The sequence below is a fragment of the Rhipicephalus sanguineus genome, chromosome 2 (assembly GCF_013339695.2).
Source record: "Rhipicephalus sanguineus isolate Rsan-2018 chromosome 2, BIME_Rsan_1.4, whole genome shotgun sequence".
Lineage (NCBI taxonomy): Eukaryota > Metazoa > Arthropoda > Arachnida > Ixodida > Ixodidae > Rhipicephalus > Rhipicephalus sanguineus.
In genome coordinates, this window is record NC_051177.1 from 151,957,544 (window position 1) to 152,101,722 (window position 144,179).

Below are 144,179 nucleotides of genomic sequence, written 5' to 3' on the forward strand. Positions count from 1 at the left end.
ATATTATAGTACATACCGCATCGCTCTTCATCAGCTCCATTGGAACAATCGCTTTTGAAGTCGCACAGTTGAGCCTGTGGAATGCAATGGGTGGTAGCGCCGCACTGGAATTCTTTATCGCCACAGGCAGACGGCCGTGGTGTTGTTGCTGGTGGCGCTGGGAGTTCTGTGGTGGACGGTGAAGCAAAATCAGCAGCGGCCGAGCAATCATCTCTTAAATCTTCGATACCATTTAAGTGAAAGTAACAGTTTACTGTTTTATAACAGGTAGTATTTGCGTTCTTTTTTTTTTTTTTTTTGCAGCGTTGAATGATCGTATTAGCAGGGGAATCCCCATCATCATTGTTATGTGCTTCCGCTTACCTCGCAAGCGCCATTCGAGTACGAACAGTTGGTTAGAGGGTGCATAAACATGCAGAGTGCATTTGGCTATGGCTATTAAGAAGCCGAGCGGACGCACCATCAGCACTACGCCCAACCATTTCAGTGGTAGAGAATAGGCAGTGCTTTTGATACACTGCTTTCCTCGCGTGCGTATTTCGCCAACCTTGCCAAGAATTGCAAGTTTCTCGTAGATGAGGAAGGGATTTTAATTTTGACTTTCGTTTATTCCCATGTGCAGCCTTTCTTGTAATATCTTCACGGTCACTTGTGCACATTCTTACTCTGTGAATGCAACTGCTTAGAACGAGAGAAAGATGAGCGAGTTGGTAGGGATTCATCATGTCAGAAGGTAAGGCCTGGAAACGCAAGCGAAGAAGGCAACATAAGCGTCGACTATCAGCTGTGAGAGCGCGCAATGTGGCGGAGAAGACAGTAGTGAACAACACTGAATTATCTGCACATATTCAGGTATGATATTGTTACCCGACAATCAGGCACACGTGTGGGCCTACGCGAGAGATAATGATTTGGGCCAACTGAAAGGAGAAACTGTAGCGAAAAGAAAAAGAAAGTAGATATAAGAACTTGTCTGCACAAGCTCAGATATAGTGTCACCGCCTGATAATCGGGCACAGGTAGAGGCCTACGCGAGAGATAGCTGTTAAGGCAGCTTCCGGTGCTTGTGACCCATTACGGCGTTTGTGTTGCCGTCTTATCTTCTATTCAGGCCGTGTTTGCACGCACTATATTATTTTCACAATCAAAGTAACTGAGTACCTGTTCACACGATTGCGAGGTCATTATTACTGTTTCTGTTAAAACCGCCTCATGTAATGCCTCTAAGGTAAGCAAATAAAATTAATGGACGTCACCACGAGTTAAGCTATATCCTAGGAATGAACGGAGGTGCAAAAAAAAAAAAATCGCTCACCTTTATCGTATGCCTTGCAGCTTTCTGAAAATGTAACATCATCGATGGCAATGTAGCCATGATGCCCCGGCACAAGATGTTCTCCGGTGAAAGAAACCTAAAAATAAAACAAATTAACAGCGAAATAATGGACACTTTGATGCAGTTAATTTTGTTGACGTTATTGAGAACATAGTGGATTTCTACAAAAACTGCAGTGTGCCCTAAAGAAGTAGAATTGAGCACGATAAACGTCGATAAAATTCAGATGCGAGTAGAGCAAATTGTTAGTAGAAAAATACAGGATGTACAGTACAACATTTTTGTACGATAAGATACCAAGGGAATCTCATTTAAAGGGGCCATGACATGTTCATCCCGCAATTCGTGCTTCTCAGCGAAAAATAGTAGTAGAGGGTCTATTATGCCTATACATACAAGAAAAGTGGACTGTAAGAGAATATTTCAGCGCAAAATAATCTCTAGAAGTCGCCGGCTATAAACCCCGCCCACAGCAGGCGACCGCCATTATGCCATGGCGTGTGTGACGTCATGTGCTGCATGGAGCGGACCTGTCGTCTTCTGCCAAAGTTTCAGCCGCTGCAAATCGTTCACTTTCACTTCCAAGCCGATGAAAGCTAAAATATCTCGATTTCACGCGCAGTTGACCACGGAACAATACTCTTTGCCGTAATACAGACGCTCGCAGAGCAAGCAGCTAGTAACGTAACGACTCGCGAGTGCACCAGTGTTTCCTGACTCTCAGGGCGCTTGCGTGTATAAAAATATTTAATTGTAAATTAGGTGCTCGACCAAATGCGCTAAAATTTCGCCAGCTTATCTGTGAACGCGTAAGGATTAACCCTCGTAACGGAAACTATTATAGAAAACTGTTTGTCCTGGCCCTTTTAGTGAACGACACTCTCAAGAATACAATTAAGGCAAACGCGAGAGATATAGAAATAAACTGTGCTTTTGCGTGCTATCGATCGTTTGTTGCGGTGCTCCTTTCGATCATAGTTTTCTGAATCGTTATCTTTAACAAAGGCAACCCTATGTCGTTATTTTTAAGGCAAATAGTGTCGTACTTCTGAATAGTTGAAGGAAGTTTAATGCATATCTCACAAAATTGTTTTGTATGAAGGAAAGAAGATGACTCTTAAGGGCTCGTTTTCTTTGTTAGACACAATATTTTAATGAGAACTAACAGACAATAACGCCAAGGAAAGTATAGGGGGTGTTATCTGTAGTATTTAGAATATAAATGTGAAGAAAGTAAAGTGGACGAAAAGATAACTTGCCGCCGGCAGGGACCGAACCTGCGACCTTCGAATAACGCGTCCGATGCTCTACCACTGAGCTACGGCGGTGGTCATCCTCCCGTCCACTTTATGGGGTATATATGTGCATTTCAACCTTGGAGTGTTAGTCAGCGCCAATCGCAGCCATGGCGGCGATTATTCGAAGGTCGCAGGTTCGGTCCCTGCCGGCGGCAAGTTATCTTTTCGTCCACTTTACTTTCTTCACATTTACATTCTAAATACTACAGATAACACCCCCTATACTTTCCTTGGCGTTATTGTCTGTTAGTTCTCATTAAAAAATTGTTTCTGTGACACTCTACAATAAGATCAAATTGAAATAACATCGCTCTTTACCGCAAGTATTTACTGGTGTGTTATTCCGCAACTGCGCCGCCGTAAATGTGCTTCCAGGCTACTTACACAGTCACTTTTGGTAAAACTGCCGCTTTCTTACCTGATATGGAGTGATCTCACTGAAGAGCACGCTAGCTGCTGTAAAGTGTGAGAAGTGTGATTGTCCAGTTGCTTGCCAAACAGGTTTCCACGGCCCCTCCTTAGATGCCCGGACATTCAATGTCAACTGCGGCGTACTCGATCCGCGCAACAGGTAAAAGAACCTTATCTGGAAGGAGCGTAGAAGGAAAAAAATTGGTCCGTGTTGCGATAAATAAAAAAAAAAACAAATGCCAACCAGCTCTGACACTTACAAGAATGAGTTCTTGTGGTAGTTCATATTTCGAGTACGGTTAAAACTGGAAAAGACAAGCTAAGAACCAACTACAGCACGAAAGAACGCCTTTATAAAGTGCATTTATGCTAACTTGTTTGCATCGAAATGTTGTTCCAAGCCAAATAATCACAACAAATTAGGCAACGCAAGACGTCAGTGTCCATTCTGCTGTGTTCATCATTTCATCATTCTCAGCCTATCTAGATCCACTGCCGGACAGAGGCGTCTCCCGATGATTTTCACTTCACCCTACCTTGGCCCACATGCCGACTGCATAGGGTTATTTTCCAAAGCCGCATCAAGAACTGACATGTCCATGTGGCAGAAAAATTGACTGTCCCGCAGAATGCCTAAGTTCAATTCCAGCTCGAACCGTGATATTTATTAACATGAAACTTACTAAAGTCATGTCAGTTTTTGTACCACATGCCTTAAGTTCTTTCGTCTTAAAATCATAATTAACACCTCTATACCGTAATTTCAATTGCCGCAACGGATTATGACAGTTGAATTGTGTTGATTGCATCAGAAAACCAACACTGTGTTTGTAGCAAAGGTCCCAAAGGTAAGTTATTCGGCTTTCTTGGGAATGTTTTTCTAAATTCTTTACTATACCCTTAATGCAGCGGAGACAATAAATGGGAGAAAACGCAAGGCACGGTGGACATTACCAAGCTTCTCTTTTCCACTCTTCTTGCCTACTTCATGCCAACTGCTTAATTCCGAATCTAACATCTTAATAACAAGATTTCACATTTTAGGTCGAATATTAAACATGCAACATAGAAAGCCATCATAATAACTCATGATTTTATTCTTCTTGCGTGGGCTCTAAAGATTATTTTCATTCAACACGGCATTGCGCGCTCATGAGCCTCTTATAAAGAAATCTGCTGTGGGTAATGCAAAAACACAAAGCTATTATGCATCATATGAACAAGGGCCTACATCAGAAGGAGAGAGACAAGGAGGGAGCCAGAAAGGAAACTAAATCTTATTTTAGACGCAGGTACACGTTGTCTTCGCCCAGAGATGGGTGACATCTTTATTTCATGTAGCCATAACTTAAGGAAGACATTAGTTTAAAAATCCGGCAGATCCCACTCTATGTCTATGTCGTGCGAAGCAGTAGGCGATTAGTGGCCTATATCGAATTTTTCTTAGTGCTTTGAGCCAAGCATTGCGAGTTGGACCGACTTGTTTGTGCATTTTGAGTAGTTATGGGTGTATCGTGGGCAGGCCCGTAGCGAATAACTTTTTCGCGGCGGTGAGCGGTAGGAGAGGAGCATGTGCCGCAGGCCTTGACAATTTGACTAAAGCACCTATCTTGAAAAAGAGAGCCCATTTGATGAATCAACAATTTGAGGGGAAAGGGTGGAGGGCTCCTCGGGCCCTTCCACCCCGGCTACGGGATTGATACACTGACGCCGAAAGGGTATCCTATTGTCCGGCGTGACGTCAGTACTCAGCTTAGAGCACAGATGTCAGTTTTATTGAAATGAATTGTACGCTATGGGGCCATGATGTGCGCATCATAAGAAGCGGCTTATGCCCTATTTCACCTGGATGAGCAATGGCTGACGATAGCTTGGAGAGTCATAGGAGTTAATATGTAATGTTTATGCATTGTTACAAATGCCGATAGCGAACACTGCAACCATAGTTGGCGTTGGCACGATTTGACGCCATTATATGTTCTTTTTCGTAAGCAGTTTCAGACACTGTCGTATCTCTGTGGGTGAATACTTGACTGCCACGTAGAATGTCTGGGCTTGTTTGCGGCACTAACCATGATTTTCGACCTTTGCACCTCTCTGATATTTCCGTCACCGACAACGCTACCGGCGCCTGTCCCGCATTTTCTGCGACACGAGCTCTATAACGCGAACGCGTAAACATTTTTGAAAGACTGTTATTATTACCGTTCCTGGGTTGATACAAAGTGTGAATCACTTGTGGTTCATAGCCGGCTTCCATGGGCCGTAGTATACGGGTAATGTGCCATTCGTGACTGAGCGAAAGCGCTTGATAAAGTACGCGACAATTATCTCATGCTATTCACCTAAGGACATGTTCATCGTGTTCGTCATACACTAATGCCCTACCATGCAATTTTGGTATGTGTCAAGTTAAGGAGACGACCACGAGAGCGACAGACGAAGGCGGCTAGATAGATAGATAGATAGATAGATAGATAGATAGATAGATAGATAGATAGATAGATAGATAGATAGATAGATAGATAGATAGATAGATAGATAGATAGATAGATAGATAGATAGATAGATAGATAGATAGATAGATAGATAGATAGACAGACAGACAGACAGACAGATAGATAGATAGATAGATAGATAGATAGATAGATAGATAGATAGATAGATAGATAGATAGATAGATAGATAGATAGATAGATAGATAGATAGATAGATAGATAGATAGATAGATGTATTGTAGGTGTATTGTATTATTATTTTAATGGATGATCTTTTCAAGATGTCTGGACTGTCCTTATCAGGAGCCTCGAACAAGATTGTAAAACATTTGACGCAATAGTAGCATATTTTCCTAGCAGTCATAGATGCGTACTTGCCATGAATTTTTGGGGTGCGTTGGCTAAGTACAGTGGATTGACATGCCATACATGAACATCCTAACTGACTTTGAGAATAAGTGACCTTACCGAACATTGCTTAGTAGCGTCCAGTGTTGGTCCCACGATGCCAGCTTTTGTCTTCTTTAAGTCAGATTGGAGCATAATGAATTTCCCTGGGGATCAATTTAAAAGAAACTCAAATTTATTTGTTATATTGACAATTATCATTTATGGAGCAGGGTGTATTTCGCAATATAAGGAATATTTTTTTAATCATTTCATGCTGGGGAAACTTCGCTGGCATCGCTTGAGGTACACTAATAGGAAAGGCAAAGTGTACAAAACACGGTTAGGCAATGTCTAAGTTGGTGTGAAGAACAAGGAGCGGAGTTTGATTTACCATGTAAATACTAGACGAAAAAATGCGGTAATCTTACGTTTCAATTCAATTAGTCAACGAAGAGAGAAGGGAAGGGAAGCTGTCACACCGAAATATTCTTTAGATACGACATATTGCTCCCCAAGTTAGTATATATACAAGAGTCATTGCCTTATTTGTTTATGAGATACGGGGACATTTACGACTAGAAATTGATCAAAGTACATTGAGTTTCCTGATACTTGGTTTCGTGCAAGTAGCTTTCGAGTTCGGTTCTCCAGCCCACATTGAGATATTGTCGTTTGAACGTTCTACCTTAAAACACCAAATGAAACATCTTATATTATAAATTTCTATTTAAGGGCTGGGAACAGAGAAGCTAGAAGCCGTGTGTGTTCTTTTGCAACGACACTCTGTTCCCAAGCTGCGTATTTCTTTAACTTTGTCCTGTTTATTGATAGCGTGGCGCGGTGTGCATAGTTGGCCTTACGCGATGTGAACAATGAATCATGGCGCTACAGCGAATGCTGTCAAGGCACCAGCGCAATGCATTCCTCATTCCAAAATTTCCAAGCCACAGTTAATTGCATCAGTTATGAAACCACATTATGCAAAAACCAGCGCTACGTCCTCCAGAAACGCGAGAAATGTATTCAACACAATCACAACTCTTTCTATTACATTGAACTACATGACAAAGCACTTCAGTGCACAAATACTGATGAACGGTACGAGTGTGCTTATCCACATTCAAACGCAAACTTTTCAGAAAGGAGGATGGCGGCAAAACATAATAAGAGAAACCTAGTGTCCAGAACAAATATTCTCAAGAAGGCAGTAAAGCTACATTTATATTAGTTGGCATGGACCAACAACGAAAACAGTGCTTCGAGAAGAAGCGTAAACAATGCCGAACATTTAAAAAAAAAGCAATCCTGCTGCACGTCGGATGGGCATATACTCGATTTCATTTGCTGTATTCCGGTTAAAAAAAAGAACATGGTTCATCCGTGTGACATAGCAGTCTGTACCACAGGAAAATGAACCGTGTCAGAACTAGTTGATTATTTATTGTACATTGATATACGAGAGCTTGCACAATATATATATCGGTGTTTGGCAGCTATGGCATCATTTGACATGGATGCGCCCACGTTGTCGCCTAGCGGCACTTCTCGAGCCCGAAGACTAACGTCCTTGATTATGGTTAATCTTTTGCGGCAGCAGAAGTACTTAACGTATACGCCTGGGCACTGCATACGGTGATTCCCGCGCAAAGATGGCATCGACCAGCATATAATAAACACCGGAAGACGATTTGCGCTCATTCAAAGCGTCGTCATTTGAGGCGAGAAAGGCCAAGGTGTGTGCTCCCCAGTAATAGGGTAACCTATTCCTGTGCTCATGCATATACCACACAACGCTTCAGGAAAGCGGGAAGGCGTTCCGCTTCCTGCTGGCGTGTCGCTCCCTTCACCAAACCAACCAATGCGCAACATTCGCAAATCAACGTCGCTGGCTTTCTGTGGCATTTATTGCAGCAGTTTTGTTAGTCGGTGCTATCACACCCGAAGCAGTCAGCGGCGGAGAAACGCCGTTACGAAACACCATTAGTGCATCTGGAAGCTGCACTACTATGGCAACGAGCCGTCACTCGCTAATACGACGCGAAAGGCAAGGCACCTAACTGCGTCGTCCCCGAACCGAATCACCGCATACGCTTCATTGCACCGACCGCAGAGTTTCCTGCAATGTTGCACCGAAAGCCTCCGTTGTGCTCCAACTACCCAAGCGCTCTTTGTCTGCGCTCGTTATTGTCATGATGCAGTACCTCACCAGCTCCCAGACGGCGACACCGCCTCCCCCACGTCCCCCGCCAAGCAAGATCACCGTGAGATGGAGGTGTGTAAGCTATATAAGTCGCGTTCGTGAAATGTCGTGCATGTGCGCCGTAGAAGGCAGATCGCCCGGCCCCTACCTTCGCGGACCGAGAGATCGTGGGTTCGACATCCGGGTCGTTCGAATCCACCAAACCTTTTCTTCTGGGTTTTCTTAGTCTTCTTTTCATGTGCGGTTTACCGACGTCACTTTCGTGATGGAAATGATATCAGTGAGCTATTGGTAGAGCCCGGCATAAAACACTTGCTTGTTAACTAGAAAGTCTATAGTCAGGTACAGCTGTAGAAGTGTACGGCATTTCCATCGTACTTCCTACAAGTTTAGAAGCACGGAGGCTTGGGCGAATTTGTAAGACATCATGACACAACTTCAAAGCGCTAAAAAACATGGACAGACGAAAAAGAGTGGACACGATAGCGCTCGTCGTGTCCACTCTTTTTCGTCCGTCCCTGTTTTTTAGCGCTTTGAAGTTGTGTCATGGTTCCTACAAGTCTGCACCAATGGGCGCGCTCTCCAAACTGACGTCATAACCGGACGGCCAAAGACACCGCCTTCGGAAAACATAGCTGAGTGCATGAGCGGGAGTATTTCGTTAGTCGCGAAAATGTGGGCTCCCGCACTTCGGTCATCTGGGCAGAGCCTCTCCGGACTTCTTATGTTTACCCAATTATAGTCAACCAGGCCGCAACGTAATTACTTTGGACGTGATTTTCACAGTGAACAATGTCTCCTTTGACGCAAGTGAATTTTATTATTTTGAACTTGTTAACTTTAGTTAGATGGCTCGTAAAGCGGACTTTTTTACGTTTCTTACCCTTCCTGATGTTCAGAGGCATTGTTTTGTTGCAGGTAGAGTATTAGTGTTTCGTTTGTGAGAGCTTACCATCACGAGTGCCTGTTGTGTGATCTCGTGTCGGAGACAGTGCCAATGACGGCATTGCTTTCTTCAAAGCCCAAGTCCTGTGCGTTTTATCCAATGGAGCATCTGGCATCCAATCACAGAACGAAGTGTCGAAGTTGCAGCGGAGTCCATAGTCATCTGCGATCGGAAATGCAAAAAACGCGAATAAGCATTATCGGTGTAATACGGAAGGCTGTTTCATCAGTATGACTGTATTTATTGACAGCACAAGTTGTTTGAGAAACGAATTTCGCTAGAAACTGTTGTTTTGCCTTCAGTGGCTTTTAATATAATCGGTGACAAATTAGCTTTAAAAGTGTACTGACACAAAATTTCGAAGTTGGCTATACTTCGCCATACAAACCTCTCGTATACAAGGCGGCTTTGAGCAAGTGTTAAACTAAAAAAAAAATTGATGTTTTATTATCGCAATAAATCAATTTTTGCACGGTGCACCTATGGACACTAGTGTGATGTCAGTCTACATTGTCAATCCTGGTGACCTCACGTGCCAGTATAGCTAATTGTGGTGACTTCAAGTACTAAAGCAAACAAAATGACCACATTTGCGTCACGAACGGAGCCATGGAGTGGGGAAGCCTTGTAAACGTCACGATATCCTGTGGGAGCATATCACGAGAAGCCTATATCTTGTCGTGACGTCAATGTACAGTAGGAACCAAAACTAAATTTTAAAAACATGAATGAATTAATTTTTCAGAGTGCGCTCACGATTACCGGTGAATTTTCGACACTACCGAGGGCTTGGTTTTTGAGTTGACACAACCAACAAAACAAAAATGAAAATTTTCGTGTCAGTCCCCCTTTTATACCGATATGTTGTACCATGTTCTACGAGCGCAACGGCTTGATTAAACTTTGTTCGTTCATATATTATCTATTGAAAATAAATGGAACAGACTGACAATAATACTAGCACAAAACTACTACACTCACTGCACTTCGATTCATCGCTGTTGTCTCCGCAGTCATCGACGTAGTTGCAGATGTCTTGTTTGGCTATACAAGCCCCATTGGAACAACGGAATTGCAAGTCGGTGCAATTGTTCGACTTCGCTGAGAAAAGAATGACGCCTTATGAAACATACACACACATAATAAAAACGACATCGCATGGTATTATCCGCAAAAAACACATCCACAACACAATGATTTACCAAGGAGCGATACATTACACAGTATGAACACATGTGAGAAATTGCTTATCCTATATACCCCGTGCCCTGTTAGGTTTACACTGAATGTTTGGAATGCCCTTGGAGCTATGTCCGCGCACACAAACCACAGACACACAAGGACAGCTAGAGAATGTTTTATGAAACGTTTATGTCTTCTTGATTCTCCTGGTTTCTGATCACAAATCGCAGTGATTATAATGAAGGTCTGGTATTCCTCCAGCCAATGACGATGTGGAAGAAAAACGGATGTTGAAAGAAGTCGTGACATGAAGTAAAAGGCTCCTGGTGTCTCTATGTGACCAGTCCTGCGGTTATAGATTTTTCTTTACTATATTTCGCGCTCTGAATAGTGGTAATCAACTATCACTTATTGAATGATGAGCTGCTTCTCGTCTTACCTGGTAATGCACACCCGTAAAAACTTATGGCGTCGACAGCAAACATCGCATCTTCCCGCCCCTGTCGCCAGCTTTCGAAGAAAAACTGAAAAGTCAACACACTCGTCACTACAACGAGAAAAGCAAAGAATATTTTTTTTCCGTTAAACAACGCGCATTTATCAAGCTGTTCTACTTGTCGCAGCCTATAAATGTTGGAACGAAAAAAAAATTATGGCGGCTACGCACTAGTGCTGCCAGGCCTGAAGTAAGTGCGGAGCTGGGCAGCGTTCTTTCTTTCTGTTTGGTTTTCTCTTTCTTTTCCCATCGTTTCATTTCTTCCGTCTTTTTTGCACTCTTTGTTTCTATTTATTTATTTCTCTCTCCTCTGTCTTTCTCTTTTTACATTTGTTTCTCTCTATTTCTCTCTTGCTCATTCTGCCTATGCTATGCTTTACTCTCTCGCGTCCTCCTCTTCCTCCTCCTCATCCTGAAATCTCTGCTTTTCACCCTTACTTTCCTTTCTCACTCTCTTCGTTGTTTGTCACCCTCTCTTTCTCTCTCTCTTGCTTTCTTACTCATTCTATCTTTCTTTTCTGAATTTCTTTCACTCTACTTCTCTATTGCTCATTATTTCTATGCTATGCTTTACCCTCTTTATTGCTCTTTTCCTTCCTCTTCACCCTCACATCTCTCCTCCTAGGCCTTGCTTCCCTTTCCAACCCCATTGCTGTACTATACTATACAAGGCTATGCTATGCTCAGCCAGCGTGGCTGGAAACCGTGTGGTTACGATGCTCGCCTTCGGATCGTGGGAACGCGGGTTCGCATCCCGCCTCACCAAGAAGTTTTTTCGCCTAGAATGTTTCTGTTTCTTTTTCTTGCTGTCTTTCTTTCTATGTATCTATCTTTCCTTCTTTTTTTCCTCTCTCTCGCTCTTTCTTTCTTTCTCTCTGTACTCGTTCTCTTGCCCATCAGGCTATTGTATCTCGCGCCTATCCCTGTTATTCGTGGTCACCATCATTCAAGAGCTTGGCATCGTCGGTAGCAACTCTTTACATAATAACAACCTGTCTTCCTACTGACGACACAATGGAAATTTTAATTTCTTGACGAATGCACACGCTGAAGCCAAACTTGGGCTTGCCTGCACAAAGTGTGTTTAAATTCTCCGTGTATTACATCTGCCCGCTGAGAAAGCTGGACCCCTCGATACGGCAACAAGTGACGTTACATCGACCGACGATTCTGTACACCTTGAAGCTGGGGTCGGCTTTAAAGATCCCAGGTCTAAGCTCATTGTTCAATCCTATTGTGATGATCCACAAACCCAGCTCATCCATTTACTCTCTCTTACTCCAGACTTACACTCCCCAAGTATACAGAAGCAAATTGGAGGTCTAATTAACCACCCTGCGTTTGCTTCACTAGTGGTGTCTCCGACGCGCTGCGCTTTCGTTTCAGGAAACTTTACACCGGCACGATTTACAGCTGGAATACGGCGGTTACTGCGCTTAAAGTAGCATCAATGGTCGGAACAAAAAGTTAGCTGCGCAAGTGTAAGAAAGCAGCAGTAAAAGCGCAGTGGCCCGAGCACTCAGTGATCGTTTGCAGCTTTCATGTGGATGTTGAAGACTTTCCCCCTCCCCCCCCCCCCTCCCGTTCTCTCTCCTTGTGCACACAGCGTTCAACTTTTTGGTAGCTTCGTCTTTTTACTTCCCCAATTTCCGTACCACACAAGACATGTACTAGACCGGACATTTACCTGGTTCAAGGTGTCTTTCTCTCCGCACGTTTTTTCTTTCTGTCTTCTTGGAGGTATACTAGTATTGCAATTGAAGAAGTGATGCTTCTTCATTCCATTGGAAAGGATTCTGAGGCTGTTTGACATGTCTATTACAAGAGACCCGCGAAAGGCCGCCATTTTTTAAATGTTTTCTCATGCAGATGAACAATTTTATACAAAGAGCATTCACGGAGGAGTGGCAGAATTCAAGCCTATTTCTTTCAGTATCTCCTGTGAAAAAGTATGGGTGGGTCCACACAAAATATTAAAAGTAAACAAACGTGAGCGGTCCCGTGTGTATGCGCTAGTGGGCATGTGACGGTGTTCGATATACGAGAGAGGTTCTTTTAAGGTAGATGCGTTTGTGTTCACTCCATTTTTTTTAAAACCCTGCGTGGTAGCTTAGCGGCTAAAGTGTTACGTCGTTCAGCTCGAGTACGCGTGTTCGATTCCCTGCCACGGCGGCCACTTTTTGATGGAGGTGAAAACGCCAGTGTACTTAGATGTAGGTCGCACAGTAATGAACCCCGGTGGGTTGAAACTAACTCGGAATCCTACCCCCCCACCCCCCCAAAACACACAATACACGACACATACTTCCTGCCTCATAATTGTCATTTTGGCAAGTAAACCCTACAATGCACTTTTTTGCCATGTTTGTAACAAGCAATTTTTGCGATGGCCCTGCCTGGCTATCATTAATGTCTAATAAATCAGATAAGCTTTCTCGATCCTAGCTAGACCATGTGAATACGGTATGTAACGATATATGTATGTACCACAGAGATAAAATTGGTAACGTCACTATCTTTACAACGATTGGACATGTGACTGTATGGGAACGCTACGCTCAGCTTTTGCGCTAAATAGGCAGGCACTCACTTGTTTGTGTACTTACACTAATGGCTGTCCTGTAGCGCCCGACTGACACAAAAGCGCTGTGCCACACACCGGCACGTTTTGATACGCCATACACGCGGAGGGACCACACAGGCATTGCGTAGCCGCCAGCATTCAGGATAAGGGCAACATCTGCGTGCTTTCCGAGATTACCTAGAAAGCAAGAGGGTAACTGTAAATGTAAAAATTCTGTCTTTTGCGGTGCGTAATAGCAGCCACCCAATTACCACGTCCTCTCGTGTACGCGGGGAAACATCTATATATGTCGCCATGAAATCTTGTAGACGTTCTTTTATAAATACGAAGCTCCATCTCATACTTATGAGCCTGGAACGTGATGAGAAAGAAGGCTTGTTAATGTAAAGAAATAGATGAAGTTAGGTCAAAGTGAAGTAAAAATTTTGATAAGTGAAATAATTTTACTTCCAGAGAAGAGAAAGAAAGATAATAAGAGTTGAAAATAAAATTACAAAATAAAATTAACTTGACTTAAGCTCTAGATATGTACATATCACCTATTAATATGAAGCACATTTTACACTTTTACTTGATCCGGGGATTGGCGCGCGCTTACGCCGGAAAGAGTTATCTGAGAACGCGGCAGCGATTGTGCACCAACAGAGGTCGGAAACAGGTTTACGAGCCCGCACGAAGATATTAATGTTTCTTTTTAAAATCATACTTGAGTTCATGCTATGCCTTAATGGTTCAGTTGTTCTGCAATATTAGGAGCGTGCTTTCACGTCTTCGACTGATTTGGTCATACATAACTCAAAAGAAGATCTTTCTAACCCAGCGATGAAATGTTTTCGCGACACGAGTTTTTACCGTGACGTGCTACAACAACCAGGCACGGACGCGTGATTCCAGAAGCAAGTGGTCTTTTGAAAACTGATAAACCTGTTGCGAAGAATTGGCTCACGTATACCTTTGACAACGTTGATCCATACGAAATGGCACGCGAAATATTGTAACAGGGACCTCAGTTCAGCGGAGGCCAAGAATATTGGGGAAGGGCTATAAAAGGAGAAAAATAGTGATCCGCATGTTTGCATACAAATTTTCTCAGGAAGAAAGCTTCATCCTCAGTAAAACGTTCCGCATGATATTCCGATAATTCCATAATATGGCGAAAGCCTTAGAACCCTCACCAAACGCGAATATTTACCGTCGTTGGCAGAGTGAACACGAGTCTTGCAAAAAATCATAATCACGTGATAGCGTTACCATATGACGCCACCAGGACGGCAAAAATAACGAAAATTTGTGACGTCACCATGACGTCAAGGTGACATGACTATGACGTCATTTTGACTTCGTATAACGTGACGCCATCACATGACATCGTCGCTTGGTCAAAGGTGGGCCGATCACGAAGGCAGTGCAAAACCAGGTGACGTACAGTAAGCTTGCAATGCTTCTGATCCTGGAGGCAGTGCAAAACCACGTTAGGCCCAGAAAGCTCTCGGAGGAGAGCAAGGGAGGATCGATACTTCGACTGAGAATAAAAAGTCGCCTTCAAGTCGTCTTAGGCGAATGCATAAGCGACCCTGTGAGTTTTTGTTCCCTTGCGCAATCCGTATGTTCTCCATATGTCTTCCATATGTTTGCCATAGAATTCCATAAGAATTATACGGAGACATACGGAATCATTGGAATAGCATACCGAACATTTCAGCATGGTCTGATGCCATAAAATTTGTCCGCGTCAGGAATTCGAACCAGAGAGCAACAGCGCTGTGGAACAGTGATTTTACCATCTAAGCCAACCCAGTAGCTAGCAGATCGCATCCGGACGGCCAGGTGACCGAGAGCTAAAGGCACAAAGACGCTGAACTTGACAAATAACATCGCGTGATTCTGCAAGATGGTAATCCCCCCGCTTGCAATGCAATTGTCTCGTCTTTAATTGTTCCGTCCGCATTGTCATTGGCCCAGCAGAACGTGCGATAGTCGCGCTGAGTCACTGATAAGCGATCCTGATGGTGATCCTGATTTCCTAGAGCGCGTCATTATTGGTGAATATTTTTTTTTTTTCATATAGTAAATAAAAAAGGTAACAGTTTCGCCTCAAGCGCGAAGCAGTGAATGCGACGACAACCAGTTGGAGTGTTATACAAAGTAAAATTAGCAGCTAACTTCCTTCCATCCGATCTGGCGTAACTCAACAAAACGCCGGCGTAAGGAAACACCCCCTCTGCTGCAAGCGAAGCGACCTTTGTGCTGTCGATCGTTACAACGCAAACAAGAAGTACAAATGTATGAGTCGTCTCCTGATACCTGTCAGGACAAGGCGCGTGCGGCCTTGACGAGGTTATGCACACTTCCTGCCGTGCCCCCCCCCCCTGCCGGCCCCCATGGGTCCTTGCGCGACGGAGGACGGCCGGTGCGTTTCATCTCCGTTTCAGCTGTGATCGTCGGCTGCCCCTGCGCGCTTTCACTAGCAGGTGGAACATACGACGTGCGGTGCGATGTTATCACCGTGGGACTTTAGACCGAACCTCACGGTGGTGTCAAGAGCCACGACGAAAATGCGGCTCGAGTGTCATTATAATCACTCTGGCAATAAAACTTCTGGTTAGCTCAGTCGGAGGACGAGCGACTGACTTGGAAGGGCGTCTCTGACGGGTTTGAATCGTGGGCAAGGACAAATATTTCTCAACAGGTAGCTTTCTCCCCCCCCCCCCCTGAAAAAGAAAACTGTATTTGTAGAGTTCTGTTGCAAGCATGTGGATGACATTTCTGTCTCTTTAAAGAATTGCGCATGATATGCGCCACCACGCATAAATTAAGCGAAAACGTGAAAATAGACGAGCTATGGTTTTGCCGTTCCCTATTTTCGGCACGAAGGCAACACCGCTTGGAAGCCGGAAGAGTATTTAGAACGTAGTACACGTAGAAAAGCGCCAGAAATACCTTTAAAATACAAAGAATATAATTTTACCTTATGTGCATGGTGCGCATGTTCAAAGGGAGATTCTGTACCGTAATCTGTGGTCACGTGGTAGGTCTTCGTGGCTAGTGCCAAGCTGTCAGTGTATAGCGTTACGAATTGACGTTTTTGCTGGCTTTTCGTACCATCTTAAAATTACGCAGCACGTCGTAGAAGAAGAAAAATGTTTAAATCTGTGTGCGCAGCGTTACCCAAAAGTAGCGCTTTCAATATCATCTTTCTATGGTGAATCGCGGCGTGAGTAATCAGCCACGTAGTCGGTTCACTATTTCCGAGATCACTAAAGTACAGAAATGATTACTACGGAAAATATAACCTGTAAACGATTACAAATGCGGTGCCTGAAATTTTCGGTTTTGTTCTGGTAGCGAGTATCTTTTTGTTACTCAAGAGTGTTTAAATACGTTTCTTTTCGTCTTAAACTTCCCAGTAATCTAGCGAGAGGTAACTCTAAAAAGTTTGATACTACTACATAAATAACTTTTTCGGGGTGACTTTGGACAAAAAGAGTTGTATGCTAAAAAAAGAGCTACACAACCTCGGATGAGTGAATTTAAGGTGCAGTTTTTAAAAAAAACTTCATCAGAAAATTACTAGTGATTGCGTCATCTTTTTCCAAAAGGAGCTTCCAGAAACAAACTTTGCAAGTTTGTTTCGAGCTGTTAAAACGCTTAGATGCCTCAAATGAATGTAATCGAATTTTTTTCTAAAAAACAGAAACAAACCAAGCTTTCAATGACTTACCGTCTCCGGCGTAATTGTACCAAAACTCTATTGTACACAACTTGTCAGTGTTCCTTATGCTGGGGGAATGAATACCGGCATGCGCCGGGACTCGAGTAGTTATATTCGAGTACAAGAGCAGGTAGTTCCCTGCAACATCAAGAAACACAGGATAAGCTGATAATACCCAAGATTACAAGGACTTTAGCTCAACTTCAACTAAATTTCGTCTCCTTAGGGAGCGATCTTAAAAGCTGTTTGTTAATTAACTCAATGATAACTGTACACGTCTGCGACAAAAATCAAGAACTTTTGAGAAATGTTTCCCACCATTGGGTCAACACAGTGTACAATTGGCTGGGATATACGGCAGAGGTGAAAACAACCTCCAGGGAACCGCTGAGTATAGGAATTACAGAAAATTTTAGTGCGTACATTGTGAATATGCTCTGAAATCTGGCACATTCAAGTAGCGAAGCTTTTCGACAGTAGGTTCGATAGTGTAGTTAAGCATTAAAGCAACATCAAACAGACTCGGCAGATGGCCACTGGCTGAGAGCTGTTAGGCAATTGCTAGAAAGGAAAGTTACAGCGCCAACTTCGCAGAATAAGGCGACGAGAGGCAAAAACCTGGGGTTGGCCTTCTTTTGAAACAGGCAGAAACTCCAGTCATCATGGCGTTTCCTTCAGTATTAACATCGAAGCCATCGGGTAGAAATATTAGTACACGATGTAAAATTACATAGATGCGTAAACGATAGCAAGAAAGTAAATGCCTAAAAGACATGTGAATATAAGAGTTAAAACACGGCGCTCACTCCTCTGACGCTCAATCCCCTGCCTTTCTACAGTATTGCGTGGCTGCGACCGGCCTTACCTATGAAACCTTTCCTTAAGACTTCGGGATGCTTGTACATTTTCTCAGCAATATGGTCACGGTAACAAGATTTCATGAATGTGTGGGTGGTTGCCAGCTGCATTCTATCGCTGTGGTGGCCTTTGCTGTATAGGCTGTGTTCCCCTTGCTTTGCGACTTTGCTTTTTCGCTGAGGTTTCTTACGGTATTGACGGTCAAATGACCGTTGCATTGAGGTTAAGCTGCGTTATCTTCCAGTTGCGCCAGGGTTGATGATATTAGTGGCAGTGGTCACTGCTACCTGAAGCCTAGCAGAACGGGCCTCTTACCTAAAGCCTAGCAGAACACGCCATCAAGGCGTGTTCCAGACCTTGTAGGAACAGCTTTTAACCCCTTCAAAGTTGCCGCTTCTGACTTTAGGAAAATTATTATTTATCGTGTGAGAAATCGTAAGATGTAATACGGCTAACTATTTTTCCAAACGTTCACTGCGGTCAGCTGCTAAGGGGGATATATTACATGCTAATTTCGCCCATCTTAAACGTACGACTATCCGGCTGCTCGCTAGTTCAGTTGTGTTAACTGGCGCTGGGACCTTTTTACACTTCTGATGTAAGTAGTAACGCTACTTCGGCCAGCACATGATGAACTATATCAAATATGAGACTCATTTGGAGATGTTTCGTTCATATAGTGAGACATGCTGTGTACAATTCCACGACTGTATCTCGAAATTTAGCAAAATATTTCGTAACACTTTCGCTATGGTTATCGTATTCCTTCCCTTTTACTTTCGAGCGTCTACGGCGGGTATACGAAATATTGGAGTGGCTCACCGCTACGCCTTTCGTCTGATCCTGTTGGTGGCGATCCTGGTACTCGTCCAATGGGTGCGTGATGCCAGGCCATCAAGCCACGGTTGGCGAAGCCCCTCGTGTCCCAGCCGCACGTGCTTTCGGAGAAGTCACACTGGCCACAGCGTTGCTCATCGGCGGCGTTTTTGCAGTCGGGCACAAAGTCGCACACTTTGTGCCCTGGCACCGTCTGGTTGTTCCCGCAGTTGAACATGCGCGTCGACCGACCTTCAACGGCGCAAATGAATGACATCGTCAGTTCACAGCAACTGATATATAGGAATACTGATATCTGCGCCGCTTTCGTCAATCATTTTCAGGGATGTTTATTTATTAATGACGTTTTCATAGTCCTGCTGCTACTTTGATTTTCTCAATCATCTATTGCTTGAGCGCATATATGAAATCAGTTGAGACTCTTATTTCATTTTTGTTGCTTTTCTATTTCCTTTTATAATAAATGATGTACCCCTGACACTGTGCAGCCAGGCATACTAATTTAATAAAGCACTTTAGATATTATTGTTATCGGTAAAAACACTCAATTGACATGCGTTGCCATAAGAGGTATCAGTAACCTCAAATACCCTTGATGTCTCCCAATACTACATAAGTGCAATTACTTTATTACAATGTCTGTCATAAATAACCTTAACGCGGCAATGGGTTCATTGTATCCTGACATCATAATCATGCTTCAATCATTTCAGTAAAGCGTCGAAAACAGCAGGGCTGAGTGAGGTCAATACGAATGATTACCGCGATTATTTGCCTGTAAGGGGAGAACAGCCTTACGGTGACTACACACGAAGAATATGAGATGTCAATATTAACAAAAGACAAGCGGGAAGGATAGGTGTACGTGTCCTTCAGTACGAGAACCAAATAAATCGACAAAGATAGAACACAAAGAAAGCCAGAGTCAGCCAATGCTTATGAAACTATACTCTTATATAACATGCAAGAAATTATCATCTACTTTAACTACCTCTTAGATGTATCACTAAAACAGTGGGCACAGCTGTTTTCGTGGTTTATTCACATTGGTTTAGTTTTATTACGGCTGTCCATTGGTCTTTCACCTGCCCATTCTCAGTTTTTATGGGCTAGCATTTTGCGCTAAAAGCTACTCAAGTACTTTCTCTCGTTATCACGAGAAACGCTGCTACCGTTATCGGTAGCAGTGTTCCGGGATATATGTCCCGGGGGTTAACCTCGTGCACGATGCCTAATTTTACTCTCTCATATATTTGATTAAGTCTTGTGCAAGCGGGATGCAGAGTACTGTGCGAATAATTCGTTTATATATTCAGTAAATTCACCCATTTCGTCGCATGGCGTCTCACTGAGCAGAAGATCATCAATGGCCACGAATCCTTTGTCGCTGCTCCCGGAGAGCGCGGTAATGGTCTGGAAAAAAAGAGAAAGGCGTGAAAGCATCTCCGATTACCCTAATATTATTTTGCTCCCTTACTGCTCACGACAAACACATAGATTAGAACGGTAGAACGAATATTACAGAGGAGATAGGTCATTGTGCTCAGCAGTAGGCCACGAATATTTTTCGACATTCGTTGGTTTTTCTAATAACAACTCAAATTGGCTTGCATATGAGCTGTTGAAAAGCAGATGAAAGTACATAATAACGTGTTCTATGGGGGCCTGTTTTGAATAATCATTCCAAGGCACGCATACAAATGATTGGCAAGAGCTGTTATTCCATAACGGACATAGCCCTTCAAAAGGAGTCCACGCAAGAGCAGAGTGCTTAAGTGAAACCGATGGCGATAAGTATTAACCAATATCGTGAATTTTCAACCTTCTATTAGGAGCCTGCTTTCTCCAAGTAGTTTTATTCTTGGAGAAATATTCTCGTAATACTGTGCTTTGTTGTGCTGAAAATGTCACTGTATACACAAAACTTGTTATTTTTAAACGATACTGTATCAGGAAAACAAACTTGTAAACATTGCGTGGATTGAACAAGCCGCAAACATACAAAACTGCCCCTTTTATACTACCCTTTCAACGCCCATGGCTAATATGTGCGTGATTTGTTCGCCCCGACAGCAGCCTCCACTGACAAAAAATAGCAAATTTGTAAAGAAAAAATGATTTTTAAATACTTGAATAAGAATAAAGAGAGAAGACATGATAAAAATGGTGGCCGTGTGGTTGATCCAGCAATTATCCATGAAAATTACCCGTGAGCAGTCTGGTGTTTTGAAACGCTTAACGTGTTTTCATTTTGCCGTATACCGTAATATCCCGAGTCATCGCTCGCGCTTCCTTTATAAAATATATACACTACCCTCTCTACTCCCTCTCCTCCCCCCTCGCCCAACCCTATAAACGCCGTATCTGAGTGTCGGGCTGCAACAGTTCGTGGAATGAATTACAAGTTACTTCAGCAATTAAGAGCCCGTAATGCACATCACTCTAAAATAAAGAAAATTCATCCATTTGGAAACAGAGATCTACGCTGTGGGGACATTCATAGGCGAATTATATTATAGCGAAATTTCTCGCAGAATGCGGAAAGGTACTCATACAGCAGCTATCCGCCACTCTTTTACGACAGCATGATTCCCGCGGTTGGGTGCACATTTATTTATTTTACTCATTTATTTTTTCGACAATACATGGCATTGCCCGCGGTCAGGGCACAAGGAGGCCTCCTGACGTGGTCCTGCTCGCGCCACCGAATCAATTATATGACGAATCATTTAGAGGGATACGTGTTATCTGTGGCTGCCAGTTATTATTGAAACAACGGAGGTCTTACCAAACTGCGGAGGCCTTACCAAGCTTCTCGTGAACTGCAACTGCCGGCGCTTCCAGACATCATCCACCGCTTTAATCTCATCGCCATCCAGGAAGAGCCGCACACCTCTCCTCAATACGGGCTGATAGTACCAGAAGGAGACGCAATTGTAGCGGGAGGGTTCGCGAAGCACCAGGGATGACTGGTTGCCGACTTTACCGGGACTCTTGTAGAGTAAGAAGTAGCCTATAAAAACACAAGGTGTGAGTGTAGGTAAGAATATGCACGTACTGTGTCCTCCCAGTAATGCGTAGACGCTAGTTCATGTAGGCTTTTCTTTTTAAATGCGAAGCATTTCTTAGCGAACCTCTGGCACTTTGAGCGTTTCTATCTACGTATTTATCTATCTATCTATCTATCTAGCCGCCTACGTCTGGGTGCTCTCATGATCGCCTCCTTAACTTGGCGTAGACCAAAATTGGCATGGGAGGGTAAGAGGATCTGACGAATATGACTCTCGGGTCGTGACATGAAGAACGTGAAAATCCTGTCGCGTACGTCGTCAAACCCTTTCCACTAGACACGTGTGGCACATACCCGTTTACCACGGGCTAAGGGGTACGGGTATGCGCCACAAGTGACTGACAGTTTATATCTACGAAGGAACGGCGAGAACAGACAATGGTAACTTAAATGCCAGAGCGTTAAGGAAAACCGACATCGACAGCGTTGACTCGACGATTGGAAAGAATGAAAATTAGGATCCCAGCAGGAATCGAACCCGAGCATACTTCGTGGCAATCAGGTATTCTACCACTGAGCCACGCCACGTCTATAAACTGGTTTGGAAAAACAGCCTACGCAGGCGTAATATCGGTGCAACGTCAATTGTGGTTGTGGTGCTTGCTATCTAATTTTACAAGAAAGCAAGAAACACTACATGATACTCCTACGATGTGTAGTCCTACGATACAGGCGTGATATCAGATTAACGTCTGCAGTTCCAGTGTTGGCTCCACTTTTATAGCAGTCTAATAAACATTGTTTGTATTGCTGATTCAGCAAGCTATATTGAAGCATTGCTCGACCCCGGAGGAATATATTAACGATAGTTGCATACGATATCCACATCACCGCACAGTGCATTTCGTCCGCCAGAACGACGCAGTGTCCTCTTCATTTCTTACGAGGCTGGGCGATGGCCTCATGCTGACCGAGGACGATGCCACATTGATTGACAGCCGCTTTGTAGACTAGGCTACGTAGGCCACATACGCCCAGGTATAGTCTACGAATACGACAAGCTCCATCCACTGATGTTGGTCTACGTAGCACTCTCCAGGCCTACCAGCCTCGACGGATTATACCTCACCAACGCGAAGGGTGACTTCAGATTCCGACATGTCGCCTGCTCTATCGACAGACAATTTGTCGACGAAATGACCGAGGCATGCACGATTTCCAACAGCTGTACTATACCGCATACTTCACTACACATGGACCCCTCGTCACCGCGATCACGACCTGATCCGATAACAAGTCAGGACCAGCTGCTGGTGCTCACTGATCACGGGGATGATGACCTTGTTCAAGAACTGTCAAGAACTTCTTCCACACATGCACACGGGTTCGTGAAACGTGCGTGCGTTTTCCATCATAAGAGACAAGTATAAGCACTACATATCAGCTTACCGCTTCGGGTGTTGGTATAATACCCACGTTGCCGTTGGCAGCGTTACCCAACTGTAAACAACTGGTTATACAACACATGCGGCTCTTCAACATATATGTGTGCGCATAAAATTTATACAGATCTTTAGCGTCATTTTGTAACGTTTCGCTCAGTAAAAAAAAAAAAAATAAATACGCCACAGTCACCTTCCCGCCGCACGCTTCGCATATCATCGACTCCCATGGTACGTGGGATCTGCCGAATTTTTTTTTTGAAAATACAGAACTTTAGAAAATGGCCTATGGCAGATAACATAATCGTATTCCTTTAGCTCAGTTACTCTAACTCTAGAAAATTACTCCCAAAAGATATAAATTAACAATCGACTATTTACGGGGATTTGGTAATCAACTGTTTTACTACTTACCTGACAGTGTCCATATTGTAAGCCGCCGATAGTAACCGCTGAAATGAGCTTTTTGTGACACCTGTTTGTTATTTTACTCTTCTGCCACGCCACATTACGTATTTTCACGCAATTCCTTGCGTGACATCACGCCTGCATAGGGTCTTTTTGCAGAGGAGTTTCAAGCACCGGCGTGGATTTGAGGTGGAATACTCGACTGCCACACAGAGGGCCCCGGTTCAAATCTCATCCGATCCTGGATTTTATTTCTATATTCATTTTTTCTTACTTCGCACAATAGCGGTTACGGGCACCAGTGGCGGCGGCGACTCTCGCTGTAAAAGCTCTCGCTGTACTTTTACAGCTCTCGCTGTTAAAGTAGTTGCACATGCGGGTACCAGTTACAGTAACGTAAATAATAATAACTAAAGCAGATCGTGGCCAAGTATAGAGATAAGGCGCTCTTGCATCTCTCAAGCTTAACCACTAGTGAATTTAGAAGCACTCACCATCTTCACTCTGTGTCGTATGGTCTTGGGAAAGCAAGTCGAAAGATCCTGCTCTCTCTACTTCGAATTTTGCCTCTTCATCTGAAAAGGGATCAACTTTTTAAAATACGAGTACAGAAAGCGATGTCATAGTAACGCGCATATGTAATCGTACATATGTAATGTAACCTATGTCCCCTAATTCAGTGGCCCGCATGTCATGTACGAGGGTTGTACCAAAAGTAAGGTTCCCATATTTTTTACAAATAGAAAAACATTGTGTTGTCATTAGTTTATACATCGTTGAAAAGCTTACACTTTTGTCTATTTTTCAACATAGTCTCAATTTTTTCCGGCACACTTTTGTAGACTGTGCCCAACTTTTGCATTCCTAAGTTTAAGACGTCTCCCGCCAACCCGTTGAGGAAGCGCGTGGCCTCTTCTCGCACTTCATCCTCGCTCTTGAAGTGTTTGCCACTTAAGTGTTCCTTCACCTTGGGGAAGAGGTGATAATCGCTGGGGGCCAAGTCCAGGCTGTACGGAGGATGAGGCATAAGAGTCCACCCAAATTTCTTCAAAAACTCCTGCGTTTGACGAGCGACGTGGGGTCGAGCGTTGTCGTGAAGAAGCGCTACTGCCTCCGTCAGTCGTCCTCTCCGGTGCTTCTGGATTGCTGACCGGAGTTTGGTCAGCGTTTCACTGACGAGATTGTCGGCGGTGTAATGGAACACCCATGTTTCATCTGCCGTGACTATAGAGTCCAACAATTTCTTGTTGCCTCCCCCCTCACATTGTTGAAGCAACTTGCGAGAACAGTGAAGGCGTGGCTCCTTGTGTCCGTCAGTCAGCACCCGGGGGACCCAGCGAGCACACACCTTGCGAAAACTCAACGTTTCTGTTAAAGTTCTTTCAGTTGTACCGTGGGAAGCTTTAGGAATTCGTTCAACAAGTTCACGGACGGTCACCCTCCGATCTTTGAGCAGCTCACTGTTGATCTTCTGGACAATCGCATCCGAAACCGGCGGTCTTCCACTCCGTTCTTCAACGTGAACTTCCGTTCGACCCTCAGCAAAAGCCTTGGATCATTTGCGGACGTGCTGAAGGGACATGCTATCTTCACCACAAACCTCAGTCAGTTGCCGATGAATCTCCACGGGCGGTAACTTGCTTGCGTGAAGAAAACGGATTACTGCTCGAACCTCACACTTGGCGGGAGCGGCGATCAACACTTCCATCTTTGACGGCTGCCAAGCGAACGCTGAGCGAGGTAGCGAATTGCGGACGGGGGGGGCTCGAAAGAGGGGGAACCACTGCGCACGGAACTGTTGTCGGATTTAGCTTAGCGCCTTCCTTCGAGGCTGTAGCTCAGTGGGAACCTTACTTTTTGGTACAACCCTCGTAAACATGGTCATGTAGGTTCGCCTAGCCAATGAGAGAACACGACGGCTTAGGGTGCATTATTTGCCTGATCGCCTTGAAACGTTTATTTCGTTAGCAGCTCCGCTGTTATTGAACATTTTGCTACATAAAATCACTGGTGTCTTAGCGTTTCTCTGTCTTTGTGAAGCTTGCGCCTATAACCATCAATTTACAATAAAATTTGAATACCGACATGCAGCGCTACATGTGGACGAGTTGTCATCATTGAAAAATGTTTTGCTTGGGGTGTATGATCTACCGTCTTGGTGATGATGTCCTGAAGAAGAACGTTACCATGAACAAGGAAAAACAGAAAATAGAATTACTTGTTTGGGTAACATGAGTATCACTTAAGGGATTTTTAAAACTTTTTTCTTGTTAATTTGTTAATTTGTGAGTCTATTGTTAATTTATTCTTTTCTATTAATATGTGTAACTTATCGGAATTTGCAAAAGCTTTCCCCAGGAGCTCGAAGGAGCTGTCAGGGTGCAGATCTTAACTGTAAAAATCAGGTCAACAACTTGCCTGTTTTGACTACATGCAATGGCAGACATTCCTGTTCGAAAGTGCAGTAACCTGAAAAAAAAAGAAAAACAACAGGGACGGTAAATGCTATACTAATGAGTAATTCTCATTGTCAGTGATACACAGAGATCCTCGGAAGCAAAGTTTAAAAAACCTGTATAGAGCACGAATTTAAGAATCGTTACGGTCATTGGAAGTAAATCATTCCTATGCAAATAGTATTGCACTAAGCTATATCGATGCACTTAGAAGGGCAGGAAAGAGCACTCGAGCTTCTTGAATGTCTGAACACTGTGTTGCCACCGTTGCAAAAATTTCTCGCTTGTTGTTCTTTTCAAGTGTAGCGGAAGTTACGTGCCCATTCGATTTAAAAACTTTTTATTTGATATTCAAGTTTTTTCATTGGACCTCACGTCCTTCAGGCAATGGGATTACCTGTACTGGCCGGGTGTTAGAGGTTAAGTAAAAAAACGATTATATTCAAATGAAAAGAATCGCTAGTAGGAGTACAAATCAAATAATGCGTTGTGATGCTCTGCAAGCACCTTGCGCTATGAGCAGAAAGACACACCCAGAGGGAGCGTTTACCTGGCATTAAGTGGATCTTGTGTTAACATTCTCGTGGAATCCGTACTCTCGTTAAAACAAGCAGGAAAAACTCCCCGGATTAGTTAGGCGTTAAAACAAGGCACATCGCAATTTCTCACTCCGCTTATAAGCATATAATGCCTATGAGCGATGTTTCCTGATGAGCGATGTTTATAGTGATGTTTCATTCCATGGCTTCTAAAATGTCTAAATAAGTTAAATGAACGATCTCTTAAGACTCGCTCATATATGGGAACATATTTCTTTCTGGGCGAAATAGATGGTGTAAAAATACACATTGCAATTCCCGAAATGAAAAAAAAATATTTTACAGCAATGTCGAATTAATTCTGAAATTCATATAAAATTATTCATTGCTCCTTACTGTAAGGTGCGCATTCTCCAGCGGTGAAATCGACGTCGTCAAGCATGACGCCCGAGTCGTGCTCCACTCCCGAAGCGGCCACAACTTCAAATACGAGCTATAATGGGATATGTTTTGGTTAATATGCACGTCACAAGTACAAGTGTGGGTTAAACAGGATGTCTCGCTACTTCAGAAAAGTATCTAGCTCTATAAGCTGTCCAAGTTGAATGCCAACCAATCTTTTTAAAGAATTGTATTGCTACCATGCATGAATGAAGATTTGGCATGTATATATATATATATATATATATATATATATATCCATCGAACCGTAAGCGTACCCGCTCCTTCGTCCATGGCATCCGCCAACGTACGGCCGCAGTAAGCGCGGGTTGAGGACGGCGTCCAAGCCTCCTCGGCACCTGCTCACCTGCCGCCAGTGCCACCACCGTTCTGGGACGGCGTCTAGGCCTCGGCTCCGCTTCGTTTTACCGACGCCGTGATACCTTTTCACGAGCAGGGACGCCGTCCACACGTCCTTGACGATGCATTTATCCGCTGTGAGGACCGGGACCGCCGCGTACACCGTGGACACCGCCCATGGCTCGTCAGGCGCCTCAACCGACAACGGTGCGGAACTCTTACGCGTCCTGACGGAACTCTGTCGTGAACACCACCGCGTGATGTCGTTGAACTCCGGGTTCTTGCCTGCCGCTTCACCATCGTCGGCCGTTTGGGCAGTGCCGGTGTTCCGGGGCTTCCAGGACGACGTCTTCCGGTGGGTTGAGACTATCAACTCGCTCGGCACCCACCACGCCTGGTCGGACCATCAAAAATGGCTGATTGCCGTTGACCGCCTTCGCGATGCCGCCAAGGCATGGCATGCCTACGAAGGCGTCCGGCAGCGATCCTGGTCGGAGTGGTGTGCGAAGTTGACAAGTCTCTTTCGCCCACTTTTTGATGTCTGCGACCCCCTGCCTACCGACACACTGTCTACCGCGGATGGGAGCTGTGAGACGCAGAATCCCGACGGTGCAGCTCGGGGCCCCACCCCCCTGCCCTCACACGGTGACCGAGATCGTGAAGGGCACGGCGCAGCTGTGTCCGCTAGCTGCTCCACGGACAGCTTCGCGGAGTGCCCTGCGGCAGTCGTCGACACTAGCCGAGAGGTTTACTTCTCCTTACAGATGTCCGACTTCGTGTCGGTACCCACCACAGGACCATCCTTGACAAAGACTAAGACCGTCTGCGAGCCACAGCAGCCGACGAGCCGGCCTCCAAGCTGTCCAGCGCTAGAGTGCCAGGAGGCATCGGGCGACGTCAGCCGTGTGTCGACGTCAGCTCCATCGCAACCAGCCAGTGACGAAACACTAACCACCACTCCCGGTTGGGCCCACAGTCAGGAGCAACATCATTGCCGACCATCACCGCAGTCATTGGCCGAGTGTGCGGACGCTCGCCCCCATCCAAGCACCGATTCCCTAAAGCAAGCTGAGGTGCTTATCCCAGCTGGGTTCGTTGACGCCAAAGACTTGCCAGTTCAGGACATGTCTCAAGCTAATGACACGGCTTCTGACCAGTACGGCTCAAATGTTTGCGACCCTTTGGCAAGGACAGTCACCTTGAGCACCTTGGGGAACATGACGGCAATACTACCACAAGAGCATGAGCTGCATCAAGAATCAGCTCGGAAACTCGCTCGCACTTCGTCCCACATGGGTAGGAGAGCACAACGACCCAGCTCGACCCACCGCGAACAGCGCGACCAACTCCACACGATCCGACATTCAAGAGTTGCGAATACGCATTGTCTTGCCCGGTTCATAGATATGCGGCGCGACCAGCGTCAAGTGGACCTGTGGCAATCCGGAAACAGTCGGGTCCGCCCACCAGAGACGTCGCCGACAAGTTTTCAGAAGACGTCGCACTATCGACAAGACCGACCACAGAGACAGAGCCAATTCCGCCCGCCAGAGAACACACTGGCGGATCCCCAAACCAAGTCAGAGCGTGGCCGGGACCGACCACCAAGATGCAGCCAGTGCCGCTCACCAGAGACACAGTCGGCAGCTGCGGCCGCTCGCAGTCATGGCCGAGTGTAATGACGAAGAACGGCACCATGGTTTGGGCGCTCGCACGCGCTGAATCGGGTAGCGCGAAGAGAGAAGGACGAAGCTTAGAAGAATAGAACAGCCGGCCCACAGCAAGGGTGTTGTCTCTGTCTCTTCTTCCTTACAATATATATATATATATATATATATATATATATATATATATATATATATATATATATATATATATATATATATATATATATATATATATATATATATATATGTGTGTGTGTGTGTGTGTGTGTGTGTGTGTGTGTGTGTGTGTGTGTGTGTGTGTGTGTGTGTGTGCCTCAATGATGAAATTCGTCGCATGGCATGTTTATTTTCACGAACGCTGACTTCTAAACATTTTCAAAGGCACTGTTGTCTTATGACACGACGAACGCATGACGGATGTCTAAAAACATTATATTCTAACTCCATACAACTGAAAGTATAAATCACGCCGCAGGGACTCTCTCGGCAAATCAGGTACGTACTTCGTCTATAGCGGCAGAGAGTTGCTTGTTAATCTAGAGTAAAGGTTTCAGCTTCATTGCTGTTAAAGAGTGCACCTTGCCAAACACTTAAAAAAAGAACATAGGTTTACTTGATGGCCCTGAGCCGGCGTATTAGACAGATAATTTATAAAATTTACATCCGTGTGCATGCATGGCCCAGGACACCGAAAGCACTTTTTCCAGGGATTTTTTTTTTTCAGACTGTTTGAGAATGTTTTTTTGAGAATGTTTCTTATACCCTTGTTACACAGGCAAGCTAACCGCAGTTACGACCAACCACGGTTGACTGCGTTGAACCACGGTTAGCACCAACCTCGGTTCGCCGATGCACCGTGGCCGATGTTACACAGCGCACGAGCGTCCTCGCTTAAAGCGGACTTGCTTTGGCGTGAATGGCTCTGCGTATGGCGGCAGTCCGGCGTTCCACTCGGCTGTTATTGCCGCGGCCACTTTCGCATTCCTTGATGTCACAAATTAGCGGGTTGTAAAGCGCGCGCGAGGCCGCTTTCAAACTGCTACGAGACAGAACGGCGCGAAGCGCTCGCCAAGAAGCGCGAAAAGACGAAAAAAACAAGCATCAAAAGACGCCGGCGCGCCGCATCCTCCTCACCCAATCGAGCCAGGCGCAGACGACGCGATCAAACGCCCGGCAAATCCTAGATGTTTCTGGAAGGAAGGGGGGACGCATCCGTGCGCGATGCCGCCGCGATTCGAACATACGAGAAAGCTCTCGCCCTTTCCCCAGGCTTAGCTGTACTGCACGCAGAAGAAACATCCCGACGCTTCTAGAACCCAGGGGAGAAGGGATAAAAGCGTGCAATCGACGGTAGTGGAGTCAGTGAGTGAGGGAGTGCAGTCGAGACAGGAGTCGAGAAGTCAGCGAGGAGGACAGTTAGCGAAGGAGTGAGCGAGTCAGTCGGCCCGGTGATGGTGAAGTTATGCGAAGTGTGGCTCCGTTAGCCAAAGAAGACGTGTTTATGATGGTGTGCGGTCAGTCGGTCGTGGATCTGGAAGAATCCGATGACGACGCCGCGTGAGCCGTGACAAGTCACGACGACGGTTGAGCTACGACGATCAACGCGGGAGCTGGCGTGAGTGTTTCCTTGAAGAGAAGCATTCGATTACCGTCCAAGTATTGCGGACTGGATACGCCATTGTATATTCAGGACTTTAACGGTCATTGAATAGTTGTAATGCATGCGATTGCATTTGTAGCGTGTGATCTGTTTGTTTAGCTCCCGTTGTGTAACCCCATCTGAGTATTATTGTGAAGCTGTAACTGGTACCAGCCGAGTGTGCACGTGTTTGTGTTATTTGTGTTGCCTTAACTGAGAATATATTTCGTTTTCGTTTGTGTTATCGACTCTCGGCTCTGACTCGGTCTTTGGGCCACAACCGGCGTTCGCTGGCGCACCAGAGGACCAACTCTAAATTGTCCGCGCTTTCGTGGTGCGTTTTCGGAGGGCCTTGACGCCAGCCCTTAGAATCCGCCCGGCGATTGCCGTCCCCATTAACGGGATCAGTGACAATTATTCTGGCGTCCGCGACACAGGACCTTTTTGGTGCAAAAGTGTGTCCAAAGTAGGGAGAAAAGAGCCTTGAGACGTTGATAGTGCTTGCGAACGATTTTTGAGTGTTGCGCCGCGTTCTCGCTAACCTGTGTGCAGAGAGTGTACTGGTATTCGAAGTTAGGCAGAGGTATTGTGCACGCGGCTAGGTTTTGTTTGACGGGCATCATGGATCTCGAGAAGTTAGTTGCCCTTGGTGAGAAGATGGGTTTGTCTGGGGCCGAACTACGGAAGTGGGTCAGCCAAAAGGAAAAAGAAGAAAAAGAAAGAGTTAAGGAAGAAAAAGCAGCAGAGCTGGAGAGAGAGAGGCTAGCAGCTGAGAGGGATAGAGAAGAAAGAGAGGCGCAGATGGCTGAGAGAGAAAGGCAACGGCGGCACGAATTGGAACTCGAACGGCTCCGTTTGCAACAGCGCATAGAGACTCCCGTGCAAGCTAGAGTGGAGAGCAGCGAAAGGGAAGATCATAGCTTCCGTTTGAACCCAAGCAAACTGCTTGTGGCGTTTGATGAGAGAAAAGATGACCTTGATGCATACCTGCACAGGTTTGAGACGATAGCTAGAAGCCAAAATTGGCCGGAGCAGCAATGGGCAACAGCTTTGAGCACTTGCTTGAGTGGCGAAGCGCTCAGTGTGTACGGTAGGCTGACACCTACCGATGCAGCTAATTACACAAAAGTGAAAGCTGCTTTGCTGAAACGATTTCGATTCACCGTGGAAGGCTTCCGAGATCGGTTCCGTACGGGAAAGCCAGCTGATGGCGAGACGGCAACGCAGTATGCTGCGCGGCTCAGCCATTATTTTGACAGGTGGATCGAACTTTCAGAGACGGCACAGGAGTACGGTGAGCTTAGAGAGCTTCTAATCAGAGAGCAATTTCTCACCAGTTGCCACCCGAGCCTGTCGCTGTATCTGAAAGAGAGGAAAGCTAAATCGCTTGACGACATGCTTGAGTTGGCCGATCAGTTCTTGGAAGCGCAAGGTGGCACGAATTTGGCCAAAGTAAAAAAGGAGGCTCACGAGGAGTCGAAGAAATCGGCACCTGAAGAAAACAAGCGTGCACCGGAGAGTGTTCCGCCGATGCTTTCTGTGTAACCGCGTGGGTCATCGCGCTAACAGCTGTCGGACCAACTTCTCACGCCCCAGTGTGATGAAGCGTTTTAAATGTGGTCAGACTGGGCACAAAGCAGACGCATGTCGAAGTGATGTGAGTAAAGTCCACCAAGCAGCTTGTGCGTATGCCCCGCCAAACGAGGAAACAGAAGCGATCAAAGATGAATTGGCCGAGGTGAAAAGCGGGAAGAAGATGGATTTCATTGGTGCTGCGGTGACAACAGACAGAAAGAAAGAAATGCCGACAGTTAAGGGGAAAGTTGGTGGAAAGGAAGCCACGGTATTAAGAGATAGTGGATGCACTACTGTGATCGTACGAAAGAAATTGGTCCGAGAGAGTGATTTCACAGGCAATAACCAACCGGTTTGCCTGCTTGATAGTTCCATTCGAATGCTTCCCGAAGCCAAGATTGAGGTTGAGACCCCTTACTTCAGCGGGAGAGTTACTGCCCTATGCATGAATAACCCCCTGTTTGACCTAATCGTGGGAAACATCGACGGAGCTCGAGGGCCATACGATCCTGAACGTTTGGGAGAAGCCCCGAAGATGGAGCCCTCGTCAGTTCGGGAACCGCGACAAAAAGGAAGCGCGGAAGGGAATCTCATGAAGGATGTCGCCCGAGCTCCAATTCATGCCGAGGCGTCAGAGAATGGCAACAATGGAACACCAACGGTCGCTGTACCGCCAGTGAAGACGCGCCGAGCAGGTGACATTGCAACTAAGCGACCACCATCATCTGCGGCTCAAAAGATGACGAAGGTGGTCCTCCAATCAAAAACACCACGACGCGCAGAAGTTGGCGAAGCACCGCGAACGTGCTAACGAACGCGACCACGCCTTGCCGGTGTCGAATGTGTCGACGGCAGCAGAGACGCCCCCTCCGGCACCGTCAAATGGAACGGCTCGCAAGAAAAAGAAGAGAAACAAAAAGAGAGCGAGCGAGCACCGAAAGAAGGGGCGCAAGCGCGGCACGATTTAAACATTACAGGGTGTTGGAATTGAATTTGGTTGAAGTGTTTTGAGTTTGAAAGTGTTTGAAGTATTATTATACCCAGTGTCGAGTGTGTATGGCTAGTGAGCCGAAGAGCTACTTGCGTTATTTTATGTGTACATGCTATTGATATAACTGTATATGCATTATAATTGAAGAGCTTTGTTTTGAGCGTTCGCTTTGTTTTATACGAAATGTATGATGGCGTCTTGTACTTATGTACTTGAGTTTATCTTTTGTATGTCGTGACATTGAAATACCCTGTGAATGGTATTGAGAGTTCTATTATGAATGTGACGCGCATTTTGTGTGGACTGAGTTAGGGACTCTGTCTGTGGGACATTTTTGGATGTGTATGTGCGCGCTAATTTGTGTTGTTTGAATATTATGTTATAATAATCTTGAAGTGGGGGGCAGTGTCACAAATTAGCGGGTTGTAAAGCGCGCGCGAGGCCGCTTTCAAACTGCTACGAGACAGAACGGCGCGAAGCGCTCGCCAAGAAGCGCGAAAAGACGAAAAAAACAAGCATCAAAAGACGCCGGCGCGCCGCATCCTCCTCACCCAATCGAGCCAGGCGCAGACGACGCGATCAAACGCCCGGCAAATCCTAGATGTTTCTGGAAGGAAGGGGGGACGCATCCGTGCGCGATGCCGCCGCGATTCGAACATACGAGAAAGCTCTCGCCCTTTCCCCAGGCTTAGCTGTACTGCACGCAGAAGAAACATCCCGACGCTTCTAGAACCCAGGGGAGAAGGGATAAAAGCGTGCAATCGACGGTAGTGGAGTCAGTGAGTGAGGGAGTGCAGTCGAGACAGGAGTCGAGAAGTCAGCGAGGAGACAGTTAGCGAAGGAGTGAGCGAGTCAGTCGGCCCGGTGATGGTGAAGTTATGCGAAGTGTGGCTCCGTTAGCCAAAGAAGACGTGTTTATGATGGTGTGCGGTCAGTCGGTCGTGGATCTGGAAGAATCCGATGACGACGCCGCGTGAGCCGTGACAAGTCACGACGACGGTTGAGCTACGACGATCAACGCGGGAGCTGGCGTGAGTGTTTCCTTGAAGAGAAGCATTCGATTACCGTCCAAGTATTGCGGACTGGATACGCCATTGTATATTCAGGACTTTAACGGTCATTGAATAGTTGTAATGCATGCGATTGCATTTGTAGCGTGTGATCTGTTTGTTTAGCTCCCGTTGTGTAACCCCATCTGAGTATTATTGTGAAGCTGTAACTGGTACCAGCCGAGTGTGCACGTGTTTGTGTTATTTGTGTTGCCTTAACTGAGAATATATTTCGTTTTCGTTTGTGTTATCGACTCTCGGCTCTGACTCGGTCTTTGGGCCACAACCGGCGTTCGCTGGCGCACCAGAGGACCAACTCTAAATTGTCCGCGCTTTCGTGGTGCGTTTTCGGAGGGCCTTGACGCCAGCCCTTAGAATCCGCCCGGCGATTGCCGTCCCCATTAACGGGATCAGTGACACTTGAGGTGATCCTTAGATGATGCAAATTGTGTTCCGAAAAGCCTAATCAGGCTTTCCGTGGTTCTTGCAGTCCAATTCGTTTTTTCACGAATGCTCGCCGGCGTGCACACGTCCTCCATGGAGGCCGCCATTTTCTCGGTTAACTGCCAAAGCGAGGTCGCCAAGCTCGGTTTGGTACAACCGCGGTTAGCGACATAACCGCGGTTTCGCATACCGTGTAGCATAAGCGAACCGCGGTTACACTAACCGAGGTTTAGGCAGTCTGTGTAACAAGCGTATTAAAACTCTGGCCGCAAACATAGAAAATGAAAACAGTCGACAAAACAGATGAACCGTTGACCGAGATATCCAACTTGCGCAACCTTCGAAGAGAATAGAGCGCGGGTAACAAAAAAATAATTAAAGTTTCAAAACTCAACTCAGAGAATAAGACCCAAAGTTCATTCGCGGACCGTACATTGAAGCACTGCATCTTCGTTCGGGAAAGTGGCCTCGAGCGCCGCGAAATAGCACAGAGCTTGAGCATATTGTTTCGCGAACTAGAGCAATAGTACCGTAACACAAATGACAGAAGCAGGCTCATTTATGAATGCGTTTTGCTTTCCTTTTTTCAACAAAAGCTAAATGTAACCCCCTACAACATAAAATTTTAAACATCAACGTATATTCTTGATTTAAACAACAAGACAAAATAGGTACGCACATAATCTACAAGCGTCGCCACTACGGTGCACACTTGAGAAAATAAAGTTTTCTGTATAGAGCAGGCAGGACAGAACAGAAAAAATGCCCAGTGATGGAGGAAGTTTGTTTCGCGTTTTACTTTTCTTTGCATGACGACCGTTTTATATATCGCGCCAACATTCTAACACAAATCCTCGTCAACTATTTCGAGGCATTCCATGGGCATGGTACATGTTTCAATTGTTTTTATTTAATGTTTTTCTAGTGCAGCTAAAAAAAATTGGAGGACGCTTGAGCTTCGTTTTCATGAGCAGAACGCGATGGCGTGAAAGGACAATGTTCTTATCGCGTTCTCAATCGCTAACCTGACTTCGCTTCCCGGTGTACGCCTAAATCGCGCCGCGAGGAAAGCCAAACTGCGGATGCCCTCCGGCTCCTATATTCATGCATGCGGCGCGACGAAACAGGCCGCGGTGTTGTCATTTAAATTAGAGTTCTTCAATCATAACAATTGCGAAACTGCGTTCCGAAACCCGGGCATGCCAGTGGCTTCTTTCGCAGGGGCTTGCAGATTGTCGCGCCATCAGGGGGCAGCAATACCAAACACAAACACCTTGCTCTGTGCGCTGCCATGTTCTTTGGCGCAGTATGCGGCGGCGCTCACTGCCGCGCAACGCTAGATATAGCGTTTATTAGTTTAGTTCTTGTTCAACAGATAACGCAAGAATCAGCAGACCCCCGCAATCACGGCCAATGGCGAGTTCGGGTTTTGATACACGGAGCCTATGGGGACTTTCATAACTAGTATGATTGAAGAACTCTGGTTTAAAGCGTGCCCGTTAGAGTCACTGTATATGCTACCTTTAGGTAGCAGAGTTGCGCATAGGTCTGGCTAGCAAGCACAGCTATGCGGCGAACTGCACTCTCTTTTTGCAAGCGAAATGCCTACCATGTCACCGGTCGACATGCTTGGCGTGTCGGAGACCATCGATTAACTTGACTGTCGATGACTAGAGAAAAACGTGTTGTTGGTCGAGTTGGTGCTGATTCCGATTACTAGTGTCAATCCAGTTCACTGCGGCGGCGGCGTCAACAAATACAAAAATTGGGATAGGCGTCAACTTCTCCCCAAGGCATGGTTGCTCGCGGCGTTTGGAAGACAGATGCGCCACTCTGCTACCTAAAGGTAGCATATACAGCAACTCTAGTACCCGTGGGCCCTTTGCGCCATCTCGCGGGTGATTGTCACGCATCTGCCACGCTGAAGCACCTTCGAGATGAGCGTACCACTAACAGCAAATGGTGTATATAAATAGTTTGCCATTAGTACGCTAAAAGATGCATGCGTGGCGGTCGAGCGGCTAAACGCATCGCGCCACTGATCGAGGGGTCGCAGGTTCGAATCCCCGGTCCCGCTCGAACGGAAGATCTTTTATCATTCCTTTGTTTGCATCTTTCTCGATTTGTCGAACACGGACAACGCCGATATTTAGCTCACAATCAGAGATGCCGATGCCGACACCGGAATTTCTGCGAAACGAGCTCTTTAACGCTATCGCGTTAATACACGAATAGATGTCAAACATTTAACGGAATCTTGCGCAAGAGAGAACTACGAGTCTCTTTATAAAGAGACTCATAGTATATATACTATGAGTCTATGAGTATATATACTATATATACGTGAGTATAATACTCACGTTCCATCTGCTTCGGGATGAAATGGTGACAGTACGCACGTTCCACCAGTCCCCTGCCACCTCGGTACTCACGGAAACCAGTGGGTCTCTCATTGCCGTTTCTTTGGTGAAACTGAAAAGCACCAAGATAAATCTCGTTACACAATCGCTCATATTTGATATAAAAGCAACTGTAGGAATGTTCTATTTATGCTCCACAGAGAGAGAGAGATAGAGACAGAAGAAAGAAAAGGTGACAAGGACAGCATGCTTATCTGATTTCTAAAATTGTAAACGATAACGCTGCACCATGAATCCGTGAACTTCAGAGGGCATAGTCAAAGATTAATTAGACTGCAGTGCTATAATTCACACGCGCAAAACGGCCCCGAGCCTCTCTGCTAAAAGCAGAATAAAACAGAATGTAAGGCGTCGGTTACAAATACAATCATATGCAAATGAGTCCCGTCAGAAAGGTCACATTATGTGATGGATTCCATAGGCATGCACACGAATACATGACCCGCAGAAGAGTTGCTCCAAAAGAGCATAGCGAGCACTAGTCACAGTAGCACCCGCCACGGAGGTGTAGTGGTTGTGGTGCTCGGCTGCTGACCCGAAGCTCGCGAGATCAGATACCGGCCTCGGCGACTGCATTTGCGGTGGAGGCGAAAATGTTTGAGCCCCAGTTACTTAGATTTAAGTGCACGTTAAAAAATCTCATGTGATCGAAATTTACGGAGCCCTCGACTTCGGCGTCCCTCGTATTCATTTCGTCGTTTTGGGGCGTAACACCCAACAATTATTATATTGCTAGTCACAGTAGCACACCGTAAGTACAATCAATATTCAGGCAAGTGGTGTCGAAAAGGTAATTGGTGCCCACCGTTACAAAAGACAAAAGCCGCACAAGGACCCGACCGCGCACGCTCCAACGCGCGCGCACACAACGTGTCACAAACCACATCTACCCAGCTCAACTTTGACAAACCTAAGATGCACCTAGCGTAACCCTTTTGGCGCAATGCAACGCCATTTTACAGGTACACTTGGTGCGAGGCTTGCTTCCTATAGGGAGACAGCGCACTCTCAGACGATGGCTGTATTGTACCTCCGGCGCGCTCCGCCGTTTTGAATTATTTTGTGAGCACCTCTACGTTTAAAAAAAATCTTCGCGCGAAGACCAAAAAAATGAAAATGACGATGACCGCTTCATGAATGCTGAATGACAGCGGAGCAGTGAGAGTGATCGTACTTGAGCTATGCTGCGTGAACATATTACACAATTTGTCGTTTGAATTATAATAGCAAATGTCGCAGCCCATCTGCAAGCTGACTGTCTTATATAGGCGAAACATCATGCTTCTTTTTTTCTTTGACATGGGGAGAACGTGAGATTGGTGTCGATGTGGCGCACGAAGGTACATACACCACGAGGACAGTGGCGCTCAAATCGCAGGAGGATACTAAGATGAATACCCAGGCACAGAAAACACAACTATAAGTGGAAAACTGCCACGCAGAAACGTTCTTACGCATCGTGGTTAAGACTATTCAAGAAAATTTAAAATCTGTAACACTAATCAGTTTCAGGGAGCAAGTTGGTGCAAAGCTCGTATCGCTAGTTAAGCTGAGTGTTCATCGCAGCTCTCTGCCTTGGCCTCCTCTGAATGAATGCGTGGAAGACTCTAACGCTCATAGAAAGCAGTACCACTCACTCACCTGTACACGTTGAGCTGACTTGGTGCGCCGCGTCCTCTCCACCAGAATGTGACGCATGTAGCTTCAGTGGGCGGCCGAACTGGCATGAACACTCTGGAGACTGGGTGATGTGAGTCTATTCCCGTCGTGTTCACGTACAGGTACTGGCCTGCAATACACAAGGGAATGGCGGGTTTTACGGATCATAACGACGAAGTCCGTAAAATATCCAAAGCTTGCGGCGCTGCTTGCGCTCAAAGGGAAGCTGTTATTCGGATGAATTCGTGGCTGTTGCTTACTTCCTTAAGTAGGTGTGTAAAATCCATCTTGTCATTGTCAATGATAACCTGAAAACCTCTGGTATTTAAGTGTCGACTCATTGTCCTCCGTTTAAAAATGGAAGTATGATGATGCCGAAATTAAAAATTCGGCAGATCCCACGTACCATGGAAGTCGATGTTATGCGAAGCATGCGGCGGGAAGGTGACTGTGGCGTAATTTTTTTTTACTGAGCGACACGTTACGAAATGATGCTAAAGATTTGTATAAATTTTATACGCACACATATATGCTGAAGAGCCGCATATGTGTTATTAACCAGTTTACAGTTGGGTAACGCTGCCAACGGCAACGTGGGTATTGCCAACACCAGAAGCGGTAAGCTGATATGTATAGTGCTTATACTCGTCCCTTATGACTTATACTTGTGTGCATGTGTGGAAGGGGTTCCTAACAGTTCTTGAACAAGGTCATCATCACTGTGATCAGTGAGAACTAGACGCTGGTCATGACTTGTTATCGGATCCGGTCGCGTGTAGTGAAGTATCATTTATAGTACAGCTGTTAGAAATCGTGGATGCCTCGGTCATTTCGTCGACAAATTGTCTGTCTATAGAGCCGGCGACATGTCGGAATTTGAAGTCACCGATCGTGTTGTTGAGGTTTAGGCCGTTGAAGCTGGTAGGCCTAGATAGGGCTACGTAGACCAATATCAGTGGATGGCGCTTGTCGTATTCGTAGGCTATCTGAGCGTATGTGACCTACGCAGCCTAGTCTACAAAGCGGCTGTCAATCAATCTGTCATCATCCTCACTCAGCATGAGGCCATCGCCCAGCCTCGTAAGAAATGAAGAGGACACTGCGTCATTCTGGTGGGGTAAGTGCACTTTACGCTGCGATGATGGGAATATCGTACGTAACTTTCGTTAATGTATTCCTCCGGGGTCGATCAATGCTTCAATATAGCTTGCTGAATCATAGGAATACAACTGTAATGCTTATTAGACTGCTATAAAAGCGGAGCCAACACTGCAATCACGGACGTTAATCTGATACGACTCCTGTATTGTAGGACTACATATGTAGTGTTTATTGCTTTCTTGTAAAATTAGATACCCAGCACCACAACCACAACTGACGTTGCAGCGACATTACGCCTGCATAGGCTGTTTTTCCAAAACAGTCTGTAGACTTGGCGTGGCTTTGTGGTAGAATACCTGATTGCCACGCAGAATGCTTGGGTTCGATTCCTGCTTGGATCCTGATTTTTATTCTTTCCATTCGACGGGTCAACGCTGCCGATGTCGGTTTTTCTTAGCGCTCTCGCATTTAAATTACTAATGTCTGTTCTCGCCGTTCCGTGGTAGATATAAACTGTCAATCACCTGTGGCGCATACCTGTACACCGCGGCCGTTGGTAAACGGGTGTGTGCCACACGTGTCTGGAGGAAAGGGTTTGGCGACGCACGCGATAGAATTTTCACGCTATTCATGTCATGACCACACAGTCATATTCGTCTGGTCCTCTTACCCTCCCATGCTGATTTTGGTCAACACCAAGTTAAGGAGGCGATCACGAAAGCACCCAGACGTAGGCGGCTAGATAGATAGATAGATAGATACGTAGATAGAAACGCTCAAAGTGCCAGAGGTTCGCTAAGAAATGCTTCGCATTTAATAATGACGAAAGATACATTCAAATTACGCGCCCCAGCAGTTGCTACGCCCTCCCCGTTGTCTACGGCGTGCGTGCGAAAGAGAGGAAGCAAAGCGTCGATGCAGCATGCCAGGATCACCGCTGACAACTCAGGCACGTGCGAACTGCACGGGAGAAGAAAAGAAGAAGAGGTGCCAAACTGTGGCGGAGAAAGGCGTTCCTGCAGGATATACATTACCATTTTTTTTATCTAACTTGTTTGTTTATAAGGCACAAGTTCGCCAAGTTTAAGCTATTAATTAAAGTGTGCTTCTTGACCTTTGCGTGACAATATTTATTCTTTTACGCAAGGGGATATTACAACGAGCCATCCTTATCCTGAAGCGAATGTGTACTAGAGCTCTGCACGGGCTCGGGCCTACCCGGAAACCCGGGCCGGGCTAGGTAAAGTAGTTCTCACGGCGGGCCCGGGCCAGGCTCGGGCCTGAAGCTTCGGGCTTAGGGCCGGGCTCGCGTTTGAGGCGGCGGGCTCGGGTCGGGCCGGGCTTGCAATTTGCTGGGTTCTTAAATGGACACTATAGTGAGGCACTCAATCGGTTTAGACTGATAAAGTGAAGTCTAAGAACTCGAATGTCATTTATTTCCCCAACATAAACTTATTATCAGACGAGAGAATCAAGGCCACAATTCCATTTTATAAATTTTCGCGCCGGAATCTCCGAGCGTGACGCCACGGATTTCAAACTATATTTGTCGTATTTGGGGACATCGACTCTATAAAATTTCCTGCAACTTGGTATGTCAGGTCTATGGCCTCCTCAGAGGTCAATGTACTTCATTTTTAGTTATTAGGAACTACGTAGGACCCATTAGACGCCGTCAGAATCTAAGATGCCATGGTGTCTGCTGCGCGAACTTAAAGGGGTCGTCACCACCCGCAGTTACCTTTCTGCACATTTGCTCACTCACCGAGAGTCTTCCCCGGAGAGCTTGGTGATTTAGGAATTGCTAAAGAGTAATTTACTGATCATAGACAAATTTTTTCTTTCTAGTGCCCTTCATGTTTGTTCCACATACGTTGTGCATACATGCATGTATGTTTCAAATTTTCTCTCGAAATAAACGCTTTTTTTATGTCGGGCAAGCTATTTAGAGAAATTTTATTAGAGACAAGTACTGAATTTCTTTTGCTCCTTGCATATGGGGCTACTTGATTTATCTTAAAAGTAGATATACCAGGCGCTTATATCGTTAAAATGTCGTTATTCTGTGCTTTAATTGTATTCGTTATGATTTCATATCTGAAATGTTATTCTCTAACGCCGTAATAAATGTAATATAATTAATATATACCTGCAACTTATCGCAAGAGCGATCATAGAGCTCCAAAGCGAGGAAACGTTTTTGAAGTTTCCAGCCCTCCACTAAAACAAAAGGACTGCACGGAGTCTCGTTACATAGAATTCCTATACGCCTAGTGCACGCCGACGGAAGCGCCATAGGCGGCGAACTCAGTCATTACTATCGGGAAAGCAAGCAGACGGCCGCCGTGGTTTCCTACGCCGTTGTACGTGTGTTTCCGCGTTGTTCACGTTTCTGTAGTGAAATAAGCAACGTTCGTCGTGTGTGTGGTGGCCGAAACTTCAAGGGATGTCGAATAACAATTGCTGTGGAGTGGAGTGCTCAAACACCTACAAAAACGCGCCCGGAAGACGGTTTTACTCACTTACCGCAAGGCCTCCTGAGCAAGAGCGACGGAAGCAATGAATCACCGCTGTTCATTGGCAAAGACGAGCGGCTTCGTCATTGTGCGGTTTAACACGTCGTTTCTTGTTCTAATGCTTTCGTTCTGCCATATCGGTGCTCGCTGGATGCACTCGATCATGTTGACACTGGTAGACGACAGTTATCAGCCTGAGCATGCGTTGGTTCGGTTCGACCGCCGTGCAGGGCACTTCGCTCAAACGTTCTATATTTCAGAAGTGCTGTAGTTCGGGTGAGTTGGTCATCCATGAACTTAGCTTGTACTAGCGCGGTACATGTACCGCGCTATTACAAGCTAAGTTCTATATTTATTATTTACAGAAACAAATGCAGCAATGGTTGACTTCAGAAAAAACAAGAAGTGATTGAGACGTCACCTTTGTAAACAAAACAAAGCGGATGTTCACCACGAGCTGCACCTCATAGCGGGGTCTTTTTACGCTGGTCTGCTCGACGCACCTTTGATATTCAGCGGCATGACGATTCACTCCACGCGGGCGTTAGTTCTCTTCCGCAGTCGGTCATCACATGTCTGCTCGGCGACCCTCTTCAAAAGTTGTCACTGTCATCTCTCGATACTTTACTCACAACACTAGATCATTAAACAACACGTCTTCTGCGGACAAGCGAACGATGCTATCACTAGCACGATATAACTTCTTCGCCGACTAACTCCTCACTGACTGACTCTCCGCCGCCGCGCGCTCAGGCGCGCTTGCATTGCCTGTATCGGCTCGCGCCTTGGTTCGGGAAGGTGCGTATGATTCGTCTGTGCGTAGCACAGCGAAAGCTAGGAAAATGGCGAGATCCTCTCACCGATTTGTCTGCGGAATCAGACGGCGCCGCTGGCTCTGCTTTGCTTTCTCGAATATCCCGATCTTTCGCGTTCGTTGGCTGTGTCGTTGGCGTCTTCTGCGGAGAGGGTAAGGGGCGCGCTCCCGGCGCCTTTTTTATACTTGTTTTTTCGATGCGCGCGCTCTGTCGCGCATGTACCGTCAGCGCCAGGCTTTCATGCCGTCGTTCGAAATCGGCGACGTGCGCTTAGTTAAGCGCTCGTTTGTAACAAACATCGTGCACAAGTCCACTTTCGTAGAGGCCCGCGCCTTTCCTGCAGCTGCCAGTGCAGAATTAGTTGTCTGGCACCCGCACGAAGGGGAAATAGCAGCCGCGAACTTCATTCATCTCCTCACAGCAAAGCTGTGCAAAGCGCTGTCGTCTGCTCGACTTCCCGCACGTACTGTCGGCGGCGCCCGCTAGGTGGCTATCAGTGGCGCCTCTATAGGCGGTGCACTAGGCGTATACAGAGGCATTCTTTTTCCGTGGCTTCGTCACGGCCCCCAGTGGTCATGTGACGCGAGATGGACGTTAAGAGCCTGCTTGGTGTGCCCAATTTGTTAACATTTGAACTTTTGCCTTTTTCCGCTATATCAGGGGTCTGAAACCCACCTAAGCTAACGGGCCGCATTTAGGAAAATTTACTCCCGCAAGGGCCAGGACAGTAACGCAGCTAAAAGCGCGGGGGGAGGCGGGGTAGAGGGGCTAGGTCGTACCAAATGTCAGCCAACGTTGCCATTTAAAAGAAGAGCTTTCCCATATGTCACATATGGGTCGTTTCTGAAGGGTATTTAGCTGCAGGTTTCCAACAACATACCGATACCTATCTTCAACATTACCAAAATCAGGACGCTGTTTTTGAAATATAGAGTTTTGTTTCACGGTTGGGTATCAACACATGGTGGCCGCGGAGGATGCCTCAGGAGAAAAAATTGGCCGCGTATCTGCGTGATCTGCTGCAAATGCCGTGTAAAGACAATAGAGGAGGCGCTGCGTCTACGCTGCGTTAGAGTTACTGTATATGCTACCTTTAGGTAGCAGAGTTGCGCATAGGTCGGGCTAGCAACGACAGCTATGCCGTGAAGTCGCACTCAGTTTCTGCGGGCGACATACCTACTGTGTCGCCGATTAACCTGTCTGGCGTGTCGAAGACCGGCGATAAACATTGGCTGTCGATGACTAATGTTAATTCAGTTCGCTGCAGCGACGGCTTCGAGAAATACAAAATTTGGCCCGAGCGTCAGCTTCTCCGCAATGCCTGGTTGCTAGCGGCGTTTGGAAGACAGATGCGCAACTCTGCTCCCTAAAGGTAGCATATAGAGTAACTCGACGCTGCGTGAGATATGAGCTTGTGCAGAGGGTTTCCTTCCTCCGTGGCAGAGGGCGTTCGGCGGCGCGCATAGCATGGTATTTTCAGCGCAGCCGCAGCTTAAGAAACTCGGGTCTTTAGAATTATGTAACTATGTATTTTGTATTAAAGGAACACACCACCTAATACTTACCTAGTGATGTTGCGCCTCACATATGCGTAATATTTACTTTTTGATCGACAACGTTCACAAGTATGAACAGCCGTACCAGTTTAAGATGGGTGGGCGGTAAGCAAGTGGTTCAACTTTGGCCGCGTGGCTGAATCGGGTGACAGACAGAGAAACAGAAAGACAGACAGACAGACAGACCAAAATTTCCGCGTTTAAGTTCGCCAAGAAAGACTATCGCCTTTAAAAAGCTTTAGAACTGTCATGCCTGTGTAGCTTAAGAACACACTTATAAAGAAAACGGAAAATTGGGACGAAGACAGTCATGTGCGGGCCACGGGCCTATAGGGAGAGGCCCACGGGCCGCGTGTTTGAGTCCCTTGCACTATACAGGTATATTGTGAGTTACATGACACTGCCACAACAGCGTTGGAATGTGCAGGAATAGCATAGGTTCATACAGCATAAGGCGTGACACAAAATATATTCGCTTGACGAAATATCAGGCTTGAAAAGAGACAATTACGAATTCCGTACTGGGTGATGTCCCTTTACCTCGAACCGTAGACATCCAATGAGTAAGCGTCGAGAAGCTTATTCGCGCCTTTATTACCAAACTGTAACGAACACCAAAAATAGATCGAAACGCTTCGTCCACCTCCTGCCAGTCCTACCCGCGTAGTGCAGTGGTCACCTTCTACCAGTACAACATCGTTAGGAAGGCATGGAGCATTATGATACTCAAGAAAAGAAGAGTGCGGTGCAAGGCGGCATAACATACACTGTTGAAAACTGCATGCAGAAGTCCTCAAAGTGGAGTTTTATAGCTGATACTCAAGAGTGTCACGACGTTCGGGAACGATAGACATGAAGGGATAAGCTACACAGTTACGTTCATTCTGCAGAGGTCCACAAAGACATCCTAAATTTGCTCCTGTGGCGGAGGTTAAGAACAAGGACTGCCGACGCCTTCACATTTCTTAAGACAGATGTGCACCCCTGCGGCTAGCGCATGCAGTGCGAGAAACTTTATTGTCGCAGGATATGTAATACAACTGTGGATGGCGTGCCTAAAGCCGGAATCACTAGATAATTTGATTTTTTGCACAATAACACGTGAAGAAATAAACTATAAAATATGCACAAAAGACTTATGGACTGTATATAGTAGCAGTGGCGTGATATATGAAAAACATGCTACCACTAATACTTTTTTCGTTTTTTCGGCTGCCTATGCGTATTTCTAAAAGTACACGTGGTGCACACGGTTTGTTATAATTTTTATCTAGGTTAGTGTACACACAGCAAGTTAATAAACTTGGCTAATTTTTCCTCCGTCTTGCTGTGGCAAGGTACTACCATGCTGAAGACGAGTTACATATCCAGAAGGGTGCATGATTGGCTTTGTCGTTAGAGCATGTTTTAAGTTTCAGTAAAGAGCACAATGAGAGCGTTGTGTTCTCTGTCTCCTCTGTTTTTATTGCACTTCCCATCGAAACTGAACTCATGCTGCAAATCACTTTCCTTCCTGCAATATCTGCTACAAAGCGCTCTTGATGATCCCCATTGCATTAGCAAAAAAGAAAAAAAGTTATTTTGAACAAACGTTCACTGTACCAAGTATGTCCACTCAACTCTTTCCACCGTGATCGCCTATTTACACGAAATTAGCGTAGGTTAAAGTAGAATTGTTAGCGAAATATTCGCCAACAAAGCGTAGATATTTGCTACTTCAACATTTTGCTGTAGATTCTATGTTTTGGCAACACCATATTATTGGCTCGGGCCTCTGTCGGGCCTGATCTGCCGTCGGGCCGGGCCGGGCCGGGTAGGCGAAATTTTTTCTCGGGTTCGGGCCGGGCTAGGGTCGCGTATTGATTCACTGGGCCGGGCTCGGGCGGGTAAAGTTGAACGAGTTCCGGGCACGGGCCGAAAATCACGGCCCGTGCAGTGTTCTAATGTGTACCACTTGATTGTATACGCTCTTGCTTGTGTGCCCTAAGGCCAAAGACCAAGCTAAAAATGTTGGATACTGCTTTCATGTTAATTATTTCTTTACACGTCTCCCCTTCGCACACACACACACAGCAGTAATGTCAACGTGTGCTATTTCAATTGGAACGTTGGTATAATACTAATAACTAAAGTAAACAATACCGTTCTTAATGTACGTTAAGACTCAATCGCCAAAGCACAGCACTGTTTTATGTCTTCTGAAGTGATGCTGCAGCTACCGCCGTTCCCTCTGCCTAAGCAGTAAACCTATCGGAAATTTTTTTATCGGTCATTAAGACGCATTTACTTAACATAGTGTCTGCTTAATACGATGTCCGGCAATTGCTTTACTAATATACTTAGAGGCCTGCTGATATCTTGCAATGCGAAGTGGAGTTTTTCAGTCTCGAAACTAACCTTTAAGTGTCTTGATTGTGTGGTCAGGGACGCCGATGAGTTTTGCTGTCGTGAGTGTCCAGGAGGCGAAGTTTCCGGCACCTTGATGGATGGGACAGTGGTAGCCAAGCTCGAATGAGCAAAAATCTGAAAGTCGTAGAATAAATCATCATATGTAGGCAGTAGAAAATGTCCCCTCTGTCGCTTGACTCGTTGTATTCTGTAATACGGCGGCTCGCACAAAGATTTTCACTTTATAGAATGTTTTCGTCAGTGTATTACGTTTTTGGTCGTGTGGAATCTATAGGTTGGCAATATGGAATGTTCCAATCTTTTTTAAATAGCGAACTTCTGCGACTTTGAGCGTATCTATCTATCTATCTATCTATCTATCTATCTATCTATCTATCTATCTATCTATCTATCTATCTATCTATCTATCTATCTATCTATCTATCTATCTATCTATCTATCTATCTATCTATCTATCTATCTATCTATCTATCTATCTATCTATCTAGCCACCTACGACTTTGTGCTCTCCTGGCCGTCTCGTTAATCGAATGTATACCAAAATTGGTGTGTCATAACATGGCCTTATTACGAACATAAATGACGCGTCATATCATGAAAATCATGACACGAATGTCATGAACAGCATGATTTACATTCCACGGCCTTAAGCTCTTGCGGCCATTCTGTTAATTTCATATATACCAAAATTGGTACGGCGTGACAAGAGTTCATGACGAACAAAATGACAGGTCCTAACATGCAAATCATGACGCGCATGTCATGTGCAGCATGACTTACATGCCATGGTCTCGGGGCGCTCGCGGCCGTTTAAATGAAGGAATATATACGAAAACTGGTATGACGAGACATATCTGTATGACGAACATAACTGACACGTGGTAATATGAAAATCATGACACGCATGTCATGTACGACATGATTTACATGCCACGCTCATGGCGCGCTCGCGGTCGTTTCGCTAAATTGATATAAACCAAAATTGGTATTGTGCGATATGACTGTATGAAGAACATGAATGACAGGTGCTAGCATGAAAACCACGACATCCATGACATCACGTCATGATTTACATGCGACACTCATGGTGCATGCGCGGCCGTTTCGCTTGCATGATATACACCAAAATTGGTATTGCGTGACACGACCGTATGACGAACGTAAGTGAGAGATGGTAACATGAAAATCATGACATGCAAGTCATGTACGACCTGATTTACATGCCACGCTCATGGTGCGCTAGCGGCCGTTTCAGTAGATTGATATACACCAAAATTGATATTGCGCGAAGTGACTGAATGAAGAACATGAATAACAGTTGGTAAGATGAAAACCATGACATGCATGTCATGTATGTCATGATTTACATGCCACGCTCATGATGCACTCGCGGCCGCTTCGCTAGCTTGATGGACACCAAAATTGGTATTGCGCGAAGCGACTGTATGACGAACGTAAATGAGACGTGTAACATAAAAATCATGACATGTACGACCTGTACGACATGATTTACATGCCATGCTCATGGCGCACTCGTGGCCGTTTCGCTTGCTTGATATACACCAAAATTGGTATTGCGTGACGCGACTGCATGGCGAACATAAATGAGAGGTGGTAACATGAAAATCATGACATGCAGGTCATGTACGACATGATTTACAAGCCACACTCATGATACATTTGCGGCCGTTTTCCTACAGCTTTATATATGCCAAAATTTGTATTGCCCGATGCGACTGTACGACGAACGTGAATAACAGGTGGTAACATGAAAACCGTGAAATGACGTCATGTATGTCATAATTTACATGCCGCGCTCATGGTGCATTCGCGGCCGTTTCGCTAGCTTGATATACACCAAAACTGGTATTGCGCGATGTGACTGTATGATGAACATTAGTGACAGGTGGTAACATAAAAAACCATGATATGCATGTCATGTATGGCATGATTTACATGCTATACTCATGGTGCACTCGCCGCCATTTCGCTCGTTTGATATACACTAAAATTGGTATTGTGCGATGTGACTGTATGACGAACATAAATGAGAGGTCTTAACATGCGAATCGTGTTATGCATGTCATGTACGGTATGATTTACATGCCACTGTCATGGTGCTCTTCCGGCCGTTTTCTTAACGTGGTATATACCAAAATTGGTACGGCATGACACGAGTACGTGATGAACATAAACGACAGGTCATGCATTTATATACCAGAATAATACGCGTTTCATTGGCATGGTGTACACTAGATTGTGCATGCATGCGTGCATGGCAAACATGCGATATATGGTGGACTAGATGCCATGGCATGAATGATTTCATTTGGCTCAAAGACAAACAAGGCGATGTATGCAGCTCTTTGCTGGCTGCTTCGCATTACATCGATTCCCACAGTGCGTGGGATCTGCAGGATTTTTTTATAGGTTTCTGTCTGCTGTAATTCGCATTTTTATATTGAGAACTGCTCACGTAAAGCTTCTGTAATCGGAACTCTGGCGCTCAAATAAGAGGGATAGCGGGTCAACCACTTAATAAAACTTCGTTGCTTGGAACCGACTCGCAACGGTTCAGTGTTGTTTACACAGACAAACTAAAACGTTTCGAAATGTGCGATGCGGATGTTTCATGTTTATTTAGATGTTACATGAACGTTTGCATGATTACTGATGTCGTCGATGAAAGATTATCGTTGGATCTAACGTTACAGCTCCGTGGCTTGTTTACATCAGGTTAAAAAAAGCATCACGGCCATCCTTGAGATTGCAAGTCACAAAGACGAAATGTCAGTTCAGAGGTTTGAGGACTTCTGGTTATATGAAACCTTCATCTACCCGACAAGTCCGGTCGCGTTACAATCAGCACTCGTTTACGTCTTCCAAAGTGTGTGCTTTTAGGCGTTTCAGATGAAGTAAATATTGTACGTCTCAAAGAAGCCACATGTAGGTAGTCGCAGTGAAAAGCGCAGTAAGAATTTATATGTTGTATCACTAAGAGGGAAGTAAAACTTAGATTTATCATCAAGGAAGATAACACGTGCAGACACGGACAAATGAGAAGAGAATGAGACAAAAAAAAAACGTTGACTATCGTTTCAATAACCACCCAGTAGCGGAAAAGAATGTTGAAGCATAACATGTCTGCAGATGCTTAGGAGTGACAGCGCCATCCACCAAACAGGCAAGCATGCGGATCTATGCGATGGACAAACTTGCGTCCGCGTCTGCAAACGTAACCCTCTTACAGAATGAATCTCTACCAACTAGGTAGCTCAATATTCCGCCCTTGAAGCTGCAAACATGAAAAATTATCTTTTCGAAAAAAAGAAGCGAAGTAATATGGCAGCGCTAGGTATTGTGTTTGCGTAGATGATGATGAAAGTTTTATAGACGCTTACCTCTGGCGGGACATTCTCCAGCAGTCACTTCCAAGTCATCGAGGGCAATCAGGCCTTTTTCTATGTGAACTTTAATGACCAACTTGGAGTATCACCGGAAAGGACAACAGAGGTAATGAAATAGAATGAGACTTGTTATACGTTCATTTGTTGTTGAGACTTGTTATACGTTCTTGTTATACGTTCATGCCCCCTCTCATTTATTGAGCCCCACTCAATATAGTAATGCGATTGTGAACAGAAACGTTATAAATTTTCTCTGTGGTGGTCCAACGATGGTTTCCGAGAACATTCAGTTCTTCGAAAGGTAGTTTAGAATAAGTTCATTCTCAGAATAAAAACCTGCATGTACACGCTGAGTCAGGCTACAGCACGTGACAAATCAGTCCTGCAGAAACCCGCAAGGTGGAGCGAGGGTTATGAAGGGAAAACTTGTGAACACTCACTCGTAGCATTTTGTAAATTAATTGAGCGGCCAAACAGTAGGAGCAAAGTTGAAGAAATTGTTTGTCCACTCAATCAATTTACAAAATGTTGCACTAACTGGCCCAGCATACCGCCATCTTGAACTCGTTTGTGGCCTGGTGGTACAAATATTCCGTTCGAGGCGCCAGGCAGAGGGTCACTTCACGCCATTATTTCCAGACATTTTTGCGACCCTCTCAAATGTATTCGAAATAAATCGTGCTGATTTATTTTATTGAAAGTAGTGAACTGCCAGAATATTTCAAAGATAACATTTTTTTGTCACGTGCGAGCCTTCCGAATTTCGCGTACTGCCGTCTGAGTGATGTTTTTGTCAGAAAATTTATTCTAGGAATGTCGTTTCTCGTCTCAATATCGAATTCGGTTTACAAAATAAGCAAAGGTGTTTGTGTAAGGTGTTCGCAGTTCAATAATATTACTGCGACTTTTCTGCCACATAGGCATCCAGACATCTTGTCATATTCTTCTATGTTTGCATTGTTCTCTTCTAATACTGCGCTATGTATTAATATCTGAGTTATCAATACTCACTCCACGGAAGGCATATCTTCCGTTAAATATATTTTCAGACAACAGAAGCTTCTAAATATTATGAGGAAAAATGACGAATTTCAGGAAATCTTAATTTTGGTCCACATTAAGACGCAATTTGCACCCTGTGGTACTCCAATTAAAAATCACCTATACACTTCAATCGAAAGCAAATGCATAGTTATTTCTTCTAGGAACAAAAATAACGAAGAAAATTATTTTCTTCCCAAAATCAGAAGAAATGAAATGATAAAATTTGATATATAAGACGAACTATTTATTTGCTTTCAACTGAGGTATAAAGCTTATTCGTTCCTTTTTACTAGGTTCACCAAAGGCTGCTCATTGTGGCTTTTATTTCCTGGTAATCCTCGTCACCAAGTTGCAAATAAATCTAAATAAATTCAATTTAGTGCTTCAATTTGCCAGAATAATAGCCTCTATAAATTCATATACGGCTATGGCCCACTATTAGGAAACATGCGATTATGAATTTTTGTGATCAAATTTGATTCTAGTGAAGAAAATGGTAGATTCGTATTCGAAATTTCGAATATCCGCACACCCCTAGTAACAACGAATACCAGAGACCCAAAAAGTTGGCGCGAGTTGTCCCGCGCGAACTTTTTGATACTTGATACCTGATAAAAATGAAAATGATACCTGATATTTGTCCAAACTTGTCGTGAAATCGACGAGATCATGATTCCATCTGTGGTTAGTTCTCGTCGTGAAGCTGTAAAGGCGCGCTCCATCGAGGCGCACGTCCCCACTGCGACAAAAAAAAATATGTTTTAGAACTTCGCCTACGCACGAAGAGAGAAACCCTACTTGACACCCAATACTGAGCTATGTTCTTATAGTGCGTGAAACAATTATGAAATGTATGCCGCAAGAAAACGTGGCACGAGAAATTTCCATTGTCTTCAAGCACGCCAAACGAAATGTCCAAGCTAGCTGAAAATGATCGATTGAGAATTATAGGAATGCTAACGTAGATAGTGTCCGGTGTATCCTGTATGAGGTCTTTGAACAGTAGCTTCGCTTGTGCGACTCTTGTCCAATTAACTTAGCACAGCGGCAAAAAACTTAACAAGACACCCAAGCTCGTTTATTTTTACGGTAATCTGAATGCAGCACGTCCCCAGGCCACCCTGGTGTAAGGTTACCTGTGATCTTGCGCTTTGACGTCACAGCACTTGTACCCTCTCGCTTTGCAGATAGGGAGGCGCAGTTTTGGATTTTGTTAATTCCAAGCCACTGAGAGTTCTGATGGGGAAGACTAACTAAGCAATCTAGAGAGACCTGGTTCTAGAATAGGGCTTACTGGACCAATAAATATTTTAAATAGACCTCCATTTCAACACAAGCTTCGTTAAGCGATCTACATGCCTTCCAAGTGGATGTAAAAGAGAAATAATTTTAGATTAGCATCTCTAATTGCACATACGTAGTTTTATATTGTATTGTGCAATTGTTTACCCTACTTTTCATCTCAGAGGCCATGTTTATCCATATTCATTTGCATAATGGTACTTAGGGTGATTAAAACATAGCAAAATGCCTTGAAACAACGCGGTACTTCGCAGACTGCATCGCACCAAGGAGATGCGAAGCAACTTCCTCAGAAATGAGGCAATTATGCCTTTGTGCATATAGGAAATCAGCTCTTACATTGGTCCCAATCAGCATGGTTGGTGAGACATAGTTTACGGAAAATGTACACAATGTTCTCAGAAAAGGAATCACTAGAACAATTGTGTTCAATACTTTCGTGGTTGCAAGTCAGTTTGCTGGAATCCCGCAAGGTCGCAGGGGGGTTAAAAATAGAAATGGACAACCACCAATTTGTAGCACGTTGCCACAAGAAAATCTACATGGATTTCTCAAAAATGAAGCTTTTTAGATGCCGAAAAATTCGACCTGGCCCGGGCATCGAACCCAGGATCCACACCTTTCCGGGGTGGTCGCTCTACCAACTGAGCTGACCAGGAAGCTAGCAATCGGCAATGCGAGGGCGAATTCATCGAGACCTTGCGGAATTTCCCAGAACTGACTTGCAATAATGCGTGTCCATGTGTTTCGAGTTATCGATAATTCGCCCTCGCACTGCCGATTGCTAGCTTCCAGGTTACCTCAATTGATAGAGTGACCGCCCCGAAAAGGCGTTGATCACGGGTTCGATCCCCGGGCCAGGACAATTTTTTCGACAAGAAGCTTTCTTTCTGAGAAATCCGTATGGGTTTCCTTGCGGCTACGAGTTATAAACGGGTGGTTGTCAATTTATCTTTCTTGATTTTCCCAGTTCTGAGAAAAAAAATGTTTCGCAACAACGACCGTGCGCTGCCAGAAACAAATCCTATACTGCCCTCTTTAAGTAATCGTAAAGTATCTTCCCTTAATGCTGCGGGAACAACTTTCGCGTCAGTCAAGTATAAGCGAAGTCATCTCCTCAGGCTCCTGCTTTCTCTCTCCTGTCATTGCCTGGCAGCTACACCAAATGAAAAGGGGATAACCAACTACTGACTCATGGCTTCGTGACCACCTTTGAAAAACAGCTAGTTTTTTGTTGTTGTTTTTATTAGGAAAAATTCCCAGCCAACTGTCGTACGCAACCTTGAATACCAAAATCATTCCATTATTCTGGAACTCAACGTACTTCCAAGTAGAAAACCGGAAAATCCGCCTACATATAACTCTTAGTAAAAAGTATTATTTTTTTGCTAATTGAATTGTTCCCAGTTATTTGTCATCATCTTATAGAGTTCTGAGAAGAGTAAGCTATATTTCAAAAAAAATAATGTAGCAAATCAACAATAGCAAGTAATTAAATGGGTAAAAGAAATACGTGAAAGCTTTAAAACAAGTGTTTGGAGCATTTCAAACCTCAGCAGAATAAAACCCATTACCTCAGACACAAACACTGCTTCGCTATACGCCGACATGAATGGGCCTGAAATGCATGAAAAGTTCTATGTTTCGTCCTGTATTACTTACGCGGCTCGTTTTTCGTGGTCAGCGAAATGCCAAAAGCTCAAGCAGGCTCCGTTGGTGGCATTGACGTTAAGATCCGGGCTTTTAAGCGATCCCGTTCCATACCACATGTCTTTGTCATTCGACACGTATATAAAACGACCTGTCAAGAGACGTGCAAAAACGTTAATATTAGGCTCTTCATTTCTTGCAGCAATAATTGATAATTTTTGGATTGAATGTGGTTAGCTTTAGACACTGCGAGCAGGCTCGGTGCCAATATGTTCAATATTTCGCACCAGCGTTCGGAGGTGTGCTTGATGTTGTTCGAGAACAACTTAAGTCGTGTTTCGTGGTCTAGAATTAGCAACATTTGCTCGTTGTGATATTTGTCAGTCAATAGCATTGGCAACAGACTGCGACACAGACATAAAGTTCTTCCTCCGATCGACACTTGCCTTACCGGGTCAACTGTGATGAAAGTACTTTACAGCCCTTCGGAAATGAAGCGATCCCAACAAGAATCTTGATTTTCCATAGCAGGTATAGAAAAATATAAGGCAACCGTTACTGCTCACGGCTATTTATTGTAACTTCATCAGTAAAACGAAAAACAAATTCATTGCGAACGTATTTTAGAGCCAGTACTCTTCGACATGTTTCCGCTGAGTTCACTTGCAATCATCTGAATTTGATCGTCATCGTCCTTTAATGTGATCCCAATTCTTCAAGCAGTGTGATCTTACCGTTCTCTAGAATGATGTGGCTATTACGTTTCCGGTTTCTACACTTACACGGCAATCAATATAAGCGCTTAAGAACAACACTGGCGAGGAGAGAATGTATTCGAACGACGAATATAACCAGCTCAAACGCTCTTTTTTTTACATACCTTCATTAGTATTTCCGCTTTTAAACTAGGCAGCTACAAATACTAGCAAACGTATACAGCACATATTGTGGTATCTGCATGGTAACTACGAGATGCATATTAAACATGATCTCGCAACAAGTTACCTTTGTAAGCTGCCAAAGTGTGGTCGAAGCGTGGATTCGTGGGAACTTTATTTGCGGGATCGTTCACGGTCCACGTAAGCGTGCCTCCGCTCGGATCCCAACCACACATGGTGCCATTATCGAACGTGCATCGAGCTGAAATATCGACCAGGCATCACGTGAATCACACACGCAGTGAAAAAAATGCTCAATTTCATGTTTGCTGTTGCGCCTCCATAAGCCTGCACATTTTTTCGCATCCTCAGAAGAAAAGACTAGCCATTTCAAAAGATTACTGTTTTTTGTCATCGATACATTTGTGTCATATCGCTTTGCATCGCCCTGCATTTTAAACCAAGCGTTGCCCTCTGCTGCAACTACCACCACTTGCGTGTACGGAGGGCGGGGAGGGGGAGGAGAAACTGGCGTGTGGTCTACGCAGGCTATATGCAGTAAGACGAATACTTGCGCTCTTTCTGTCGACCTCGTTTCTTCCTGTGTTCTTCCGACTCTTTAAACAACGATTCCAATCAAAGAATAACACCTTTATATCGTTCTTAGGACAGTTAGGGTGGATAACTGGGCATGTTGGTTTAGCGTGATCCGAGGTGTAAGGTGCGAATGCAATGGCTGACAAGGAATCTCTGTCTATAGCTCCATGTGCATCGTCGTCTTCGCGCCTTTCACCTCGGGCCCTATGTCATTTGTTGCCTTCGAGCAGCTGCGTCAGAGGAATCGCCGCAAAACACTTCATGCTGAGCCGAAACCACTCAGTGGAAATCCATGCCCGTAGCACATTCATGCTTGGAGCTCAAATATACGGTGAGAGAGGGAGAGAAAACACACTCTGTATATTCGAGAACTTGCAAGTACCCCTACTCGAGACTCTCGCTGGTCGGATTATTCAGCGCTGTGCTTAAGAAAGCTACGTGCTACTGTGCACTGCTAAGGCCACACAGTCGAGAATTAGAGAGAAATTAGGGGTATTGATACATGAATGTAGCGATGAACGGCAAAAAAGGATATGTGAGTAATTATGGTAGCCAGTACAAGATGGGCATTGAATTAAATTAAATTTGGTTTTCCTTTTTAATACAGAGTTTGCGCACGCTAAGTGAACCGATAGCCATAAGCGAGTTTGGGTACGAAAAAATATTTTTTTTACTGTGGCCCTTCGGACAGGCACGCAGTCTGAAGTCTTAAAATGTGTAATATTCATATTATACCTAATAAATTAAACATTGCAGCAAATATTCGATCACATCAATATACGCACAATAAACAAATGCTTTCACAAGGAACGGCGGAGACTCATCCAACAATTCGCTCAGAATGCGAGGTTCAACGGGAAAAGTGTAACATGTGTGTTTGGGCGCGGCGAAAGAAGGCGCCATGGTAACAAGGCAGGAATGAATGGGAGGACGGAGTACGTGACACACGAAAAGATAACGTTAAGGAGAAGGAGGCAGCCGCACTTACTTGCGGTGTCCAAACCTTCTTTTGTGTCGTTGTCTGAAAAAGAAAGGCAAATAGATGTTAAAAAAATTGATCCAAAGCTGCGGCACTTTCGTTCACTGTGGCAACGTCCAGGGTTTCTTCTTCAACGATTTCATATGTATGTTTTTTATATGGTGTAGTGTTGCCAAAAGAGGAAAAGCTCAACCTCTTCCCATATGTGAATTTTTCCCCGCTGAGCTATAATGTAAAGATAACGAGGACATAAGAAAGCAGCGTTACTTTCTGAATTGTTGGTTTATGCGTCAATTCAAATGATACTGCTAGGAGGATTATTTTTATTTTAGTTATTTTTCCTAAAGGTTAACGCAAACTTTAGAATTAGAGTGACGTTGCTATGCCTTCTTGATATCGGTAGTGCGAGTGCAGCGCACAGTCCGTCAAATGGCGTGTCTTCAGATATGGCCAGTGCTGTTGGCTGTAAGAATGTCGAAGCTATTACGTAGACGCATCGGTAATACTCGGTTCGATTGAATAGGTAGTGGATACATGCCATAATTATGCTATTTACTGTTGGAGCCTCCTTAGCAATGCCCCTGTTGAGCTGTTAGCTGTACAGTTCTTGTGGAGCTAGCTCACTAAACGAAGCTATATGCAAGCGTAATGAATTTAAGGATTGCCTACGCACACGTCTGAGCGCACCAAGACCGTAAACAAGCTAACCTTATCTAAGTATCACTGGGCGCTCGCTAATACTAGTGGTTTCCGGCGGTTAATATCTAATGCACAAGTGAGTAACGACGTCTGAAACGTCACCGAAGTAGCTCCGGAATATACCAGCGTTGTGAGACGCCTGGAAGTTGCCAGGGTGCTCCTCCTTCCACCAAGTAGGGGCTTACGTCGAGTGTTGCGTCTTGCTTGGTCCTCGTACCAGAGACGCAAGTTTCCTATTTACCATAAAAAAGGGAGGGCGGAATATCGAGCCGGTGTCCACTTGGAGGAGTCCAGACGGACTAACTGGCAATGAGAGAGGTACACAAGGTTCCTCTGACCTCATTTTGATCACAGTATGAAAGCTCGTTCTCCCGAAGTTCATTCCGCAGTACGCAACAAAATGAACCGGCTAATAAGAACTGGTAATGCATGCAGAGCTTGGACGGGGTGGGCCAACGGGAAAAGCGGAGGGCGAGGCGCTTCCTCTAAAGTTCTGGCAGAAAGCGGGGGGTAGGGGGGGGGGGGGGGCGTTGGGGTCTAGGTGGGTGAAGGCGAAGCGCAACGTTTCCTGCGTGCACCCACTCCCCCGCTCTTCTAACTAAAATCACTCACTGTACGTATGTATGCACTGAAACATAGCGCGACGAGGTATCCTGAAACGCTAAACCTTGCTTTCACTGACCATACTTTGCTCCTTGGATGCCAGCGACGCAATTTATGAGCTGGTTTATGCGCCCATATTTACTCGTTTGATTAAACACATGGATTTTGCTCAGTAGTCAATAACATGCCATGAACTTTGTACTGTAGTGGTCTTGAGGAAAACGTATAATGAACCTAACTTATTTGGGAAACCCAGCAACGTTTTCTCGGAATGATTCGGACTGACTTTAAGCCGATATGAAAGAGACCTCTAAATAAGGAAGTCCATCATTTGCTATAGACGTGGGCCAATGATCATACGTGGAAACGAAAGTGATTTTGCTTGGTAGCGTCGCTTGTAACTTGGGCCCTTTTTTAGGTGTCCGGTGGTTGGCTATGCATTTGTAGTTGCTTTTAAAGCTCATTAAGCATGAACGTTAACTGCTGTGGTGGTTTATGGTCCATGGTGCTGCAATGTTAAGCAAACGATCGCGGAATCAAATGCCGGCCATGGCGGACACATTCCGCAGTCCGCATTTCGACCACAAATCATGTGCCTGCTGCACCTTCAGGAACCCCAGGTGATAGAAAATACCAAATCCTCCAATACTGCAGGGCTGATAACGAGATGACCACGTTTTGGTACAGAAAAACCCAATAACTTATATTTTTTCTATTGAATATCGAACCTTACGGTTAGGTGTCAGCTCGCCTGCAGCATATAGTCTTCTAATATAAGATATATAAAATGAAAACACTACTTTGGAGTCAAAATGTTGTCCAATGTTTGCAATTTATGGGAAAACTGCAGCGTGCGTAAACTGCAGTACTTTCACATGCAACGTGTTTTAGCATGTGACGCCAGCACTAGACACATGAAGATATACGTGACGCCTGAAGATATCGCATAGCAAAAGAAATTTGCTTTTGCGTCCATATTCACACCAATTATTATAATGTCAGTAATGGGGGTACCAAAACGTTCCCTTCTTCCTGCTAAATTGCAATTAAGCAGAAAGAAGTCATCTAATAAGGTTATTTGAGTGACTTATCGAATACAAATAATTGCCACTACGAAGTGGATTCAAATACTGTTCTATCTTTTAGCAACGCACTAACTAGTTTGCGCAAGAAAAATTGCCACAAGTTAACAACACCAATGCTGAATATTTTGCCCGCAGAGACTTTTATTTCTCTGGCGAGTTGGTCATTTAATCTGCAGAGGCGCGTGAAAATATGCAGAATTACTGATGTACCCACGAAGCATTTATGCGATAACACGTGTTTGCATCGTACATTTTTTAATCACGCTCAATTCCACAAGTGCAATACATCTGACCTGCCTGTCTTTGTACCCTCTGCAGAGAAATAAAAACGGATCGCAGCGAGGAAACTTATAAATGCAGCTGTAAAGAGACTCATCACAATACCTGGTGAGGACCTCATGACATCAATTCTCCATATACCGAATGCTCCATCCGGTCCATCTCCACGAGTCACTTGTACGGCGAGTTGACAGTTCGTGCCTTGTCTCAGTGTCACCTGTAATGTCGCCCACTCGTCCACTTGGGGCAACTCAAGAGATTGCTGTACTTCGCTTTTGTCCGACGTGTCGTCCTTGTAGCAGAAAATTGAAAGATTCGCCACGATAACATCTGTGACAGAAAAAAGTAACCATGCTTTCTGGAATAAGTTTTTTTAAGGAGAAAGCCCGAAGTGTCTGGTTGCACGGGCCCTTAAACGAAACACGACAGGCAAAAGAAGCGGTACAATAACCCACGTGATACACGTCACTAATAACGTCATGCAGTGACATCATCAGATGGAATCGTCATCTGCGTCAAAGGTTGGCCGATTCCGGAATAAGGTACAACACCAAGTGAGGCACCATAATCTTCGGGAGGGCTGGGCAGCACAATCTACTGCGAACGTCAAGTTAATTTAATACGTTTCTCTCATACTGCGGCTAGTTAATTCTTGCAAGAAGTCACATCTCCGATTGCTTAGCTCAATGCATTGACGGGTTCGAGGCATGCTTTCGCGTTCAAGCGTTACAGAGAGTAGAGTATACCAAGCTGCCGAACACTTACTTGACCCATGTCCTAAAGGGGTACTGACACCCTTTTCTAAGGCGAGTTTACTCTGCTATACAAATCTCCTGTGTGCAGAGATGGCCCTGAGCAAGTGTAAAGCTCAGCAAATGGTGATGGGATATTTTAATTTGATATTAAAGTCAATTTTTCTATGGCGCACCTACTGGCATCGACACTAGCTTGACGGCAGGCTACAGTACAAATTCTGGTGTCTTCACTCAGCAGTCTGGCTAGTTGTGATGACGTTAGGTACCAAAACTTCCAAGATGGATCTTGTGCATCATAAAAGCTTTCCAAATGGCCGCTTGTGCGTCACCAACGGAGCCACTGTGCGGAGCGGCCGTGAAAACGTCACTATACATTGTGCGAGCACGTGACGAGAAGCTCATGCCGTGTAGTGACGTCAGGGTACAGTAGGAACCGATACTAGCTTTTAAAGACATACTGTATTTACTTTTTCAGGGCGCACTCGCGCATAGCACTTTTCTTGGCTCTTGAGCACTTGACCTTTCACTTGAAGCAAAAAAACGACAATTGAAAATAATCGTGTCAGTACTCCTTTAATCATACTTAAGATTGTCGAGCTATCTGACGAAGTGCTAAGCTGTTCGTGTATATCATTTAGAAGTCAGCGTTATTTTTGTGCTTTCTCCGTTTCTTATTGCCTTATGTGCGCCAATGAAAGAGTCAGTAGCAATGAATTCAGGAAAGGAAAGACGGTTGTATCTGCAACCCACAAATCCGAGCAGTGGCGCGTCATCGGGGTGTGTGAAAAAGTTAAGACTGAAGCGCTGCCCCTCCGTTCTTTCTAACCTCCCCGACCCCTAAGTCTTCCTCACACCCGACCACTTGCGTTGACGCTCTGGTGATGAGCGCGAACCGCCAGACTTTTACCAAATTCCAACTTAAGTTTTACCTACTTAAGTAGGTAAAAGTTGAGTTGAACGTAGATTCGGATGCATTTGAGTTCAACTTAAGCGCATAGGTTATCACCCATGAGTGCCCTTATAAGCCAAATTTCTTTTAAATCTACTTAAAACTGGGCAAAATCTACTAGATACGACGGACTATGGCGCCCCATCACTATAGCACTTGCCTTGCTCAGGAGGGCGGTGGATGGGATGTACAAATTTTCAATCAGTTTTTACGCATTTAGTCCTAAGGCGAAATGTGTAAAAACGTGCCAGATGCCAGAAATTCATCTATGTTTCTCATTTGTTATTTGTGCTGACTCTCTCATTTGTGTTCATTTTAAAATAACAAGAATAAGTGGTGAAGGTAAAACAGACCTTTGATATTATAAATGGAAGCGCTGATAAACCGTTCACAGCGTATATGGCCGCAATTTGTTACAGGACATCTGGCATCATTTTAATATAGCAATACCTTTGTAGACAGAAACGTTACATAATTTGAGAACGTAGACCGCCATTTTAGTGGTAAAAGTGGCATAATGAATGTGTATATTCAAGTAAATTCGATTTGATAGTAAATTCAAGTGCTCTTTATCTATAAGTTAGCATATATAAAGCCAACACGAAAGGGACACAGCAATATTATTACTTAGTAATGCATATGAACGACAACAGCACAGCGGCTAGTACGAATTTTTTTAAAGTTAGACCTAAATAATTTACACTATAAGCAAGTAGGCAGGCGTGGCATTTGCTTCTTGAGCGATCGTACGTGTTACATCGGGCGGATCATCCGATCAACTTTGGCGTACCCTTATGCTGCGCCATCGAGTGCAGGCAGGATTCGTTCGTACCAATAACTTCCAAGGACTAGAACCACCTCTCCGACCGCGTCGCTACTACGTCAAGTCCCCAACAATTTCAGCTGTCATGTAAGATGCACATTTTTGTTCTCGCTCCTGCTTACTTTAAGACCTTCGGGCGATTGAGAGCCAGAAAATAAATTATTAGGTAGTGTCATTCGTTCTGTTGATCGCATACACAGCCGCGAGATATGGAAGCAGGATTTATTGCCTTTAAATATTTCTGTGACTTACCGAACGATTGTTTTAGTTTATATATAAAAAAAAAACACAGGAATGCAGGCTAATTTTGAGCCGGCTTATCCCATAAACATGGTAGTAGTATTGAAAAGGAAACGGCAACAGCAAAGGAAGGTAAATTACTATGAATAAAAGAATAGGAAAACAGAAAAATAATGAGAAGCACTCTGTACATATAGTATATGTGGCGTATAAATAATTAGCAGAGTGTAAGGGCAGAGTCCGATATATACAGGGTGGTCACATAGATTACTGCGGATAATTGTCAGCATTAGGCCACTGTTGGAAGAAGATGATGTGATGCTTCATTAAAGACTCAGCATTGTTTAATTAGCAAACTTACTAATCTTGTATGCATTGAGCTAACTGGCGATGGACAATACCGAGAAAAGAAGTCGACCTTCGTGCTGTAGCATTAAATTTTGCGATGAGCAAGAAATGCGGCTTCATTTTGCGTGCGCAACTATCTTCAATTCAGCAACGCATCTCCGAGATGTAAGCATATGTTACCTGATCCGTGCCTGACGTAATCGATAGTTATCACGGTGTTGTTATCATCGGAGTCGAAGACAGGGCTCAGCAGAATCGCGGTGTTTGAAGACTTTGTCCTACCGGTGGGGTCTCTCCCCAACGTCGTAGAAGTGAAGTCCAGGTAGACGTAGTCTGCTCCCTCTGCGTAATCACAATTTGTAAAGCTTTATAAATTTGACAGCAGCGACCGAAGTGCAGATAACGAAATCTATTTTCTCGGTGGCGGACGCAGTGAAAATGCGTGCTTTCAGGCCGCCGCAAAACCACAGGTGCGGGCAAATATTTATTTATTTATTTATTTATTTATTTATTTATTTATTTATTTATTTATTTATTTATTTATTTATTTATTTGTTTGTTTATTTGTTTGTTTATTTATTTGTTTACTTATTTATTCATTTCAAATTCCTTACAGGCCCGTGGGGCGTTGTGCAAGAGGGGCTCTACAATCACATCATTCAACATGAAATTAAAAGGCGTCAAAGACCAGAAAAGACACAACTACACATCACACAGAAAATTTAAACACGTAATACATACTGCCTACATAATATATATTACATACCGAAAAAATACATGATACATATATAATGCTGATTTAATATATACAAATTTAGCCATATAATGGGCGACTTCAGTGAAAACGTGCAATTAGTTGGGGGATGGAATGTGTCACGGTTGCACAATGAAGTGACGCTGTCTGGCAGGTTATTGGATAATCTCTTCTAATCAAACTTGATATGCCATTCATCATTTGCAGGCTTTTGTCTCTTGTAAAAATACACAAGGTAATTTCTCTCCTTAATTTACATAAATTCCACTGTGATTCTCATGGTAATAAGACTAAGCACGTAACGTCAGTAAAAAGGTAATATAGCCACGATCATAGTGAAGGTCTGCAGCAGGGACTGCAGACATTGCGCAAGTTTCCAAGGAGACCGAGTGGCATTCTCTTTAAATTGTGGTCTGGCCACCTGCTCAAAAAATGGCTGAGGCTTAGCTCGGCTAGGCCCGGTTATGGAGGCGAAAGCTTGTTTACGTGGTTATGCTTGTTTATCTTTGTAGCTGAAGCAGAGTTTGCGAACCGAACGATATGTCTAGTCGAACCTTCCGTACTGCGTGCACTCACTACCGTCGTTTCGTCCTTTTCCGAAGCCGTCGCCGCAGTCGAACGCGGGGCGTCCATTGCCGCCCCTAACGCTCGTCGCTGTCGTCTTTCTGCATCCTTCTCCCGACGTTTAGTTCGCCTAAGTTCTCGTTCTACACTCGTTTCAGCCTGCCACTGCGCGCTTGCACTGATGTTTCCGCTTTAACATGTCGGCAAGCTGAACGGCATCAGTAGGATGGTCCGATGCAGCTTACCGCCGTCGACGCTGCGACCACGCAGACAACTTCGACACAGATAGACCTGCTTCCTCGCTCCAGCCTTCCATCGCATGACCATGGCGCAACGGCTGAACTGAAGCCCGCTGTCCCGGCTAAAAAGCCACCTAAATATCGCCAAAGTTAGCGGTGCAAACATGTTTCAGGTTGGCTACCTTGTGCTGCCAAGCAAGACTAGCGCCGTGATGTACCCAGAAATTCCCTAGTCAAGTTGACGAGAGGAACGAGATGCCGAGTTGAAATTTGAAGTTGGAGGCACTTGACGTAGTGTCTTTTTGTAAATATTTTGTGTGTGTCTTGCTTTGTTGTGTGGTATCAGTTGTATATTATCTTAAGGAAGCAGCCCGAAAGAGAAGGACGGAAAAGGCACCCATACAAACCACACGTACCATCCAATTAGCAGATAAGTTCACTCTTCAGGTATCAGCGGTGTTCCGATGTAAGCGCCTGGTATAATTCAGTACGCTGCAGAATGAGGGATTTCCCTCGTCAAGCTTCACCTTCACACAGTGGCGTTATGCGAAGAAAACTAAACGTCATGCTGTGAAGTTCCAGCCTTTTGTTGCCGCGAAGAGTCCTCTGCCGCAAGGGGGTTGATAAAACTTTTACGGCTTCGCAGCAACTTAGAAGGAATCAGTCGTCTCACGGGACTGTCCGAGGCGTGTCAATACTAAAGCTTACAGGCGCGTTATCCACTTGTAATAATGAATATATTGAACTATTTCGCGATCCCCTTCGAATTCGGTGTGCCCAACGGTGTGCGAAACTTCACCTGGAGAAGTGCATGGATTTTCTTGGCGTAAACAGACACTTGTCTTCGTATACCACCGAAAAGGCTATTCGCCATAGTGTTCCATGTCTCATTGATACTGTACGCATGTGTAATGAGAGCCACGCACGCATACGCGTCACCGGTTGAGGGCGGCCTCGATCTCTTATGATACGTACGGTCACTGCTGGAAAAGGCCGTTGGCTGGAACGGTCGATTGTGCTAATCATTCTCTGCGGTGACTATACATCACCCAGAAGTGTTTAGTAGGGACCATGAGCTCTACTTAGACTGATTTGACTAGGAAATAAGCAATCTGCTTTGCACCGCCGCGCCTTTTAGTACACGTATGCTCTGTTCCACGTCGGGCGTCAGAGGCCGACTTCGCCGCGACGCTCATGCACAACTTGACAAATTCGCCACTGCCTTACCGAACTTCACGTACGCCGCTCAAAAGAAAGTGGCGCCAATTTCTTACCAAAGAAAGCGGCAAATGTGCACTTTCAATACATGCGCCCATGAACTCGAGCCGTCAACATTTCCGTGGGTCTCGTACGCGCGTGGAGCCAGAGAACATCTGAGAGAGCCACGTGACTCGGCGAGGTACATCTCCTTCGGAATTTTCTAGGGACAGCACCACAAAGTGGTCAGGCAACACGGGCATGTTGTGGTGGCGTTCTAGTCGCTTCGGGCCCGTAGTGGCAGAGAGCGGCGAGCCATGCGGTCAGTAACGTGGACACGGTTGGCGAGGCAGTGGTAGCCATCCTAGGAATGGTCGGAGCAGCGGCGCCCCGGAGCGCGACTTGTCACGGGACTTCTGTTCCACGCTTCAAGGCTACGCGGAGATACACAGCGAAACTCGCTCGACTAGGCCAGTAAAGCTTTCGCTTTAAACATTTAGACAGGCGATACAAGGCTTACATTGTAAGGACTGACAATATGGATATAACTCCTGGCAATGAAGAAATAGACAAGAGTGTTCATGGGCTGACATTACTGGCAGTATTAGACTTCCTTATATTATTTTTCCAAAGCGTGAAAATATAGATTCGCAATAATAATTCAGATGAACCTCTCTTGCTGTCAGTGTTGGTCTCTTCCTTTCGTTGCCAGCGTCTTACTCACTGCATCTTTCATGCACATTCTCAAAGAAACTTCATATTCTGGGAACGCGTGCTTCTTTATTAAGGTGAAAGCCTTATTGCCTCACTAAAGACGAACACGCGCCGTCGGGTACGAGTGGTACCAAAATAATCATTACGTGACGACGTCACCAAACGACGTCACCATGACGTCACGTGACGTAACGCCACATAATGTCGTTGTAGCGCCCTCCACTGGGCGGGGAACAAAACCAGAGAGCGCGCAACCTCAAGAGAAGATAATAAAGACGGCCCTTCGCAGTGGCGCGTGAAGTCACGGCTCGTGTTCCCTGCTGGTGCCGATTCTGGTTCAGCAGTCTGCTGCCTTCGCTTCTGTGGCATAAGCCTACACCGTCATCACATGACATCGTAGCTTGGTCAAAGGAGGGCTGATCACGGAGGCAGTGCAAAACGAGGTGAGATTCCTCCGATCCCTGAGGCAGTGCGAAACCACGCTAGGAGCACAAAGCTTTTGGAGGGTGGCCGGGCAGGGTAAATATATCTAGGGAGCCTACCGGCCGTTCATGTAGACTCCCTAATACATCGACTGAGAAGAAAAAGAAGGTAGCTTTCGCCTTCGCGTCGTCTTAGGTGAATGCACAAGGGACCCTGTGATCTCTTTGACGGCACATATCAAAATAGGTTGGAAGAAAAGTGCAGCTCACTCAGACACACTCAAAAATATATTTTGCTGGGGCCTCACTCGTACTCAGGCTAACTAAAATTTTTCTCAACCGTGCTCACTCGGACTCAAGCTCACCAACATATTACTCAGCCGGACTTACTCAGACTAAGACTCACGGCTTGACCTGAGTCTGAGTGATTGAGTAAAACTTGCTGCTGGGCGAGTTGCGCTTGTCCGTGTCTTCGGCGTCGTTATCAGTAGTTTGCGCGCTTCCATTTTTTCCTTGCAAGTCTCAGTGAGCCTGGGTGTGTCGACTCATGAGTCCGTTTGTGTAAACTGAGCTTTTCGATCATGGTGTCAATGCTCTTTAAGGCCACTGGCTCTCAAAATCGGTGCTACTACGACACGCCTTTTGATATTGTACCTTCAAATGCGAGTTCTCAGCGGTTCCGTTCCAGTAAAGATATTTTTATGAAATATGAAAACTCACACGATGAAAACTCACACGAGATATTTTTATCAAGGAATTCCCGTCAAAGAGATTGCGGGGGGAGGCCATGGCATCTCTCCGTCCACCCTCCAACTCATGCCTCTGATCAGTAAGTATTGAGGTGGCGCATGAACGCTAGTGAGGTGAGATATGTGTGAATAGACTTGAGTATAAACGTAAGCCGATATAATGTTCATATTAATTCTGAATATGAGACATAGGAACATAGGTCGGCAATAGAAGATGAAGATCACTCAGACTCACTTAAGAAATATATGTTTTACACATAGGACTCACTAGGACTCAGACTCACCAATATTTCCCTCAACCGGACTCAGTCGAACTTAGACTCACTAAACTTTTCCTCAACCGGACTGACTCGGACTCAAACTCACCAAAATATTAATCACCCGAACTAGCTCAGACTAAGACTCACGGCTCGATCTGAGTCCGAGTGAGACGACACATGAGTGAGTTTGCCAACCTATGTATATCATGAACACTGCTTAATAAGCATGTATGATCACTTTTGTTGGTGCTGGTGAATATATGAATAATCTTAGAGCAGGATATTGAAAACAATCAGTTGCTTTCATCAGGATGTTGACCGTACCTGCTAACAAGGGGTCACCTAGGTATCTACCGGGCCTTTCCAGCCTACCAGGGCCGACAAGCCAGCGAAAGTCTCCTTCATAGAGGTTCACGTATCCGCAAAGGTCGTTCATGAAGTAACACTCGGCAGGGTGGGTACAGGGTTCTGGCCTCAGCACTACGTCATCGATGCTGACTGATTGCGCATTCCCTTCGGTGAATTTGGCACGAACTCCAACCTGAATTCAAAACGAGCACGAAAATAACACAATACCCAATATTCATTCACCTTTTTAAAATAACACAAAGGCTCAGCTACATAGCGGACACTATTCCCGATTAAAAGCATCTTCCAGAATATCATTATGAGGAAGTTCGGTCGATGTTTTGGCCCTACTGAAGAATTGCGTATATAACTTCAATGATTTAATATGTTTTCTTGCACTAACAGAATATTTTTCGTATTTTTTCCGTGTGTTTGTCCCATATTTCCATAAAAATCTCATCAAAACATATGCATTTATTACTGCTATGACAAGCGGAGCATTTTAATAGGAAGGTTGTGTCTCAGCGCTGCCATTTAAGCTGAGGTTCCATAAGGCGAAGAATATTACCATGTTTGAGAGCAAAGCGTAACGCAGGTTTACACAGTAGATGGAATAACCACTAATCGATGCGACTTATCTTAACCCTGCCAAAAAATGTTCAGGCAATAGGGCATACTGCATAAAAGATTGGAATACTGTTCTGTTTCAACTTAGTAAACAGTTTCATGCGATAATCAAGAGATTGCTATAGCGTATTGGTGCAGTGAAATTTTAAACCGGTTTTTTCGCAGCTTCTCAGCTTCCGCTTCCACCTTGTTTTATATAACGTCAATGATAATCTAAGGGTGAACAATCAAGTACCACGGCCAACAACAAAAGGACTGTTCACCTTGTGCAGCACGTGACAGTCTTTTTCAACAATAGGGGGTCAACGTTTCAGGGTGCAAAAAACTCTACTACATTTTTGGCATAGCGGTTGGTTAGTATATCAGACATTGCTCTTCCACCTGCTAGGGTGCCCTTGCTAGGGTACAAGGGTACACATTGCCTTCAGAGAAAAATATTAACATTCATCCAGGTTATATGGCATTTGGCTGGATAACGAAAGCCACAGCAGCCGCTGACGTGCAGTTACTCTCGCTTCTCTGAGGCAACCTTAAAAGCAAGATCCAGGATATATCTGATACACAGAAAGCACGCTCAAACAATTTTGAAGCTTTTTATGTTGGTTTAGTACGTTCTTACCTTGAATTCCTTCTCCTGAATGATTTGCACGCGGCCGAGCATCCAGTAGTTTGTGACCGGCTTGAGCGGCTTTTTCCATAGCACTTCACTCTTGCCGTTCGCCATCACTTCAACCTGTGTGTAACAGAGGACAAGCTTGTGAGTCATAGAGGTTGCCGCTATTTTCGGCGGAAAGACGGCGAATGCTGACAATGCAGGGTCCTTTCTTTCTGGGTCCACGACATGACTTACCGAAATGACCTCGTGCCATTTCAGGCTGTCCTAAACATTCAACGCGTGTCAAAACCAGATAATATACTATTTGTTTTGATAAAGAGAACAGCTGTCTTTTACTTATTGGCCCACTTTTGCCGTGTTTGGTACTCGATGTTGGTGGGAAGAGTCTCACCTCCGGTACAAAGGCACCCATGCAAAATACCAGTGCTCTTGGTGACTTTCACACAATCTAACACTGACAAGCTCACCTGAAGCTCCGCTCCCTTTGCACCAGTCTGTTGGTACCAGAATTCGAAGCATTGAGGGTTCTTCTCGCCTGGCAACTCTGGGCTCGTTACTAGGGCACCGGACGGAGACGAAGACGCTCGGGTGGCCGTAAGGACATAGGCTACGTATACAAAAGATGAGCTCAAGTTTGCTGTTATTATTTGCCAGCAACGGAAAATAATGACACCAGATTTCAGCAATATGGGAATGCGAAACCGTCAGTTAGTAGCAGCCTATGCTGCATTTTCAGCGTTTTAGCCAAGTCTTACGAGGTTGATCGACGTCTGTGTGCAAATACATTTGTGCACATATTCTGGGTTTACCAAATACGTCCTCTACACTGGCGCGTCAAAAGTAACTCAAGGTCCGACGTACCATCGGCATATACGCCAAAGAACAGACTTCTCTTTCATCGCATGGTGGACCGTGATTGGTAGACCGTCGCTTTCGTCCCTTGGTAAACCACAATTGGTTCTGCAACCGTTTTTACCAAGACAAATTTGTTCCTTGGTCGATCATTGTATTCAGGCTCTTTTTCTGGTGTCCTTACTCTCCGCGGTCTACCCACGGCAGTCTTAGAATAAACTGAATTAGCTGCCAGATGTGTCTCCCTCTTATACGCAGGGAGAAGGAAGGGCCATTTGACGTCATTCTAAGCCCTCGTGTGAAATGCAAAACAGCTGCAACCTAATGCTTACCGGGAATGCATGGGAAGATGTTCCCACTTTTCACAGGCGCCTTATCATCCAGCATGCGGTTTTGACGCGTGTTTTGTGGTTTTCTTTATTGAAACGAATGCTGAGCTCTATTCTGTATACCTGGTTGCAAAGAAATGCATGCCGTTTGTCTGCAACTGTTAAAGAGCCCCTAAACCAGCCACAGGTCAAAATTTAGTGGTGGCGTTGCAGTTGTGCACGAGTCTACAGCGAACGCGTTCGTCGGCTCGTCTGTCCACCTTTCCGAATGGCCTTCCTCTGCGTCCGAGGCAAAAACGCGACGAAAGCCCGCATCTGCTAGCCGAGGAGCACGCGAGCGCGAGCATCTGTTGGTGGTTTAGGGGCCTGGCGTTCTTTTTTTTTTAGCCTGTGGAGACGGAACAGTTGCTTGGTTGAGGTATACAGCATCGATGTGAAACTTATTGGTGATTGCGACATCTCAATTATGCCCATTTTCTTTTTTTCTTTGTTACTTGGACCTGGCGCTTTTAGTGGAGGTCCGCAAAAACCTAAAGCGCGTACGTCAATCGTGTATTGCAGCTAAGCTGTGGTTATCGCAAATTTACACTTTACGGAAATAAGCACTGCACTTTTAACGAAGGAAGACATAAAAAATTGTGGGCATGATCCCCACGAACCCGAATTATCTGGTCCTGATTGGGAGCCTCTCACAGGATCCGTGAACGCCATAGCCTTGATTTGCCGTCTCCATCCGTCAGTTGATTTCCAATCGCAATCGTCAAACTCAAAATCACAGTAACCTGAAAAAACACGGTCGTTAATTTATGAAAGAAAACATTCAATGCAATATTTTAGCTACATATTCCTAAAACAAGCGGAACAACTAAAACGTCGTCGCTGATAACGCTCGTAAGTGCACTCACCCGTCTTTTCCACATAGTGGAAAAGCGAGACAAAAGTGAGGCTAAAGATATGAATGATTTTTCTCCTTCTTGTATACTAAACTTTCGTAATACCAACAGCTTCACTCTTGCCAGTAGAACACACTGGACAAGCGAGAAAACGCGCAACCAAACAGTATAGGTGGTGACACTGCTTTTAGGTGCACGCATTAACTCGTGACATAACACATTTTGAAGGTGTCTGCTAGGGTCTATGTAATTCTTTAGCGAACGATGATTTCTTTTCTGTTCTAAGGGTGTCCGAGACTTAATAACGTAGTGTACGTTTCAGGAAATTTTACTGAGCCAATGTGGCCAAAAATACGAGAAAATGATGTCGAATTCCTGACGTCACGCTGACATTCAGGTGACGTCATGATTGCTAAGTTTGGCTATTCATCGTTATAGCACCAATATTGTCTTTACTTGATGTCGTGCCTGTGAATTCGTTGTACATCACTGCCCTAGTAGCACCAAATGTTGCTTCCACATTGCGAAAGTTGATTCAAAGTCGTGCTACTAGGGTCATTTGTTCAATTACTGCGAATAAGAAGCGCCATGTTTGCGGCGCAGAGCCATTCATTTAGAGCGAATGCGCGAAGCAGATAAATTCTCTACACTGATTTTCAGTCATTCAATGAGAATGCCTTGTTTTCAGGCAGTGAATGTGAATTTTGTGTCTTGATTCAGGCGCAGGTAATTTTTGTTTTACGAGCCTCAGTATATCTGCATCCCTTCAGAGCAATCTGTGGTGCTTCAGTGACACACTATCGGTCCTCGACTAACACTGCGATACATCTATGAACGTGCGGCTTTCATGTTTGCGTTACTGCAGCCGTGATGATGCACCAAACAACTAACATAAGTGCTCCTAGTTTGAGAACTTCTACGTTTAGTGGGCTTCCAGCATCAAATCACATACTATAGGCATGCACAAAATATCATCTATAAGCTTGTTTTTCGTTGTTTACTAAATTAAATCGCTGAAAAGGTAAATCAAACTTAGTTTATGTATCACCATATTCTCTACTTGAGAGACAAGTTTTCTTTCGTACCTGCCTTATACTTCCTAAGAAAGAAGAACCTTCTTTTTATTAGATCATGCAACATACTGAAAACTTATCAGACAAAATTACCCAATTCTCATCCATAGAAAATATTCCTCAAACAGACGCACATCACTAAAATAAAAGAATAAAATACATAATAATAATTTTGAAATAACGCTAATCAGGCTTCAGATATTTCCTTTACGGGGTCCATTGGGATGCCAAATTTGTAGCTGCTGATAATTCAATACCTGTGTACTTAGATCAAGTTTTAAAGAGGGCTCCACTTTTGACATGTACACAATCAAGCTCGAGATAAAAATGCACTGCCGCACCATTCAGTTCTTTTTGTAGGGACATGCAACACACAAACATTTTAGCTTCATTGATAGACTGCCGTTGAACAATACCAACAGTGCCACCCTGGCCGCGGGAAGAGGCTTGGTAAGCCAGAAAAGGCACATATAAGAAGTACGAATGGTTACGTCTCCTATAGCACAATATCATTTTAGATTTACTCATATTGGATATACCGGTACAAATGGAGGAAAGCGAGTTGCAAAGGAGACCGATTACGTCAAGTATGGGAACCTTGGGGAACCCAAGCCAGCAGACATGCGAAAGGAAACGTTGAATTTTGTCACGCCCCAATTACATGTTCACGCTAATCTTTACAGCGCAAATTTGAAAACAGAAAATTAACCATTTGGCTTGATATTATTTTTTCGTGTATTTTCATATTATCGCGAAATTAGCACAAATAAAATATGAAGAGCGCGAGTTCGAATTCAAAACTGTTGAGCTTTGTCTATGTGGTCTCTTTAACACCTGTTATTTTGTGGATCGAAACACAAAAGCGACTGGACCAGAGATGTGCTTCATGACAAAATTCTCGAAACATTGTATGGAAAGAGGCGTCATCCTGTGAACACGCTTTCAGTTGGTATTTGCCTGCTCGCCAGCTAGAATTTGCGACTTGCCATTATATGCTGTACGCAAGTTTATTCATTATGCGCTTTCATTTTTTAAGCATATAATGTTCGCCTGCTCATGTAATCCAGCTCGGACAGTGGCATTCTTATATATGACGCAGGCTATTTCCAGAGATTCCGTTAATTAGTATGTTTCTAATGCACAGTAATCAGAATCTTTATCTGCGTGATGGTGTGTTACAATATTGTATGCTCTAAAAACGCCATCCTTGGACGGTTATAATATGCTTACCTTCACCGTCCGTCACCACATCGCATGCACCAGGCACAGCCTCTACTGGTCCTAACGCAACCACAGAGTCGTTTGTAGCTCTTGGTAGCAAAGTGACGTCAAATGCCAACTGCGTCAAAGAAGCAGATTGGCGAAACTTCGGGATTCACCTCATCGCAAGCAGCGAGAAGTTGCTTCACTTGCGTTTTTAAAAATGCCTCAGCTCCGACGCGGTGTGGGCGCACGGGCGAACCACGGCCCCTATACCTTCAGTGTAGTATGACCAGAATACAGCTTAGCGCTATACTAACGAAAGGCGTACATTCAGCAACATGCATGCAGGTCATATAGAGAAGCAATAATGACATGCTGTATTCCCAGATTTTGCACCAGGTGAGCTTCTACTTATATGCGGTCATGAGGAGCATTAACAGCTCGCCCAAGAAATATGTTTTAGCAACAACTTGTAGGTTTGGGCGAGTCGGTTCATGATGCGAAAACTAGAAGCAGCACGAAAAAAACGACGACAAGAATAGGAACACACACAACAGGACTAGCGCTGATCGCTTATCAGCGCTAGTTCTGTTGTGTGTGTTCCTATTCTTGTCGTCGTTTTTTTCACGCTGCTTCTAGTTTTCCCAAGAAATACTTCGCTGCTTCAGCACGGTCCGCTCACCTTGGCCCATCCGCAGCTAAAATTTATTATGCTAATTTGCAGACGATAAAGTGTAATGACGCACTTCACATTATTCAAATAACGTTACGTTTTTTTAAATGCGAAGCATTTCTTAGCGAACTTCTGCGACTTTGAGCGTATCTATCTATCTATCTATCTATCTATCTATCTATCTATCTATCTATCTATCTATCTATCTATCTATCTATCTATCTATCTATCTATCTATCTATCTATCTATCTATCTATCTATCTATCTATCTATCTATCTATCTATCTATCTATCTATCTATCTATCTATCTATCTATCTATCTAGCCGCCTACGACTTTGTGCTCTCCTGGTCGCTTGGTTAATCGAATGTGCACCAAAATTGGTATGGAGTAACATGACTGTATGACGAACATAAATGACAAGTCATAACATGAAAATCATGACACGCATGTCATGTACAGCATGATTTACATGCTACGCTCATGGGGCGCTGGTGGCCGTTTCGTTAGCTTTTTTTACTTGCATTTTTGGGCTGCTGCCTACACGAACTAGAAATATATGAAAGTCAACTCCACTCGTACGTACCGCAGCCTTTACGTAACAAGTTTGGCAAGAAATTAGATATTGATGTCGAGGTAAGTTAGACTACCAAGGCCGCAGTTTCAACCAATCGTGAACATATTCGAGCGCTTCACGCCAATATAGTAACCGAAGCAGTGCTCCTTAAAATGTCCACAGTGTCATGTTTCCGATCAGATGGCCCCATTTGTCGAAGCTCGCATTTCTCAACTAGCAATCACAATTTGCCATATAATCAGATCTTCATGACAAAAGTAAAGCCGCCAGGTAGATTATGAGGTAACGTATCGCTCTGGTAAGCTCGAGGGCGCGCATCCGACGACAGGCCGCGGCGGCCGCATTACGATGGGGCAAAATAAGTGAACTCCCGTGTGCTTAGACCTAGGTGCGCGTTAAAGAACCCCGGGTGGCAAGAATTATTCCGGGGTCCCCCACTACGGCAGGACTCAAAATCGCGTGATGGCGCTGCCACGCAATATCACTGATTATGCTGCAGAAATAAATGAGCGCCAGCAAGGTCCCGGTTACAAGCAATTGTCTAATGTAAGCGTCGTTATCAGGAGCCTCGCAACTATGACTTTCAGATTTTTTTTCTGATACCGCGAGCGTCACTCTATGGCAACGAAACAACCATTGGGACAGGACAAATAGAACTGACGAGATCATAAATACCAGCCTATAAACGTTTTTCACTAATAAACTGGTATTTAGATGTGGCCGATTCAACAATGTTGATTCTAAGGTAATGCACGAAGTTTTATATATTAATTTACTGCGGTAGAAATGGAGTTCAGAGCCCTCCTGATTAGCTCTCGGTTGATGGAGAACACAGGATGCGCAGATACTTGTGCCCAGGACTGGGCAGAGATACCCAGAAAAGTATTCCGGAATACAGATATCGAAATACATGAACTGGAAGCCCAAAATACAAATACTGAGATACATTTGCCTTTAACGTAAAGGGATATTTCGAAGATACTTTTGCAATAAGGCGAAAAAAGTATTCCCGAATACAGTTACAGCGATAAACATACTGGAATACTTTTTTTATTATAAAGATGCTCATAGTTAGCAAAGACATTTATGAGTGCAGCATAATGTTGTAATTAAAGTTGCAGCGCATTGAAATTTCAGTCCATTTATTTATTTATTTATTACCGTACCCTCAGCGCCATTAAGACATTGCATGGGGGGTACAAAGTACATAATTAGTAATAATGACATAACTACAAGTATCAATTGCAATAAAAATACACTACTTCACAGTAACAGTAACAAGCATTGGACAGCGAAATCGACATACTTGGTAACGACAAAATGAGCTAATGAACACCAGTGAATTGAGGAAAAGCATACATTTATCATGAACATAAGATCAGCTTTGCTGAGAAGGTTGCTGTGTAGGCTTCTCAAATAGGCCGTCTTTTAGACAGCGTCGGTTGAGCCTCAGCACAAGACTCGCAAAAAAAATTCTCTCTACCGCTGAAGGCGTGCACAAACTCGTGTTACATTAAATAAATACCGCCTTCGTAGCCGGATTGCCCTGTTGCGTGGTGATATCTCATCTCGGGGCATCAGGTACCGAAACACTTCCGCCCTCACCTGGTTTGCTATGACCATTCAGAAGCCGAAAGAGGTCCCCGCCTTCGGAATCCTCAGCTTTCTGACCCGGTCGGCGCCGGGTCAGACGGCTGAGGATTCCGCTGCCCATATAGGCCGGCCGTAATTACCTACGCGAAATGGAGCCCAATATGTCAAAACTGCACAATTCAAACATTGGCTTCCTAAAGTCCCGTTCTTTGTGGGTGAGAGGGTTTAAGCCCTCCCAAGTTGCTCCTGCTGTCTTTCTAAATAGACGTGGAAACAGGCACAGCTGCTGAGAGCGCCCCATCAGAAACTACAGCAAGCACTCGTCGCCTGGGACGAAAGGGTCACTCTTCAATAAAGCTGTCACCACCGCCGACGCTACCAGCACCCATTTCAGCAAGCCGCAACAGGCGAAGTCGGCTCCGGCGGTGGGGGAGCCTGGCACCACAAAAGACCCTTTCACGCTTGTAATCAATTAGGAACGCACCCTGACACGTTGGAGGGATGGCTGAAAGCGCGACAAACATAGCAATCTTCGAATCACTTCCGCCGCTACTACGGGAACTGCTTTTGGAAGTGCCGGCGCATTGAGAATTGAACGCACGCGAAGCATTGAAAAGCCTCTGTTCCACGGCCGTTTCCGTGCGGGGGTCGCGAAGTAATGGGTTGCCACCCGAAAAAAATTAGGTCGGCTGCACTGGCCTTGAGAGACAGCGACTTTCGTCCCCAGAAGCCGAAGATACTGCCTCCGCGATTCTGCCATCTTCTGCGTCGCGCGCTTTACCATGGCTTTACCACATGGGCATTCTGTGGTTAAGGGGAAACCATCGCCGCCCTATCTGTCGGCGACCGGCGGCACGCCTTTGTTTGTCTTGGCACACAAAAAAAACGTCATTTCCCCTTTGGAAACACGCCTGAACTCATTTCCGACAAAACAAAATGCAACGAGATACCCGTGTCCTGCATAGTATCGCGATACAAACGATACATCGTAAAAGTATTTCACTGCTGAGATACAAATACATTTTTCAAATGTATCTCGATACAGAAATACAGATACAGAAAAGTTTATCTGAAATATTATCGCCATACTGCCCAGCCCTGCTTGTGCCTAAGAGAACGTTATCTGGTTTTAATAGCTTCCCCACCTAAGCTGTGCTTCGTCTTGATAATGTACCCTATCATGTGACCTGCAATACTGTGCGCTCCAGAGTACCCGCCTAGTCGGTGTACTTCTTGTGGTTATAGTTCACTATAGCTGTGGTGCTTGACAGCAGATCCGAAGGTAGCGAGAATGAATCCTGGTTGCGGTATAGCCAGATTTCGATGGAGCAAATCCTAGGTGCTCGTGAGCATGGATTTATGTACGTGTATGTTAATAAACCCCAGCTGGTCAACATTTCCGGAGCCCTCCACTACCGCGTCTCTCATTATCATGTCGTGGTTATTTTTTGAGACGTAAAACGTCAACAATTATTACTACTGTATTTTCGGTTCGCCTTGCTATGATGGCTGTCGCACCCAACGCAGATCAGGTGACCTCCTTCACACAGTGCACATGACATGCGGGCACTGAGGTCTACGTCCTAACTCTGGCAATAACTGTGGCTTGGCTTAGCTTCCGCCATGAGCTGTGGACGCATTCCCGTGCCCTGGCATCGAACTCTTGATAAGTATGGAATCTGAGAGAATGCTTTTCCACTGAGTTATTTAGGCAGGCATAGGCAAATTCAGGTAATAATTTAAATAAGTTTGTCTCATATCACTGATCTCGCGTGAAAAGCGTCTTTGTCAGCAGAAACAAAAGCCATGTTTACTGCTAATAAGCAGGAAAGCTGTAAAAATGGCATGAATAACACGTCGAGGACGTATAGAGTACCTGATTGTGGGAGCCATTCATGTTAATCGTACGCTGCACCTTGTACCAAATGTCAGCGGTGGTGCGGCCATACTGGTAGAAGAGAGGTGAACGCTGCCAGTTGAGGCCCGCTGAGGCAACTGTTTTGCGAGCACTCAGCCCCAGGATTAAACCTCGGCCACCGAACATGTGGTACCATGTGGTAAGGCAAATCAGTTGCGGCTGACGACCCATTATTGTCGACGAGAGTCGTAGCAAACCGACGTTGTTTACCAGTGAAGCTCTTGTCACATGTATCATGCCGCCTGAAACAAAACAAAAACAGAACCCATGCCAGTGAGCAAAACGACATGCGAATGTTTCCACGCTCCCTGAGAATCTCCTACGTTAAATGCACAAGCTAGCGTTAATAATGCCGACGCCCAACTTTGCTTCGAGGAAGGTTTTCCTAGGTATTTGCCCTGTTTATTAACATTTGATACAGGCAAACTTCCCTCAATTTTCAGCGCTGCTATGGAATACAAACTCATGTGCTTGAGCTAGAACGTGGAGGCGATAAAACGTGCCGTTTAAAAGCAAACGAATTTGAGTTCCAGCTTTCCACTTTAAAACTCTGAATTATTCGAGAGATGTGTATAGCAGGTAAATTGCATTTTGTTATACGAAAGTACAGAGATTGCCGGAAGAGTTCTTGTGGTAAAATTATTATTCATCCGTGTCAGAAAAACCGGTTCAGAAAATAAAGAAACAGCATGGCAAGCTGGCTCTTTCCATTATCTGTATGGGTCCATGACTCCGTTTAATAATGTCACTTTGTATCATTCATAATTACACCTCACAGCTTATTACAGGCTGTGACGTAGGTTGCATGGCTGACTTTCTTTAGGAAACAGAGGTACCAGTCAGGCCCGTAGCCAGGAACATTTTTCGGGGAGGGGCCGGGGAGTGGGGCATTTGCTGAAGGTTTTGACTTCTTGAGAAAAACACCTGTTTTCATAATTTATTATAGATAAAGCACCAGCCTCCATAAGACTTTCGGGGGGAGGGGGGGGTGGAAGGGCCCCACTCGCCCAGGCTACAGGCCTGGTGCCAGCGGTTCCAAGCTGCGGTGATGTTCATGTATAGACGCTAGATGATAAACAGAGGAGTAGACGACTGTTTTATTTAAGTTAAAATGGTTGTCGATGTCACCAACTAATTCATAACAGTTATCTACATATGGGTAGAAATATTAGTACTAATTTAACGGTAAGTTATTAAATTATTGTACCTATTCTTTCTTTTTGTTGTTGTTGCTGCTGCTATGTTTGCAGTTATAGGACCGTCTTGAGAGCACAAGCAAACGAGCCAGTGCTCTCGTCTATCTCATTCCGTCTTTCCAGCGTTCATTCCAAATATGCCGCTTGGCTATATTTTGAATATGAAGGACACTGAAAAACTGCCGCTTGCTTTTTCACTAGCTACAGTTTTCTGGGAACCTGATCAGCATTTAGTGCATATAAGCGGTGAATTTTTTCTGGTTTTATTTGCAGTTTTACGGCGGATCTGTCAGAACCACTCTACGGTTGTCATCTCTCTACGTTCGCCTAGCGGGTATGTGCCACAGAAATTGGACAAGCCCCACTACCCACCACCGGCCAACGAAAGATGAAGAAGATGTCTAGCCAAGCGCAAGCTCCACGTCCTACAGTATGCACGAAATGCTGGCGTTATGGACGTGGTGCTAATCGTTTCCTCGAATCCATCATCAACCAATACAGGAGGTCCAAATTAAAAATCCACCGGAGATTAAAAACCTGAATGGCCCGATGCAGGTTACCAATGTTTTGAATGTTGGGAGCCGCACGATGGTGCAGTCGGTGTGCTACGCTTGTGTGAGTACCGATAATCGAAGGGCTTTACTTGACCAATCATTACGAAGATTACACTTTCTAGGCAAATGGTAATGTACGCAAGAATATGACTGCCGAGTTGGCTAGGCTGAAAGGACACACCCTTGACACGATTACCAGTAGATTTCACGAGGCGTTTGGGAAGGTGGCAGAAGATGAATTTATAATCACCGTTCTAAATGTGGGATCGCTTGGCAAGCACTCTGCAGACTTGGAACACGATGACCTCATACAAAGGTCAGACTTACTGTGTACAACCGGGACATGGCGTGGTTTGGTACTCCTTTGCTGGGCTTCGCCCAGCTTCACTGGTCTTTGGTGTTTGCGATAGCAGAGCCACGCAATTCTTTCTGTGTGCAGTGCACTAGCAGTCTCCGCGCGAACATTTTTGAAGCAGAAGGTGCAATAGGATTCTGGGCGAATGTAACAATGGTCGCTAGCATTTCCGGGCTGCTCCGTCCATTACAGTAAATGAAGGTGAAAGTAGACTAGTTTCTGAACAGCGAAATCTCTGTACCCCTAGTTTCGTTCGGTCCCTTTTCCGGCCCGAGGTCTGATCTAGGAGGTGGCCCAAACCTCCATGTTCTTGATGGGACTCCGCTTATGGTCCAGTGACAGAGCTGTTTGTTCAGGAAGCTGCAGGTAAGGAGTTCAGCTGCGTGAAAAACAAAACGGCAATGTTGAACCTAGTCAGCGTAACCAACGTTTCTATACCTACAATGACAATACTGCACTAATTCGAAGGTTGTGAGTTCGGATTACACCGACGAAAAGAGTGATTTTTCGTCCACTTTAATTTCTTTCACTTTAAGTGAGAATCATTACAATACAGTTGAGAAATCACGTATATTGTCCTCTATGGTTCCTATGGCTCAGTCGTCTGTCGGTATCATTAGTTTTGTATAATTGAGCTACAATCTGCGCAATATACCTCCGGCACACCATGACGCCTGAGAAGCCATGACCATGACCTTGAGCTGATCAGCTTTGGTACCTTAACGGCAATTTATAGCGCTGCTAAGCTTCAGAACGCGGCACTTAGTCCAGAGCGCGAAAGGCGATGGCGGCGAAATGCGAAAACAACGTTACGTATACTTAGGTTTCAGTGCACGTTGATGATGGTAGGTTTTAGTGGCGCAAGGGCAACTCAGGCCAAAGAGCGCCAAACACAGGCTTACGGTCGACTCAAGTAAAAAGCGTGGTACTCAAAGTGACAAATAAAATAAAAGTGTGGTGTAGAGGGCCTAAAATAATTAAAGGAAAGGATTGTGTGCGATGAGTTTAAAAGCGGGCACAAGCTATGGGCTTTACGATGCCACGCCGCCTCGGCAGCAGTCCTTGTCAAGACAAGGAGTGCGTGCTGCATGACGTCTGAACTAGAAATCTCAGTGATTCCCTCAAGATTGAGAGAAGGCTGAGATTAGTGAGAGTATGAAACGGAACGTAAGAAGCCTACGCTAGCTAAGAAGTTTAAAACACTTTTTCGGGGGAACATGGGCTCGTCACCAAGAAAAATGGATGGGTGTGACGGTATGTGGGATTTGTACAGTTCTGGGAAGTGACGTCTCCTTTCTGGTTCCAGCCACCGACACATGATTAAAACATGAACAACGGACAGCGGATCACCACATTTTGCACAGTTCGGTGCTGGAGTTTCAGTGCACTTTAAAGAAATCCAAGTAGTCGAAATTAATCTCAGGCCATCACTACAGCGTGCGTCGTAATCGTGACGTGCTTTTAACAGCGGATCTATTTAGGCCGAGCGTCAGTCCGTAATCAATGAGCAAAAGCTATAATCATCATGAACCAGCATGCGCTCCCTTCGTCCCCTTCTTCATCTACTGCTTCGCTCACAGAACACGGGCGCCAAATTGTCCGGCGCCCGATTCTGATAGCTCTGGTGGGTGAGAGAGCGAGTACAGAGAGAGACAAAGAAAGAGACAAAGAGAGAGCGAGAGAGAAAGAACGAGGAAGAGAGAAATTCTCGACGAAAAAAATTACTTTCGAGGCGGGATTTGAACCCGCGTACCCACGATCCGAACGCGAGCATCGTAAACACTCGGCTATCCAGGCACGCTAGCAGAGAACAGCACAGCATAGCATACCATAACATAGCCTTGTGTAGTATAGTATAGCAAGGGGGGGAAGGAGAAAGGGAAAGGAGGGTGCGGCGGAGGGAAAGAAGGAGGACAGATAGTAAGGAATACCAGGGAAAGAAATATACAATTAGAGAGAAAGAAAAAGAAACAGACCGAAATAGAAATAAACAGAGATAATCAAGGAAAGAGCCAGCATAAAAAAAGACAGAGAGAGAGAGAGAAAGTGATAGAATGAAAGAGCTAACGAGAAATAGACGGAGAAAGTGAAAAAAATGGAAGAAAGGTAAAAAATATAAAGAGCGAGAAAGAGAAAGAAATAGATAAAGGAAGAAATAGAAAGAAAAGAGCCAAAAACACATGGAAAAAACAGAGAGAAAGAAAAAGAAAGTAAAAAAGAAAACAAAAGAAAAAAGAAGAGACAGAAACAAGGAAGGCAGCCCAGCTCCCCTGTTCCTTTCGGTTTGGTACCATAGTGCGAAGCTGTCTGAAGTTTTTTACTAGTGAAACCCTCGAGCTTTATTTCATTCGTACATGAGGTCATTAAGTATAAAGTTGTGTAGGTTTTCTAAGCAGCCGCGTTCCAAAAGCAGAGACATCCATGTACTTTTGTTTGCACATGAATGGCAACTCGCGCGAGTTGGAACTCATGCATGGTTTCGTGGATTTTTCTTTTTGTGTGCGTTTATTTTCCCATGTGACTCGTGTATTCTTGGATCTAGGCGCACCTAGGCTGCGTCGAGGCACAATAATGCACGCTATAGAAACGTTCTTGAGCTTTGCACTATACTGTTGAGAAATACCATGCTGTTATGTTCCATGTGTCCTAGGGAGCCTCCATGCTTACGCAAAACTTAGCTGTACGCTCTTTAATTATGCTCTTGGTAAATCATGATTCTTCTTTAAGAAGATCTATTCTGTAAGGCCCGCCAAACATTATTTGTCTTGGACAGACAAGCAACATGGAAGCGTGCCCCATTCAATAGCCTCACCAGTTTTATATACAGTATTTAGTGGAGTTATTGGAGGTCACAGTGCATATATATATATATATATATATATATATATATATATATATATATATATATATATATATATATATATATATATATGTGTGTGTGTGTGTGTGTATATATATGAATGAGAACTAACAGACAATAACGCCAAGGAAAGTATAGGGGGTGTTATCTGTAGTATTTAGAATATAAATGTGAAGAAAGTAAAGTGGACGAAAAGATGACTTGCCGCCGGCAGGGACCGAACCAGCGACCTTCGAATAACGCGTCCGATGCTCTACCACTGAGCTACGGCGGCGGTCATCCTCCCGTCCACTTTCTGGGGTATATATGTTGAATTAAACCAAGGAATGTTAGTCAGCGCCAATCGCAGCCATGGCGGCGAGTGTGGAACACTCTTTTTTTTTTTGCCTGTTGGCGTCACGTAGCACGTGATCTTTTTACGAGCAGGTCAGCTGCCCGCATGATTTGTGCCTTGATTCAAAATTTAGAAGCAAAATGAAGACTACTTCTCTTTAATTTTAATAGATCTTTCAACAATGGAAACGTTACCCTAATTTGCTGCGTTCTGGTTAACTACATTACTGAATCATTCACTTTTGTGCCGTAGTCGACAAGTAGGCACCTTTGTTCTAGATTACTCCTCTGTCATTCACCTATACTTCGGTGGCTCCACGTAAAAAAGCACTTGCCCGATACTCTTTTGATGCATGATATTAGCTAGCCTAGCAATGATATGTGCTGCCCAAAAATAAGGCGGGTTTGATTCAGCTACAACGCCCTCCATTTCGCTCCTTTTCAGTTCCAGTTAAGCATAATAAGAGTCTACAACAGTTCGCCAACTTCTTTCAGTAAGGTAGAAAGGTGGGCTAGCTAGAATTTATGCATATTGTAAAAAAGTCAGCGCAAACAAGACGTAGCACAAGAAAGGAAGGACAGCTGTACGAGCGCTGTCAAACAACTGAAGTTTTAATGAGACAAAAAGAGAACACGACGAAAACCAACCCAAACCTGTGCAGAAAATTTAGGTGACGTCAAAGAAATCGATGAGCTTGCGTACCTCGCAACCTAGTTGACAGACGGTTCATATATACAATCATTACCCTCGTTTCTGATAAAGAACGCTTCAGCGAGCTCACATGTCTTGTTCGCGCTCACTTTTTTACAATAGCCAACTTCTTCGCAACAATACACTGTTTCACAAAGCACTTTGCGTATCGTAAGCGTGATCTCCGACACATTACGCACTGTTATTGACGCAAATGTGCTAATGTGAAAGGCTCGATAGGCAGCACTTCTCAAGCAACGGCGCTCGGCAGTTCATCAACACTTGTACGTCACAATTTTCTATTCGTTTTTAGTTTGCAATCATGCATTGTAGCGAGCGCATGGCACATCCGCATACTATTTCTAAGATGTTGGCACATTGGAAATGGCGATACTTGTTACAACATAAATATTAGTGAAACTTATTAAGAACACTCATAGCAATCATACTCATAAGCACGGCCATCTTATGAGTACTACATTGCACAACAAGCAAGTGCCGCCTTTGAAATACTTTATTCCGAAACAACCACCAATGCAGTGTTTTTTTTTTACTTTCTTTCTTCTTTTTTTAGGGCTGGTTAGGATTCACGCAGGTCCCAAGTACGTTGGGTTCTGGCTTGAGTTCTCTTCCCGACAGTGTTCTGGTTCTGACTCGGGTTTGTTTCAACAGGATGCAACATCTTTCCCAATATGTATGTATATATGCTCGGGTTTGTACAGATTTCCGGACGCTTGTTTTACGTAAGGGCCCTCTATGGGAACAAAGCGGCTCACCAGCAGGTAAAGCTTCGGCTCCTTTCGGAAGTGGGTCACAGTGGTCCGTTTCAATGATGGAGATGTCATCGAGCGCAATATATGCTGGTGTAGATGCTGGTCCTACAGTTCCTAAATATATTATCTGGAAAAAAACAGACGAAGAGCAGGCAAGGATCAGTTTTACTTTCGTTACATAAGCATAACGGCGACTCCTCAGCTTTTCTTCGGATGTTGCAAATACCATTTCATTTTTAACTCAAAAAGATAGCCCCGATAAACTAACGGCGGCAAACGGAAGAGACATGCGCGTGCACATGGACAAAATATTTTACAGCGAAAGCTGTTATGAGATCGCAACAAGGGCCCTTTTTGGCGCCGTAGTTCTCCGCCCCGCCGGTGTCCGTAACCACTATCACTCGTAGTAAGCAAAAAACACAAAATAAGAAAAAAATTCCAGGATGGAACGAAGTTCGAACCTGGGTCCTCTGCGTGGGAGCCCAGTGTTCTACCTCAGAGCCATGCCGGTGCTTGAAAGTGCTTTGCAAAAATACCCTATACAGGCTACATGTCGGGAAGGAAACACATTAACATATGTAATGTAGCGCGGTAGAAGAGTAACATAACAACCAAGTGTCACACAATGCGAATTCTGTAACCAGGCGTCACACAATGCTAATTGCGCAGCGAGCGAGATGTTCAATGCTTCCAACCCATTACAAAGGGCTCTGCCATAATTCTTCATCTTTATTAGCCACAGCATCAACAAAGTGCACATAATACCTTACAGTTGTTTAGCAGGTACCACGGTTCTGCGCAGAATGACGAAAAATTGCGCAGTGGCTGCCTCTTTACTTCACAAAAATTTTGATTTATAGCGTAGTGAGTTCCTCGCAAGTGCACTTCTATTGGTTGCCAAGGAAGCCCATAAGGCTCGCACGATCCATTTTATCAGGGTCTCAATACAGTTAATTCCCTCTCCCTATCTCCTTCTCTCGTTAGCGTATGGTGTAAAGCGTGCTGGGAGAGTGAAATAACGACCGGGCGTCACACAATGTGAATTACGTAACTAGTGGGTCATTTAAAGCTTCCAACCCATTACAAAAGGCTCAGTCATAATTCTTCACCTTCATCAGTCGTCGCATCAAGAAACTGCACATAATGCCTTACAGATGGTACCTCGCTTCTCCGCAGAATGACGAGTAATGTCGTTGTGGGTGCTTCCCAACTTCACAAAAATTATGATTTGTGGCGTAGTAGGTACGTTGCTAGTGTAGTTGTATTAGTAGCCACAAGAGAGTTTATAACGGGCTCTAGAAACGCCGCTCTTCGAGCTTTCGCTGTGACTGTGCAGCGCTTTCCGCGCAGGCCTGGCGATTTTTTCTTCTTAAACGTTTTTGCCCATGGCGTAATTCAGTGACAGTATCCATCGGTTCTTGGTTCTCGTTTACAGCGAAAGCCATACTGCTCCGTGTCTCGCAAAGTCATTCATCGTGTCGCAATGATTTTGAGCCTCTGGAGCGCAGTGCAAGGCACGTCTGGCAGTCTTTGGCTAAAAAATTGGCCGCGTATCTGCATGCTTCGCTGCAAATGCCGTCGAAAGACGATAGAAGAGGCGCTGCGTGAGATATGGATGCCATCTGGCAATACGTTGGGAAACATGAGTGCTGTGTTGCGGGCTGGTAGTCCCGGCGCAGCAGCAGGCGAAGACCCGCGGTGACCAACACGACCGGCGGGGACGCCAGCCAGCCCGAACACGCGGTTTGGCGCTAACGCTGAAGCAGAAGAAACGTCCGCACTGAACGAGTACTCTCCACACACTCTTTTATTTACACGTCGCCTGGGTAAAACAGGAATGCCAGAGCGGCGCCCCATGGCATTCGTACAGTGCAATACAGAACCGAAACCGAAACACAACAATGAGCTCGTGCAGAGGGCACGGAGGAGGTCGACTTTAACGCGCAGTCGCAATTTCAGCGCGGCTTGAGAAACTAGGGTCTTTAGAATTACGTATGTATGCATTTTATATTAAAGGAACACACCACCTAATACTTACCTAGTGATGTTGCGCCTCAGATATGCGTAATGTTTGCTTTTTGATGGACAATGTACACAAGTACGAGCGTAGTCAGCCGTTCAAGATGGCTGGCCCTTGGGCAAATGGTTGAACTTTGGCCGAGTGGCTGAATCGAGTGACGTGCCGACAAACAGAAAGACAAACAGAAAGACAGATCATAATTTCTGCGTTTAAGTATCCCAAGAAAGACTATCGTCTTTAAAAGGAAGAGTCGCGTCGCTCGAGGGCTGAGCCCGAGGTATAGTAAGAAATAGGAAAATACTCTTGGCTCTCGGCCAGCTCGGACGCTACAGCCACAGCTGCTGCTTTTCCGCCCCTGCGTGTCTATCGCTCAAGTCGTCCCACGTGATTCGCTGCGAAGAGCCGTTGCAACTGCGCGTGCTTGGAGGTTCGCAGCTGCGATCACTAGCGTTCGACTAGGCGTGACTAGGTGAAGGTTTAATGGTTGCGTCTCCGGCGTTTCGTCGCTCAGTCTCGCCCGCCACAAATGGCGAACCCGCTGAGCTGTTTGTGCGTGCGCTTCAGCGCAAGTCACAGGCTGAATCCAATCCACTAAACATAGACAGCAAGCTGTGAAATCTCAACCAAAGGCAAAGTTGCCTGCCTGAACACCGGGAGACTAAAGTGAGGCCAGATCAGCACGTCATAGAGAAGCCTACCAAGCGCTGAAGGCTGCCAAGTTTGAAGCTATACTGCAGCCGCGGCCTGTGTACATAACCTTTGCGAAACCAAGCGAAACATACCTTTCGCTTGCAATAAATGGATTTATAAGAGTTAAACATCAGCCAACATCTTTTTTTCTTATTGTACAGCCGCTTTGATATTACTTTTCTTTTTTTCCCCGAAATGCAAGTGTGGTGTACTGTAAAAGGTATTTTATTATCTTAGATGTGCTTACGTATGGTGTATAGTATTTTAGTAGAACTGTGCACTACTGCCATGCATTATTGAAAATGTTGCAGTGTTGTATTTTAGCCTTTTCTGGTTCGCTTCTTTCATGAGGTGCTTTTGCATTCCCCATTGCTTTGTGTAGGGTTCCTAAGCTATGTAAAGGGATCCGTAGTGGCTATTCGCCGACGGACATCACCAGGAGCTGTTGTTCCGGGAATATATGAGTGATTCAATCGACTGAATATCCGTGTCTGTGGTTGCATAATTCTTTTTTTGCAGTTGATGTGTAAGACCAACAATACCAGCCATTAGCGCAACTCATGTCTTGTGAATGCTGCATTAATTGTTTAACGTGCTGTTACGGAAGAGGCGGGCTCCTTCACTTTCGTCCCTAACGGTCAAAAATAGCTGCAGTTCAACAGCAGAAACTTCTTACCAACATGATGTCTCCTAATTAGGGTAAACGAGTCATATGGTCGCCAAGTTTACGCGTAGTGTGATATTGAATATACGGCTGTTTTTCCTTAACGGCAATCAAATATTAGTATTTATCTTGTAGCACAGATTACTCATAGCGGAACTTCTGAAAGAGGTGAATGCTGTGGACATAGTGGCAATTAGGCTTATGAATTCACATTTATTCAAGAGCTAAAAAATTAAACCAGCTGCGCTTCGCGGACACCGATAAAACAGCGAATCTGATGGCGTCCCCTTCGTCAGGCTATTACATATTTATGTTTTGAATGTCTTTCAGATATGTTGTATCACTGCTCTTTATTAAACAATCTTTGTTACGCTTTGAGTTGGTAGTATAGGTTTATTGCATCTTGACCATCCCCTTCTTGTACACAGGTCTACAAAAAGCCTTCCATTAAGATGCTTCAATATGTTGTATCACTGCTCGTTCCTAAACACTATTTGTTAAGCTTTAAGCAGGTAGCATTGCCACCACCTTTTATAACCACACAGTATCACGTGACAGTGGTGTCCCTGTGGTAACGTGCACGCCATTTGTTGGGCTGTTTTCCGAGAGGCCGCACAGATTTCTGCGGCACATACCTGTTTGTTGGCGAACTGTTGCCTTTATTTTTAGTCGACCAGTGGTGAGTAGTGGGATTTACCCAATGTCTGCGGCGCATACCCGTTTATGATGCCCACAAGCGTTACCACGGGTCCCGGACATGAAAATTTCTACCAAGAACAACCTTGCTGTTAAAAAGTTCATCGCTACTTCAGTACTCCCGAGTTGAAATTACGAGTGGATAACGCTCCTGAGTGGTTTTTGCTCACACAAGTGAGGGTCACTTTCAGAGCCACCAGCCACAATACATAGCATAGAATATATGTAGGAAAGTAATGCGTTTTTATCGCATTTCGCTGATTAGTGGAACGTTCATTATCGTACCTAGTGCAAATAATACCCGCTTCTAAGAGTAGCCTAGCTTTAATACATTTGAAAGGTGCTAATGCTGGAGACTATTCCCAAGCATTATGATAGCAGTCAAAACAAACACTGTACCTTGCCTTACATAAATGGAGTCAATGCAGGAGCACACTACTTCCTTTGATGTGTTTGTTGGATATTGTATTTCAATGTTGCTTTTATACTTCGGTGGTGCAGGCTGAGGCATTTATTTTATGTTTTTCTTGAAGCCTCAATATAATTTCTTTATTTCAATGTTCAACAAGTTTTTAAAGCCACCAGCCACTATGATCATACTGTGCTGCTGTCCTACGTGTTTTTAATAAAACGCTTTTTGTCTATGGTATCTTAATTACCCTATGATGCGAGAAAGGATTCAACATCGGAAAACAAGTAAACCATCTCGTTCACTTTTATCTCTAGATACAAGGATAATATTTGTATACAATAAAAAATACGAATGAAACGTTCATTATGATTCTTCGAGCAAATAATTCCCGCTCCTCAGAGTAACCTAGCTTTAAAACGTTTTATCGGTGTTGTAAATCAATATGGTGTTGTAATTTCAATATTCCACTAGTTACTTCATTGGCAATTATTCTGCAGAATTATTTACAAGGAAAAACTCTCTCCATCTTATCAAAAGTGCTACTATACAGGCTGTGCTTACGTTATCCTTGTAAGAAATTATATATACAGGTATCCTCACAGCGCAGCATAAATTACACATTGAGCATTAGAACGTTTTCGAACAACCAGTGCATATAGTAAAAGTGGTACTAGCGCATGGGCTTAGACATTATTCAGAAGTTAATGTAAGTCCCGACTGATGTTTTATTGCGCGCTACGCAAATACCCAAAGTATTTGTTTCGCACCCTTATGTTGTGTGGCGCTGCAATGCGACCTTGTTGCCAGGTAACAGGACCGCCCCCTTGTTGATTCCACAGGGCCACATGAAGGCGCCGTTGTGGCACTTGCTTGTAGTAGGAAACCTGTAAGGAAGAGTTCCCTTAATATATTGACCAGGATAATTTTCCTTGCGAGGCGCGGTGTATCGCTACAATATTTCGGCGTGAAATACATTCACTGAACTATAGCTGTTCGTACCGTTATAGCACGGGAGATGATTTTATATTACAGCAAAATACTGGCTGCTCATTAATCACACTTTTAAGACTACTCTGTTAGTGCGCCTGCATCAGCATGGTCGTGCGAATGAAAATTTCCCTCTGTTGACAATTGACTGCAATCCACTGAGAACAAGGTAAGTTAACGAGTGTCTCGTGAGCGCACACAGTCTTGTTTGTGCTCTCCTTAGAATTAGCTAAAGGAACTATCCATTTTAGACAAGTAATGCAAGGCAATCCTGTGCCAGCGGAAGCGGCGCTTGATCAAAGCCTTCTGAGGCATTGCCTGTTGCTTGAGACCGGTTGACCTGCTTTCGCTCGTCGTTCAAGATAGAACTAAGCAGTAAAGATTGCCAAGGACGTTTTGGTGAGTACAGTTAGAACGAAGCATCGGCAAAGTGAATCGTAGTCTTAAGAGGGACAACATAATCTGACCGATAACACCAAAGCGAAGCGGCATCATCGGCAAGGGGAGCCTGCGTAGCGGCAAGCAAGCCGCGCTGTCTGACGCGTAAAACGGTAACGAGAAAAACAGGCTACATAAGATAATATGATAATGAATTATTCTTACATGAACCTTTTGATCGGCCTCTCTTTTGTTGGATATTGTTATTTAGGCTTTAGTGTAAACTTTTTTCCTAATCTGCAGACCTATAACAAAATATCATTGCTGCAGAGAAGATCTACTTCTTCAGCCTCCGAGCGCATCCGTCTGATCAACTCTTGTCATAGAAACAAAGCGTGTCTTCTGCAAATATCTGGCACAGCAGTGCGCCACAAAAGTAGCCCTATACCGAGGCGCATATCTTACCTTAAGGTTTGTTTCGTTGTGGCCTGAGATTATGTACCAAAACTCGATGCATTGCGATATCCCGTTGTTGTCAAGGAGGCTTTCACCGATAAGCCCTGCGCTGTCTCCGCTCTTTCTCTCGTAGTTACTCACGAATACGTATGAACCTGAAACAAAAACGAGTTACCAAAACCGGAAAGAAGTACCACGAGCCTCATGACGAAATTTTATATAAGCTTGGTGCTGTGATGGTCGCGACATCCAGACACAACTTGACACCACGCGAGGAATGTCAAGCTGGTGGCTCCATATACGAACATTGATGCGAAAGGAACTAAGATGAGATAGTGACGATCATGACGTGATATTGGCTGGGTTTATGATGGTATTTGAATGCGAATTGGCTTGAACAGACAAATCAATATAGACATAGTAATGACCTCTTAAATACAATCTAATCTAGACCACCGGTGCGTCGGAAGATTAACTGACGGCACTTCAACGACCACAAAATAGACGACTTTGGGCACACGTTACATTGGCTACAGTATTTCTTATTACACGTTCGCCCAATAAGACTATTGCTTGTATGCCTTTCGGGGCCAGATTATTTTGTATTCAATAATTTTCATACTCCCTTCGTGAAAGGGGATGGGCTTAGTGCTCAACGGTGGCCGGAAAACAAAAGCTTTGTTTATTTGGACACAAATGCAAAAGATGTGCCGATGCGTACAACGCAAAGGTTGACGACGTGCTTTAAAGTACAGCGAACACAGCGAAAAATATGGAGTCATCTTCACCTTTTCCGCTTTATTTATCTAGCCTAGCCATGCTTCGTTGTAATTACTGGATGTCAGCAATTTTGCTGACTTCGAAGCATTAGCCTGACAAACGAAGTCTCTCTCGCGATTTACGTTATGTAACTCTAGTTATGTAACCCCATCGCTCCGTCATTTCCGTTCACCGGAAAAAAAAAACGCCATGCCTGCGCTGAAACCGCAGCACAGTCACCGCGAATGCTGGAAGAGCGGCGTTTCTAGAGCCCGTTGTAAGCTCTCTTGGGGCTACTAATACGAGTACACTAGCAAGGTACCCACTACGCCATAAATCACAATTTTTGTGAAGTTGGGAAGCACCTACTAAGCCATTATTCATCATTCCGCGGAGAAGCGAGACAACAGCTACACGTCTGTAAGGTATTATGTGCACTTTGTTGAAGCGACGACTGGTGACGATGAAGACTTATGGCTGAGCCCTTTGGAATGGGCGGGAAGCTTTAAACGGCCCACCAGTTATGTAATTTGCATTGGGTGACGCCCGGTCGCTATTTCCCTCTCCCGCCATGCTGTATAACATAGGTTGACGTGGGAGAGAGGGGGGCGAAGAACTTTTCTGAGAGCCCGATGAAATGGATCATGCGCTTATGGGATTCCTTGGCAACCAATACATGTGCACTTGCGAGGAACCCACTGCGCTATAAATCGTAATTTTTGAGAAGTAGGGAAGCAGGCACTCAGCCATTTTTCGTCATTCTACGGAGAGCCGTGGTACCTACTAAACGTATGTAAGACATTATGCGCACTTTGTTCATGCTGGCCTAATGACGATGAAGATTTATGGCGGAGGCCTTTGTAATGGCCTGGAAGCATTCAACAACCTCTTCGTTGCGCAATTCGCATTGCGTGGCGCCTGGTTACATAATTCGCGTTGTGCGATGCTTCGTGCTTATTTTACTCTTCTACCACGCTATATTGCATATGTTAATGTGGTCCCTTCCCGACATGAAGCCTATATAGGGTCTTCTTGCAAAGAAGTTTCAAGCACCGGCACCATCTCCCTTTTCTTTTTGTCACAACAAGAGTGCCGGAAGAATCGCAATTATGGGGTTCCTTGAAAGAGATTATCGACACTGTGCCAGTTTTTGAAATCCAGATTCACGCTAGAGTACTTGTACAACGGGGACAGAAAGAAGCTAACCGCCGCACTTGTAAACACCCTTTTCCCCGAACCTGTGTACCGACAGCAATATTTATCTAAATCTGGTCATGATGTATTCTGCCGTGTACGTAAAATGTGTATATCGCCAGCTGTGAAAACGTTTTTCTTTAAGATGCACACATCCACTTTACCCGTAAAGACATGGCTTCATGAAAAAGGGATATACGTGCCCTGGTCTGTAAATTGCAGGCTATGCAACGAGCCTGAAACAATCGAGCATTGTTTTATTCATTGCCGTGATGCATATCATTTCTGGGACATTCTTAAGAGAACCCTCAGAAAAGAATTTCCAATTACATAGTATGGTGTTAGGTTCCTCCCGTTCGAAAAGAGCACCAACAATAGTGCACCATATGATTTAATCATGCTGTTCGGTCTATATTCGCTATGGAGAAGCCGCATGATTGACAGACACGCTGAGCCACCTCGCTCGACAAGGTCTGTCTTTCGAGAAGAAGCAGCTAAGGTGCGTAGTGTTGCTCAGACTTTTGATCCGGTTCCGGAGTGGCTTGGACTTCTGGACGCTTGTGTCTGTTTACCGGACTTTTGAAGATTCCTTGGACTATGTGAAATTGTGTGTTCTGTGCATATGTGCATGTGAGTGTAATTCTAAAGCGATGAATTATGTTGTAATAGATGGCGAGATTTGATGGCATTATTCCCATGCATTAAAGAGAAAAAAAACCGGCATGGCTCAGAGGTTGAATACTGGGCTCCCACGAAGAGGGCCCATGTTCGAACCTCGTTCCACCATAGAATTTTTTTCTTATTTCGTTTTTTTTTCTTACTACGAGCGATAGTGGTTACAGACACCGGCGGCGGCGGACAACTACGGCGCCAAAAACGGCCGCTGAAATGATCTCATCACAGCTTTCGCTGTAAAACAGTTCTTTGATAAAAAGAAGTGCTTTCGTGAACCGCTCATGGGAGTAATGCAACAAGCCCTCCGCTGTCACTCACAGTTTGTCGGTGGTATGCGAATCACCTGAACTGTTGCCGAGTGTATGGTCACGGCGCGGTCTCAGTAGCGTCGTCTTGACGTTTCCCCCGCCGAGAGCCCAGTATAATTTGCCACCGTCTGGACTGTTGATGTTCTTCCAACTGCACCAGCCATCCTCAAAGTCGCACCGACTGTTCTGCAAATCTGCAACAAACAGCGCAAGACGATACTTTTAGATCAAGGGTGTATAATAATAAAGGTTGTGCTTATACTTTAGCAACAAAAAGCAGATGATGAAGTTTAAGATGGAGATATGCGCTCAGAGGAGATAGTAAAGTTGCTTTGAAACCGTTTGGGGTTAGTTGATTTCAGCGATTGCAAGCAATAATTTCTAGGTCAAGAACTTCAGAAAAAAGACTAGGCTCCACTCAAGAGTCGACGCAAGCCTTGAGTAGTTCTAGCATATTATGGCATATACGATCAGCAAATGTCGTCATTCCAGTCTGTGTAAAAATGAATCAAAGTATACCTGTAATGTGTATTTTCACGAACTTGCAAGGTGCAGTTCTTCTGCCGAGTATATACGAAAGAATAACATTTCATAAAAAAGAAATCCTCTTTGTGCCTGCTCTATTCCCTCAAGTTGAAGTTTTTTTTTTTTCTATAGGGCTTTAAATTCCAATCATAGAATGCTGATAGTAAAATATTACTAAGTGTCTTGTTTGTTAACACTTTGCGATTTATCACTTCCCTAATTTGGCAGCAGTATCATTTCGCTTTAAGCAGCGTGACAATTTACGGATACGACAACCGTACAGAATTCTAGCATCATACAAAAAGTATTTGTCTCCTTGCCCACTAAACTGACTGCTTAGAGGGAAGGTTGTTTTTGACGGTGAAATTTGTGAAAGCCATAGCTTTCCCACAAATTGTTCTTGCTTCCAATTATCGATTACACAAAAATGTAGGAATTGTGTCTAGAAAACATAGAAACTGAGCTTGTTTTTTTTTTCTTTTTTGTTAATTTGCCACTGCAAATAGGAGGAGGGCGTAGGTTAATTCATGGTGCTCCGAGTGGTATCTGCTGCGACTTCAGTGCACTCATCTCAATGCACAATCAACGAAATGTTCACTCTATTGATAGGCATACAAACCAGTCGTATTATTAAGAGGAGTCACCAGACATCCGGCCAACATGGCCACCTGACCACATTTTGAAAGGCATGGATGGCAGAAGAATAGTTTTTTGAACGTCCCCAAACAAAAGCCAGGTGAAGGAATTTGATAGGATTTCGTTATGAATAACGTAGACTACGGAGCATGGGTCACTAATTATGTGCTGTGCTGTAAAGAAATCTAAAATAATACAATAAATTAATAAAATATGAAGTAATTTGATATTCATTTGAGGCATGCGGGGATTTTCTACACCATGAGATAGGATTGCTGACTGACAGTCCTGTTAGTATTCTAAACATAACAAATTATTTATTGCTTCTGCACGTTTCAGTACGTCTGCATGTAGCTGTGTTGAAAAATTCGAGGAATTTATTAGCCAGAATGACGATGTGATTATGGGGAATGCCGTAGTACGAGATTCTAGGATAATTTGGACAAGGACGTGTTTCCTTAATGTGCATTTTAATTTTAGTAAACTGATTCATTTGTATTCCGCCCCCATGGAAATGTAGGAATTGAAGCAACGCCATCGAGCCTAGCAGTGCCGCACCGCAGTCGCTAGGCTACTGTGGTGGTCATCAGGGCGTAGCCAGAAATTTTTTTCAGGGGGGGGGGGGGGGAGGTTCAACGGCGCTTTATGTATGTTCGTGCGTGTGTTTGAACATGCACCTTTACATATACACATGCGCAACTGAAAAACTTCACCACTGGGCAGGGGGGGGGGGTGGACGAGGTGTTAACCCACCCCCCCTCCTCCCCAGTGGCAGACATCTGTATTGATGTCTTGTTATGTTTAACCTATTTTTCGAAGCGGGCAAGACGACCTGGCAGGAGGGCAAAGAAGAATACGAGGCAGTTTCACGCCTTTGAAATCTCAGTAAACGACAGAGCTGGAAACCAAGCGCCTCCACCTGGCAAATGCAGATTGAGTTGTTCCCTCATTTTCCTTCTTCCGCTTTCCTCTTTCTTTCATGTCTCTTTCTTTCTTTATATCTTGCTACATCTTCTCCTTTCGTCTCATTTGAATATTTCCGTCTTCATTTATCAATTTATACTATGCCCTCTTTCCTCCTTTCCCTCCTCTTAACTGTCACATGACTCCTGCTCACCCCCACTTCGCTTTCCCGCCCCTTGCTCTGCTACTGTACATGGTTATGGTAGAGTTTACCTTCTCACATCATCATTTTCTTCCTTCTCACGAAATGTCAATTTTTGTCACTTAAACAGCAGGAAACCTGCGAACAAAATTGACCTTGAAATCCGGATGTTTCGAAGCCCTACGGCCTCATTCTTCAGGGGTGAGGGCGTCAGGCGTAGGAGTGCGAACAGGTTCGCATGCAGTTTTCGTAGACCTTGAGTGTAAACAGCGATAAGTGTCATTGCCAAACACGATTGACGTTATCTAGCGTGTGCTCGAAGTGCCAGTATTATTGAAGTTCCAAAAGGAGCCGTGGCCCGTGGCTGCTTCCTCACACCAAGGTAACAGCGCCGCTGGGTTTTCACCTGTGTACTACGTGTAGCATTCGGTGCAGGTAATCATGTGCACAATGTCCCGTGCTTCTTTCGCAGGATCGCGGTGTTTTGGATGATGGAGATGGCTACAGACCGTGCAGAGCCATAAGATCTGCACTTTCTGTAGCCTTATGGTGCAACCACCATAAGCTCCATGGTGGTTGCACAGCAGCGACGACTGCTCGAGCCATGTCGTTCGGAAAGAGTACACCACAGTAACACCAATGTGTGACTGAGTGGCAAGTAAGCGAAAAGGTAGTCACTGTTTCTAAAGAGACTGTACGCAGGCAGAAGTAGCCAAACTTGTTGGTGAGGAATCGCGCGCAACTTCCTGGCAGTTGTTTCCTTCGGTTCCTTCTTTTAAACGGCTCGTAACAACTATTCTACAGGGCCGCGCTCACCAGTCGCTAATACTGGTATGTCATCGGCAGTGAAAAATGTACGAAAAGTGTATTCGCGCGCGATGTAAGCTTCACAGGAATCGTGCCCCTAGGTAACTGTAGGACTCACAAAAGGTGGCGTTGGCGAAGTAGATTCAGATTCCATCGCACGATTAAACGAAGTATGCGACACCATTTACTGACTCCCTAAACAACAGAAGGCCCTAATGTTGCAAACAAGCACCATTATGTTTCGTAAGTGCATAAATTGTGAAATTCCAAGTTACCTTTCCTGGCACTGCAGTCTTGTAGAGAAATGGCGTCGATCACGCAGTAGGGTGTTCCAATAAACTGCTCCCACCTTAGAATACACCTCAATTCGACCTGTGAAGAATCGATCACGGAGTGCCTTATTGAGATTATCCCGTGACAATATTTCCGCGTTTTTTTATACAATTTGCCTTGAGATGACATGCCTTTGTGTCAGCTCAACTACATTTCATTTCCCTCTAATTATAGGTGCTATTTACTTTGTTTGGCTAAAGACGCTGTGGGGCTCTCACAGAGGGTATATGCTTGGTGCAAAAAAAATAATATTAATAAAGAGCTCACATGGCGTACGTGAGGGAATGTGATTTCTTATCGAGGCAATTAAAAAAAGACATAGCGAGAACTAGCAAGCCATATCACTTTATTACAAGCGTACATTAGATGTTTATGAAGAATTTGTTTAAAACAACGTTACTTTCGCTGTGGATCTTATTACGACAAATCCGTTTCTGTTACACTATCATCCTTCTGTGTGAAAGCAAAAAAAATCTAGGTGCGCAGTCACAGCATGCTTGCAGCATTGCATTAGGAATATTTGTCATACTGACCTTGAAATCTTTGTCGTCACTGAAGGCTACGTTCACCGCGGTCCACTTGCCTCTTACTAAGACCGGGGCAGGCTGGTACCAGACACGCCTCCGCCAAGCTGTGCCACCTGAAAAAGTTATTTCTGTACGTATGATTTCAAAAATGTATTGAAAAAATACGGCAAAACGACAATGTTATGTATACGACCTAATGACGTCAACAAACGAAGACGCCAAGGACGGCATAATGGATCTTAGAATAACAGAGAGCTGAGCTAGTTGGTAAGTTTTCATTATAAATAGACAGGGCGTGCAAACACGGATACAAGAAAGAAGTCAGGACACCACGAACGCCGACTAACAACTGAAGAGACGCACAACGGTTGAAAAGAAAGAAGGCACGAAAACTTATCCGCGCATGCCCATGCAAGTGGCGAACCTATCAATGGCGGTCTACGTGAAAGATAACTGTTAAGGCATTTGGTTTCATCTTTATGCAAGTTAATCGACAGTTGGCTCACGCATGCGCTACCACTATTCTCGATATGCCATGCTTCAATCATCAGGCGCGTTTATTCATTTCTATGCCGGTACAACACTGCGCATTCATGGAATTTTGGCGTGCACTTACAATCTTGACAATGTAAAGATAGATTAGAAGGTGAGCCTCCTGTTAGCGATCTCTTATGTTCCAACAATCTCTAATTAATGCATCGGTCCGTCTATCCTACGTAGAAGCGGCTGCAGCTGAAAGGGACCTTATACACCACACTCGTACGGCAATCAGTGAATTTGTTGGTGTGTTTTACGAAACAAATATCGGTCCGCTTCTTGTCTTTTACTCGCTCATTCTTCCTCTGCACAGCGGCACAAACCTTACCTAGCTTATTGGCAGCCATGAAAACAACACTAACGCCGTATATACTTGCTACTTTCTTTAGCCACTTTCTATACCACTGCCTATCATACCAGGCTCAACGACGTAGTATGGAAGTCAAGCTCCGTCACCTGGACTCAAGACCACTGACAGAAAAGAAGATCTTGGGACCTTGGCCTACGGTCTCGCATATGCGCAAGGCCACACGAAAGCCCTCTTGTGCTTCTTGAGGACCACCTGACTTCACGAGCGCCTGTGAACTAACAGCGCGAGTTCGTGTTGTGTAGTTTCAAACTGTTCATCCATCCCTTTATTACTATTCTTCTTTATTCTTTACCCTTTCTTTTCTATTATTTCCCCTTCCCCCACCCCAAGTGCAGGGTAGCCAACCGAGCCAAAGCTTGGTTAACCTCCCTGCCTTTCCTCTTCGTATCTCTCTCTCTCTCTCTTTAGCCTGTAAGATACGCAATGAATGTACGGTATACCTACGATACGTTTCTTCCTATCGCTTTCTGCAACCATGCTCGGACTTAACACAATAGACTTCTTTAAACGTTCAGCGACCGTGGCCACTGTATCACGAAGATACCCTACATCTAAAAGACGCGTAACCTGTGCGTTAAAGCTATCACTCATTTTGTGCTCACACGACTTGGTGAGGGCTGACTTAAAGCAAGACATGGCGATGCCGTTTTTTACAACCTCCGATTGCTTTATCGAAAAATTTAACACCGGTTTCAAAGATCTAGCAGAATACTGCCAGCACACGTGGTCATTCTGAAACGTTAAGGAAGTGTCTAGAAATTGTATTCCATTATTCTGAGACACCTCTTTAGTAAAGCTCAGCTTTCCTCCATTTAATTCAAATTTTTCGCTCATTGAGGTTACCACCTTTTCAAAGTCCTCACCACTACAAAAAATCAAGTAATCGTGCACATAACGAAAAATCTAAATAACCGAAGTACCTAAGGCGCCTTCCAAAAGATTGTCAGTCTTGCTAAGGTATAAATCACTAAGAACCGGAGCAACCTTAGACCCAATACATACCCCTAATTTCTGCACATAAACGCCTTCCTTCCGATCTACCAGCGTCGGCTTTAAATACATGTAAAGGATTTCTAGAACTTCCCCGGTAGAAACACCACATTTATCGGTGAAAACCGTCTGGCGCCCTTGTTCGTTAATGCATTCATTACCACATTTTCCCAAGTCCTTATGCGGCAAAGAATAATACAGGTCTTAAATATCCATACTAAAAGGTTTACAACAGCCGGGGTTCTCCTTAGAGAGGAACTGAACTAGCGCCTGAGAATTACGCACACGAAAAGGGTCTGGAAAACTCAAAGAGGTTAAGCGTTTGTGGTGTCCTGACTTCTTTCATGTGTCCCTGTTTGCACGACCTGTCTTTTTAAGAATGCATAATGGATATTATTTGTAGTTTTTAGTTGTAGTGCAGCTATGAACAAATTAAGGGACGCTTAAGCCTGTTTCACATGCAGCGATTTTGCTCCAAGAGTGGAGCGGCGGCCGTCGCGGAAGCCCAAAAACAGGTTTTTTAGAGCGACCAGTGGACGCGCGATCGAGATCGCCCGAGTTGGAAAAATTCGCTAGCGGCAGAGCGGCTGCCCAAGGTCACCCAATGGGAGAGCAGTGACGTGGGGAGCACGTGATTGCAGGGGCGGAGTCGAGGAGCGGGCGCGTGCGCCAGGAGGAACTCGGTTTCCTAGCAGACGACATTCGCTGTAACGAGCTGGCAGTGTAGAAACGCCAGGGGCGTAGCCAGAAATTTTTTTCGGGGGGGGGTTCAACCATATTTTATGTAGGTTTGTGCGTGCGTTTGTATGTGTGCGTGCCTATATACGCAAGCAAAATTGAAAAATTTCGGGGGGGGGTTTGAACCCCCCCAACCCCCCCCCCCTTGGCTACGCCCCTGAGAAACGCCTTTCTTTTCGTTTTGTTGTTCTCAACTGCGCTTCCATCAAAGCAGACAAATCGTTTGCACGTGTCATTTTGTTCTTTTGTATCTTTATAGAATCGTGGCACCAACACAGGTCCGTACAGGGGGACCCTACGGCACTGCGCACTTGTTGGTCGCATGTTTCAGTTTTTTTTTTTTTTGCTACTCTGACCCAGCACGTTCGAATAGTTTACTGTTTTCTTTTTCTTTTTTTCAATGGTCACGTACCCCGAAGACGACAAATGCGAGCCCCCCAGACGACGACATTGTGGGTTTGCAATGGTTGCCGGCCCAGACGGCGCACCAACGCCTTGCGGCATTCGAGAGCGAAAGCCACCGAAAGCACTCTGAAAGCTTAAAACCACAAAAACCAATTCTTTTTCTTGCTTTTCCATGGCCAAGTGTATGAGCGTGCAAGAAGACTTGCGTGGTAAAAAAAGAAAGCTGTAACAGAAATAAACGTGACTACTGAAGTTGTTTAATTGCACTCTGATACACTGCACATTTTCGTCATTCAAGGTTTAGGCGCGTGAAAATCGAGCACCGAAGTAGAAGGCTGGTAAAACTCGCAACCCAAGTGCACCAAAAGAAGCGAACTCGGAGAAAGGAAACCCGCGGGTAACGGGCGCTTTCCACAACCATCACTGCGCATCGCAGAGGCGCGCGCCGCGCAAAAGCGGTGCATGTGAAACGAAGCCGCGTGCGAGTGTCCTGTCGCCGCTCAATCGCCGCGGGCCCCGCCGCTCAGTCGCTCGCATGTGAAACAGGCTTTAGGCTTCGCCTTTAAGAGTTGAACACGATAGCGATATCCGGCCCCATCCTCATCGTGCTCTGTTTCGCTTCCGCGAATGGCGGTGTCAGCGGCGGCGGTTTCCTGAAAGCGCACTGGGCTCCATGGTGCTGCGGACAGCGATGAAACCAGTGTCTACTCGCTCAGCAGTGACAACTGGTCCGATGACGACTTTCGGCTCGTACGAAGCCGCAAGTCGAAGCGAAGAAACACCGGATCCCCCTTGTCCTCAGGCAAGTCAACTCTGAAATCTACTCGGAAGACCGCAGTCAGTACGATTATTTTCGTACCAGAACTCGCTGCAGACAACCTGAGACAACTCAACAGACAGTCGGTCTCAGTGATTCTCGAAGCGGCGGTGGCAAATGAAGTAACGGACGTGAGAGTCAACTCACGAAAAAATGTGCTGCCTGTCGACGTTACACATGAGACTGTACTGAGCATATTGAGTAAAATAACGGAACTTGATGGCATAAAAGTTCGCTCCTACATCCCACTGGGCAATGGTACCACTACTGGTGTCATCTACGATGTGGACGTATCTCTTTCCAGCACAGACTTGCCCAGTCTGGTGAAATCAGCAGTAGATGGCATCCCTATAATGCATATGTCGCGCATGGGCTCATCACGCTGTATAAAACTAACATTCAAGGGTGAATCTCTGCCCTCGCATGTCAAGGTGGGCCACTTTCGGCATCCTGTACGACCGTTCATTCCAAGGCCACTGCAATGCCACAAATGTATGAGGTTTGGACACGTGAGCGCCGTGTGTCAGAACACGATAATTTGCTCGAGCTGCGCCGAAGCACACGCTGCAGACTCCTGTGATGCCACGGTCCTCAAGTGCCGCAATTGCATCGGGTCCCATGACGCTTCGTCAAATGAGTGCCCCAAGCAAGAGAAGGAAAAGGAGATCCTAAAGCAGATGGTGCGAGACCGTTCGTCTCGTCGGGAAGCTGTTGCTGTCGTCAGAAAGCGACGCTCCCGACGCCGTAGAGGTTCAAGGAACTCTGTGAATCGCAGTTCACAGGTGACACCTCCTCCTCTGCTTCCTAGACCAGACACGCCCGAGTCGATTTCCGAGGACAAGACCGCATCAGAACACATAGACTCTGAATCATGGCCGGCATTACCAAAGCTGCAGCCAGAGCCACAGCCAGAACCACACCAACAGCCAAAGCCACAGCACAATCTACAGCGTCCCCAATGGTCGCAGCAGACATTGACAGAGTCAACGACAGCACTGGTTCCCCACGACTTGTGCGGGAAAGACCAGGACATTGCTGCGATGCTTCGCTCTCTTCTGGACACCATGCTTTTGAACATGTTAAACACTCAGACAGCCCGAACTGCCCTGCAACTGCTGGAGATTCTCGATCCAGTGTTTTCAGCGCTTCAGTAATCACCACAGCTCGTAATCACCACGGCCCTTTCAAATGCCGAGATTCCCCAATGGAATGTCAGAGCGCTGATGTCATGTAGGTCAGAGAAGCTCCAGCCTCAGTGACTGATTGTAATCCTTTGCACGTGCAGTGTTCTCCTTCTCTCTCTCTCTCTCTTCCTCTTTCTATTCCCCATTCCGTTATCCCCAGTGCAGGGTAGCAAACCGGACTTTCGTCTGGTTAACCTCCCTGCCTTTCCTCTTCTCGCTTTCTCTCTCTCTTGTCATTATGTTCAGTCGCCCGGTCTCACACACACTCGACATACCTATAGTAAAGTTTTCTGCCCTCTTCAACAGCACTTTTATGTCAACAGTATAGCAACTACGTGTGTCTAAGGTAATGCGCGCACTAACGTGTATGCCTTTTGCAATGGGTGATATGCTTTAAACCAGCAGCAATTGCTCGCGTGATACTTTACCGAAGTTGCGGTGCACCCACTACGTGTTCGTAAGGGAATACGCGCAGTAATATGTGTGCCTTTTGTAATGGGCGGCCGGCTTTAAACCACCAACTTGTTATGCAATTCGCATGGCGTGACACCCGATTGCAATGTAAGCGTATACCCCGTTTTACTGCGATATTACATCTCGTACTGAGACACCTGTACACACGACACGTATGTTTTTCAATCATCAAATTTAATTTCATTGCAGTTCCAAGCAATGGCGTGGCTCGGTGGTAAAACACCTACTTGACACGCAGACGACCTGAGTTCCATTCTAACTCGGACCGATGAATTTTTATTATTTGTTTTATTTGAATCTTTCTAGATTTTTCGTTCAAGGACAAGATGTTGATTTTTCGCTCACAACCAACGACACCGACGCCGACATCCACACCAGAATTCATGCGAAGCGAGCTCTTTAACGCTGTCGCCTTAAAACGCAGCGCTGACTCACAGGTGATATTTTTATTCAACAAGCAACATATTACAAGCCGAATAACAAAAAAAATTTACCAAAATGCGCAAACTAGAGGCAGTCTATCAACCACCACGTAACAAGCCAAGAACGCGTCCAGAATAACGTCACTTGTTTATATCGAAAGCTCGTCATCGTGCTACTGGGTTATTCGGCTTGTATTGTGTAGCCTCTCGAATGAAAAGAAAATCGCGTGGGAGTCAGCGCTGCGTTTTTGCGGTCCTCTCTTCTTTGTCTCTGCAGGGATGCGCGGCTGTCTAAATATGAAATACAGAGAACCGGACCAAGTTTCAGTCATGTTAACATGACTACTCACGCATTCTTACCAACCAACAAAGGTCTGATTATCTTTCTTCAGCACCCCGAATTAATACAGATTGTCTAACGAATTAGAAAACTTTAATTGGTCGTTTTAGAACGCTCTACTACATTCACCATAGATTCCATGCTTTGAATTGCAATGTTGCAAATTAAAAAAATCACAGCATATCCACGGAGTGAATGATGATGAGTGGGCGAAGCTGCGGAGGTTCATCGGTAAACCGTGAATCTTCCGTGAATTCTGCCCAGTACATCATCACCGACGTGAGATCGGGCGCGTTTATACTAAAGGTTCGATGAGTTATGACGACTTGCAGCTCACTTTAATTTTACATGTACGCTGTGAATTTTCATTGTTTAGAAAACCATTGCTTTAGAAAACATCTGGCGTCTTTCGTTAAGCAGCTGGCGTCTTTTCGTTTTGCTTTAGAAACATCTGGTGTTCTTTCGTTTTGCTTTTAGAAAACATCTGGCGTCTTTCGTTGGTTTATTTTTATCAATCAACGGCGTTTTGAACAAAATTTTTATTGTTTAATCACCCACAGGAGAAATCTCACCAGGCACTACCTTGGATGTAAACAATGGCTGCTAATGGGAGTGAGAGACAGAAGAAGTCGGCTTTTAGTTAACGCGCACGCTGCGAATTTCTTATTGTTCAACAACGCACAGGAAAAATCTCCCACCGGCACCACCTTGGAAGTCAAGATCTGGTACTAGCGTTACGACTGGTTACGCACTACTACGAGGGACGAACGGGTGCCGCCTTAAGGAGCTTCGCCCCTAATTCACTAATTATGCAATTACACACAGTACGAAAAGCAGTGACTCAATTCATACAATAGCCAACCCCATTCTAATGAGTGCGCCTTCATCAGTTTATCTCTCATATTTCAATATATCGGATAAATAGAAATAGGGCGCCCTTCGTATAGCTTGTTGCAAGTTTCATAACTTGTGGGAGCGTCAGCTTTTTTCTTTAGTGTCCACTACAGTGCTCTGCACAGTAAACCTGCACAGTTTAAGAGGTTACACGAAACATATGCCAAGAACAGGATAAAAGGGTAAGCACCCACTTCACTAAAGTGTAATATTCAGCTTTTAATATCAGCCGGAAACGTGAAACGGTTCGCTTATAACGTCTTACCTACGATTGTAGCAGAGATGGTGTATGCAGCTTGAGGAACTGCTTCAGTCCATGGAATGTAGTACTGAAACTGAAGGCATTGGACTCCAGGACGTCCAGTGAGCTTCGGGGAAGTCAAGATGGCGGATGTATAATTATTTTTTATACCTACGTACACCACCCCACCTGAAAAGAGAGTTTAACGAAGATAATTCATTACGCAACATCCTGCCTTATACATGCCATATAATGCAGGGATAGACCCAACGCCATAGATCACACCATCCGTGTTCACAAGCTCAAACAATCATAGAGCAGCAAAACTGCGCAGTAATTGTTATTCTAGGCAGTCGCACGATAGTGCATTCGGAGCTAGAAATGAGATTCATTTGGCTAAGTCCCGAACACGACAACAGAATATAAAACCACCGCTTGACTTGTGGAGATACTATGTTTATGGGTAAGCAGCAAAAGCAGCGTTTGTCAGCTCTAGTCAGTCCTGTAGCAGAGGATAAAAAAACAAATTTTGGCTACCTGAAACCTAATGAAATACTTAAACAACTGTATTTCTTAATTATTAGGCACATTCAAAATGCAATCACTAAAACGCTTCCCGAAATGTTCATGCGCAGTGATTAAACAACCAGAATCATAGTTAATCACTACTGTCAAATAGAGACGCTTAGTTGTGGTGAGACCCAGGACTACGAGAGAAAAGTTGTCAAATTTGTCACGTGTTTTTGCCGATTCACCCTGATCTGAAATTCCCCTCCCATCTGATTAATTGTTCAATAAGTTTTTCCAGCTGGTCCGCGTGTTTTGTTTTCTTTTTTTCATTGAATACTCAATTTCTTGGTTATGGCAGTATCCAGCTGTTGCTGTTCCAATGGTGTCCCATAAATAAATATAATGCCGAACGGTTCAACGCCACTTCTACAAGCAAAAAGACGTGCTCAGGCTAGACGAGGTTAGGTGGTTGATAGCTTCTGAATGGGTTTACCCGCGTTCCTAGGGATCGAAGCCACGCTGGCGCAAGGTTTAGAGAATCGTTGAATTGAAACGCGAAGCGACGCTGACCTCGGTCTGCGCTATTCGTGATGACAACGTTGTGAGAGTGAGTGTTCACCGTCATCTAGAGGGATCACTTCATGTCTGGCTGTGCGAACACGTAGCGCGTATATACATGTTTGTTTAATCAGTGAGGTGATGCTGACCACAATATATGCAGTGCACAAATCTACTAATCACATACTGTGCAGCTGTGTATGACATTCCTACTAGTATCAATCCACCGCCATTCTGGTGCAACTGTGAATTCCATCAACGCAATAGTATTGGAAAGCTCGTTTCGCAGAAATTTGTGCTCCGTGGTCGGCGTCGGCGTCATTGGTTGTGAGCGGAAAATTGCGATGGATGGAAATAATACAAATCAGTGGTCGGGGCTGTAATCAAAACCAAGCCTTCTGAGCGGCAAGCAGGTGTTCCTCCATAGAGCCACGCCTGTGCTTGTTACTTTATTATTAAGGTGAATGCCTTCAATGCCTCTTCAAACACTAGCAGTGACCGTCGGCGTACGCGGCGTCAAGGCGAGCGATGTGAAGAATCGTGATGTGATTAGTACACCCTACAGCGTCATCATGATGTCACAGGCCGCCAGAATTCGTTACGCTATCATTACATCGTCGTGACGTCACTATGGCGTCACATCACGTGACTAGACCTGATTACTGCATCACAAGGCATCATCGCTTGGTCAAGGGTGGGCCGATCACGGAGACACTGTAGTACTTCGGGAGGTGCAAAGCGCTCTGAATTCCTTCAATCCCAGAGGCAGTGCAAAACTACGGTGGGTTCGTGAATCTTTCCCTTCGGCCGCGGAATGGGAGGGGGGGGGGTAGGGGAGAAGGTTAATGATACGAAATGACTAGTTCCCCAGACGTGAAAGAGAGACGTCCGTTTAATAACAATACTAAAGGCGAACTGCTGCACCGGCCGCGTGCACGTGCCCTCGATGCTGCCTTGGTTTCCTCTTCTTCGATAGAGTCTGGCACGCTCCAAGTTGCTCCGTTCCGTACTATTTTGCAACGTCCTCCTAGGCGGGGGGGGGCAATATGAATCGCACGCGTCCAGGGAAGACGTTGGCGCTGGCGATCACGAGTCTTGCGTTGCAACGGAAGTGCATTCGCGAGTCTTGAGGCGGAAGCACGTTGTGGGAACGAGATGTGTCGACTTCCCACTAGGAAATGGGATGGGGTCAATTGCTGGAGCTCGTTGAGTTTGCTCTCGAGTCATCTTCGTGGTCTAATGCTCTTCCAACTGAGCCGGGGGTAGCGGGACAATTTAAGAGGTCTGTCTGTGATTGTCAGGCCTATGATGTTGAGGTCGTTGAATAACTGCGGCAGGCTGACGTATGAGGAGTTTATGGCCATCTCAGCAGCCGCATTCTCATTGTTCTCGTAAACGTGTACGACGTTCGTGTCCATGCCAGTATCGATCGCAGCTCATGTTGGGAAGCATTTGGCAGTTCCACGGTTCTGTCACCTTGTGCAAGGTGTGGAACGGTTGGTTGACTGAGCCGGACATTTATTCCAGAGATCCCACTTCCTCTCAGGGCATTCGCGTTCGTTGGCCAATACTTTCCGTAGTTTTTAGGAATGATTGTTGCAAAGGTTCCAGACACGTTTCTTCTTGTCCGAGTGGTGAGACGAGAAGCTTAGAAGCCTCATGTGATTCCTCCAGCGAAACCACAGACATGTACCTCCGCTGATTACCAGAAGCTCAAAGAGAGGCACGTAGTCCAGATCATTGACTTGCGCCTTGTCCTCCATTTCGTTCACGTCGCCATCGAAGAAACTGTTACGCCCCTTGCGTTCCTTCTGTACTGTGCGCTCGAATCACTCTTGAGCGGGCTTTTGCAATGGGCAGACAGCACGCCAAATCCTGCGCGCCGCTCGCTTTGCTTCTGACAGTGCCTGTGCTCTGCGGTCATGGATTTGCGGCTGTCGCATCCCTTTCCGTCCTTGGGACCGACTCTTATGGTGGGCAGGGTGTTCTTGACGTGCTTGATGGCGATGTACTCGGAGTGAAAAGTCTCGAAGACGCGATCCTCGTCGTGGTGCTCGCCCAGAAAGTAGCTGCTCGCCCAGAAAGTAGCTGAAAGTACCAGAAAGTAGCAGCAGTAGGTGGTAGGCCCTCGACTGGTCTGGACAACTTGCACAGAATAATAAGGTGGCGGCGACGGCAGGTACCACAGGTAAGACTGCAGGGCTTTTTGTAATGCCTTGCGATGTGGTTGCGTGTACCGCAGCGGAAACAGCCGTTATTATTCCGTAGCCTCACTCGCTTGTCGTCCGCTGTGAGAGTGGTATTGCAGGAAATTATGCTATGCCCGCTGCTGTTGCAAAGTGGGCACACTTGGTTGACCGACACGGTTGAACTTGTAAGAGCTGCAGCCGAAAGAATGTGTTCCGCGCCGCCGGTACTCTCTGTCACCATGTTCATATCTTCGCTTTCATATGGACGACGACGAAGCTGCAGGCGACTAGTGTGCCTCGATGTGTGCGCCCCCCTTAGGGTGTTGCCATTCTTTGAAGGGGCTGATGCCGCCACGACGCCATTTTTTGCCCCGCGTCTCGTGCCTCTCAGCGCAGCTGCCGTAGAGGGGTGAGACGCCGGTAAGAAGCCGTGGGCTAAAATATGGCAGCCGCGCCGCAGTAGACGCCGCAGATGTCCTCACCCTGGACAAAACGCGCATCAAGGCACCCTACAGGCGACCTTCCTCCCTCACTTCCACTTGGATGCGATGAAAGGTTAAAAGTTACTTTGCTCGACGCATTTTGTCTTCGGGAGTCTCCGTCCCGTTAGTTGCGCGGCCATCTTCCTTTATCTTCTGTCGATACATGATATTAAGATCGTCAGGCAAGCAACGCATCATAACACGATTCCGCACCACGACATAATAATCCGGTGATACTCCGAGGCCTTCTAATGCGCTCGCTCGTAACAACACATTGTCGTGGATTGTACGAAGTTTGGCCAGATCTGACGAGCTCTTCACGGGAACAAACGCCAAAAGGTGGTCCACGTGCTCATTATTGGGAAGATCTCGCTGTCCGAAGCGACCCATAAGTGCCTTGATTGCGAAGTCGTAATTCTGCTCGGCTAACCGGATGCCTTCAATGGATCGCTTACCGTGGCCGGTCAAGTACATGAGCAAATACTTGAACTTTTCGATGCGCGGCAATTCGTTATTCTGGTGCATCGTGGCGTCGTAATGGTCCCAAAAGGGCTGCCATTCACGCAGGTTGCCGTCGAATGTAGGTATCTATAGTCCAGGCAGCACGAACGATCACTGACGGTGAAGTTCGGAAGCTCTAAGTTGCTCGATCCGGATCCAGAAGCTTGAACATGCGTCCTGGCAGCTTGATGACGTTCTTGCAGCGAGTACTTGGCGCGCTATAGCGTAGCTCATCTTGTCACTATATTCCTGTGCTGTTTCAGCTTCGCGGTTAAAGTTCTCTGCATCTGTTAATGCAAGAATTGCGTCGTGCAGCAACGACAATGCTGATTGCCTGTCCTTGAGGTAGTCGAGTTGCACACTACCATCCGAGAGGTCGGGATCCGTTTGCTGTAGCAAGTCCGTTAACTGTGCTAGGGCCCGCCTGACACGAGTCCTGAGAGCACCACGCTTCTTGCGCAGCTGTTCCGAGTTCGCCATGGCTGTGCCGTGAAGGCGTCTTTCGAGGCGTAGTCCCGGGTTTCGGCGCTAACAAATAATACGAAGTGACTGGTTCCCCAGACAGAAAGGGATACGTCCGTTTAATGGCAATACTAAAGGCGAACTGCTGCACCGGCCGCGTGCACATGTCCCTGCATGCCCTCCATGCCGCCTCGGTTTCCCCTTCTTCGATAGAGTCTGGCGCGCTCCAAGTTGCTCCGTTCCGCACTATTTTGCAACAGTTAATACAGTGGACTGGGAAGAAAAAGAAGAATGGTTTCGCTTTCCAGTCGGCTTACGCAAATGCATAGGCACCATGTGACTTTTACCATTATTATTATTATTATTATTATTATTAGTTTGTTTGTTTTTTAGCAGAGAAAGAGCGATAACCTCTCTCTCAGTACTGCGAAGATCGAAGTCGTGAGTTTCACTCGCAAAATTCCTACTCAGACTAAGCGCTTTGTTTGTGGAGTCTTTGTTCTCTAGTCTGTGTTTGCAGAATAACTGTGGTATTCACCTCTCCAATGCCCATCCGCAAATTCTGCGCCGTAATAGTGCCCTACCCAACTTGTATATGCTTCCATGATCTGGAATGATGTTTCTAATTCCAGCAGTAGCACCATTGAGCGGCTCCAGAAGAAACTCCTTAGCATATATGAGTAACGTTTCGCTATACAAATGACTCAGGATCTAGTTCTAACACTGTTGGTTTACTAGCCGACGAAATCACGCTGATATTTCCTTTTCAAGCTTGTTCACGGTGTAATGAAGCAGATGTACTAATGTGTGTGCGCCCGAGGAAAAAGACGACGAAGACCGGCGCGTGAGAGCATGTGCTGTCCGCGGCACTTGCAGCGCTCTGTCTTGCAGTCATTCGTTGTCAATATAAAACGATAAACCTCGTCAAATGCTGTAATGTCCCACTCTAAAGTGTATTATTATGCGAATTCTGCATAAGGTAACCAGAGAGCATAGACTGTTTATTGTACCCGTCTGCCCTTGCCCACACTCAACGGTCACAGGATACAAATCCTTTATAATACTCACTACCTTGTTTTCGATGTTTTTCATAGATCGCCGTCTTGTTTTCCTGCGAGCTTTGCGCTGTCTTACATAGCGTCGCAGATTGTACATATTGTTTTACTCGTTTTTTTTTCAGCATAACTTGCGCACTGTCGCATGCGCTTTTATACAGGGTGTTTCAACTAACTTACGCCAAGCAATAAAGAAACAGTCATTTGCGCTCCGGATGTCGATTTGGCCCAGCAGTGTTATGCGCCATATGTAGCGCGTCATGATATTTCTTTTTCCAATCCGCCAGCCGGGTACTTAAGAAAAATTGCCTAATTAACGTTTAAAAGAGTAACTAGTGAAAAACCAGCATAAAAGTTGTAGCGCTTGTTCAGAAACATCACATTATTTCATCTATATTAAGATACGCGCCAATCCGCCATGCTGGTTAATTAACAGAGATTGCTTAATTAACTTTTAAAATATAAACTATAACGAAAAATCTTCGACACAAAATTGTAGCGCTTGTTCAGACACGCAGAATTGTTTAATTTATCGTAAAATTACTGCCCTGTTAAATTTATTTTTGTGCTGTTTTAAAGTGCGCAAAATTAAAAAAAAAATGCTTGGCGCGAGTTAGCTGAAACACCCCGTATATCGCTAACCTTCTATATATCTAGTGTTATGATATTGAATTTTTCTCTCGTCATGACTTAGTTTCCCCGTTCTCGCTCTTCTTTGTTTGTATTTTCTTCTGTAGACGGTCATTATAGTATATTTTATTAGTAGTATAATTTTGCGCTCTAGCACGAATGCCTTACGGCTGTTTCCGAGCACGTGAAATAAATGATTGCTGAACATATTCTTCTTCTTCTTTATTATTATTATTATTATTATTATTATTATTATTATTATTAGTAGTAGTAGTAGTAGTAGTAGTAGTTGTAGTGGTATTACAGCTCAGCTCTTTACAATGGCTTGGCTCCTTTCAATCGCCCACTTGTGGAGCAATTCACATCAGTGCTGTGACGCCTAGTACCATTGTACGGATCTACCACGGAATATTACATTTGTGAACGCGACTCCTTGCCAGATCTGGCGGCTCGGTAGGGCCCTTTTCGCAGCAGTTTCAAGCACTGGCGTGGTTGTGCTGTAAAATACTTAACTGCCAAGCAGAATATCTGCGTTCGATTCCAGCTGGAATCCCAATGTTTATTCTTTACACCCATCTGGAGTTTTTGCTCACATACATCGCCCATTTTTCGATCACAAGTAAGGGCACGGGCGCCGACACCGACAACACATTTTCTGCGACATGTGCTCTTTAATTCTACTGCGTTAAAATTGTTTTGTGCATCACTTATTCGCTTGCGTACCTTTACGCTGTATGGAACATACGGAATTTCTTAAAGCGAAGCAAAAATTGGCTGAACAGATACACATTTAATGCGCTGCTGCTTTTCCAAAATAAACGGACGTCATATACCCATTCGGCCATTCTCTTCAGAAGTTTCTGTGCTCAGCTTTAGAGAGGAATGCTCCCTTAAAGTATTTTTCAAAGTATATCTAGCTCGCAGGCTTAAGTGTTAAGCACGCTGCGGGTTAGAAAAAAAGTGTTTGGGCGTGCAATGTATAACAAGCTTTATTACTTTCCAATAACGGAGCAGGATGCTGTGCAACAAGAAAGGTGCATCTGTACTAAATTAGAAGTAAATAACTAACATAGAAAACTATAAATAAAAGATATTTCTTATAGTCTGCTGAGAAGCTCACGTTGTATGGTGACATGGGCTCACCTTCATTAGTGCCAGTAGAATAGTCAGCCAAGAAAAAGCCCTCGCGCTGTCTGCCTATAAGTTTCCAACTGTTGTCTCCCTTTCCGAGATCGTAGCCGCAGGCGTCGTCCCAGTCGAAGTTGCAGGAACCGGTCGCAGGCTCTGCAATACGCCGTATGGTTGTACTAGTGTCAAACATGAAGTAACCGGGATAAATTTTATCATTCACCATGGAATGAAAATTTTTAGTTGGGAAGAGCGCTTTCCTCCATGCTTCAGATTAAGATGCAATTGATTCAATCACAAAAATGAATGCTCCAGACATCGTTCTTGAAAATGAATGTCCATAACGACGATGCTTCTGCAGATAGCGTTCGAATTCTATACTATACTGCTGATGTATTCCGGGTCGAACATACGTCTTGCTTGAAGGGCTGCTCCGCACCTTCAGTGTAACACTGTAGGGAAACTTTTAAATTATTTTTAGCGTTCAAGGCTTCCCTTCGAAAACATAGGACCTGTTGCAACCGAAATCCAGATTAAGTACCTAGTTATACAATACCGTCTTCGCATTGTTGGTCACCCTGTACAACCTATGTATCTGGCAGGGCCAATGTGGAGATTTCCATTTTGAAGTTTATTTTTATTACACCTATGTTTATTCCAAAATTAACGAGAACATTGATGTCATGAGGAGGAAAACATCATGCGTCGTAGAGGTCGCGTTTGTGCTATAATGCGATCTCTCACTTTATTCATTCCCGCATTTCATTAAATGAATTTTCAAGCAAGCTCTGCAGCTCTCGGAAACCACGAACAGTATTTCTTCTCCTAGCACGCTTCGAAACGTCCATACAATGATTCCACATGGGCGATGACATCGTTTCGTGCTTCCTGGGCGAAAACGTACCGATAAATCATGTACATGAAGTAAAACCCGCTATGTGAGACATTGGTAACGTTGTCAACTTCAGGGTGAAACCTTTGCTGACGTTAGCTTGCATTTCTGCTCACTTTTTGCCAACGCCCAATGATTGTGGAATTTCTGCTGGACAATATTAAAACGTAATTGGTGCCCGAGGACAATAAAACTCAAATGACTCATTTTACACAATTTCAGAAATACACATTACATGGTCCCTCGGTTGTTACCTGGTGGGCATTCGCCGCTGTCCAATGTCAGGTCATCAAGTGCAAAAGTGGATTCTTCGAAAGAGTCCCTGACAAAGAAGTACACACGTATCTGAAAGTAAAATTTTTCGTTCCCACTTTTAAAGACAAGAAGAGTGTATGTGATGCATACATACCAACGTCACATTATTGAGAGCCTGAGCTAGGAAACATTCCTGCACAAATATGCTCGCTGCTCAATGGAGTAAGCAGTCGACTGAGAATAATACAGAGGCTTGGAGCCGTTTTCCTCCATTTAGCGGATCGCGCTGCTGGCAAAGTCAGTGTCCTAATTATGCGATCTCTTGAACAGTGTTCAGAAGATGCTCCCTTATTTTCACATGGTTGCGTTGCCTTACACGCTACACTTGAACCGTATACTACAAATTACTAAGGTTGTGCGTATAGTGAAGTTTAGAACCGAATCGAATACGAATCAAATAGCGATGACACCGAATCTAACACGAATAAAAACTGAATACTGTTCGAATAGTTTCGAATAGCAAGGCAATCATTTTCAAAACATCCCAATAATTTCGCAACATTTTGCTTAAAACAACTAATTACAAGCGTTACCAAAAGAACATTACCATTGCTTTTAACCGATAGAAAAAAAAACAGAATTATGTAAACTGAGGCAAGCTCGTATCGAGGAGCGACTAGAGCCTTAGAAATATGTTCTAATTGCAGGTTGAAGTACAGCAGTAACTGCAGTGTTCAAGGTGGCACTTCATCAATTGCTTTTAAATAAAACTAGGTAAATAAACAAAATTCATGAGTCAACACCACCATCAACGTAGTGATTAAGATTTTGAATTGATGAGTCTGTCACTTTGGCGACGTACACTGGAGTTTTAAGAGAAAACGCCTTCATCCTGTGAACAATATAGTGTCGATATATCCCGTAGAACCTTGGGCTACATGCATCTTGATAATTGTATCATTAAAACAAGCGACATAACCCTTCTCTGTTCGAACGTTTCTTCCCTTGGAGGTTTTTTCATCGGTGCTTGTTATTCGAAAAATGTCAGATAAATATTCGATCGGTATTTCTAATGTACGTTATTCGATTCGATCACCGAATCGAATAAAACGCTATTCGAATAGCTATTCGAAATTTTCGAATATTCGTACAGCCCTACAAATTACATAAAATGTCGCAGAAGTCGCCGATGATGAATGAGATGGTCAGTAATTGCGGTACTTTCCGCAACTCGTTTAGTGTTTTTCTCGGAGAATATAATGTACCATCATAATGTGCTCTGCACATTTTCTTGAATTGTTGGCATTCTCACGGCCGACAAAAAGCAATGCCCGGTTCGCATTTGACCGGATAAATACAGAATTGTCTAGTAGGATCTTCTTGCTGGCATGAAATAGTGGATAGTCAAAGTACCTCCAATTGTTAAGCGTTTCGCCTGTCACCGTTGTTGTCATGTTAATGTGCAGCCTAGCACCATGTACATGATTGACCGTCTTAGCACCAACCAGAATTTCAGGAAATGCCTTAGAAACTTACAGGCTCAGTTCGGGATTGAACCCACCTCTGTTGAGCCGTTCCGCTTCTCAGAGTACCTGACCCGCTGCCAGCGTCCAGCCATCTCCTGTTGAGTCATGTAGAAATCTCGGGGTACCCCATCGTCTCCTTTAGCGGAGAACTGTGCGGCATGGTGCACAGTGCCGGACTGGTGGTACCAGGCAGTAAAGCACAGCGGTCCAGTGAAAACGCGCGAAATTATGGTGGGTCCACCCGTGGTGCCGTCGGCAGTTGCGTAGGCACACGAGCCTTGTTCTGCGTTCACGAAAAGAAAAATAATAACTGACACCCATTAAAACAATATATTGAGTCAGATTCCGCATTCCAGCACATATATAGTTCATTATATGATTTCAGCATTAGGTAAGGCTAATCACCGGCCTATCTGGCTCTTAATTCTGCTCTAAAGAGAAATCTTTGCATGATGAGTTAAAAAGAAACTATAAAGAAACTACAATCTAAGAAAATAAATTATGGCAGCTTCGCAGTAGTGGTGTCAAGGCTGAAGGAAGAGCGGAACCGGGAGTCCTTCCTGGTTTCTCTTTATTCTTCTCGTTATTTCTTTCTCTTTTTCTCTGTTTCTGTATCTGTATTTTGTACCTGTTGCTTTCTATTTCTTTCTTTGTATCTCTACCTATTTCTTTATCTTTGTCGGTCTTTTTATCGTTATTTGTCCTTCATCCATTTCTCTCTTTCTTTCTCTTTCTTTGCTCCTCGTTGGTTCTCTTTGTTTCTCTTTCTGTCTTGCTCTCTGCTTTGCTATCTTTTTTTCGTGTCTGTTTATTTCTATATCTTCCGTTTTCTATGTCTTTCTATCTCTTTCTATCTCTTTATGTCTTTATTCCATTTATTTCCCTCTATTTATCTCTGTCTCTCTTTCTTTCTCTCTTTCACGTGTTTGACGTGGTCCACTTCGCCGAGCAGCGTCTTCACTTAACGCTCGCACCTGCTGTAGCTGATAGTGGGGCTTGCTCAATTCCTGTGGCGCCTGTGGGTTTTCTGCGGACACCAAATGTTTTACGGCCGGATTAAACAGCTGCCCTGCTAAAACGTTCCTTGTTACTCTGTTTGCTGAGTCCTGACTTGCCACATATACCGGGTGATCAAAATTAAGCTTCCTGGTCTTCATAAGATTAGGCATTGGAAGGCACGCGAAGACCACCTGCGCAAATAAGTTATATGGACAAGGGGACACAAAGTGACATGGTAATCATCGCTGTCAGCAGCTCAATTAACAAAAATAAATAAATAACTTTTTATTGACTGCAGTAAATGGGTATGTTTTTGTTGAAAATTTAGAGGCAATAGTGTTTCTGCACACTTTCACTTGAGAAAATTCTTCTGCATGTCTGTGCTCCGAGATATCCGGCTCCAAATTTTAATTTTCGTTCACACAATTACGCATGCAAGAGAGTGAGGATCTGCGCAACGCTCTTATCTGATATGACGCGGCTGTTGCGTGCGGATCGAATTCAGCCTGACAATGAAATGGAGGTACAGGCAAAAACGACAACTGTTCCCCTTCCATTCTCGGCTGGCGAAATCATCGCGGCTTGGATTGCCGTACGCAGTACGCATGATACAGTTAAACCAGATCACAGAAGGTAATGTTTTAGCACGTTTAAGAAATTTCGTTAAATAATTTACGTAGTGAATCATTATGTGCAGAAGAAAATAGGAAAATAAATATTTCAGGATGACCTTGCACATGAATATTTTGTGCTGTCATTTTATTGTAATTCTAAATGACTTAAGAGCAGCCTGCTTGCATGAAACACCCCTGGAGTGCCACAACTGCAGTTTGCGGATGTGCTCTGATAATCTAGAGGATCGTATTTTAGCATATCCAAGCTGTTGAAACAATGGAATAAGATAAATGATATCGCTGACGCACCTCAACTGCCCACTGAGCCACTAAGTCGGTGGTGGTGGTGGTAAAAACATTTATTAGAAAAAAGAAAACAAGGGAGGTATGCAGGCACTACCCCTTAAGGGGACGGCACCTACAAACAGTAGGTGGGGCTCCCTAGTACGGGACCCCATTGGCGTCGGCTGCTGCCTGGGCTCGTCGGACCAAGGCCTTTTGGGCCTGAAGGTCAGAAGAGCCAAGCAGGGTCGCCTCCCACTCCTCCCGGGTTGGGTTGGGAATAGGGGGTATAGCAGGATTGGAGGGGCAGGCCCACACCATGTGGTAGATGTCCGAAGACTTCTCCCCACAGTGCGAGCAACTGCCGGAAAAGGCGGGGCGAAGTGTTTTAGTGCTGCCGGGCACAGCATGGTGTTTGTGTACAGACGGAGTAAAAGCCGCTCCTCCGCTTTACTTAAGCCTTTACACGGGCGTGGATAAAGGCTGTGGTCAGATTGGTAATGCTGCACAATTTCGCGGAAAGAATAGACAGGATTAAATTCGAGGTCGTCCTGATCGCGGGAGGCGAGTGGGAATGCCCGGTAAGAGAGCGCGCGGGCGGCGGCGTCGGCTGCCTCATTCCCTTCTAATCCCATGTGAGCAGGAGCCCAGACTATGCGGCGGGGTGCGGGGATTCCCTGATAGTCACAACGTTTCAATAGTCGATAGGCTAAGTCCGCGACACAGCCGTTTTCGATGTTCCGACAGGCCCCTCGCGAGTCGGAGATGATGGTTTGCGATGCGGGGTGACAAGCTGCCAATGCAATGGCGACTTCCTCCGCGTGTATTATGTCCCGGGCTCGGAAAGTGAGCCCGTTAACTGTTTGGTTCTCGTGGACGACAGCGGATGTATACCATCCCCCATGGTGCGGGCCGGAGGCGTCCACGTAGAACACGCCGGGTTTCGATCCATAATGGCGGGCCAGGGCTTCCGCCCGCGCCAGGCGCCGGCCATTGTGGTCTTCTTTTGTCATGTTGCTTGGAAGAGGGCGCACGTGGAGGGCGCATCTCCACTCGAATGGGAGTTGAACGCGATCTTCCGTGATGTTGGTGTGTTGGATATGTAAGCGGGCTAATAGGCGGCGACCCGCTACCGTCTTTGAGAGTCGAGTGTACTGATTTGTGAGCTGGGCCTCTCGAAGCTCCCGAAACGTGTTTGCCATGCCCAGGCCTAGAAGGCGCTGGTTCGAGGTATTCACGGGGAGGTCGAGGGCCCGCTTAACTATTTTGCGAAGGATGACTTCAAGTGCATCCTCGTCTTGCTTCCGCAGGTGGAGGTATGGGGTAGAATATAAAATTCTACTGGTTACAAATGCATGTGCCAGCCGCAAGGCATCTCTGCACCGTAGCCCCCCGCGTTTGTTAGAGACCCGGCGGACCATGCGGCCCACCTGGACTCCCACCTTACGGAGTTTGGCCAATGTGCTGTCTGACCTTCTGTTTTGATTAATAAAGAGCCCCAGTACCCGGACTTCTTTTTGTTCAGGGATTGGACCTGTCTCCAGCGAAAGTTCAATTTTGGCCGTGCACTTTGGCGAGGGGCGTATGTGCACGAATTCTGATTTCGAGGGTGAGCATTGAAGGCCGCACTGGCGGGCATAGCGGTCGACTATGCTCGCGGCTTGTTGCAGGTTCGCCTCAATGTCTCCGAGTGAGCCCTGAGTGGCCCAGATGGTGATGTCATCAGCATACAACGCATGTTGTATACCAGGGACATCAGCCAGCTGGGCCGGCAGGTGCATCATGGCCAGATTGAATAATAGAGGAGACAGCACTGCGCCTTGTGGTGTACCTCTAGTTCCTAAGGGGAAAGGGCCATATTCCTTGTCTTGTATGCGGATGTAAGATTGTCTATCGGTTAAGAACTGCCGAATGTATTCGAACGCTCTCAAGGCACAGCCGGTTTCTGAAAGGTGTGTTAAAATTGACTCATGGGTTACATTGTCAAATGCTCCCTTCAAGTCCAAGGCGAGTACGACCTTGTCGTTGCGAGGGCATTCGACGGGGTCTAGAATGTCCCGGTTAAGTTGAAGCAGAATGTCCTGCGCGGATCTGTACGGGCGAAACCCGTGCATTGATTCTGCGAAAATACATTGGTTCTCCATGAAATCAGACAACCGATCCCGCACCATCGTCTCCATCAGTTTGCCCGCACATGATGTGAGCGAAATGGGGCGAAGGTTATCCGTGTTCACGGCCTTGCCAGGTTTTGGGATAAATGTGACCAGGGCGGTCTTCCATTCTATGGGGAGTGGCACTTCCCCTGACCAAATTGAGTTGATGTAAGCTAATAGTGATTCATATGCCGGATCGGGAAGGTTAGCTAACATTTTCACAGTAATTTTGTCCCGACCCGGAGCGGTGCCACGTTTCATTTTAGACAGGGCCTTCCGCAGTTCGAAAAGCTGGAAAGGTCGATCCAGCGCAACGTTCTCCGAACCTGCATAGGAGTACGCCGATCCGCGGGGGTCCTGTGTGGAGCACAGGTATTGGTCCCTTAATTTGTGCGCCAGCTGAGTTGTATTGCCCTGGAAGCTATGGATTGCCCTTTGTAGGTGCTTCTGATTTTCGGTGCGGGTTTGCGTTGGGTCTATGAGCGCACGGAATAGCCTCCAAGTATTCTTGACGGACATTTGGCGCGCTGCCATGTTGCATCTATTCACCCAGTTGGCGTCCGCGAGTTGGGCCGCATACTCGGCCGCCTTCTGGGTGAGCTCGGTGATTCGAGCTTTTAGTTTTCGGTTATGCTTTTGTCGGCGCCATCGGCGAACAAGGCAATGCCGCGCTTCCCAGAGGTGGAGGAGGTGGTTGTCCACGTCCGAGACCGCCTCTGAAAGCTGAATTTTGGTTTCAGTGGAGCGAAGGTTACTAACTAATTCTTGGGACCACGTGTCGTAGCCTTGCTCGAGTATTGATGCTGCGGTGTTATAATTTAGCCTAAATTTGGACCAGTCTGGGAGCCGGGCGTGTGATATGGGTTGTGCTAATGGTTTGGCCCGGATTGTTGTATTCAAGATGCAGTGGTCACTACCGAGGGTTTCCTCGGTGTTGATCCACTCTGCATACTGAATGTTGCGGGTAAATGTCAAATCTGGACACGTATCTCGTGTCACAGAATTGCCTATCCGAGTTGGGTGGACTGGGTCGGTGTGAAGAGTGAGGCCCAGCGTTGACGCAAGTTCCGCCAGTTTGCGCCCGCGCTTCTCTTCACGATGGTACCCCCAAACCCGACTGGGGGCGTTGAAGTCACCCACAATCAGCAGGGGGTCCCTACCCGCAACTCTTAGTGCGCGACTAAAGAGGTCCGAGAATGTAACATTCGGCAGTTTTGGAGTGCAGTATACGTTAAGGATATGTAACGATGGATCTGATTTGCGGATGGGAAGGAGAGTCACCATTACATATGAATATGCAAGTTGGAGGTCAAGGTCAACCATGGTGGCAGTATAGTTCTTATGGACGCAAAGACAAGACGAGGGGTCCTGTTGGAACGTCGTATAATTTGGTAAGGTGGCGCCCTTTCCTGGCTCCTGAAGGGCCACCACGGCGGGCATTTGCTCAAATGTTGAAATGTACAGTCGGAGGTCGGCCCGCTTTGTACGGGACCGGAGTCCCCGACAGTTCCATTGTGTTACTAGGGTGGGGGAAGCCAATTTGGACTTGGGGGATTGCCTACATGGAGGGTGTCCCGCCATTCTCTGTTTTGGGAATTGGAATTGAGAGGGCTGTAGCTCCGGAGCCAGCTCCCTGGGCTTGTACCTCCGCCCCAGAGAGGGAGCCACTGTCCTCATCGTCGTTGAGGCTGATCGAGCGACGGGAGAATTTGCTTGGGCGGCCAGATACATCCTTGAGGCTACCCTTGCGCGCAGCGCGGGCAAGCATGTTGGGAAGGGTCTCCGCTACTTGAGCGTTAACCTGAGCATTAACCTGATTAGTAATTTGAGCCATGATTTGCGCAGCCAATGTGTTCATCATGGTGGTAAATTTGGTTTCGAGGCGGGTCTCAAGGGCGGCAATGGAAGATTCCAGAGTAGTCGGTGGCACCGCCGCGCTCTCCATGGCTTCCGCATGCGGGGCAGGCTGGGGAGGGCGAGTAGATTGCTTTTCAAGAGCTTCAATTTTGGCTAGGAGCATCTCGTTTTGTGCCCGGAGAGATGCCACTAGGTTGTGGAGCTCAGCGTCAGCCGTTGAGCGGGAAGGGCAGGGGGGAGAAGAGGGGGAGGAGGAGGCAACCCTACTCGCGCCGCTCACATTTTTGCCATTTTTGACGATAGTTGCCCAGGCGTCACCCGCACCTTGCTTCTTGGGTTGTTGCTGCTGGGAGCGGCTCTGATTCCCATGGCCGCCGTGTGGGGGCGGTGGTGCTGCTCCTCCCTCGGTGCGCTCACTGGGTGGCACCGACGTCGAGTTAACATCACTGTGTCGTGGTGAGTCCTCGCTACTGCCAGAGCTGTGTGCCGGCGGACGTGTCGCTGACTTCCACGCCGGGTTGTTTTTGCCGCCCTTTGGGCTGGCCGACTTGGCGGCCGTGCGGTATTTCGCCGCACAATCCTTTGAGTTCGTGGCGTGGCCACCACCACAAACTGCACATTTCGCGTTACACTCGTGAAGGGCTCGCACCCCCTCGACAAATGGCGCGTGTTGTCCACACAGGCCACAACGATCTTGGTTTGGATTGGGGCACGTGTCCGTCCTGTGTCCCACGGTGCCACACACGCCGCAGGCCGGAATGGTACGGAGGTAGGGCCGGACAGTGATGATCTCGGAATTGTAGTGGACAGTCCGTGGCTTGACCTTCCCGGCGAAGGTGAGTCGGGCCTTGTTGGACGTCCCAAACTTGCGAATATCGAGGATAGCGCCCTGCCTCCATTGAATGCTATCCTTCAGGGTTTCATCGGTCTCATGATTAGCTATGGAGACGACGCCATAGCTGACATCATCGTCAAATTGCTTGAGATGGCCGCGGAAGGACACATCCCCTTGCGCCGAGTTGATGACGAAGTCCCCAAGAAGGCGGTCAGCCACGTAGGCGTTCTTGGTACTTGCGACAATAAGGTTCTGCTCACGGGAGATCACAAAGCTAAGGTCTGCAGCCAACTGCGCACCAAGGTAAGTGCGCAAGGACAGGCCGAGCTCACCAGGTTGGAACACGGCTCCGAGTGCCAGGGCGGTCCGGGGCTTTAGGACAACTACAATGTCGTCCGGGTGAAATTTCTGAAGAGGTTTCGGCCTCCATGCTGGTTTGGCTTGCCCCTTTTCCTTGCGCGAGGTAGGAGCTTGTGGCTTGGATAGCTGCTTGCCGGGAGCGGCTTGGGCGGTGGCCGCCGTCAGCTTGGCCTTTCGTCGCTGGGAGCGTCTCTCCACAAGACGGAACAGATTTTCATTGCGGATGGGCTCCGCTGGTGTCAAATCTTGGTTCCCGGCAGGCGAAACGGTCGACCATGCCATTTCCTCGGGGTCGTAGCCGCGTTGAGCTGAGGAAGCGTCCATTTTGGCAGGAGCATTGACTTCCCCGCTGCCGGACGCTAGCTGAGCCGCTGGACTCGGCGTTGGCGCCGCGAGGCGAGACGGAAAAGTCGCTCTAATTTGTTGATAAATCGGCCCACCTTGACAAATTAGATGTCTTCGTGATCCGGGTGACTTGCTGGGTCCAGAGGACACAAAATTTCTGGGGTCCGGTAGAAAGGTCCGTGGCTCCAGTCGAAAATCGACAGAGCCGATGTGCCTCGCATCCGTTCGCTACGCGCTCTCGTAGCGTCCCCCACTAAGTCGGTGCGCGAGGCCGGGCGCCCGCCAATTTTGGATGAATTGCCTCACCATCTGAAGTAAAACGACAACTACGCACAAGCGAACCATATGAATATAATTAAATCTTTCCAATGATCATTATTCCAAGTTGTGGCGACAGCCGTGGCATTGTGTTCAAGATATATCGTAACAGCTGCCTTCCACGACAATCTGCAACCTACCGCACGCCCACCACAGTGGTTCCTTATGCCTAGAGCACTACATCTTACACCGTGGCCCAGAGTCAGAAGGTCGCCACCGCGTTGGAGCGTTAATCCGCTGGTATATATATATATATATATATATATATATATATATATATATATATATATATATATATATATATATTAGTTGGAGGAGAGTATATCTCCTGTATTGAACGACAAGTATGCTAAACCTGACAGAGGTATTCGAACGAAACGGAAGCGCGCTCGAAGGCGCGAAGGCGTGGTGGAATATTCTCGTCGAATGATTCAGCAGATACCTTTCATCACCATTTTGACTTTAGTTACAGAGTTTTGTTAAAAACAAAGCAAGCTTTGCCGTTCAAGCATTTTTTGCCTTATCAGTAATTGTAGAATCATCCATATGACAGTCTCGTTTATCTTGCACATATCTTGCACATAGTGCAAGATACACCTCTAAACCTCTAATAAAGTCCGCCTCTAATCAGCTATCTTTCGCGGATGTCGACATTCGTTCGTGATTGACGGGAGGCGTGTATTTTCCCTGAGTATGAATATATACGCTTTGCGTCTTAATTACTTCATTTTAATTCTGCCTTGATTGATAGTCGGCGTTTGCGTTGCTTGATTCATTCCTGCACTTCGACTCCTATTATCTCAACTGTCTCTCGATATTTAGCACAAATTCCAAGGAACTTCCTCGACTTTAAATTGTTTTGAATGGTATTTTTCAAGCTCGTGTAAGCAATATAAATTGTTTTGAATGGCATTTTTCAAGTTCGTGCAAGCAATACAATGAAATTTAGCCCAATAGAGTCGAGTCACCTTTCACAAGTGCAAGCGTTTCCGCTGTGTTCATGTTAAGGAATTTAACGCCGGGTTATATAATAAGCTCAATCAATGCGCCGTTGGGCACTGTACGGAGCTATAGCGTATGAATTGGGGAATCACTAAGAAAAATACGACCCACCAATGCACAAGATGAAACCCAGTGCTAGAAGAAGTAATGCATGAAAAAAGTGCGTATGTGTATAAAATTTGGGTGCAATAAACACTCATGTATTCTTAAGTTTGAACTGTATCAAGCTGATTAAAACGGGTTCTCAGTTTATATATTCGCCCAGGCCACTGCGTAACTGTTCATCATCTTACATTATAACGCATGCTTTATTTTTAAAAATAGGCGTCTGGAGTTAAATAATAATGTTACCGTAATTGTTGTTACTTGTAAACAGGAAGAATGTCGAGATGGCTTAGGCATAAATATGTATCGGAGGCGATATATGCACTTTCGTATGCAATACTATCCGCTATTCAACAACGACAAACTGTAACTGGCCCGCAGGAATATATTGATGGAGCCTAAAGGCAAACCACATGATGAAGTTTGTTCCACAGAGTGTGCTGAAGATACTTCGAGGCGAAGGACAAGATAGGAACGTTTTTTTTAATGCGAAGCATTTCATAGTGAACCTCAGGCACTTTGGCCGTTTCGATGTACGTATCTATCTATCTATCTATCTATGTAACCGCCTACCTCTGGGCGCTCTCCTGGTCGTCTCCATAGGTTGTAATATACCAAAATTGGCATAGCAGGGGATCAATCTATGAACGACACGATGCACGTGTTGTTCATAGATTGCGAATAGCGCAAAATACCTGTCACATACGTCATGAAACCCTTTCTCTCAGTCACGTGTGGCACATACCCGTATACCAGAGTACATGTTATGCGTGTATGTGCCACAGGTAATACAGAGTCTCAGCACAGTAACCGCGAACATACACACTGACACGCGAAGAAAGCGATAAACAACTTTAAACAGTGTTTAACCAGTGTTCTTTAACGTGCACTGACATCACACAGTACACAGGCCTTTATCATTTCGCCTCCATGGAAATGCAACCGCCGCGGCCGGGATCGAACCCGCGACCTTCGTCTCATCAACCGAGCATCGTAACCGCTACACCACAGCGACGGACGCAATGAAATTGAGGGAGCTGAAGACAAAACAGCCCTGGAAGACGCTAGACTACCATCCACTCGTTCACGTGGTCCGCAACTTGGACCTCATGGATTGCGTAAAAATCAGGGTTAGTGCTTCCTACGAGAACTCTGCCGAGGCGACCATGCTCTTCATCATTGCCGGTGACTTGAACATGCTTCTTACACTGCATGAAAGACGGCTTGGATGTGAACAGGGCATCACAAGACCTCGTTGCCAGGTCTCGGACAGGAGGCCTCATAGATCATTTCTTCGTAAGAGGTATACACGATTTCTATCAGCTGCACCTTGCACTTGCACTTCACTACACTTAAACCCCTCGTAGCCGCGATCACGAACGGAATGGATGACAAGTTCTGACCAGCTGCTGGTGCTCAATGATCACGGTGATGATAACCTTGTTCAAGAACTGCCAAAAGCCCCTTCCAAACATGCACACGAGTTCGTGAATCGTGCATGCGTCGTCCGTCATAAGGGACAAGTATAAGCATAACAAATGTAACGCAACTGTAAGAACTGTAACTGAGTGTAACGTACGTGTAGGGCGCCTGCGCGTGCCACTCGGCTCTGTACATATCTAGATAATTTTTTCTGAATGAAGCTTAGTGGCGCGTAGCGCCTGTCCTGTGCACCTGTGTTCCTTTGTCTTGTTCAAATCCGTGCTATCCAATATTGAAGAATATACGTACTACATATCAGCTTCCCGTGTCTGATGTTGGTAACACCCATGCTGCTGTTCGCATCATTGCGCAACTGTAAGCCATTGGTTATATAACACATGCGCGACTCTTCAACATATGTGCATGTATACCATTTGCACATTTCTCTAGCGTCATTCCGGTCACGTTTTGCTCAATGTAAAATATTAGGCCCCAGTCCCTTTCCCGCGCATGCTTCGATAACATCAATTGCCACGGTACGTGGGATCTGCCGAATTTTTTTTTACACCTCCGGAAAACAAGCCTCATGTGAAATAAACCGTGGCGCAAAAGAATTCACTTGCGCGATGCGTTGAATGTCTCTATATATATTACATGGAAAATAATAAGAAAATGAAAATCTTATCAAGTGCAAGAGAATCGACAACTGGGCTAGCTGGTTGAAATGCATGGTTTGAGTGATCTAAGCGCACGTAGACGAAGACAAAAAAGGGGAGACAACAGGACACGCCCTCACTCACAACTAAAAGTTTTATTGAACAAGAAAGCATATAAATGCAGTAAACAACTGATCGACGCATGCGCGACAAGACAATTATGGCTAACGATGGCGATAAACTATTGCGAAATGCAATCAAGGAAAACAAGCTCCTTCTCATGCAGCAAAATTGAAGCTTGGCTGACACACTGATCTCGTCTTTTTGTTCTATGAAATACTTCAGTCATCTCTCGGGTTAGCTGATTGCTGCCTGAAAAAAAATTATTTCGGTATCATGTAAAGCAAGATAACAGCCGCACTCCCTGCCATGTACTGCAAGCTGCGAAGCTTCTGAAGATTTAACCGCTGACTGGTTCTCTCTTAGACGCAGACTGATGCAGCGTGCCGACTGGCCAATGTATACTTTCCCACAGCTAAACGAGATCATGTACTCAACTCCAAATGCGCAGTCTACAAATTTGTTGTTGTGTTTAACATGACATTGAAGAAGTTCCTTGCGGATGCGTGAACAAATTGATTGCAGTTTATTTCTAGCCGAGAAAAGCACATCTACATATATTACCTATTTGCTTAAGCTCGTGCGATGTCCTATGTAGATAATGAATAACTGCTAGCCTCTTGCACTTACGACAGTTTCTACGACTGCCCAAGTGATTCCGTACAGTTTTCAGTTTCTTAACGATGTTGTTACACATTGTCCTAATGACATCTTGCGGATTCCCTGCTAGTTCTTGCTTGCTGACCTGGTTGTCGAAGCTCATTTTAATTCTGTGGTGGCAAGAATTTTTCGGTGCAAAACCTAAACTAGTGTTGATGATAATCCCTTTGACCAGCTTTGAGTGGCTCTACATGTAATTAAGTATAGGTTTTATAGATCTAGAACAATAATACCAGGAAACACGCTGCGGTTCAAAGAATAAGTTAATATCATGAAATTGCAGTTGGTTGAGATGCGGCAATTCAAAGGAAAATTTTAGTTTCTTGGCTGTTTCTATAAACACTTTCAAAATATTTACAACAATTTGCGCCAAATCTGAGGAACTGCTGAATACAAGAAAGTCATCAACATTTCTACCAAGAGCAGCATTTTTGCCAACTGCCTGTTTATAGAGATGTGTCACTGGCACAACAGCTCACCTGATCGAAGGGTATGGTCTTTAACAGGTCCGTTCTGCATACTGGCGACCTTTCGAACACTGAAGCAGGCATGTTTGCTGCAGTTAAGGGTTAGCCACTCCTTGCACAAGCCTTCCTCAAAAGTGCACGTGTCTGCAAAGAAAATAACCGAAGCGATATATGAATACGCTCTTCTTGAACGTAGACTTATAATGAAATACATAAAAGCAGCCTATTTTTCACAATCGCCGCACACCCTTGAGGGGAACGCTCACATGATCTTTTTAGGCTAGAAACCAATAAGGGTCAGTACTTCATTAAGCCCACGTATTATGCACCGTGTTGCCATCTTGAAATTGAATATAACACTATTTAATGACAGCGAATTCCTCGCCGCAGCCTCTTGGATGCCTGCGCTGATACTGGTTTTTAAACTTGGGATGTTTATTCAGAATTCACCGAAGCAAATTTTAGAGGAACGGTCATTACTACAATCATGTGCTGAAAAACCGTTTTCCATATCAGAAAGGCTACGCGTGCGTTGCCTGAGGAAAGGCACCACATCATGATTGATCAGTTTAGCACTGTGTTTTTCTGGAACCCTTCTGGAACCCTTGCTGGAACCCTTCACTTGTCGTGATTGATCAGCTTTAAAGTTACCGCTGCACCATAAGTAACGAAAACGCTAAAGAGGGTCAGTTAGTTCTTGAATACAGTATTTGTTTGCAAATTGATGTTGTTCGTTCGACCAGATATAGCTATTATAATTATTGGAATGTGATGTCGCGTTCTCCGCTTAGAACACAAAAATACTTCATAGCACTTGACGATACCTGCCTATGGTCTTCAGTTCATTTTACAATGTCAACGGGGTTTCATCAATTCGAGGTTGCCATGAATTATACTGTAAGTGCTGGCAACGCTGCTTCTTATGACTGTTTTTATTTATTATTATTAAATGTGGTTAAGGAGAAGCTGATGCATAGGTTTGGCTCCGACACATTCTTTTCCCTCATATAATGGTTGGCATCGTAAAATTGCCAATAACCATAAGAGAGTACAAAATTTACGCGTGAAAGGACGTTCACATACCTAATCCCGGAAATTCAATATAATTGTCCACGCAACAACAAAGTTCACGCGTCATTATGGTTCATGCACCCGAAACGTACACGCTTTACAGAAGAGTTCATCAAGGTGCTCACACAACAGTCACTATAGCACTTGCCCACACATTAAAGGGACTGACAACTGGTCAGAATGTGTGCTTAGATCCTCGTAAAAATGAAAAGACAGTAAAATATAGTGACAGATTCCAGTATCCTTTCTCGTTGTTAGTGGGATTTATATTTTTAAATCGTGTTGAAAAGTAACAAGAACCGGTATGTCGCGCAGCCTAGCGCTAGAGCCTTGAAGCTGGATTATGGAGTCGATCACTTTTTGTTGTACGTAGTCACGTAGTCTCATGCTGTCATGCTGTCCATAAGTCCTGAAAATTAGAGCGTGTATATTATTATCTATCCCCGCTCTATTTTGAGCTGCTTGCGAGGTAAAAGGAGTTGCACGGTGAGAAGCGGCACTGCCTTCGCGGTAACCAGTGGAACATGTCGAGCCGCGGCGCATGCGCGCTGTGTGCACGCATGCACAGCAAACCGCCGCGCTCGAACACGAACCGCTCTCGCGCTCCCTCTTTGCAGCATAGGTTGTCACTTGTGTTTACGACTTCATGTTCGCCGAAGATTGAAAAATTCTGATTACAAATGTTTCACGGCGTTTTCCACATTACCGTTCCATGATTAGACACCCTCACCGGTAAGCTTTCCGTTGCGCTAAAAAAATGGGCACCATAAAAATTGGTTGTCGGTCCCTTTAAACACAACTGTCATAAAACATGAGAAACTCGCAAAAACACTGGAGACATGTGACCAAAAGTATCTGTCCATAATTAACAATGCGAACAACAATTGTAGATCTGATATAGTATCTTCCTGATATTTATTATTCATCTAAGAAATGTACTAATGTGCGCGCAGCGATATTTTGAAAAGTTTTCGTTGGCCATGAGCCCCAAAATTTCGCTAATGTTAATGGCCGTCTATCCACCCCATATAGTCTTTCTAAAAATTTCTTACAGTGAACACCAGTAGGTGTTGTATGTTTTCTTGAGCCTCTTCACATGAGCATTCCGCACAGCTATATTTTCTTATCCTATACGGGAAGCCCTAGTATAGGCAGTCCCCAGCCGAAGCCTATGAACTGTTGTTTTGACAGATCGGATAATTTTAACCGGAAGAACAAATTCCATTCCAGGATCAATTTGATATTATTAAGAGTGCTGACTGCGTTCCCAAGGGTACCCTTGAGCCCGCTTGCGTGACCGTCCTCTATACGGTGTACTGATACGATCACTGGTGACCACGCTAACTTTAGTCGATGAGAGGCCAGTTAGGCACCAATAAATCTCCTGGTCTCTTACTACAGCAACGCACTTTGTTAGAGAGCCTTGGTCAGTTCCAACCTCGACAATGAGCTATGACTGATCGCGAGCAACCAGTGCGCGGCCTGAGCTCAAGGCATCCTGCAGCACCTACTCCTGCCCAAAGCTTCTTTACTAATAACGATGTTATTCTGTCCCTGCGCAGGTACTGTGAGTGTGTACATTTCCTCTATGTGTCATTTAGTAACGATTTTCTGAAAATATCCTTTTCTGTTTGGTAGCGTGCTGGGACAACGGCTTTTTTCTAATTTCATCATTATCCTGCTGCTTTGCGTCTTTAACACCGCTTCCAGACTTTTTAAAGACCCAACTACACGTTAGTAATCATATCGTCATTGTTGCCATCTTATCATCATCATGCTACGGCCGTTACGTTTAGCCCAGCTATCTCAATGTCGTTGCACCATTGTCGTCATCATGTTATTGTCGCAAAGGTGTCATCATGGCATATTCGCGTCACATAGTCATCGCTACTTTGTCGTTTCGACACCTATCACACACCCTGGAGGTTTACCGGATCAAGAGAACGGGGGATTGATACTCTGTCACGGCTTTCACATCCCGATATACAGGTGATATGCGACAATCTCCGTGACCTTAGACTAACCTGCACGTTGAGTGACATTAGCTGGTGATGTTTATCTGGTGTCCTCCACAGAGGCATGCCTCATGATCGTATCGTGAGTATGGCACTTAAGAACGCAGCCCTCTAAAAGTTATTGTTTCTAGTGTGATATATGAAGGCCGTATGTTCTGATATTTGTATTGCAAGGAACTAAAAGTTTGTATCGACAGAGCTGTGTTCGCCCATATTGCACTAACTTTTTCGTGCGCTCTACACTTCGTAATCCTTGCTAATGATCGGTAGGGGATTTAGAAAAGACAAGCTAAAGATTCGCGTGGACTAATAATGAATATATGCATAAGTGATGGATAAGTTATTCTTGTTGCATCCAATGCCAGTATCCCAGAGGAGCTTTTTTGTTCTTGTAGCTACATTTGGAAAAAAAAACATGGTTGCTGGAAACAAGAACCTCGTACATTTTCATAAGACTACGACTGCTTGAGCGACGCCGCACCAGAACCGTCGCAAAAAGAATGGCAATAAAACATTACGTGTCACTATTGAAGGGGCAGCAGAGCTAAGCGAGCATAATGTGAAGTATGCCGTCTATCTTGACCTAATCGCACTCCATTAGCTTTAGTACATTATGAGTCCATTATCGCTGCACAATGACTGTTATCTATGCAACTACATCACTACACATCTGCGCTATCATTCTTAATTGCAACATTGCAGAAATACCAACTGCTTCTCCTCAATGTAGTCTTATTTCGTCCCACATATTTTGTCCCAAAATTAATTAAAACTGCTAGCACTTATCGCATTGACGAAAATGACAATAATGCAAGCGTTTGTGGGCGTGAGAACAAAGCCTCATCTAAGGGCCATAGGCAGAACAGATAAAAGAACGATAAAATAATGCGCCATAACTGCTTTTTGTCTGGTCAAGCAACGAGATAAAAGAATAGAAGCCAGTAGACAATTTGCCAACAATAGCTTGTGCAATGTCTAGCTTTTTAGCTGATGCAATTGTCACATTCTAGCAACATTTGACGAGCCAGGTGCTCGGTTACCGGCGTCGCTATAGGACGTAAAATAATGCCTCACAACGGCTTATTGAAAGTGAGGATGCAGCAGAGCAATTGTACAGTACCTCATTTTCAAAAGTGAATATTATATCTTAATGCGAATTTGTCAAAATACATAGCTGTTTCCAAAGAACTGCGAAGACTACGCGGAAGCTGATCGCCAGAAGTTTGCAGCAAAAGCTGCACTTCAGGGCGAGCCCAACCGGCTTTCCTATTCACAGATTCGGGCTCAGACTACAGAATATCCGTTCTACAAATTAGCCATTTGGCTTCACATATTTTGAGCACATATTTGTGAAGTATTATGTTTCGTCCAAAATTTTTAAAAGTTCAGTGGAAATTTTATGCAGCATATAACGACACTTTCCAACTTGTTAGTTTGAGATTAAGTATACATGACATTTTGTGAGACACACGAGAAAATGAAAGAGAAGACCTCAGCCAAGTTCCACGTCGTGAAATCTGAAGAAACAACGGACCTGTGGTCGTTCCTTCAGTGTTTTGCTATGATCCTCTGTGTGTGGGTCTTTTTTTTTTGGGGGGGGGAGATTGTATGTGTGTTTTGCTGTGATTCGTGGTGGTGCTGTTTCTGTTTAACTGCGGTCCTTGCAAGTTTCGCAGTGAAGGACTTCATTTCCTTTTCGCTTCCTTCCCTCGGACCTCGGAGTTGGAGGCTTCCCTCCGCTGCCACTTGGATCGCGCTTCGGGCTTTCGAAGCTCGGGGCGTGGCCTCCGCGATCGGATGGGTGCCGATCGCGGAGACCACGCTCGCGGTTTGCTGCTCGACGTCGGCACTGCCGTTCAAGCCGTGCGTCGTCCTTTGCCCTCCCCCGGCGTGCTGGTCATGTGACCTCCATGGCGTAGCTGCTCCGATACCCTTGCCTACTCTGCTGGTCACGTGACCTGGCTAAGCTCCTGTGTGATACCCTTCTCTAAGGTGGTTACCTCGGATTCGGCAAACCCTTACTCCTGCCCGGTGACCCACTCCTCGTTCACAGAAACTACAATATCTCGCAGATGCCACAGATGATGACACACAGAGCGATGAGCCCATATCGCTGTAACGAGACGCCGCAGTGCTGATGCGGGGTCGGCCAGCCCCGCTACCACCGTAGAGGAGAATGGCTAAAGGTCCGGGTAGGCGTAGCGGCTCCGCTGACCTCCTCTGGCTGTTGCGACAGCACCCGTTCGCATGCGCGTCACCCGACTTCACGGAGTGAAACATCACTGTAATTTTTTACTGCTAGCAGAGCTGTCAAGGGAACGGTCTGCTCGCTCTTGTCGCCAGCATTGTGAAAGGAAGTCTTCAGGGTAGTGTGTTCATGTTAGCCTGTGCGACCAGACTTCATGCCAGTTAACTTAATTAGTACGTGACTGTTTTTTCCACCGAGCTGGTTCTAGCTCACAAGCGGATCCTCCGCGATGTGCGCTTCGTCTTCTTTTTCCTTCTCCGGTTTGCCTCTAGGTGTCGTCGCTTTGCGGGGACACACACCGCGACGCCGAATTCGCAGATGGGGCATGTACGCCAGCACGTGAAACAATCATTTAAGATTTTATTTCGTTCACCTGCCCCAGAAACGCTTTAACACACGAATCCCGTAAATCTGTGAGGTGTATCAGTGCCTAAAATAATAGCATCCGGTTGGACACTTCTACAACAGCGCTTATTGCTACCTTGTGCTTTTTTTGTTAGATGTCATTGTTTTCTGGTAATAGCAGGGTTGATACGAGAATTCCGGCAGAACAAATCTCAACAAGAATTGTAGGTTATTGTGATTAAAATTGCACTGATGTAAGAACTCGCAGCTATGCGATATTCTGCGCTTGTGTTTGTGGCCTAGATCTCTACTTCCGTATTACCGACATCTTGAACTTTTTGGTTGTACGCTATACGTAGAATGCGCGTTCAAGCTACGCTCAACGAGCCAGCTGAAGTTACGCTTTTTCAGTGCGCAACCGCGATTTTTCGTGCGATGTTCCATTCGAATTGGACAACGCTCGACTGTTTACACGCTGCAACGTGAAACGCTGAGGCTCGTATAAACGTCTTGGCAAATAGAAATCTCCGGTCATGGTGCAATCTACCATAGGAGGTCTCTCTTGCTCATGTGACAAATCGGATGCTCCAATATGTAACATCACCTTCACTGACAAAGACGTGCGCCGATTTCTTCTTACTCGACGTGTGGCCATTTCAACGCAGAATTGTTCCGCAATTGCGCATGAAATCCTCTACATTCCCAAATTGTTTCTGTGTATTGATGCGCATGTTCCATCATTTTACAATTACTGAAAGTGAGCTTTCTCATGTTATGTTTAAAAAATTGGTTTGTCTCGATATATGGAGCTCTATAAGGGTTTGCTGAACTTGCACTCAACCACAGGACTGTAGAGTCTTCCGTGCAAGGCTCATATTCTGCGTGTGATGTGATGGGTAATGGTGCTTCTTTCCGTAGCTTTTCATATCCGCTTTCACTTATAATTCACTCGTGTTCAAGTGAGTGGACGTGGCTTCTCGGCAAATACGCCCGTATTCCTGTCATGCTTACGTATGTTTACGTAGTTACAAATAATTATGTTAGGTGGCAGTCGACTGCCATTAAATCATCTGAAATGCTTTTGTAATATGTTGCTGGTACAGGGGCACCTGTCAGGCGTTGCTTGCCTTTTATTCCTGTACGTTTCTTGAAGATGTATCTAAGAATTAATAAAAATTCATTCAGTATAATTTCAGTCAGCATATAACAGCGTAGATTGAAAGAACACATGCAGAGAAAGGTAATACACCGCACGGAAACCCGTCGTGTGTCCTATCTTTCTTTGTAGGTGTTGTTTCACGTTACGCCGTTATGTGTTCGAGAATTCAGTAACTTGCCTAAACAAGAACGTCATTTTCTAAAGCAGTCTGCTCCTTGGTCATACGCACAATAATTCCAAAATTTCATCTTCATTTACCCCCTCCATCCTGATATCACGATAAAGTTTTGTGGATTACTCCTGAAGAGTCCGCTGCGTCCTCTGTGCTGCATTATTTTTCCCTTACCGTAACCGTCACACGCGCAAGATCTTCGTGAGAAACATCGAAACTTCCTAATGTGCACTGTTTTGTTTGAGAAGACCTTGTACTTCATTACTTCCAAAGAAGAGCCGACAACACACGAAGAAGACTACTATTTTTCGGCTATGCGAGGAACGACCCCAACCACATTGGACACGCAGAATACTTGCCTGCCGAGGCGGAAAACACGCTCGACCAGAGTAGAACTAAGCCCACAGACAGCGCAGTTGTCGTTGGCGCTACCACGTTGAATGGATGTTGGGACCAATGTGGACGCATGATGCCCAAACTATTGTCCTCTGCCTTACGCCAGCATTTCACTTGCGCGTTGTATCGCTCAGTAAGGCATCTGAACCAGGAAGAGTGAGTACGACTAGACCGCTGGCTTCTGACTGCGCTACCTCGATTCTCTGAATACGTGAACCGGCCTTTTGAATGGCACAACCGACACGATAACGACACGAGATACATGCGTGGTGTCCAAAGATTAAATGTCCACCTCAAGAAACGAACGCTGCAGAGTGGAGGTAATCTTTCCAATTTCTGCGGCCGTGGCTTATCTTGTATTGATAATTCAACAATGTAGGATGCATTTTATCTCCAGGGCTCTCATTTCGATGGACACTGTGATATGAAAGAACAGCGCTCTTATCAGTGATACGCCCACTGATTCTTGTGTTAGAGACATTTCTCGCTTACGCAGACATTTCTCGCCCCTTATCGCTTACCGCTGGAGTAAGCAATGATTTCAGTGCGTGCCATATTTGATTCATATATAAGACTGGTTAAAACCACTTCAAGAATAATACAGGCAGAAATGTCTAACCGGAGACAGCTAACCCTTCATATAATCCAATTGAAGTTACAAAATCAGTGGAAGATTCCGGGCAATTTGTGATAAAATGAAAAGTATTTTTAGGGTTGCCAAATACATTGATGACTGAACAGCCTGCGATTTTTTTTTAGACAAAACCGTTTTGTCAGCTTGCGTACGTTGGCGAATGTGCAGCTCATTATTTCGGTAGATACATTTCTCGTTATGTATACGGCGTATTTATCTCAGTCGACGGCTACAGTACAAGCCAACGGATTTGTACAGCCTTTCTCTAAGCTGACCGGCAAACTATATACACTCTTAGGCAAAAGGGAGTTAAAAGGGTGTGTTGTTCGTCCCTTTGGGGACTTTGGCGCTCCCACAACCATTAATATCTTTAAGGTCTAGCGGCGCCGGGTCTAACCGTTAGTACCCAAACAGCTAACTGTTAGTACCCATAGATCATCTCAATGGACTAAGATTTAGTCCTCGCATCTATACCTGACCGGGCAAATGTTAATCCCTGCAGATCAGCTCAATGGACTAACAATTAGTCCTCACATTTACACCTTACCGGGCAACCGTTAGTCCCCGCACTTGCACCCCGCCGGACGAACGGTCGGTCCACTCAAATGCTTGATTCAGATGAACTTTTTATCCCCACTTCAAATGATCCTTTAATCCCAGGGACGATTTTCTGCAGTTACTCTCCACAAGACTTAATACTTTTTTCGCGTGTTCTTTCCCGCGGTGAGCAACAAATGCCGCGGAAAATAACACGCGATAAAATGTTTAGTCATGCGTGTGTCACTGATTTCGCAGTTAATGAGGCAACGAAAGGTAATAGGAAGACAATGAAATGTTTAATTTTTCTCTATACATATGAGGTTTCTGCTTTATTTCTTTGAATTCGCTGTCAAATGTCCAACACAGGTGCAGCCGCGTTGACATACTCGTACAGTCATTTTTGTGAAGCTGCTCCAACGGAAGCGATAGATGACTGCCATTGCACGCGCCAGCGCACACAGCGTTCTGCACGTTGTTAACGGCTGCATCCTTCAAAGCACAAAAAGATTGCATATTGTTAGTCTCACTTGACAGAGAGGATGTAGACGTGCATGGCCAGTACGTGCAAGGTGAAATAAAAACACACGCGTAACTTATGTCATGCAAATAATTTCGCCGTGATGTCATACACCATCACATACGCATTTCGAGCCACGTAGCGCAACAGATCAAGTGCGGAAGCCATCACGCCAAGGCGCCGCCAGCCACCATGCCGCCCACGAGTCGGCGAGTATTCAGCGAGCGGCGTCGTGCAGCTCGAGTAAGCCCGTCAGCCGCCGCTGCCACCAGCGAATCTCGAGCAGAAGAGCGAGCGAACTAGGGGCCGCCGGAAAAAAACGGCGCCGAGCTGCTTGCGAGCAAGCGACGAGGAACCCAACGGTAATGGCGACCAATTTCCACAAAGTTCCTCGAGCGAGCAGCAGTACAGCGAGCGAAAACGGGGCCGCCACCACGAACGGCGCCGGGCTGCTTGTGAGCAAGCGTCGAGGAAGCCCACGGTAATGGCCACCTGTTTCCACACAGTTCCGAAGCGCAGATAAAGTCAGCTAGCTAAAGCACCCGCCAACCCATACCGGTGCATTTCAAGCGCGCGACATACAATCGAGCTCGTGGCCGGCAACCGCAATGCGTTTTGGACGAGTTGCAGAACAGCGGCGAGGCCTCTGCCCAATATCATGAGTTCGCAGATCATCACCACGGCGAATCCTTGGTGAGCGAGCGTCCGGACGGCCGACAGCAATGGCGGCCAATATCCAGGCGGTCACACAGCACAGGCGACCTGACGCCCAAGCCGGCCCTGGCGGTGCATTTCGTGCGCGCGATATACAACACGATCGAGCATGTTACCGGCAATCGCGATCCGTTTCGCGCAGCGATACTAGATTGTCGAACTCTCCGAGCGCGACACAACCGCCAACGCGCCACCACGAAAACAAGTGGGAGGACTGACCCAAGAGCGAGGGGGACGTTTAGTTTCATTCACAACGGTTTGCACATTGAACGTATTCTCTGCACAAGGCGTGCATCTCCCGCTTGGTTGACCCTTTTGCAGACTGACTGGTTTGCACACTGGACGCATCCCTCTGCGGTTGTTTCTAAACTGTCTATCCGCTCATCGCATATTTGCCGCCAATTCTGTCTACAAAGTTGTTGGCTGTATTCGTGAATCTGCGTTGATAGCTCAGATATCTTACTTTGAAGCTTCCTATTGCCTACACACCGAACACCCCTCCATTAATAAAAGAATTACCTCATAGAACAAAACCAGAAGAAGCGGAAGAGATCGCTATTGCGCTAGCGCTCGGCAGATCCAATGCTACCTACATCCTCAGTGATTGAAAAACTGCATTGCTAAATTATGCTAGGGGCAGAGTTCACCTACCACATTCCACATGCTGACCCAGAACCCCCTCCTCACGCAGCGCTGAGCTCATCTGGGTTCCCGCGCATTCGGGAAACCCTGGCCATGATGCCGCCCATTCTTTAGCCCGAGGGTCGAGAAACCGGGCACAGGTGGATTTCATGGAGGGTTTCTCGAAGGAGCGTGCGTGTACCTTTGCTGAGCTCACTGCGAATGCTCGTGCTGAAAGGCAAATATACCCCCCCCCCCCCTCTTCCCTTACTACCAGGGAACAGCACCTATGGCGCCGTCTGCAAACACGGACTTTACCTACCCCCTCCCTCCTCTACCACTACCGATCCACCCCACCTTCCTGCCCTCTGTGCAATGCACCGAGGGCAAACCTAACCCACATTCTCCTGCCCTGTCGGTCTTCTCCTCCTCCCGGCGGGTCGGTGCCACTCAAAACCTGGGAAGACTGGGAGAACTCGCTACGCTCCGCGGACCCGGCAAGGCAGAAGATCGCCGCCCGTCGGCCTGCCAAAGTCATGGACTTATTAGACATGAACGTTTGTGTGTGTGTGTGTGGGGGGGGGGGAGGGGAGCGGAGACCCAGGGGGCCTGGGAGGTCCTGAATTCCCTTGCAATAAAGTCTTTTCGACTCAACTCCGCTCATCGCGCGCGCCTATTGGGCTCCTTTACTCCTCTTTCGGGTGATTTCGCTTTCGACTGTAATGTAATTAAGGCCCCTTTGTTTCTGACTGCTAGACAGTAACTTTCGATATAAAACGCGAACTTGGCTCATAAGTGTATATATTGCGTGTCAACATCTCAAGTAATCAAAAGGCGCATTATTGTTCCTGAATAATTTGAGTTGTAATTATTTATTTTACAGCAGAGCTGTTATTTGTTGAAGTTTCCTGTGTGTCGTAGATAGAAAACGATCATCATCACGAACCGGCATCCGCTCTCTTGATCCTCTTCTTTCTCATTTGCTCGCTCTCAGGGCAGGTGCGCCGATATGTCTTGCGTGGGATGCAACAACTCTGATGGGCGAGTGAATGAGTACAGAGAAAGAGAGAGAGAAAAAAAGAAAGATATAGTAAGGAAGACATTTTAGACGAAAAAATTTCTTGGTGAGGCGAGAGTCCAACCTACGCGCCCTTGATCCGAAGGCGACCGTCCCAACCACTCAGCCATCCAGGCATGATTGCAGCGCATAGCATAGCATTATGTATTAGAGTATAGGGTGTTTCTCGTCTTTCTATCCACCTTCCCCGATTCCCCAGCACAGGGTAGCCAACCGGAAGTGTATCTGGTTAACCTCCCTGCCTTCTCCTTTTTTCTGTTTCCTTCTTATAGGCTGGCAAAGGGAATTGAGGGTGCACAGAAAAGATGCGAGGATGGGAAGGAGGGAAAGTAGGAGGGGAGACAGCATAGCATAGCAGAAAGAAAGAGAAATTATAGAGAAAGAAATTAAGACAAAAAAAGAAAGAGATAAATAAATAGGTGAAAAGACGGAGATAGAAAGAAAAAGGAAGCGAGAAACAGAGAGAGCGATAGAAAGGAAAGAGAAACAGAAAGAAATAGATGCAGGGAGAATGAAACAAGTAGAAATAAACAGACACAAAAAATGAATATAAGAGAGCAAGCATGTCCATGTACAGAATAGCAAAGCAGCTAGGTCCCAGCCCACTAGCTCTACTGTAACCCAGACGTGGGCGGCTGAGCTGCGCTAATGTTTTGCCCTTCGCTATGTATTACTCCGCGTGTAACCTCTCTTTGGCAATCACCCAGAATAAGTATGCTTATTGTTGCACCACATTGGGTACAGAATTCTTACGCGCAGCTAGGTACGTGTCCTACGAGGGCTGAATACGGAAGATCCGGAGAAGTGCCACCCCTTAGGGTGACACCGCGGGCCGCTCCCACGTGGGGACAGTTAGACCTAGCCTAACCGCCGCATCGCAGGCTCTCTGGACAGCCCAATGTTGATGCTGATATTCCGAGCTTTTGAGGGCCGAGCTCCATTTCTGCTCTGTAAGGTCCTTATCCCCACGTAACGAGGGGCACCGCCAAAGCATGTGCTCTAAATCGCACGTTCCCCCGCAGCCAGGGCATTGCGAGCTGAAGTCACTTGGAGATAGACAGTGCATGAAAGCGACATTCGGATAAGAATTAGTTTGCAGGATCCTAAGGGTCATCGCCTGGGGTCTCGTGAGCTTTTTGTGTGGTGGACGAAATACTCTTCTTTCCAGATAAAAATGCTTTGTGAGTTCAATAAATGTGAATAAAGTGTGTCGCAACTCTTGAGCCCTGCTCTCTGACAAGGCTTCTCCTCCCGCGCGGAGAGTTAGTACGCGCGCTTGGTAGTGGGCGATGTCGTTGAGGTTGGTGAGCGAGTCCAAATTTTGACCTAGGTGTGCCGGGAACCAAATAATTGCGTGCATAGTTATTTTGCCTGCCGATCTAGAATCCGAGTAGATTTGCGTCCTCTTGTCATCCAAGAGTGCCAGAGCAATAGCAAGCTGCTCCGCTTTAGAAGAGGAATTATTTCGTACTGCGTATTCTTCACTCGCTTTCCACGATTGGGCAAAATCTTTTCGGCCAAGCCCACAGCGCTTGCGTGTCACGTGACGCATCAAAAGAACCATCACAACGAATAATGACCGCTTATGCACGATTCTGTGGAACATAAGAGAATAAATCATTATTATAATGCATCTCCCTAGCCTATAGTCCTTCTCTATTGGTCAGAAATCTTTCGCTCTGCTCTAATAGCACCTACATGTCGCGCGGCGTCACAAAACCAGAAGAACTCACGACGTCAAAATAACACGCCCGCAGTATATTTACGCCATTGTATGCTTCACGGCATAACTAGCCGGACAGTGCCGCCGTTCAAATGGAATTGTAGGTGGCTCGCAACCGATCATTTTGGTAGTGGTTCCTCGCAGACGCTTGCAAAAATGAACTTAGTTCCATATAACTAATATATTCAGTGAAGGAAAGCAGATGATTTTTCAAGGGCTCGTTTATCTTTGTTAGACACAATATTAATGAGAACTAACAGACAATAACGCCAAGGAAAGTACAGGGGGTGTTATCTGTAGTATTTAGAACATAAATGTGAAGAAAGTAAAGTGGACGAAAAGATGACTTGCCGCCGGCAGGGACCGAACCTGCGACCTTCGAATAACGCGTCCGATGCCCTACCACTGAGCTACGGCGGCGGTCATCCTCCCGTCCACTTTCTGGGGTATATATGTTGATTTAAACCTAGGAATGTTAGTCAGCGCCAATCGCAGCCATGGCGGCGAGTGTGGAACACTCTTTTTTTTTGCCTGTTGGCGTCACGTAGCACGTGATCTTTTTACGAGTTGGCAGCTGACCAATAATCCCTCGCATACTACCTGAAGGCATTAAGTCTGCCAGGACTTAATGCCTTCAGTGTTCCACACTCGCCGCTATATATTCAGTGGTGATATAACGACGTGTGGGCGACTTTGCACGTTCTTCATTGCTGCAGATGCGTTTTCCTTTAAACGCCTTACTGCAATCCCGAGATCATCGCATGCCGCCGCACGTTAATTAGTGGCAAGCTGAACCCACCGGAGGCCCATGCGCTACCCTCAACGCCCCTCCCCCTTTCCCTGTTTGAGTTCTGAGAGCTGAGCGAGACCAAACCATCTCCAGTTCCGCGCGCTTATCGAGTCAGAGCAGGCGATACTTATCGTTTTCCAAGAAAGAAAAGGGGACTTCCAGCAAACAAGAAGGACGTTTAATTCGTCATTTAAAAAAAAATGTTGCTGGTTATCAACCGCGCTTGCGTCGGCGTTGCCGCAAGTTGCACCTCCGGCACAGCGGAAGTATATCGGGATAGACAAGTTCTACGCTATTCCAACCTTTCTTTTCGTCATCACCAGCGTACACCATCGAAAGGTGTCACACATCACCTTCGTGATCATGCAGTCGCTCCGTAGGTGTGCCACATTGTGCGAGTGAAATGTTTTAAGTGCGGAGCACTTAAGGGTCTCTTGCTGTCATATGCTGTCCTCTTATGCTGTCGTCCTCGTATCGCCCCGCGACGGTGGTCTAGTGGTTATGGCGCTCGAGTGCTGACCCGAAGGTCGCAGGATCGAATCGCGCCCACGGCGGCTGCATTTTCGATGGAGGCGAAAACGTTTGAGGCCAGTGTACCTAGATTTGGTGCACGTTATAGAACCCGAGGTGGACAAAATTTCCGGAGCCCTCCCCTACTGCATCTCTCATAATCATATCGTGGTTTTCGGACGTTAAACCCCAGATATTATTGTTGTCGTCGTCGTCTCATGTCGCTTGGAGTAACACACGCAACACCATGTATAGCATAGCCATGTATAGCAAGGGGCAGAAAAGGGAAGCGAGGCTGAGGAGGAGTGATGTCAGAGTGCGAAGGAGAGAAAGAAGGAAGGGAGTACGTTGACAACGTAGGCTGCCATCTTATGTAGATGCTTGGCGTTACGCAGGTAGAACCATGTATAGCATAGACGTAACGTTGCAAGGGGGACAGAAACGTTAACTGATGGTGAGGAGGAGGGAAACGAGGAAGGGAGAGGGTAAAGCATAGCATAGCCTGATATGGCGTCACGCAGATAAAAATGTATATAACATAGCCATGTATTGCATGGCAGTGTAAGAGCCCGGTGTTGCGCAACTCTACAGTATGCTGCTGTAAGCGAATACGGCCGCTCCAGGGAGAGAAGCGGTTTTCGCGCAGTCGCTGAGAGCACAGCACGTAGCATAGTATACTAGCCATCTGCTGACGCCTGCCGAAATAACACGCGTGCCAGTGATCGCGACCGCTCCCTTACAATGAAAGTCCACAGTTGCTGCCTGGAAGCGATAGATGCCGTTCCCCGCCCCCCCCCCCCTCCAGCGTTTCTGCATGCTCCTTCAAGATGGGCGGGGCGTTTCCTCTGTGCTTAAGCAGCAATCGACAGCAGGCCTTGCACGCAGGATAATATTACCGCATGCACCCTCCGTGCGACGGAGATGGGTCGGCTCGTTTCATCTCTGCTACAGCCGCGTTCGTCCCCCCGCTCGCGCGCTTTTACCCGCAGGTAGAAAGTACGTTGCGCGGGAGAATGTTGTGGATTTGGACTTAACAAGGAACATGAAGGCGACGGCAAAAACCCGTCAGCAGTGTGCGTATAATTGTTATCGCAATAAAAAAGTACCCCGTGCCACGAAAAATTCCGCTTCTGCTCGTTAGCGCATTTTCTTCCAGCACTTGTAAAAAATTATCTGTCATAGCCCGCCGATTTTGGCTGTACATGACGCTCTGTCACGGATGCTGGACCTCAGCTGTCCGTGCTCGCGGGTGTCAAGTCGCACAGTATAAGGTCGGGGAATGTACTGCTTTATGTAATGACAACAGAAATGGTGTTCTGTCATCGGTGCTCACAGTGCGATGTTCGTAAAAAAAAAATTGCGCTTGTTTGTTATCCCGCGCGCTAAACGCTTGTGCCCTTTCGCAGTCCTTGTAGCTTTTTTTTTATTGGAC

General features: G+C 45.5%; 2 protein-coding genes, 1 long non-coding RNA gene and 1 pseudogene across 3 annotated transcripts; 1 reads left to right on the top strand and 3 right to left on the bottom strand.

Annotated features, from left to right (window-relative positions):
• Positions 1 to 3,152: 3,152 nt before the first annotated feature.
• Positions 3,153 to 24,635, bottom strand: LOC119383803 (MAM and LDL-receptor class A domain-containing protein 1-like). Its single transcript, XM_049412963.1, has 10 exons — positions 24,443 to 24,635; positions 21,556 to 21,761; positions 20,074 to 20,161; positions 18,734 to 18,979; positions 17,063 to 17,191; positions 13,364 to 13,518; positions 10,701 to 10,785; positions 10,061 to 10,180; positions 9,086 to 9,241; positions 3,153 to 3,220 (listed from the first exon to the last, which is right to left on the bottom strand). The coding sequence occupies exons 1-10, from the start codon at positions 24,633 to 24,635 to the stop codon at positions 3,153 to 3,155; spliced, it is 1,446 nt and encodes a 481-aa protein (XP_049268920.1).
• Positions 24,636 to 26,985: 2,350 nt separating this feature from the next.
• On the bottom strand, positions 26,986 to 79,541 carry LOC125757391 (MAM and LDL-receptor class A domain-containing protein 1-like). The gene is made up of 18 exons (XM_049412964.1): positions 79,493 to 79,541; positions 78,444 to 78,727; positions 73,751 to 73,859; positions 71,214 to 71,336; positions 69,841 to 69,980; positions 69,377 to 69,490; positions 68,107 to 68,323; positions 63,064 to 63,225; positions 59,874 to 60,098; positions 57,112 to 57,144; positions 55,654 to 55,788; positions 54,661 to 54,799; positions 52,327 to 52,435; positions 50,647 to 50,728; positions 47,234 to 47,359; positions 38,831 to 38,978; positions 37,130 to 37,241; positions 26,986 to 27,096 (listed from the first exon to the last, which is right to left on the bottom strand). The coding sequence occupies exons 1-18, from the start codon at positions 79,539 to 79,541 to the stop codon at positions 26,986 to 26,988; spliced, it is 2,418 nt and encodes an 805-aa protein (XP_049268921.1).
• Positions 79,542 to 91,573: 12,032 nt separating this feature from the next.
• On the bottom strand, positions 91,574 to 98,505 carry LOC125757512 (uncharacterized). Its single transcript, XR_007415283.1, has 4 exons — positions 98,426 to 98,505; positions 97,835 to 97,931; positions 94,522 to 94,680; positions 91,574 to 91,705 (listed from the first exon to the last, which is right to left on the bottom strand). It is a non-coding gene; the product is annotated as an uncharacterized LOC125757512 (long non-coding RNA).
• On the top strand, positions 93,563 to 94,154 carry LOC119383802 (uncharacterized; annotated as a pseudogene).
• Positions 98,506 to 144,179: the final 45,674 nt, after the last annotated feature.

What these genes read in the sequence shown, in the direction of transcription:
- LOC119383803 (XM_049412963.1), bottom strand. Translation starts at nt 24,635, where the DNA reads ATGCCTCATCCTCCGTACAGCCTGGACTTGGCCCCCAGCGATTATCAC. An exon ending in GTTGGGCACAGTCTACAAAA is followed by an intron (nt 21,762 to 24,442) that starts GTGTGCCGGAAA and finishes GTGTTTTTATAG; the next exon opens with GCTACTTCTTACTCTACAAG. An exon ending in TTACGGGTGTGCATTACCAG is followed by an intron (nt 10,181 to 10,700) that starts GTAAGACGAGAA and finishes TTCTTTTCTCAG; the next exon opens with CGAAGTCGAACAATTGCACC.
- LOC125757391 (XM_049412964.1), bottom strand. Translation starts at nt 79,541, where the DNA reads ATGAACATCACCGCAGCTTGGAACCGCTGGCACCAGGCCTGTAGCCTG. An exon ending in TTACGTCAGGCACGGATCAG is followed by an intron (nt 60,099 to 63,063) that starts GTAACATATGCT and finishes TTTCTGTCACAG; the next exon opens with ATGTTATCGTGGCGAATCTT. An exon ending in AGTCAGCTCAACGTGTACAG is followed by an intron (nt 37,242 to 38,830) that starts GTGAGTGAGTGG and finishes GGTGCTTTTCAG; the next exon opens with TTTCACCAAAGAAACGGCAA.